This window comes from Bombina bombina, chromosome 6, assembly GCF_027579735.1.
Source record: "Bombina bombina isolate aBomBom1 chromosome 6, aBomBom1.pri, whole genome shotgun sequence".
NCBI lineage: Eukaryota > Metazoa > Chordata > Amphibia > Anura > Bombinatoridae > Bombina > Bombina bombina.
In genome coordinates, this window is record NC_069504.1 from 484,215,819 (window position 1) to 484,359,997 (window position 144,179).

A 144,179-nucleotide genomic window follows, 5' to 3' on the forward strand; every position below is an offset into this window, starting at 1 on the left:
ACAGGGATGAGGTTGTAGGGGGGTGGGGGATAGCCTTAGCCGTCTGGTATCCGTGACAGCCGTCACGCAACTTCAGTACCGCACGTCCTTTTTCAAGTTACGTTACAAATCTGTAGCATTAAACTCATAACTAAAGTGTCACAAAGTACACTAACAGCCATAAACTACCTATTAACCCCTAAACCGAGGCCCTCCCGCATCGCAAAAACCAAAATAAAATTATTAACCCCTAATCTGCCGCTCCGGACATCGCTGCCACTTAAAAAAATGATTAACCCCTATTCCGCCGATCCCCGATATCGTTGCCACTATAATAAACCTATTAACCCCTAAACCACCGCCCTCCCGCATCGCAAACACTATTTAAAGATTATTAACCCCTAATCTGCCGTCCGCCCACACCGCTGCTATAATAAACCTATTAACCACTAAACCGCAAGCGCCCCACAGCGAAATATACTAAAATAAATTATTAACCCCTAAACCTCTGACCTACGACATCACTAACTCTACATACATATATTAACCCCTAATTCTAACTCTAACGTAACCCTAACCCTAAGTCTAACCCTAACCCTAATGTAACCCTAAGCCTAACACCGCCTAACTTAAATATAATTAAAATAAATCTAAATAAACCTTACAATTATTACCTAAATAATACCTTTTTAAAACTAAATACATACTTACCTGTAAAATAAAACCTAAGCTAGCTACAATATTACTAATAGTTATATTGTAGCTATCTTATGTTTTATTTTTATTTCACAGGTAAGTTTGTATTTATTTTAACTAGGTAGAGTAGTTAGTAAATAGTTATTAACTATTTACTAGCTACCTAGTTAAAATAAATACAAACTTTCCTGTCAAATAAAACCTAACCTGCCTTACACTAAAACCTAACATTACAATAAAATTAAATAAATTAAATTAATAAAATACAATTATCTAAATTACAAAAAACAAACAAACACTAAATTACACAAAATTATCAAAAATAAAAACGAATTACTCCTAATCTAATAGCCATGTCAAAATAAAAAAGCCCCCCCCAAATAAAAAAAAACCTAGCCTACACTAAACTGCCAATGGCCTTTAAAAGGGCCTTTTGCGGGGCATTGCACCAATGAAATCAGCTCTTTTACATAGCAATTAGAAATACAAACATCCCCCCAACAGTAAAACCCACCACCCACACAACCAAACCCCCCAAATAAAATTCTATCTAAATAAACCTAAGCTAACCATTGCCCTTAAAAGGGCATTTAGCTCTTTTGCCATGCCCTGAAAAGGGCAATCAGCTCTTTTATGAAGTGCCCAAACCCTAAGCTAAAAATAAAACCCATCCATCCTCATCCAGCCGGCGAAGTCTTCATCGAAGAGGGGAAAAGTCTTCATCCAGACGGCATCTTCCATCTTCATCCATCCGACGCGTAGCGGGTCCATCTTCAAGACATCAGGCGCGGAGCATCCTCTTCTTCTGATTGTCGCTGTAAAATGAAGTTCCCTTTAAGTGACATCATCCAAGATGGTGTCCCTTACATTCCGATTGGCTGATAGAATTCTATCAGCCAATAAGAATTAAAGGGGAAAAAATCCTATTGGCTGTTGCAATCAGCCAATAGGATTGAGCTTTCATCCTATTAACTGATCCAATCAGCCAATAGGATTGAGCTTGCATTCTATTGGCTATTCCAATCAGCCAATAGAATGCAAGCTCAATCCTATTGGCTGATTGGATCAGCCAGTAGGATGAAAGCTCAATCCTATTGGCTGATTTCAACAGCCAATAGGATTTTTTCCCCTTTATTTCCTATTGGCTAATAAAATTCTATCAGCCAATCGGAATGTAAAAGACGCCATCTTGGATGACATCACTTAAAGGGAACTTCATTTTACAGTGACGATCGGAAGAGGAGGATGCTCCGTGCCAGATGTCTTGAAGATGGACCCGCTCCGCACCGGATGGAAGAAGATAGAAGATGCCGTCTGACAAAAGACTTCTGCCCACTTCAATGAGGACTTCTGCCCGCTTAGATGAATACTTTGCTGGCTGGATGGGGATGGATGTCTGGACTTCGAAAACTGTAAGTGGATCTTCGATGGTTAGTGTTAGGTTATTTTAAGTTTTTTTTTGGGTGGGTTTAATTTTTTTTTTTTATATTTTTTATTGATAAATTAAAGATAGTCTGGAATACATATACACAGATATATAAACTTGAATGAACAAATATAACCATATTGTTAAACATTATATATATGTATCCTCCTCTTAGAGGTAATCATGTCGACTAAACATTTTTCTACAATATTGTCTAAGAGGTATTATTCAATCATCTGAGGGGAAGAAAGAATATATATAAAAAAAAGAGAAAATAATAGGGTGGTGGGGAATGGGGTAGTATACTAATCTCCTTAAAGAATATTTGATCTACTTCTAGCTCACTCTACTCTTTGCTCTACAAACTGTGTATCTGTTAATCTTGGTTCCATAGAAAAAGAATGTTGAGAAAATGATCTGACTAAGCATAATAACTGTAATACATTTCTTCTAAAGAGAGTACATGCTTAATTTCATTCAGCTACTGCTGGAGTATAGGTATTTTGGTTTTTTTCCATAATCGTGGTATTAGTCTCTTCGCACTATTCAACATTATTTGAAGTAATGAGGTTTTATATTGGCACCTAAGGTTGGGTAGCTTATTCAAGAGTATCATCTGAGGGTCTAATGTTATATTATGATTGAGCTTTTTAGAGATGTATTGTTCAACTTGATGCCAGAAGGGTCTAATTAATGGGCAATGCCACCATATGTGTGATAGTGTTCCTGAATCACCACAAGCTCTCCAACACTTCAGGGAAATTGAGGGGTAGATTCTATGTAGACGTGTGGGTGTCAAGTACCATCTGGATATCAGTTTGTAGTTAGTTTCCACTATATTAGCGGAAATAGAGGATTTTTTAATTGAGGTGAAACACTTTTCCCATTCTATGTCATTAAGTTGTATGTTTAGTTCTTTTTCCCAAAGTGATCTAAATGAGGAAGGTATTTGATAATCTAGCGATTGTAGTATCTTATATGTGAGAGATATAAGGTGTTTAGGTGTATCAGGTAGAAGGCACAATGCTTCAAAGGTCATGAGAGATCTATTAATGCTTGATTTGGTTGGGTATGTCTGTAGGAAGTGCCTGATCTGGAAATATGAAAACCAAGTATCTAGTGGAGGGCCTATATCCCTTTGTATATCTAGGAAATTTTTAATGTGGCCCTCTTTCATGAGGTAGTATATGGGTACGTATGATGGTTGTCCATCTTTGATAGCCGGTTTATTTATACTTAATCCTGGGAAAATATTATTGTTTAATGTAGGTGTGAGGGGAGAGATTGGTGTTGAGATCTTGTTATGTGTAGCAATTAACTTATCCCAAACAAGTAGTGTTTCTACAACAAAGAGGTTTTGTCCAATTTTTGTTGGTCGGAGTTTGTTTGGAATCCAACACGTCACGTAGAGTGGTGTCGATTAACGGTTGAGAGTATAGTGTTACCCAAGGTTTAGGATTTGTTATTTGATTCCATGTAATGATACGTGCTAAGTGATTTGCTTTGTAATAATTCATTAAATTTGGTATTCCCAAATCTCCTTGTTGTTTGGGGAGGTAGAGGGTATGAGTTGCAATCCTTGGTTTAGAGTAAGACCAAATAAAGTTATTAATAAGTTTCTGTAAGTTTAATAGGTACGATTGTGAGGGAATAAGTATTAACGTTTGTAATAGGTATAAAACCTTAGGTAGAATTGACATTTTAATTGCATTGACCCTTCCTAACCATGATAAGTGTCCCAATCTATGCCAGGTATTTAATTCTATTTCTATCTTTTGCTTCAACATTTTGTAGTTCAGTTCTATTGTTTCGGATATGGTAGGCTTAATAGTTAGTCCTAAATATGTGATATAATTTGTTGTAGCAAATGTTGTTTGTGTGTTAATATAAAGGTTATCATCTAGATTGGTCAGCACCGGCATGATCATGGATTTTCCCATGTTTATAAAGAAATTCGACAATTTTTTATATGTCGTCAGAGCTTCGATAAGCGCTGGAAGTGATTTTTTACTTTTTGATTAGTTAGTGTAAACAAAATATCATCCGCAAATAGGAGACATTTGGTGTTGCATTGGCCCACATTTATACCTCTGATTTCGGATAAAGCACGGACTTTTGTAGGTAAAATTTCTACCGAAAGGGCGAATAGCAAAGTGGATAGGGGGCAACCTTGACGTGTACCATTGTGTATTTGAAAACTACGTGAGAATGTGTTGTTAACTATGACCTTTGCATTGGGGGTGGAGTATATTGTTAAAAAAAATTCTATATATGATTGGGGTAGGCCAAATTTGTATAGGGTGGACCACAAAAATTGCCATTCCACCCTATCAAACGCCTTCTCGGCGTCTGTTGATAATAAGGTAATAGGGAGTTGTTCTATCGAGGTGTAATGTACAATTTGGAGAAGTCTAGTGGTATTATCTTTGGCCTCACGAGTGGGAATAAATCCCACTTGATCAACTTTTATTAAGAGAGGGAGGTATTGTTTCAGCCTATTCGCCAGGATTTTTCCGTATATTTTGACGTCAATGTTTAAGAGTGATATTGGTCTATAGTTTGTTATTTGGTCGGGGTCTTTCCCTGGTTTGGGAATAACAGTTATATTCGCTTCTAGCATGCGGCTAGTGAAGGAGGAGTTTTTATCAATAGTATTAAAGAGTTGCAAAAGATGTGTGCAGATTTGTGGTGAAAGTAATTTGTAGAATTTCGGAGTGAACCCGTCCAGTCCTGGTGCTTTTTCTGGGGCTAATTGTTTAATGGTGTCTTGTACTTCTTTTAATGTAATGGGGGATTCTAAATCTGCTCTTTCAAGGTCTTTCAAAGAAGGTAGTTCTAATTGCGATAGGTATTTTTCGATTTGTTCTTTCTTATAGGAGGGATTGGGATTGTCTAAATTGTATAGTTTGCTATAATAAATTGAAAAGGTATTTGCGATGTCTTCACTTTTATTGTGAACTAAATTGTTTTCATCTTTTATTGATCTGATAAAAGATTTATATAGTTTCCGTTTTAACAATCTAGCTAATAATTTGCCTGCCTTGTTATTTTCGGCAAAGTATTTTGCATTTAATGCCAATGCTCGTCTATGAGCATTTTTGTTAAGATATTAATTTCTTCCCTAGCTTTATTTAAATTATTTAGTAAGGATACAGAGGTTGGGTTATTCTTATGATCTTTTTCTGCTGAGTTTAGTGAGTTGAGAAGTGATTTGTAAGTTATTTCAAATTGTTTGCGGTGTTGTATCGTTTGTTTAATTATTTCTCCTCTAATAAAGCACTTATATGTTTCCCAATTATTGATGTTTGAAGTGTCATTTGGATCATTTATATAAAAAAGGGAGGTTTTATCTATAATATGTTGAAACATTATAGGGTCTGTAAAGATAGTATTGTTTAGTTTGCAAGCATTCCTTATACCTGGTTTCTGTGGCCATGCGAACAAGCTTATCACCATTGCATGATCTGACCAGGGGGTTTGGGATATCTTGGCGTCTATTAATAGTTGTAGGGAAGACTGATCACATAGAATGTAATCCAGCCTTGTGTAAATTTTCTGTGGGTGGGAAAAGAAGGTATAGTCTTTTAATGTGCTGTGAGTCGCCAGACGTCAAATGTTGGTATAGATTGTAATGCTAGCCAATTTGCTTTAATCATTTTGAGGGGCATATATGTTTTCCCCGAAGAGACATCTAGCGATGGATCTATTGGAAGATTCAGATCTCCTGCGATAAATATAGGTCCCCTTGCCGAATCAAGCAACAAGTTCATCACTTTTCTAAAAAAGGTGGGCTTAGGGCGATTCGGGGCAAAGAGATTAAGTAATGTTAGGGGTCTACCATAGCAAGTACCCACCAATAGCAAAAATCTACCTTCATCATCACGTTTACATTGTATCATTTCAAAGGGAAGGCCCTTCCTAAGTAGTATACTGACAACATTTTTCTTTGTTGTATTTGAGCTAGTGTTGTGTTTATCATAGTAACGTGAAGGTAGGTGGGTTTGCGTCTTTTTTTAAAATGGGTTTCTTGTATGAATACAATATCTATATGTTTTTTGTAGAAATCATAGAGCGCAATGGAACGTTTTTGGGCTGATAAAAACCCTTTCACATTTTGTGTAGCAATATTAATTTTGTTAGGTGTTTGTTGAGTAGACATGTTTTACGCTATTGTGTTAGGAGAGAGAGCGTAATGTAAAAACACTAAGTTAGGGGTTTTCTCGGTTATGGGTTGTGGGTAAAGGATAGGGAAAATAAAAAGGAAGATATGATATATATTACTAAATTTAAGCTGTCCTTTGAAAGGAGGGATATAAAGAAAGAAAGTTTTTTTTTTTAAATGGGGTCAATTAGTGGTCTGGTAAGGCTGTAATCTATTAGCTGTGGCTCCGGAGAAGTGCTCAGAAGGCTTTTCTGGTATTAAGTATTATGTTAAGACTGACAAACGTCAAACAGTTAGTTGAGCGTGTAGCTGTTTATTCCAAATAATTTATCTTATTTTGATATGCATAATACATAACTAAGTGGTGTTACAAGGGAAGCTAATGTTTATTTGAGATAGAATAAAAGGAAGATGTAGTCCTGCAAATCAACTAAACTTAAATTTTTGTGAACAACTGAAAAAAACATTCAGAAACTATAGACATATATAGCACCAACTCTAAGGCACCGTTATTTTTATGTCTTGAGGGATCTAGTGAGGATTCTCATGATAGTCGACATTGTTAACCTCATCAGGGTGGGTTTTATTTTTAGCTTAGGGTTTGGGCACTTTGTAAAAGAGCTGATTGCCCTTTTCAGGGCATAGCAAAATAGCTAAATGCCCTTTTAAGGGCAATGCCCATCCAAATGTCTTTTTCAGGGCAATGGTTAACTTAGGTTTATTTAGATAGAATTTTATTTGGGGGGGTTTGGTTGTGTGGGTGGTGGGTTTTACTGTTGGGGGGATGTTTGTATTTTTAATTGCTATGCAAAAGAGCTGATTTCTTTGGGGCAATGCCCCGGAAAAGGCCCCTTTCAGGGTCATTGGCAGTTTAGTGTAGGCTAGCGTTTTTTTTTTATTTTGGGGGGGGCTTTTTTATTTTGATTGGGCTATATAGATTAGGAGTAATTCATTTTGATTTTTGATAATTTCGTTTTTTATTTTGTGTAATTTAGTGATAATTTTTTTTGTAATTTAGATAATTGTATTTTATTAATTTAATTTAATTTTATTGTAATGTTAGATTTTAGTGTAAGGCAGGTTAGGTTTTATTTCGGCCAGATTACGAGTTTTGCGTTATGAGCTGTGCAGTGCTAACGAGCAGTTTTTTCTCACCGCTCACTTACCTACAGCGCTGGTATTACAGGTTTTTACAAACCCGGCGTTAAAAGGCAAGAAGTGAGCGTAGAGCAAAATTGAGATCCATACCACACTTCAATACCAGCGCTGCTTAAGTCAGCGGTGAGCTGGTCGTACGTGCTAGACATCAGTGGGGAGAGCTGGCTGAGAAAAAAGTCTAACACCTGCCAAAAAGCAGCGTAAAACTCAGTAACGCAGCCCCATTGTTTCCTATGGGGAAACACATTTTATGTTTACACCTAACATGAACCCTGAGTCTAAACACCCCTATTCTTACACTTATTAACCCCTAATATGCCGCCCCCAACATCGCCGCCACTTGCATTATATTTATTAACCCCTAATCTGCCGCTCTGGACATCGCCGCCACCTACATTATACTTATTAACCCCTAATCTGCTGCCCCCAACATCGTCAACACCTACATTATATTTATTAACCCCTAATCTCCCGCCCCCAATGTCGCCGCAACCTACCTACATTTATTAACCCCTAATCTGCTGCCCCCCAACGTCACCGCCACTATATTATATTTATTAACCCCTAAACCTAAGTCTAACCCTAACACCCCCTAACTTAAATATAATTTAAATAAATATTACTATCATTAACTAAATTATTCCTATTTAAAACTAAATACTTACCTATAAAATAAACCCTAAGATAGCTACAATATAACTAATAGTTACATTGTAGCTAGCTTAGGGTTTATTTTTATTTTACAGGCAAGTTTGTATTTATTTTAACTAGGTAGAATAGTTATTAAATAGTTATTAACTATTTAATAACTACCTAGCTAAAATAAATACAAATTTACCTGTAAAATAAAACCTAACCTATGTTACAATAACACCTAACACTACACTATAATTAAATAAATTCCCTACATTAAAAACAATTAAATAAACTAAATTAGCTAAATCACAAAAAAACACTAAATTACAGAAAATAAAAAAACAAATTACAAGATCTTTAAACTAATTACACCTATTCTTATAGATCTATGAAAATAAAAAAAAGCCCCCCCAAAATAAAAAAAAAAAAACCTAGCCTAAACTATCAATAGCCATTAAAAGGGCCTTTTGCGGGGCATTTCCCCAAAGAAATCAGCTCTTTTACCTGTAAAAAAAAATACTAACACCCCCCAACAGTAAAACCCACCACCCACACAACCAACCCCCCAAATAAAATCCTAACTAAAAAAACCTAAGCTCCCCATTGCCTTGAAAAGGGCATTTGGTTGGGCATTGCCATTCAAAGGGCATTTAGCTCTATTGCAGGCCCAAAGCCCTAACCTAAAAAATAAACCCATCCAATACACCCTTAAAAAAATCCTAACACTAACCCCCAAAGATTCACTTACCGGGAGAAGTCTTCATCCAAGCGGCAAGATGTCCTCAAGGAAGCCAGCAGAAGTGGTCCTCTAGACGGGCAGAAGTGGTCCTCCAGACGGGCAGAAGTCTTCATCCAGACGGCATCTTCTATCTTCATCCTTCCGGCGCGAAGCGGCTCCATCTTCAAGAGATCCGACGCGGAGCATCCTCTTCTTCCAACGGACTAACGACGAATGAAGGTACCTTTAAATGAAGTCATCCAAGATGGCGTCCCTTAGATTCCGATTGGCTGATAGAATTCTATCAGCCAATCGGAATTAAGGTAAAAAATATTCTATTGGCTGATTGAATCAGCCAATAGGATTGAACTTCAATCCTATTGGCTGATCCAATCAGCCAATGTAATACGAGCTCAATCCTATTGGCTGATCCAATCAGCCAATAGGATTTTTTCTACCTCAAGTCCGATTGGCTGATAGCATTCTATCAAATCGGAATCTAAGGGACGCCATCTTGGATGACGTCATTTAAAGGTACCTTCATTCGTTGTTAGTCCATCAGAAGAAGAAGACGCTCCGTCTCGGATGTCTTGGATGGACCTGCTCCGCGCCGGAAGGATGAAGATAGAATATGCCGTCTGGATGAAGACTTCTGCCCGTCTGGAGGACCACTTCTGCTGGCTTCCTTGAGGACATCTTGCCGCTTGGATGAAGACTTCTCCCGGTAAGTGAATCTTCGGGGGTTAGTGTTAGGATTTTTTTAAGGGTGTATTGGGTGGGTTTATGTATTAGGTTAGGGCTTTGGGCCTGCAATAGAGCTAAATGCCCTTTTAAGTAAAGTAAAGAGAAGTTAGCAACGCTGATTAGTACAGAAGCAAGGCAGCAAGACAGAAGGGGTATAGTGCAGGCGGATCTTCGGTTTTTAATTTTCAATATCAAAAAATGTTATTGGAAGTGTTGACTGTCCCTTTAACGATAGTGCACTATTTTAGTGGATGCACTATCGTTAACCCATTGATACTCATAAAGGAGCCAATATAACAGTATATACAGTATACGATTAAAGGCTCAGTATGTGCAGATCTTTTGAGGCTTAAGAACGTTATTTAATCTTACTCACAGCACATTGTGCTTTTCCAACAATGCTCGTATTTGGATTACGATACATATGATAGCTGGCAAAAATACAAGCTACCACAGTTAACAGGTTTTATTAACCTGTGAATGTTGTGACAAACACATATAAGCTACAAGCAGTTGTATTGTGAAGTTAATTATACTATAGATGCTCTAGGATAACAGTCTCTCAGTATTTAACCAAATACTATCCAATATGGTTTTCTATGTAAATTTCAAGTGTTTTATTTACTCACACTAAGTCATTTACTACCCCATTACGCTTTATATTGCTACCTGAGTAACCTAAGTGTGATTTTAAGTTACACTTTCCTATTTTAAATTGTTTGCGTTAATAAAAGTTATGTTTTAATCTAGTAGAATCCCTCTATACCACAATTGATGTAAATTCTCCCTTGATTGCTGCTACTTGCAGGTGTATTACTATATCCTCTTAAAGGGACACTGAACCCAAAATTTTTCATTTGTGATTCAGAAAGAACATGCAATTTTAAGCAACCTTCTAATTTACTCCTATTATCAAATGTTCTTCATTCTCTTGGTATCTTTATTTGAAATGCAATAATGTAAGTTTAGATGCCGGCCCATTTTTGGTGAACAACCTGGGTTGTTCTGCTGATTGGTGGATAAATTCATCCAATAAAAAAGTGCTGTCCACAGTTCTGAACCAACAAAAAGCTTAGATGCCTTCTTTTTAAAATAAAGATAGCAAGACAATGAAGAAAAATTGATAATAGGAGTAAATTAGAAAGTTGCTTAAAATTGCATGCTCTATCTGAATCGCAAAAGAAAAAATTTGGGTTCAGTATCCCTTTAAGAACCGTTTTACTTGAATGAACCCCTTGAGTGCTATAAATGTAGTCTTTTTTAAAGAATAGGTCTTACACAGCGAAACAGAAAACTTACACAGCGCAGCAAGAGCACAGCACTGTTTGAAGAGAACAGCCTTATGTCGAAAAGCACAACAAAGTTAAAGTACCAACAGTTCCTGCATGTGTCATGTTCTTTCTGCAGACATTCTGCATTTTCTGCGATGACATCTCAGATCACAGCATGTTCTGCCTTGGGGGTCCTAAATATCTGACCAATAAACAATCACCAGTGAAAAAGTAGAACAGCTGCCCAACATAAAAACACACCTAGGTCCTAAACATAGTTTAAAGGGACACTGAACCAATTTTTTCTTTCTTTCATGATTCAGATAGAACATGCAATTTTAAGCAACTTTCTAATTTACTCCTATTATCATTTTTTCTTCATTCTCTTGCTATCTTTATTTGAAAAAGAAAGCATCTAAGCTAAGGAGCCAGCAAATTGTTGGTTCAGTCCATGGACAGCACTTGTTTATTGGTGCTGTCCAATCAGCAAGGACAACCCAGGATGTTCACCAAAAATGGGCAGGCATCTAAACTTACATTCTTGCTTTTCAAATAAACATAACAAGAGAATTAAGAAAATTTGATAATAGGAGTAAATTAAAAAGTTGCTTAAAATTGCATGCTCTATCTGAATCACGAAAGAAAAAATTTGGGTTCAGTGTCCCTTTAAGAACCGTTTTACTTGAATTAACCCGTGCTATAAATGTAGTCTTTTTAAAGAACAGGTCTCTCTACCTATCTTTATTCCATTGTTAACATAAACACTATTGTTTGCAAGCATTTAATTTTTTTTAATATATAATATATATATATATATATATATATATATATATACACACTTATACACATATATACACACACATTTCTTACATAATTTGTTGTGCCGTTGTCACGTCATGACTTAAAGGGACACTGAACCCAAATTTTTTATTTTGTGATTCATATAGAGCAAGCAATTTTAAGCAACTTTCTAATTTACTCCTATTATCAATTTTTCTTCGTTCTCTTGCTTTCTTTATTTGAAAAAGAAGGCATCTAAGCTAAGTAGCCAGCCAATTTGTGATTCAGAACCATGGACAGCACTTGTTTATTGGTGCTGTCCAATCAGCAAGGACAACCCAGGTTGTTCACCAAAAATGGGCAGGCATCTAAACTTAAATTCTTGCTTTTCAAATAAAGATACCAAGAGAATAAAGAAAATTTGACAATAGGAATAAATTAGAAAGATGCTTAAAATTGCATGCTCTATCTGAATCATGAAAGAAAAAATTTGGGTACAGTGTCCCTTTAAGGGACAGTCTTGTCCACTGTTTTTTAAACCTGCCCTCAGTCCTCCCTAACAGGCCACATTTTGTGGATCTCTAAACTAGAGCACATGTGAAATAATCAGCTGATAAGTAACCATGGTTGTTTTAGCTGCGCTCACTAAAGGTAATCTAGAAAACCTGGACTGTTGGGGAGTCTTGAGGACAGGTTTGAAAACCAGTGGTCTAGTCAAAATTTAAATTTATGATTCAGATATGGCATTTAATTTTAAACAACATTCCAATTTACTTTTATCATCAAATTTGCTTTGTTCTCTTGGTATTCTTTGTTGGAAGCTAAACCTAGGTAGGCTCATATGCATTTTGGCAATTTTTCCACAGCTAGACAACACTAGTTCATGTGTGACATATAGATAGCATTGTGTTCACTCCTGTGGAGTTATTTATAAATCAGCAGTGATTGGCTAAAATGCAAGTCTGTCAAAAGAACTGAAATAAGGGAGCAGTCTGCAGAGGATTAAAGGGACACTAAACCCATTTTTTTTCTATCATGATTCAGGTACAGAATACAATTTTAAACAACACTCCACATTTACCTCTATTATCTAATTTGCTCCATTCTATACATTTCCTTTGTTGAAGAAATAGCAATGCACATGGGTGAGCCAATCACATGAGGTATCTAGGATCAGCCACCAATCACCAGCTACTGAGCCTATATAGATATAGTTTTCAGCAAAGGATATCACAAGAATGAAGCAAATTAGATGATAGAAGTAAATTAAAAGTTGTTTAAAATTGCATGCTCTTTTTAAATCATGAAAGAAAAATTTTGGGTTTCATGTCCCTTTAAATATATGAGTGGGATTCTCACTGAAAAATGCCTACAGTGGAGATTAAATGTGAGCAACATTTAAAAACTTGAAAATAGTACAGGGGTAGACATAGCTCAGCAGTCAAGGGGTTAAAGTCCCTTTAAATAGTAGTGCTAATCGGTCCTTGTTATGGAGTGAGAACAACTTGCATAAATAATTGCCAAGGTGCCTTTATCAAGACCACACTTTGTGATTGATTAACTATGATATCACCACGTACTGCTGCCTGGCTTCCTAGTTATCTTGTATAGTTTTGCCACATTCAACATGGCAACTGTCTATTACCACCACAAACAACCCAGACGAAAAAAAAAGCGCCGGAAGCCTTCACTCGTCGCTCGGTCGGTGACGAGCTGACGTTCCACTGCGTGACGCTGCCGCCCCTTTGTTGCCTCAGCGATTGGCACTGCGCGGTGTCTTTCTGATACCGGAACCGGGGGGAGGGGGGGCTACCGGCAGCTGGATTTTGATAACAACGGGAGTACCAAAGACCGTGGGTGCGGAGGAGGAGCGGTCACTTAATTTTCAGGAGCGCGCACTGGCGGGGACGCGCATAGGGGAGGGGCAATCACTGAGGGGCCTGAGGCCTTTCTGCCCCGTACTTACCGGGAACCTCCTGGTTAAACTAAGGCTCTAGGAACACGACCTTTTTCACTGATCGCAAAAGAGCGGGTTCAAAAACTCATTATCAGTAAGATCAGATAGCAAGGTTCCATGTAAACCATATCCAGTACTTTACAGAGAGAAAATACTCATGTGTACTTTGTAGAACAGCAGTGTTTTATATCCAACCTATGTAAAGGGCCCTACAGAGCAAAACACAACTGCACCACATATAGCTAAGACTTGTTTTCACGCTAAAACAGATCTATATTTCCCCCACACACATGTATGTAGGTTATACAGTCACGCATACCAGTCAATGCACTTAATTACTTGGTGTCTGGTAACTTGTTTTTATAAGATCATCAGATTCCTTTACATAAGTTCAAGTGTAACAATTGGAACATTTCATGCAGTATATTGGGCTAGGTGTAGATTTTGATGATCCATCTAAATATGACACATATTTATAGGAGTTGCAGTGGTTAAAGTCAATCAGATGTTTAGCAAGCACGGCTTCCTGGACATCACATAACACTTAAATCTTCACACTTATATATAGATCTATCTATCTTGGTCCATAATTTGGGACAATCTGTCAAAGACGTAGTCATTGTGATTTTTGTAATGGTAGTTTCAGTTAAAAAGGGAGAAAGTGACCTTTAACACACACAAAAAGTTAAATACAACACAATCTGTGAGAGAAGCAGGACAGATTTTAGCACAAGTAAGTCATATACGTTGTGGAGGTGGGTTGTCAGAAAGTTTGAAGACATTTGAGCCCAATTGTGTTCCTGATACTCCTTTTTTGACCACCTGTTTTAATATTTGCATCATCTTGTTGGAACTGAGATTTGAGTAACTTTCTACCCTAGTTGGTATTAGGAATTTGTTAGTGGGTTTTTTTTATTATTAAAACAAACTCTTACTTTCCTCCTCCAACTGAGAACATGGACTCAGACGAAGGTTACAACTATGAGTTTGATGAAGATGAGGAGTGCAGTGAGGATAGCGCTGCAGACGACCATGATGATGAGTTGGACTTGGGAGAAGTGGAGCTGGTGGAGGCTGGTATTGGTGGATCAGAAAGGTCTGGTCTGTGTGGGGAAGGAGGTGGAAGTGCTCTAGGTCCAGGTCCAAGTGGAGAGGAAGATGAGGATTACCGATATGAGGTACTCACTGCTGAGCAAATTCTTCAGCACATGGTGGAGTGTATCCGAGAAGTCAATGAAGTTATCCAGGTATTTATTTACAAAAGTTCTGAAACGAATCTTGCCATGTTTAGAAGCAATAAATAAGTTCTATTTTTTGTGGCTCTAGATGGAGATTTAGGCCTTTAGTTCTCAAACATTTTCAGACTGTGGCACACTTGATAATGCAAATTTTTTGTTTGCAGCACACCTGTTTTTTCCTGGACTCATGTATGTGTGTGGGGAATATATGCAAGCAGACGTCTTTCATTTATAGTGCTGTTTCAGGGGTATAACCCCTTCCTCTCAGGAAGGGGTGTATACCCCTCAATGTCACTATAAATGTCACTATAAATTAAAGCTGTCTGCGCGTATTCCCAGTAAATGCTGGTGTGCTTCTTATTTTATTGCTTCTGTGCACCGTGGGACTTTATTGCTGGTTTGTGAGAGTGCACCTTTTCTTGGAGATATATATATATATATATATATATATATATATATATATCTACATACAGAGAGAATATGGCTACACCTCACTGACGAGGCCCAGTGAAGGCTGAAACCATCATCTGGGTTGCTGTGTTCCTTTTTCAGAGAAGAATTGCCTGGTATTTTGTTGCTGTACTGACCTTAATAGGCGTAATCAGACTGATATACTACAGGAAAGTTCTACTCTGTGAAAAGCATTACTGGGCTAAAAAGAGTCCGCACCCAGGCGGTAAATCGCCATAGAACAGGCTAACAAGTTATTGAGCTGGTTGTTCGTTCCTGAGAGAGTGTGTTTCTCTGTCTGTCTGTCTGTCTCTCTCTCTCATTTTTTGTTTTGTTATTTCTAGTATTTCATGCTTAATGCTAGATTGACTATATTCAATTTATTTTGCTATATATTTTTATTGTTATACTTGACAAAACTAAAACTGACAGCAATAAAATGTCTTAACTCATTTGGTAATATTGGACTCGATCAAAAGTTTCTCACCACATACAAGACATTATGCCTCATGTATGCACACCATTTATATTATTCATATATGGTTCTAGGCCACGCAACCAATCATGTTGCTTAATTGGAGCTTTATTTTTGCAGAAAAATAAACCAGCTACATAAATGCAAGACGTCACTGGCACACTATTTGAGAAACACTGCTTTAAAGGGACACTGAACCCAAATTTTTCTTTTGTGATTCAGATAGGGCATGCAGCTTTCTAATTTACTCATATTATAAAATTTTCTTCATTCTCTTGTTATGTTTATTTGAAAAGCAAGAATGTAAGTTTAGATGCCGGCCCATTTTTGGTGAACAACCTGGGTTGTCCTTGCTGATTGGACAGCACCAATAAACAAGTGCTGTCCATGGACTGAACCAACAATTTGCTGGCTCCTTAGCTTAGATGCCTTTTTCAAATAAAGATGGCAAGAGAACGAAGAAAAATTGATAATAGGAGTAAATTAGAAAGTTGTTTAAAATTGCATGCTCTATCTGAATCACGAAAGAAAAAAAATTGGTTCAGTGTCCCTTTAAACTATGTTTAGAACCTAGGTGTGTTTTTATGTTGGGCAGCTTTTCTACTTTTTCACTGGTGATTGTTTATTGGTCAGATATTTAGGACCCCCAAGGCAGAACATGCTGTGATCTGAGATGTCATCGCAGAAAATGCAGAATGTCTGCAGAAAGAACATGACACATGCAGGAACTGTTGGTACTTTAACTTTGTTGTGCTTTTCGACATAAGGCTGTTCTCTTCAAACAGTGCTGTGCTCTTGCTGCGCTGTGTAAGTTTTCTTTAATACAGGGCAGACAGAGTGACGTTTAAAGAGAACAGTCAAATATGGGGCAGCGTATTGATTTTGATTTTTCAACCCTACCCCCTAATCTTTCCCAGTATGCAAAGCTGTGTCTACTGAATGCAAGATGTACTTATTAGTAATGCATCATTTTATTACTATATATTTTACCTAATACTTATATTATGTTAGAACATGAACAAAGGAAACACATTTATTCAAGAGACATTAAAAAAAAAAAATGTATTTTTTTATTTGCAGCTAATTTGCAATGCAATTTTCAGCTGCTGCAATATATTATAAAACTTTTTTAAAAAAAATGCTTTATTCTCCAGTTAACCAACACATTGTAATTTAGTTGGTGCTTTAGTGTAACTGCCTAATTTAAAATTTAGTTTAAAAATGACCTGCAGAAAAAATTTCAGTAAAAAAAAAGTTCTGCTTTTAGTTTTAGGACTAACATCATTACGGTAAGTGTTGGTGTTAGATACGCAGTTATATATATATATATATATATATATATATATATATATATATATATATATATATATATATATATATATATATATATATATATATATATATATATATATATATATACAGTTGTGCTCATAAGTTTACATACCCTGGCAGAATTTATGATTTCTTGGCCATTTTTCAGAGAATATGAATAACACAAAAAAATGTTCTTTCACTCATGGTTACTGTTTGGCTGAAGCCATTTATTATCAATCAACTGTGTTTACTCTTTAAATCATAATGACAACAGAAACTACCCAAATGACCCTGATCAAAAGTTTACTTACCTGGGTGATTTTGGCCTGATAACATGCACACAAGTTGACACAAAGGGGTTTGAATGGCTATTAAATGTAAGCATCCTCACCTGTGATCTGTTTGCTTGTAATTAGTGTGTGTATAAAAGGTCACTAAGTTTCTGGACTCCTGACAGACCCTTGCATCTTTCATCCAGTGCTGCACTGACGTTTCTGGGTTCTGAGTCATGGGGAAAGCAAAAGAATTGTCAAAGGATCTGTGGGAAAAGGTAGTTGAACTGTATAAAATGGGAAAGGGATATAAAAAGATATCCAAGAGATTGAGAATGCAAATCAGCAGTGTTCAAACTCTAATCAAGAAGTAGAAAATGAGGGGTTCTGTTGAAACCAAACCACGGTCAGGTAGACCAACTAAAATTTCAGCCACAACTGCCAGGAAAATTTGTTCGGGATGCAAAGAAAAACGCACAAATAACTTCAAGTGAAATACAGGACTCTCTGAAAACATGTGGTGTTGCTGTTTTCAAGATGCACAATAAGGAGACACTTGAAGAAAGATGGGCTGCATGGTCAAGTCGCCAGAAGAAAGCCATTACTACGCAAATGTCACAAAGTATCCCGCTTACAACACGCCAAACAGCAGAGACATGCCTCAAACCTTCTGGCACAAAGTCATTTGGAGTGATGAGACCAAAATTGAGCTTTTTGGCCACAACCATAAACGCTACATTTGGAGAGGAGTCAACAAGGCCTATGATGGAAGGTACACCATTCCTACTGTGAAACACGGAGGTGGATCACTGATGTTTTGGGGATGTGTGAGCTACAAAGGCACAGGAAATTTGGTCAGAATTGATGGCAAAATGAATGCAGTATGTTATCAAAAAATACTAGAGGAAAATTTGCATTCATCAGCCCGGAAGCTGTGCATGGGACATGCTTGGACATTCCAACATGACAATGATCCTAAACACAAGGCCAAGTCGACCTGTCATTGGCTACAGCAGAATAAAGTGAAGGTTCTGGAGTGGCCATCTCAGTCTCCTGACCTCAATATCATTGAGCCACTCTGGGGAGATCTCAAACGTGCAGTTCATGCAAGACAGCCCAAGAATTTACAGGAACTGGAGGCTTTTTGCTAGGAAGAATGGACAGCTTTACCATCTGAGAAGATAAAGAGCCTCATTCACAAATACCACAAAAGACTTCAAGCTGTCATTGATGTTAAAGGGGGCAATACACGGTATTAAGAACTGGGGTATGTAAACTTTTGATCATGGTCATTTGGGTAGTTTCTGTTATTATGATTTTAAAAGTGTAAACACAGTTGATTGATAATAAATGGCTTCAGCCAAACACTAACCATGAGTGAAAAAAGTTTTTGTGTTATCATTCATATTCTCTGAAAAATGGCCAAGAAATCATAAATTCCGCTAGGGTATGTAAACTTATGAGCACAGCTGTATATAGGGGCCAGTACCACATGTCTCATAAATCCAGACCCAGTTGTTATAAAAGCTTTTTAATATTGCACTATTGATGGCATATTATTGTGTTTAGCCCCTGCAAAAGCCTTAAACACATAGGGCACAAGTCTCTTAAGCTCTGTGGTCTATCGAGATTCTATAAGATGCCTCGTCAGTATTTAGTGGCACTTTTTAACCTTGTGAACTTTGTATTTCTTTAAGGGGAGTTCACTAATATGCTTTATGTTAAAGTGAAGGTAAAGTTACCCTCATCTCTATCTATAATATCATAAAATGTTTAAAAATAATATGACTTTCATTCATCATATTTGATATAAATCGTTATAATTAAATATATTACCATTATAATTTTATTTCTATCCGTCCCCAAATTCAACCTGTAAAAATATTTTTTTTGCCTTTCCATCACGTGTTTTTTTTTTTTTTTTTTAATCCAACTGACTTTTAGGCCGTTAGGCGGCCGTCAACCGACGTCATCCGCCCCTTTACTCATCGCCACATGTGCAAATTAATTTTTATTAGGTTTCTCAACCTTGCGCGTTCCCATTTCGCGCATGCGTGCTTCCTACTACCAGGTAAGAATCCCCACAGACTACGTCATCGTCTTTTTACTGACGACTTCTATAACCTGCTCAAGTTGTAGAGTTTAATAATGTCACATTATGCCTTGTTACCTGCACAGCCTTGTTACCTGTCTGTACGATTAGAGACAGGAGCTGCATTTATTGATATTGTTGAAACATTTCTTAAAAACATCGATCTATCAACTCGGTTTGCCCAATTGTACTATAGATTATATAGTACAATTGGGCAAACAGAGTTAATAGATCGATGTTTTTAAGAAATGTTTCAACGATAGCAATAAATGCAGCTCCTGTCTCTGATTACATAGTACTGAATGGATATACCTATTTATTAATTCAATACTATGTTACAAGGCAAATTAGCGCATGCGCATTGTAAAGTAATAGGATGGGCATTGAAGATTACCATCGGCGATTAGCGCATGCGCAATTTAATCCGGGGTCGTTCACGTGCATTTTGAGAGCGGGTGGGACCGCTGATGACGTCACTAAATGCTTAGGAGGAAGTAGGGCTTGGGAGGAGTTAGGAGATAAACGGTAGGGAATTGGAAATTACTTTTTTAAGAAAAATATTTGAAAAATAAAAAAAATTACTTAGCAACTATTATAAGGGGATAGGGAGAAATGGTAGATTTGATTCAATAAAGGATAACTTTACCTTCACTTTAAGTAGAGACACTCTCTTTACAATATGATGCTCAGGAAAATAAGCTGATGATTTCTCTCCATGCAGGTGAGTATTTGCTTTCTAACTTGGGATACAAAAAGAACAAAGTAAATTTGATAATAGAAGCAAACTGTAAGCCCTTTAAGATTGCATGCGCTGTGTGAACCATGACGGTTTTATTCTGAGTTGCAACATGAGCACACTGGTGCATTAATTTGTTGAGTCCTGGTGTGAATTTGTATTAAAAGTTGCCAGTACTTGTACAAAGATAGCCAAAAGGCAGACTGGAGTTAAAACAATTCAAAATTTCACCAAAAAATAATAGAACTAAATTTAAAAAAAAATGGATTTTTTTAAATAAAGTTAATTTACTTAGCAGTGCTTGACGAATATGTTCAAAAATTAGGAGCCAGTAAGAATATTTAGGAGCCAGGCATATTTTTATGAGCCAGACAGTTGGATTTGTATATAGATATATGGAGAATAACACAAAAAGTTAGGAGCCAGGGGTAATATTCTAGGAGCCAGTGGCTCCCAGGCTCCTGGGTTTGTCGAGCCCTGACTTAAAGGGTAATGAAACCCAAACGTTTTCTTTCATGATTCATATATAGAGTTTTAAACAACTTTTCAACTTCTAATATCAAATTTGCTTCATTCTCTTTGTATCCTTTGTTGAAGGATCAGCCAAACACTGCTAGGAGGTAGCTGAACAAATCTGGTGAGCCAATAAGGCATTTTATGTGCAGCCACCAATCAGCAGCTAGCTCCCCATAGTTCATTGCTGCTTCTAGGCCTACCTATGTATTCTTATTGTTTAAATTTAAAGATAGATAATATTTTTTACTACCCATTCCCCAGCTGTGCACAACCAACTTTGTTATATTAATATACTTAATATTATTTAAATCTCTTCTGCCTGTTTCTAAGCCACTATAGACAGTCAGCCTCTTATCACATGCTTTTTTTAATTTGCTTTTCACAACAGGAGACTGCTAATCTATGTTGGGCCATATAGATAACATTGTGCTCTCTTCCATGGGTTGTGGATGACACTGCACTAATTGGATAAAATGCAGTCAATAGATAATAAATAAATAGCCATGTGATCAGAGGCTGTCAAAATAGGTTCAGATACAAGGCAATCACAGAGGTTAAAACTATTAATATAACCATGTTGACTGTGCAAAACTGGGGAATGGGTAATAAAGGGATTATCTATCTTTTTAAATAATAATTTTGGAGTGGACTGTCCCTTTAAATTTGCATGTTCTTTCTGAATCGTGGAAGTTTAAGTTTGGCTTTACTGTCCCTTTTTTAAATGCAAATGTCTCAAAACAATTATTTTTATAATTTCACATCTAGTATTGGAATTTAGATATTGTACTCAAATTGTCTTCTAGCCATATGAAGAGCAGATGTTCACATTTTAAAATTATTCACCTTAAAATGTGAAGCTAAAGCTGCTTAACTTTAAAATCAAACTCATATATCTGTTAGTTATACATATCATATGCCCAGAGGCAGAACTTTTCTTCACTTTCTGAGATGAGATTTTTTTTTAGTAAAGAAAATGTCTGCAGGTCATTTTGAAATGAAATAAAATTCTAAATTAGGCAGTTACACTAAAGCATGATTTCAGTTGCAATGTGTTGATTAACTGGAGAATAAAGCAATTTTTTAAGTTTTAATATAGTGCATCAGTTGAAAGTTGCATTGCAAATTAGCTGCAAAGAAAAAAAATGTTGTTCAGTTTTTAAAATGTCCCTGAAAGCCCGTTAACAATAAATGCACTGCTGCTTTCCAGCGCTGCTCCATATTTGACTGTTCTTTTCAAACAGCAATTTGTTCTAGATGCTCTGTGTTAAGAAAAACTTACACAGTGCAGCCAGGACACAACACTGTTTGAAGAGAACAGTCTAATGTGGAGCAGCGCTGCAAAGTGAAAATGCTAACAGTTCCTGCATGTGTCACATTCTTTCTGCAGACATGCTACATTTTCTGCGATGACATCTCGGATCACAGCATGTTCTGCCTTGGGGATCATATGTAGGTTAGAGTAGCCATGTTAACATAGTTCTTTCAATTTTTTTTACAGCTCTGACGCAATACTTTTCAATAATAATAATAACACTTAAACAAATTATAACTTCTTACACAGAGAAGAGTTATTATAACATTACTTGATATAGTGATATGAGTATAGAGAGAGGTGTAAGGGGTTTAAAACTAGGCAGCTTAGCAGAACTGGTCGAGTCTTTCGTACAGCGATACATAGATTGGAGCTTGAGAAATACATGTGACAAGGTACCCATTGCAGCAGGATTTATGAGCCCTGTTGGTACCACCATGCAGGCAGCCTATCACTTTTTCTAAAAGTCCACTCAGAACTGCATTTCTGAGGATGATGTAGTCATTAGCTGTTCAGCATGCTGGGCAAATATTATTCCTCAGGTAAGTAGTATTTTCCCACTTGTATTTGTTTCCAACTCTTTAGGAAGTCCCTACATCCACTTCTGTAGCCATAACAGATTAGAGCATTGAAGTGCATTGGCCTGGTGTATTGGTCTCAAGATAAAGGGCACATGTAGCAGGACCTGGCTGAATGTACTTTGCCTATGGGTTTTTACACTTTAAAATGACACAATGGTTCTAATGTATTGTATGAAATTATTTTATATGTGTGTAATTTAGCATTATTATATAATGTGAGTTTTTAAATGTGGTACCGGTTCAGGGTCTAAATATGCTTCATATTTAATGCATTAGCAATAATAGAGGAAATCCTCAAGTATTCCAGCTTAAACCAGTGTAGCTATTTATTGTAGTATTATTGCATGGGTGCTAGCTCCAAGGCAGATCATAGAGTGATCTGAGATGTCATCGCAGAAAATGCAGCATGTCTGTAGAAAGAACAGGAACTGTTAGCACTTTAACTTTTCAGCGCAGCTCCACATATTAGGCTGTTCTTTTTAAATAGAGCTGTTCTCTGGCTGCATTGTATAAGTTTTCCTTAACACAGTGCATCCAGAGCAAAGTGCTGTTTGAAGACAACAGTCAAATATGTAGTAGTGCTGCAAAGCAGCAGTGCATTGATTGTTGTCTGGCTCTGAGATTTTTGCAAGCTCGTTCCCTAGCTTTTCACAGTCTACAAAGCTGTTTTTCTCTGAATGTAAGATGTTCATATGAGCAGTGCACCTTTATTACTACGTTTCTATTTTAGACTAAGAGAAAAGGAAACAAATTAATTCAAGAGACATTTTACAATTTCTTTTTTTTTGTCTGCAGCTAATATGCAATGCATTTTTCAACTACTGCACTAGATTATAAAACTTGAAATATTGCTTTATTCTCCAGTTAACCAACACATTGTAATTGATCTGGTGCTTTAGTGTAACTAACAAATGTACAATTTTAATTCATTTAACAATGACCTGCAGAAAAATTTATAAAAATCTCATCGCAGAAAATGAAAAAAAGTTCCGTCTCTGGGGGTGCTAGATAGGGTTTCTTTAGTTGTATTTTTTTTTTAAATGAGAAGATACTTAAAGTGCAAAGAAAATGCTCTAATGTTGCAGCGCATTTTTTATTGTGTTATTGCTTGCATATTACTGTGTTTACCACTTGCAGGGGGGTTAAACATGGTTACAATTAGCTTGAGAACAACAATGCACTACTAGGGTCTACCTGAACACGTTTGAGTCAATACCAAGAGGCATATATGTGAGTATCCACCTATCACCAACTAGGTCTCAGTAGTGTCAAAGGATACAAGAAGAACAAAGTAAATTTGATAATAGAAATACATTGAAAAGTGCCTTTAAATTTCACACTGTCTAAACCATGAACATTTAAAGGGACAGTCAAGTCCAAAATAAACTTTCATGTTTCAAATAGGGCATGTAATTTTTAAACAACTTTCCAATTTACCTTTTTGCTTTGTTCTCTTTGTATTCTTAGTTGAACGATAAACCTAGGAGGTTCATATGCTAATGTCTTACACCTTGAAGGCTGCCTCTAATCTGAATGTATTTTGAAAGTTTTTCACCACTAGAGGGTGTTCATGTGTTTCATATAGATAACATTGAGCTCATGCACGTGAAGTTACCTAGAAGTGAGCACTGATTGGCTAAAATGCAAGTCTGTCAAAAGAACTGAAATAAGGGGGCATTTTGCAGAGGCTTAGCTACAAGGTAATCACAGAGTTAAAACATGTATAATTATAACTGTGTTGGTTATGCAAAACTGGGGAATGGGTAATAAAGGGATTATCTATCTTTTTAAACAACAATAATTCACCCCTTTGCAATCGGGAATTTCAGAGAAAAACTCGCCCAAAGTACTGGGAACTTTTACTTTTTTTTTTTTTTTTTTTAAATCTAGAACTATTTTGGTATATTTCATTGCTGCCAAATGTGATCAAAATTTTTATTTTTTAACTTTTTCACAACCTTTGAGTTTCTCACTGAAATTATTGCTTGTGAAGTCTTAACATAAATGGTTGTAAAATGTTCTTTGGGATCCCCTTTGTTCAGAAATAGCAGACACGCATGGCTTTGCCATTGCTTTTTGGTAATTAGAAGGCCGCTACTTGCAGCTGCATACCGCACTTCTGAAATTCCAGGAAGTCAAGGGGTTAATAAGTTGTTAAAGGGACAGTCCACTCCAGAATTTTTATTTTTAAAAATATAGATAATCCCTTTATTACCCATTCACCAGTTTTGCATAACTTATACTGTTATATTAATACACTTTACCTCTGTGATTACCTTGTATCTAAGCCTCTGCATTCTGCTTACTCATAAATAACTCCACGGGAGTGGGTACAATGGTATCTATATGGCACACATGAACTAGCACTGTCAAAATGCACTGAGAGAAGAGGCTACTATCATATGAGCCTACCTAGGTTTAGCTTTCAACAAAGAGAACAAAGCAAATTTGATGATAAAAGTAAATTGGAAAGTAGTTTAAAATTGCATGCCCTATTTGAATCATGAAAGTTTAATTTTGACTAGACTGTCCCTTTAAGGGTAATAGTATTGTAATGTAGGGATTATCCTCCCACCTCCCTGATCCCTCCCATGGATCCCGCCCTCACACCCACTCCTCACCACCATCTCAGAAACTGGCATCTGTCTGCCAGTACCCAGTTTATAGTAAAAAAAAAAATCTGTAGTATACGGGTCCCCCCTCACTCTCCCCGCAATCGTTATGTACAGTCTGTCCCCCTCTGATTTTGTTTTGTCTCTTGTAGGGCAGTGACCCATCTCTCCCTTCCAAACATATTTGCTGTAGTTTAGTGTCTCGCCCCTCCTGCCCCCCTCTCACTTTCCAGACAGATACTGGAATCCCACAAGCAGCAATTCTCAGTTGTCACTTGAAAAGAGAGTCTGCTTGGGCTTCTAGAATTATGGACGGACACTATTTACCGTATGCACCAGAGCTACATCTGTTGGGGCAAAGGGGTTAATAAGACTCCCATGCACCATTGTCTTTTATGGGAACATTTGAATGGAGCACACATTTACTGTCTATGTATGTAAGGTATATGTTATGTATGTACTATATAAATGGTATGTGATATAGTATATAATTCATGTTTTGCCTTCCCAGTATGAATGCACCCGAACCCTTGAAGATTTCTGTGGCTCATCAAAGTGAACCCAACCCATTTACATTTACGTCACCTGAATGCTAAAAATTCTAAAGAATTTGCTAGTTTTGCTTGAAACATATTACTTAAAAGTGCCAACCCCTTCCGTTTAAAACAGGTTTAAGTTTTTAAACGGAACATAATCTTCTTATATGACGTGTTGGCTAATCACTTTTTCATCTTTGTGACGAATGCATTGATGCATCAGGTTTTTGCTCATCCTATTTTAATCAGCTTTTGAACATAAGACATTAGCATTACTTGTGCAGTAGCCAGTCTTTGTGCTTCTTTGTATCAAGTGATCCAATCTAGTATCTCTTGTATCTGTGTCCTTTTACTAAACCTTGTAAGGTTTTTGCTGTTCCCCTCATTAACACTTTGAGAAATGAGTAATTCAATAATACCAGGTTTAAGCTATTAGTGAAATTCTATAAAGAAAAATAAAAAAATAAAAAACTACTTACAAGCAACACAAAGAAAAAAAAAACTAACTTGTTATAGGATGTTATTATCATACTTTTCCTGGTCTATAACTGTGTGTTTAACCCCTACACAGTTAAAAATCAACCTAGAGCAGCAGTGCACTACTGGGAGCTAGCTGAACATACCTTGTGAGCCAATGATAAGAGATGTGCATAGCCATCAATTGGCAGCTAGCTCCCAGTAGTGCATGGCTGCTTCTGAGCCTAGATATGCTTTTTAGCCACGTAGATACTAAGAACTATAGGAGTATGTTTCAAAGTCTGCTTTATATCATGAAAGTTTTTTTCATGTGCCTTTTAATGAGTTACATTTTACTAATAATAATAAATAAAGAGTTTTTATTAGTGCTCACTGGTACTTTCCTAAAACTTACATTTATTTGGTAACTGTTCTATGGGTTCCTGAGCACCAGTATTGAACAAAGCTGTGGTGATCATCATAAGCAGAAATATCTGCAGTAAAATTAAACTCGACTTGACAGAGCCAGGGAGCCTCGGTTTGTTAAGAATATTTGTATCTAAAGTGCCTTTCTAGCAAGTAAAAAAGGGCAGCTCTTAGCTTACTGATAATGTAAAGTAATGACATAGGATATTTAGGGGGAAAAGCAGTGTCATGAAAAAAGGACAGATATTGTGATTATTGCTCTTTAAGTCTTAAAGGGACAGTCTATTCCAGAATTGTTGTTGTTTAAAAACATAGATAATCACTTTATTGCCCATTCGCCAGTTTTGCATAACCCACATGTTTATTAATATACTTTTTACCTCTGTGATTACCTTGTATCTAAACCTCTGCAGACTGCCCCCTTATTTTAGTTATTTTGCCAGACATGCATTTTAGCCAATCAGTGCTGACTCCTAGGTAACTCCACATGCGTGAGCACAATGTTATCTATATGGCACGTGAACTAAAGCCCTCTAGCTGTGAAAAACTGTCAAAATGCTCTGAGATAAGAGGTATCTTTCAAGGGCTTAGAAATTAGCATATGAGCCTACCTAGGTTTAGCTTTCAACAAAGAATACATAGAGAACACAGAAAATTTGATGATGAAAGTAAAATTGAAAGCTGCTTAAAATTGCATGCTCTATCTGAATCAAAAGTTTAATTTTGACTAGACTGTCCCTTTTTAAATACTTTTTCCACTAGAAGTGAGGCCATTATTGTCAGCAAAAAGTGAAATATTCAATACATTGATTCCCACAAATATCTCTCACATTGAGGCAAGTGACAATGACCTTTTTGAATGTAGGACATGTGGGACACTGCAGCACACAGTGGAGACCAGTGGAGAACAAAAGTAATTTTCTGGATGGCTGTTGTACTTTAGAATGAGTCATGAGATGTAATAATATTGATAGTATGGCAAACTGTCATTTGTAGCGACTCCTATTTTTTGTGGCCATCAGAATTTTCAGGAAAGATTGCAGTGGATTTATAATTATATAATTGTAAAATACAAATGGCAAAATACACTCTTACAAAGGGGCTAGTTATTTAAAGGTCTCTCTTTTTTTTTTTTTTTTTTTTTTTTTTTGATTTTTTTTTATTGAATTTTTTTTAAGAATGCTCGCCAGTCCATTTCCATTGGTGGAATTATCTAAAACCACTTTTTACCCTGAAAACAGGGTGTCTCTCAAAGGGGCGCATACTATATCTTCGTATGGGAAGGAGATGTATACATTACAAAAGTGCACAATTAAAATTGTAATTTAAAAATCATACAAAAAAGAATAATTGAACCATTCACCCAAACGTACACATGAAAAATTTCTATTAAGAGGCATCAAAAATCGTAAAACAAAATTGTTCACCAAAAATCGTTTATCAAAAATGTAAAATTTGTATGTAAATTAAAAGGGAATAAATCATTAAATATGCACAACGGAAATTGTAATTTAAGTACACTGGACGTGCAAAAAGCGCACACAAATTTGTACTTATAAGTACAAAATACAAGAGTAATTGTTGATTTTTCAGAAAATGGGCATTCCATGGGCATGTTTGAAATTTTCTCTCAAATTCCAGCGTAATTCATTTCTACCTTACAGTTCTCACTTTTTTTTTTTTCTCGCAAATGAAAAATTAGTGAGGTTGTGGTAAAATACTTAATACCCTAATAGAAAAACATGCATACAAAAATATATATACAGGGAGTGCAGAATTATTAGGCAAATTAGTATTTTGACCACATCATCCTCTTTATGCATGTTGTCTTACTCCAAGCTGTATAGGCTCGAAAGCCTACTACCAATTAAGCATATTAGGTGATGTGCATCTCTGTAATGAGAAGGGGTGTGGTCTAATGACATCAACACCCTATATCAGGTGTGCATACTTATTAGGCAACTTCCTTTCCTTTGGCAAAATGGGTCAAAAGAAGGACTTGACAGGCTCAGAAAAGTCAAAAATAGTGAGATATCTTGCAGAGGGATGCAGCACTCTTAAAATTGCAAAGCTTCTGAAGCGTGATCATCGAACAATCAAGCGTTTCATTCAAAATAGTCAACAGGGTCGCAAGAAGCGTGTGGAAACACCAAGGCGCTAAATAACTGCCCATGAACTTAGAAAAGTCAAGCGTGCAGCTGCCAAGATGCCACTTGCCACCAGTTTGGCCATATTTCAGAGCTGCAACATCACTGGAGTGCCCAAAAGCACAAGGTGTGCAATACCCAGAGACTTGGCCGAGGTAAGAAAGGCTGAAAGACGACCACCACTGAACAAGACACACAAGCTGAAATGTCAAGACTGGGCCAAGAAATATCTCAAGACTGATTTTTCTAAGGTTTTATGGACTGATGAAATGTGAGTGAGTCTTGATGGGCCAGATGGATGGGCCCATGGCTGGATTGGTAAAGGGCAGAGAGCTCCAGTCCGACTCAGATGCCAGCAAGGTGGAGGTGGAGTACTGGTTTGGGCTGGTATCATCAAAGATGAGCTTGTGGGGCCTTTTCGGGTTGAGGATGGAGTCAAGCTCAACTCCCAGTCCTACTGCCAGTTTCTGGAAGACACCTTCTTCAAACAGTGGTACAGGAAGAAGTCTGCATCCTTCAAGAAAAACATGATTTTCATGCAGGACAATGCTCCATCACACGCGTCCAAGTACTCCACAGCGTGGCTGGCAAGAAAGGGTATAAAAGAAGAAAATCTAATGACATGGCCTCCTTGTTCACCTGATCTGAACCCCATTGAGAACCTGTGGTCCATCATCAAATGTGAGATTTACAAGGAGGGAAAACAGTACACCTCTCTGAACAGTGTCTGGGAGGCTGTGGTTGCTGCTGCTGCACGCAATGTTGATGGTGAACAGATCAAAACACTGACAGAATCCATGGATGGCAGGCTTTTGAGTGTCCTTGCAAAGAAATGTGGCTATATTAGTCACTGATTTGTTTTTGTTTTGTTTTTGAATGTCAGAAATGTATATTTGTGAATGTTGAGATGTTATATTGGTTTCACTGGTAAAAATAAATACTTGAAATGGGTATATATTTGTTTTTTGTTAAGTTGCCTAATAATTATGCACAGTAATAGTCACCTACACACACAGATATCCCCCTAAAATAGCTATAACTAAAAACAAACTAAAAACTACTTCCAAAACTATTCAGCTTTGATATTAATGAGTTTTTTGGGTTCATTGAGAACATGGTGGTTGTTCAATAATAAAATTAATCCTCAAAAATACAACTTGCCTAATAATTCTGCATTCCCTGTATATGCGATTTGTAAGATGATATATGTATGTATGTTTGTGTGTATATAGGTGTGTGTGTGTGTGTGTGTATGTATGTGTGTGTATATATATATATATATATATATATATATATATATATATATATATATATATATATATATATTAAGCCTATTCAAGAGAGGTAGATTTATATATTTCGACAAATATTATATAAAAAGTAAGGGATATCAGCACTCTTTTGTTGAGAAAAGTCATATAAATTTATTTATTTCAGAAGGAGATCCAACAAACCTCGGACCTCTGTCCCATCAATGAGCAGAAACCTGCACATAATGAAAACACATTTAAAATAGATGCCTAACACATAATATTGACCGGCCAGTCTTGTCTAATGTTAACTAAAGTATGTAAAATACCTCATACAGCAGAAAGCTATAAAGAGAAACTGCAATAACTACTGCTACTAAACTAACATTCAAATAGAAGCAGTGATAAGTAAATACATAGTATCAGATGAACACAAATATCTCAATAGCATAATCGCAAACAGCAAGCAGCTGCCGCTTACATATTCAGCTAAATTAGCAAGATATAGCAGTCCCACAATAGTATAGCAAGAGTTAACTGTGAAAGTCTTTACGAACTTCCCTTGCTAGTGTAGCAAATATCTGCACTCATATAGCACCATTTGTAGAAACAGACATGTCCCGTATAATTGAAACAGCAAACAAAATGCCTTCAGTATCTCTTTCCTTATTACTTTTAGCTTGAAAGTTACTGACAGGTAGACAAGCTGTGATAATCATCTATTTTATAGGTTACCGTTTCTTCAGGTGAGTCCCTTGTTGTGTTTCCCGGTATATATACATATACTGCGCTTAGTCCAGCGCTACTCCGCCTCTTCAGGGCTGTATGTCTTCTTCCAGGGCAGACTGCACAAAACAGAAATGCTCACATCCAGGCTGTGAGTGGTTGCATTCAGTCCCTTTGTTTTCACTCGTGCCTATTCTCATACACAGGCAGGGATCTTTTCTTATTCAGCAAACAAACGGCTCACTTTCTCTCCACCATCTCTGGGGCATTCAGGTGTGCGCTGCATATAATCAAGGGCTGACTCACGCTTGCAAACGGGTGTTGTCTTTCGCTGCTTCCGGTGCTTATGTTTCTTTTGGTGCAGAACAATCTGTGGGATTTCTCATGCCAATGGTCAGTCTGTGTGGCATCGTGGGGAGCATGCCCACACACTGCAATCCCGCATCTCCAGACCAAAAAGAGAAGATGGTTTAAAAAGTAACAAAACTTATTTATAAAAAAATTATTAAAATCCATGAAATAACATGCAAATACATGAGGTGTTTTTATTCAGCGTAATGTGATTTATATTGGCTGAAGGATTTAATTTTTAACATGTTCACTGCTAACTTCGCCTTACACAGTGAAGATTCCCTTTCCAGTGAGAGCCATTTATTTCAATATGAAAATCTCACCACTAGCAAGGACTGCCACCTTTTTAGGATAATTCCACCAGGGCAGCACCTGTGAGGGTCGGCGTGAAAAAACGTGTGATCTGATGAGGTTTAGATAATCGACACCATAGAGTAACATCTACTCTACAACTCAAAAATTACAAATAGGCAGACTCAGCAAGCAATTCTGAGGACATTATTTTGTTTATTTTTTTACCCCCACATAGTTTGGGATGTAAGTGAGTCTACTTTGTGTTATGTACAGTGCCCTCCACTAATATTGGCACCTTTGGTAAATATGAACAAAGAAGGCTGTGAAATATTGTTTTTATTATTTAACCTTTTGATCTTTTGTTCAAAAAAATACACAGATACTAAGCTTGCATGGATATAAAAAAATTGCAAACACAACACAGGTTTATCAAAAAAAATACAAAATCTTTGTTAAATAAATGTGTGGCACAATTATTGGCACCCTTTTAGCCAATATATTGGGCTACCTCCCTTTGCAAGATAATAGCTCTGAGTCTTCTCCTATAATGCCTGATCAGGTTGAAGAATATATGGCAAGGGCTCTTAGACCATTCCTCCATACAGAATTTCTCCAGATCCTTTTGAGGTTGACGCTGGTGGACTCTCCTCTTCAGTTCACCCCAAAGGTTTTCTATGGGGTTCAAGTCAGGGGACTGAGATGGCCATGGCAGGACCTTGATTTTGTGGTCAGTAAACAGTTTTAATTTTGATGTATGTTTTGGATCATTGTCCTGCTGGAAGATCCAATCACGGCCCATTTTAAGCTTTCTGGCAGAGGCAGTCAAGTGACTTTAATTTAATATCTGTTAATATTTGTTAGAGTCCATGATACCATGTATCCTAACAATGTCCATGTCCTCTGGCAGAAAAGACAGCCCCAAAATCTTAAAGAGCCACCACCATATTTAACCGTGGGCTTGAGGTACTTTTCCATATGTCTACCTCTCTATGTGTGCCAAACTCACCTCTGGTGTTTATTGCCAAAAAGCTCTATTTTGGTTTCATCTGACCATAGAACCTGATCCCATTTGAAGCTCCAGTAGTATCTGACAAACTGAAGACACTTGACTTTTTGCATGACAATAGAGGCTTTTTTCTTGAAACCCTTCCTAACAACTTGTGGTGATGTTGAATTGTAGTTTTGGAGACTTTCTGACCCCAAGACGCAACTAACTTCTGCAATTCTCCAGCTGTGATCTTTGGAGATATTTTAGCTACTTGAACCATCCTCTTCACAGTGCGTTGAGACAATATAGACGCACGTCTTCTTCCAGGTTGATTCATAACATTTTCAGTTGACTGGAACTTCTTAATTATTGCCCTGATGGTGGAAATAGGTATTTTCAATGCTTTTACTATTTTCTTATAGCCACTTCCCATTTTGTGAATTTTAATAACCTTTTGCCGCACATCACAGCTATATTCCTTGGTTTTACCCATTGTGATGAATGGCTAAGGGAATTTGTCCTATGTGTTATCAGGAAGTCACAGTTGAACAATTTCCTGTTCCTAGTCACCCAGGTGTACTTAAAAAATTAAAATATCAATGGGAATAGACTTCAAATATATTTTTCCAGTATGAATTCATAGGGATGCCAATAACTGTGCTATACATAAATTTAGCAAATATATATATTTTTTATATATAAACCTGTGTTGTGTTTGCAATTGTTTGATATCCTTGAGTGCATAGTATTTTTGTGTGCATTTAAAAAAAAAATAATATATCTAAAGGTTAAACAATAAAGACAATATTTTAAAGCCTTCTTTGCGCATATTTACCAAGGGTGCCAAAACTAGTGGAGAGCACTGTAAAGTGTAATTTTGTAGTAAATCAAAGGGACTTAAGTGTGCAAAAATAAAATTAGCTAATGTGTACTAAGCATTTTATTGTTGCCCTACTGCTTACAAATAACTTGTTTTAACTTCTACAAAGGGTTAAACAAATTGAATTCACACCAGAGTAGCAACGCACTATTGCTTCCTAGCGGTACATTGCTACTCCTGAGCCTACTTGGGTATGCTTTTCAAAGGAAACCAGGAGAACAAAGTAAATTTGGTAATACAAGTAAACTGAAAAGTACCTCAAAATTGCATGCTCTATCTGAAACACAAGAGTTTATATTTGACTTAACCAGCCATGTAGGAAAACTTACAGAATGCTTTAACACCTTGGGCTAGATTTATCAAGCCCTTTTCTGCACTTTGACCTCAGGTTAGCACACGCAATCCTGCAGTCGAGATTTATCAAGCAGCTGTCATCAGACTGCAGGTTCCCAGCCCTGTTCTCCACCTCTTACGTGGAAAATTTAAATTTCCCTGGCTCTGTGCATGCAGGGGGGCGGGGTTGCACGCGATTGCAAAGGAGCACTCGTGTGCAATGGTGCATGCGTTCTGCGGATTGCCTGGCAGACAGGGGCGAGTATGTCCGCCCATGTTTGATAAATTTAAGCTCATTGTATGCTACTTCATTTTTCAATGGTCAAACTTCTCCCAACACTTCTCTTATTTGGAGGAGGTAATCCTGACCTGTAGTGTGCTTGGCAAAATGCGCACTGTTTTGCAGTACCCTTTTATATGCCGAGGTCAGTTAGGGAGAGGTTCGTAAAAGAGCTGCTACAGTGCTCAAACAATGGCTGACTTGGGAAGTCTGGAGTGTGAACTTTAAGTTTTTGGAGAAATTGCAAAACAGCCTATTTTTGAGTTACATTACGTAAAAATGGGTCATAATAAAAATATCTTGCAGGTTTTTTTTTCTACATATTTTAGAATATCAAAGTACTTTTGTATTTTTGAATCCGGTATAGCATTTTAGGAAAACAAACCTTTTAAGTACAATGGTGCCTGTTCTGTGTGCATGCATAGATTCAGTTTACATGATTTGTACACAATCTAATATGGCTGTAAAATATCTATAACCATGTGTATATAAATGTCAGTTTGTATGTAATCTTTCATTTAATACTTATCTCACCGGTGATAACTGCTACTAATTAATATGTATGGTAAAAAGTAATGTCTTTAGAAGTGAAATGCATTTTTATAAGAAAACTATTTGAAGGCTTATATACATTTTGTGGTGAACTTCACAGGGAGACATGAAAGTCAGTATTATAAATGTTAGAAAATATGATTGTTATTGAGCATATTTACACTTTTAAGGTGATTTAGAGCTGGGTTTCTAAACTTCAGGACAGATTTTTAGGATGGCAATAGCATAGTTAAAATCATTTACTCGGTAATTGTGAACCATATTTCCTTTTTTTGTACGTAGCAGATTACAATTTGTGTCAGAAGGAAAAAAAAATGTCTGCAGCAATGCTTGTTTAGTATATTGTTAGCTATAGCGACTTTTCTGTGTTCCTTTAAAACTAAAGTTAGCAGATTCTAAAAGTGAGAAATCTGAACAAATTAACACTGAAAATTATATCTGTCACTTCAGAATCCAGCAACTATTACCAGAATACTTCTCAGCCATTTCAACTGGGACAAGGAGAAATTGATGGAGAGGTAATGAGTCATCAAGGTGTACTAAGCAGTAATGCATGGAGTTTGATAGCATATAATTGTTTATTATGCTGTTTTCTTCACTATGCCTACCTGCTGTAACTTCTTAAAATTATATATGTTGAGTAGAGATTAGTTTTATTGACTTGGTATTGCTCGTTCATAGGTATTTTGATGGGAATCTGGAAAAACTATTCTCAGAATGTCACGTTATAAACCCTAGCAAGAAGTCACGGACACGCCAAATGAACACTCGCTCATCTGCTCAAGATATGCCCTGCCAGATCTGCTACTTGAACTATCCTAACTCTGTAAGTGTCTTAGGGACATTTTACTGATGGGATACAAAGGTGTTAAGTATAATAAGGTGACAGTTTAATACTTTGCAATATTATATTATTTTCTGTTATTTGTTACCTAAGCTAGGACTCTCTCTCTATATCTCTATCTCTCTCTCTATATCTCTATCTCTCTCTCTATATCTCTATATCTCTATCTCTCTCTCTATATCTCTCTCTCTCTCTCTCTCTCTCTCTCTCTCTCTCTCTCTCTCTCTCTCTCTCTCTCTCTCTCTCTCTCTCTCTCTCTCTCTCTATATATATATATATATATATATATATATATATATCTCTATATCTTTCTCTATATATCTCTATATCTCTCTCTATATATATCTCTATATCTCTCTCTCTATATATATCTCTATATCTCTCTTTCTCTCTCTCTCTATATATATATATATATATATATATATATATATCTCTCTATCTCTCTATCTCTATATCTCTCTATCTCTATATCTTTCTTTCTCTTTCTTTCTTTTTCTTTCTTTCTTTTTCTTTCTTTTTCTTTCTTTTTCTTTCTTTTTCTTTCTTTTTCTTTCTTTCTTTTTTTCTTTCTTTTTCTTTCTTTCTTTTTTTCTTTCTTTTTTCTTTCTTTTTTTTTCTTTCTTTTTTTCTTTCTTTCTTTTTTCTTTTTCTTTCTTTTTCTTTCTTTTTTTCTTTTTCTTTCTTTCTTTTTCTTTCTTTCTTTTTTTCTTTCTTTTTTTCTTTTTCTTTCTTTCTTTCTTTTTTTCTTTCTTTCTTTTTTTCTTTCTTTCTTTCTTTCTTTCTTTTTCTTTCTTTTTTTCTTTTTCTTTCTTTTTCTTTCTTTTTCTTTCTTTTTCTTTTTCTTTCTTTTTCTTTCTTTTTCTTTCTTTTTCTTTTTCTTTCTTTTTCTTTTTCTTTCTTTTTCTTTCTTTCTTTCTTTTTCTTTTTCTTTCTTTTTCTTTCTTTCACCCAGCACTCACTTACAAGCTCTCAGCTAAGAAAAAGCAAAAATGGAAAGGTTAGGTACCGCATCTGGCCAAATGGGACAAGCCCAGGTACCTCGTCAAGGTCCTTTCCTATACCTGGGACCCTAAAACAGCCACACAATGCAAGCTTTCAAATCCAAACAAACTGGGAACAAGGGAAGGGTGCACAGGAATATGTAATCACCCTAGACATATACAAAACACGGAAGGGAACTGCACTCTCATACTGGACCGGGTACACATCCCATGACCCTGCAACATGCTCAGCCCTGGGTGTCGCTGGCACTCGCAGGAAGCTGTGCTGCTCAGAGTCACAAGCAGTTAACCCCAGTCAGGTCTGGGTGCAAGAACCATAGGGAAAATTACAAAACAAATTAATTCAACACACAGAGAACCCAGCACTCACAAGCTCTCAGCTAAGATTTAAAAGCAAAAATGGAAAGGTTGCTTTTAAATCTTAGCTGAGAGCTTGTGAGTGCTGGGTTTTCTCTGTGTGTTGTATTAATTTGTTTTGTAATTTTCCCTATGGTTCTTGCACCCAGACCTGACTGGGGTTAACTGCCTGTGACTCTGTGAGCAGCACAGCTTCCTGTGAGTGCCAGTAGCACCCAGGGCTGAGCATGTTGCAGGGTCATTGGATGTGTACCCAGTCCTTCTGTGTGTGCGTGTGTGTATATGTATGTATGTATGTATGTGTGTATATGTGTGTATATATATATATATATATATATATAGTGTGTGTGTGTATGTGTGTGTGTGTGTGTGTATATATATATATATATATATATGTATATGTATGTGTGTATATATATGTGTATATATATATATATATGTATGTATGTATATGTGTATATATATATATATGTATGTGTGTGTATATATATATATATATATTTATTTATGTGGGGACATTCCAAAATGTTACATGGTACTAAATAATTGCTTTAAACTCCAGGTTACTGGTGCCTTTCATAGTAGGTTGTGTATCTTTCTGTAAGCACTCTGAGCGATTGACATATATGGAAGACCCAATAAAAGTTGAAATTTCACAGCTGCTAAGCCTACAAAATATTGGGTGTGGCTGGTGGTAACCTATGGGGGTGAAGTAGGGGACAGCCATGGGTGTCTTGGGAACTCTAAACCAGTGCACCATTTTAAGGTGCCAGTGGCTCCCTGGTGTCTGTTTGTTTAACCCTTACTTTAGCTATCCAAAGCACAAATTAATTTATTTAATGAGAATTTGTGTTACAAACATTGAAATAAGAGGAAGAAAAGGCACAGAAATCAAATGAACACAGGAACACAATGGAAATACTCACAAACAGGCCATTTGTGGCCATTTTCAATATTATTTGCAAAAATTTCAAAATAAATATATACTATTTTTTTTTTTTTTTTTACATTACACGTGCCATGAAATATAAATATCATAATAAAGGTATATTCTGAATCTGCTGGGCCTGCTGAAAAAAATAACGATATATAATTTGTTTGGGTCACTCACTGACAATGGTGTTTTAAATGTATGTATCAAAAAAGCTCAAATATGGCTTAGCACGGGGATGTGAAAAAGTTTTAGCAGTGAAAGGTTAATCCTTAAATACATGTTTTAATCATCTTTGTGTTATGAGTACTTGCAATGAGGGCTTAGGTAAGGTCATGAATAACAATTTGTATGTTTGTTTATAAATTAATAATTACAACATTGTGTATCCATTTAGTGTACCATATGTAGAATTTTATGTTGAAAGATGTGTGGAATGAGTGGTCATCTGCATTGGCTTAATACACCCAGACAATCATACTTTTATCTATACACACACTTGGCAGAATAGTTTGCGTTTAGATTTATACAATATTTGACTTTTTATACCAATAGTTCACTCTGTGACATCATCCTGTCTTCTGTATCCCACTTTTGGTTTAACACAGGGTTCTTAGAAGCCAGACTACTTTCCAAAATATGTAGTGTCTAGAAATGGGAAGTAAAAGGAAAATTGTTAGTAATGTTTAGATGGGCATACTGTGACCCCCTAAAGTTTTTGCAGACTCTTCAAATGCTGTAAAGTTCAATTTTTCTGTGATGTGTTTTTTTTTTTTTTTTTTAAGCAGTAAGTCTTAAACACTGCAAATGTCCATAAAAGCATTGCTCCATAGGAATTGACTTCTCAAAATGTAAAGCAATATATAATGTATGGCTGAATGCCTCCTAGCAGGTTGAGCAGAGTGATACTATTGAGGAAATTGAGCTGTGGGGTGTAAAATGGATCAGATATTCTAAATGTATTTTATATGTAATTTTTTTTAAATTTAAACATGGTCTTATATGCGCATTGCAACAGTTGGGAGTTTAATCTCACTTTATCCTTACTCTTTATTTTATACTAGTTTCTCTTTACATTTTGTTTATTAAATGCTTCTTTAATTCCTACAGTATTTCACAGGCCTTGAGTGTGGACATAAGTTCTGCATGCAGTGCTGGAGCGAATATCTGACCACCAAAATTATAGAGGAAGGCATGGGGCAGGTAAGTAAGCTGCTTAGATCAGAAAAAGAGGGGTTTAAAGTACTAACTTGGCAAAGTGGGAGAATCTATCGGCTACGGCACTCCATTTCCTTTCCCCTCTACCTTCATGTAGCTTTGATTTATCAGCTTTCCATTTTTAAAAGGTGTGTGTGTGACCTTTTTTATGTTTTATTACTCACTACGCCATTTCTTTTAGACCATATCCTGCCCAGCCCATGGTTGTGACATCTTAGTTGACGATAACACAGTAATGTAAGTTTTATTACCTTGTTTGTCGGGGGGGGGGTTATCTGAAGATACTGCATTGTGTCTGTATCTGTTATTGATTAGCCAGTTATACGTATAATGCATACATTAGAGCCTTACAGGATATGAAAGGAGCTACTATAGATTAAACCAGGGCCGCTATGTCTTTTCTAGAATAAACAATTGTCAGTGAACACTTCTTTTTTTTTTTTTTTTTTTTTTTTTTTTTTTTTTAAATATATATAATTTTGTAAAGCCTATTATATTTATGCATTATTATTGAACAAGATTAGTGATTGGTATTTTCTGTTTAACATCATGTTCTTCAGCAAACATGATATAACTCCCAATTTTCTTTTTTTTTTTCTTTCTTAATGCTTTAGCCCTTTAACACCCCACCTGCTTTTACACTAGTAGGATAAATAAATACCTGTTTTCAAAAGTTTGGCGTTTTAGTTTTATGAATCTATTTATTGTGAATTTATTTCTCTGCTCGACAGGCGGCTGATCACAGATTCAAAAGTGAAGTTAAAGTATCAGCATTTAATAACAAATAGCTTTGTAGAGGTAAGTACATATAATGTTAGAAGATGTGTGTTCATATGCCTTTTTATGTATTCATAAAGAACGACCTGCATTTGTAAGTTGTGCATTAGCCCTCTGTTCAAAGAAGCTACCTGCCTGCTGACTCTATATTAATGATATTGGTTATAGGTTTTAGAAGATGCCTTTTTATCTGAGAGAGAAAATAATTTCCCTCCTATCGGTAATCTCAGCTTGTCAGCAGTATTTTGTCTCAACAATAAGTAAATCATTTGTTTATTTTTTATTTTTGTCCTGTTTTGGACGTATGTATGTAGTCTGCCTTTTAAAACAGTGGAGTGTTTCTGGCTCAATATAAGATTTATAAAATTCCTCTACTTTTTATATATTGGCTGTAACTGTGCATACTAATTTCTGCACTAAAACACGTTCATCCCCTGTAGATATTTTTTCCCCATCTTTGTCTGAAGGTACTATTTCCTTCAATGTTAATTGATGTGCATGCTCTGGGGTTGCTGTCAATATATACTTTACATTTTTCAGTCTTCTGACCTATACACTCCTTCCTACTCTCTCAGCACGCTATAACTTTTTCATCCTTTCTTTCCCTTATCCTGTCTCTCAAACTCTTTCTGTGCAGTGTAACAGACTTTTGAAATGGTGTCCTGCTCCAGACTGCCACCACGTGGTAAAAGTTCAGTATCCAGATGCCAAGCCAGTGCGTTGTAAATGTGGTCGTCAGTTCTGGTGAGTCCAAAGAGAACGTTTCATCCTTCTCTTGCCTCCTTCCTTAGATTTTTGTGTAGCCTTCATGTTCAGTATGTCCTATAGTACACTGCTTTAAAGTAAGGACGGCAAAGGTGTTTATTATTTTAAAAAATAAAAATCCTTTCCTATGGCATGGAGAGTCCACGATTTCATTCCAATTACTAGTGGGTTATTCAACTCCTGGCCAGCAGGAGAAGGCAAAGATCACCCCAGCAGAGCTGTTAAGTGTCACTTCCCTTACCCATAATCCCCTGTCATTCTCTTTGCATCTGTCAAGGGAGGATGTGTGAAGATGGTTTCTGAAGATATTAAATCTTTTAATTGGTACTTTTCCCTGCAAGCAAGGTTTAGGGCTGTGTTGTGAACATGTCAATCTCTTTAGTAAAAGTAATGGTGGCTTTTAGCAGTTGGAAGACGGCGAGGTAGTCCTTGCTTACCTTCCAACATTTATGCTACCCCTCTTTAGAAAACCAGAGTTGGTTACTCTGTTTTTTCTTTGTCTACAGGTCCCTGTTAGAGGCCGGCTGAGTCTGTCAAACCTGGAGTTGGTGAGAAGAATGAAGCCTTCTAACTGTAAGTTCCTGTACCCCCTTCCCCCATGGCTTGTGGTCAGTTTGAGGCATAATAGGGGTAAGGGATTTTTTTATTCATTTGCTGGGCAATGAGGGAAGGTGTAATATTAGCCTCAACATATATAACTTCTAGTGAAGTTTTTGTTTACCAGATTGGGCTCGGTTACTTCCTCCCTGAGGTGGCGGTTTTGTTAAAGATAAAGGTGTCTTCTCTGATAACCACTCGCTACTGTCAAGTAGGCTGACAGTCATGATCCCTTTCAGGTAAGGGATGTTTTTATACAGACTTTAACTTTCCTTATCTGTGGGAAATAGTGTCTCTGTATTCCTAGAAGGGTTTTAAGGGTACTCCCTGTGTAGGTTAATTCCCTTTCTTGTAGAGCTCCTATCGGCGTGCAAGATTATTTCGCTGATGCTCTATCTCCCTGATTGGGTTATGTGTTCTACAGACAGCGTTAGTCTTCTAAGTCCAGGGGTCTGTAGTTTATTCTGCATAAGGAGGATAGTTGCACATCAATAATTAAATTTTGACGCCTTTCGTCTCTCCCCTCTGTACTGTATTACAGAGATGCGCCTTGATGTGTATGTTAATATTGAGATGCGCCTTTAGGTTGAGACAACGCCAGTTATTTCTGCATGACAGTTAAAAGGATAGTCAACCCAAATATTTTCTTTCATGATTCAGATAGAGCATGCAATTATAAGCAACGTTCTAAATTACTCCTATTATCAAATTTTCTTTCTTCTCTTGCTATCTTTATTTAAAAAAGCAGGAATGAAAACTTTGGAGCCAGCCTATTTTTGGTTAAGTTCCCTGGATGGGGTTTGCTGATTGGTGGCTACATTTAGCCATCCAATCAGCAAGTGCAACCCAGGTTCTCAACCTAAAATGGGTCGGCTCCAAAGCTTTTATTTCTGCATTTTTAAATAAAGATAGCAAGAGAACGAAGAAAAATTGATAATAGGAGTAAATTAGAAAGTTGCTTAAAATTGCATGCTATATCTGAATCATGAAAGAAAATAGTAAGTTTTACTATCCCTTAAAGGATAGTCATGGCGGCTGTGTTGCGTTGTTTTTTTTGTCCGCATTTATCCTCTCTCCATTTTGCTGGGTCTCTTGTTTCCCATTTTAGACCTAAAGTATCTCAACAAATTGCTCAAGGTTCCGTCCTTCAAGATGGAAACTATTCGTTCCATTCTACCCTTGGTTCAGGAAGGTCAGTTCATGACTACCATAGATCTGAAGGATGTGTATTTTCATGTTCCCATTCACATTGAACATCTCCAATTCCTACGGTTTGCCTTTCTGGACAAACATTTCCAGTTTGTTGCTCTTCTCTTTGGCCTTGCCACAGCTCCTGAAATTTTTACAAAGGTCCTAGGGGCCCTTTTGGCGGTGGTCAGATCTCAGGGAATAGCGATGGCTCCTTATTTGGACGACATCTTGGTTCAAGCTCCATCTTTTCAGTTAGCAAGATCTCATACAGAGATATTGTTGTCTATTCTACGTTCCCACGGGTAGAAAGTGAATCTGGAGAAGAGTTTCTTGGTGCCAAACACCAGGGTGTTTTTTCTTAGGAACGATTTTAGTTTCTCTGTCCTTGAAGATTTTTCTGATGAAGGTCAGAAAATCCAAACTTCTGGCTTCTTGCCTTTTACTTCAGTCCTCTATCTGTCCATCAGTGGATCTGTGTATGGATGTACTTGGTCTGATGGTTGCTTCCATGGACATCATTCCGTTTGCTCGGTTCCATCTGAATCCCCCTACAGTTATGCATGCTCAGACAATGGAACGGAGACCACTCTGATCTATCTTCGTGGATTTCGCAGGACCATCTGTCTCAGGGTACTTGCTTCCTGGGTGATTGTGACCACAGGTGCCAGCCTTTCAGGCTGGGGAGCAGTTTGAGGTTATTTAAAGGCTCAGGCTCTTTGGACTCGAGAAGAGATTTCTCTTCCCATAACTATCCTAGAGTTGAGAGCAATTTACAATGCCTTAACAGCCTGGCCTCAACTAGCTTTAATCCGGTTTATCAGATTTCAATCGGACAATATCACCTCAGTGGCATACATCATTCACAAGTGAGGAACTCAGAGTTCCTTAATAATGGAGGTAACTCGCATTCTCCAGTGGGCGGAGTCTCACGATTGCCTCCTCTCTGCCATACACATCACAGGGGTGGACAACTGGGAAGCGGATTTTCTGAACAGGCAGTCCTTCATCCTGGGGAGTGGGCTCTCCACCCAGAGGTTTTCACTATAACTCGCGGGGGGGGGGGGGGGGGGGGTCTGAAGTTGGATCTGATGGTGTCCCATCTAAACACCAAGCTTCCAAGGCACTGTAAAAGATCAAGAGATCCACAGACTTCTCTGATAGACGCTCTGGCGGTGCCTTGGATCTTCAGAATGGCGTACCTGTTTCCTCCTCCTGCCTGGCCTCCCAGATTCTGGTGAAGATGTCATCTCTTCCAGCTTGAAGGTTGCCTCTGAGGAAGGACCTTCTACTTCAGGGTCCTTTCCTCCACCCAAATCTGGATTATTGACTGCTTCGGGGTTTTTGGCTAAACGTGGCTTCTCTGAGAAGATCATTGATACCATGCTTCAGGCTCGTAAGCCTGTTACTCGCAGAATTTACCACAAGGTATGGTGTAAATACCTTTTTATTGGTGTGATTCGAAGGGTTTCTCTTGGAGCAGAGTACGGGTTCCTCAAATTTTGGCTTTTCTTCAGGAGGGCCTGGAGAAGGGTTTGTCAGTCAGTACTCAGAGTACATTTCTGCACTGTCTATTCTTTTGCACAAACGTTTGGCAGATCTGCCAGATGTTCAATATTTTGTTCAGGCCTTGGTCAGAATCAGGCCTTTGTTTAAACCTATTGCTCCTTATTTTTCATGCAGATAAGGCAGTCCTTCATACTAAATTGGGTTTTCTTCCCAAAGTGGTATTGGATCGCAACATCAATCAGGAAATTGTTGTCCCTTCCTTTTGTCCGAAACCACCTTCTCAGAAGGAACGTCTGTTACACAACCTTGATGTTGGGCGTGCTCTAAAATTTTATCTACAAGCAACTATAAAGATTTTCGTCAGTCTTCTGCCCTGTTTATTGTTTTCGCTGGTAAGCGTAAGGGTCAGAAGGCCACTTCTACTTTTCTTTCTCTTTGGTTGAGAAGTGTTATACGATTAGCATATGAGACAGCTGGACATCGGCCTACTGAGAGAATTACGGCTCATTCCACTAGGGCTGTCTCTTCTTCCTTGGCTTTCAAAAATTAAGCATCTGTTGCAGCAAATCTGCAAGGCGGCTACTTGGTCCTTATTGCATGCTTTTTTCAAATTCTACAAATGTGATACTTTTGCCTCTGCTGAGGCTTCCTTTGGACGAAAAGTTCTTCAAGTGGTGGTGCCTTCTGTTTAGGTCCGCCTGTCTTGTTATCCCTCCCTTTCATTATGTGTCCTCTAGCTTGGGTATTGGTTCCCACTAGTAATTGGAATGAAATTATGGACTCTTCATGCCATAGGACAGAAAACAAAATGTATGCTTACCTGATAAATTTCTTTCTTTCCTAGCATGGAGAGTCCACAACCCGCCCTTATTTACATTTAAGACGGCACATTTTTGGTACAAACCTCAGGCACCTCTATACCCTTGTGCTATCATCTTTTTCCATTTTCCTTCAGCCGAATGACGGGGGATTATATGGGTAAGGGAAGTGACACTTAACAACTTTGCTTGGATGCTCTTTGTCTCCTCCTGCTGGCCAGGAGTTGAATATCCGACTAGTAATTGGAATGAAATCGTGGACTCTCTGCCCGGAAATAAATTTATCAGGTAAGCATACATTTTGTTTGTGCAATTTTGAAGAACTTTTCAATTCAGTTCTATTTAATTCTCTCCGTTCTCTTGTTAAAAAGCATATGTAGGTAGTCTCTGGAGCATCAATGCACTACTGGGAGCTAGATGCTAATTGGTGGCTGAACATATGCCTCTTGTCATTGGCTCACCTGATGTATTCAGATTAGCTCCCGTTAGTGCATTGCTGTTCCTTCAACAAATGATATCAAGAAAATCAAGCAAATTCGATAATAGAAATAATTTGGAAAGTTTTTTTTTAAATTTGTAAGCTCTGAATTGTGAAATAAAAGGTTTGGTTTTCATGTCTCTTTAAATATCTGAGTATGGGTCTATTTCGGTATTTAGCGGTAGTCGCAAAACAGTTGAGTGACTATCGCTGCTGATTGGTTCATCGGCAGTTACCACTTGGGACCAGCTGTTCTCTGCAGCTCCCAAGTGGAACGGCAAGGTTGCTAGTGATAAAATGACATGCTCTAATAAACAAAGAGCATGCAATTTTTCCACTACAATGGCTCTTTAAAGCCCATTTTAATTGAACTTATTATTTGTATTAAAGGCAATTTTGTTCCATATGGCAAAGTGTATTCATTTTAACGGATGAAAAATGTTTTATTTATCAATTTATAAATGTTATCACTAGCTTAAACTGTGAGAATACATTGCAACAAACGGTTTTATTCTTCTCGAAATTTGCATTTTTCAAAAGTTGTATCAACCAATTCTGTCTGTCTTTTCAGTTTTAACTGTGGAGAAAATTGGCATGATCCTGTAAAATGTAAGGTGAGGTTGTAGGGAGCTGGGGGCATGGAGGTGAAGTGTTAGTGAGGGGGGTACATTGCAAGGTGAGACTGCAGTAAGGATGGCATGTTAAGATAAAAAATGGGGTTGGGGAGTTTGTCAGATAAGGTTTGTGTTTTGGAAGAAAGACAACAATTTGGTGGGTTGTTGGGTGGAATGGACCCTACCAACTTAGGGGGAATAGATGGGAGTAAAGACATAAAAAACAGAATTCTAAGGTTCAGCAAGGGTAACTGTAATAATATATAATGTAAAATAGTAAATATAGTTTTTCCCCACCAGTGGTTAAAGAAGTGGATTAAGAAATGTGATGATGACAGTGAGACTTCAAACTGGATAGCAGCTAATACAAAGGTGAGGTGCTGTAACTTAAATATTTTGCAGATAAAATAGTTTGTGACTTTTTGTCTTCAGCAAAATCAAACCATAAAAGAATGAAAACTTATACATATTTCTTGGGCATGTTGCATTTTTATAGATGTCATTGTCCTCCTTTTGCTAATTGCTTGTTATTTTTGTCCTCTCAGGAATGTCCAAAATGTCACGTGACTATAGAGAAGGATGGTGGCTGCAACCACATGGTGTGCCGAAATCAGAACTGCAAGGCAGAGTTTTGCTGGGTTTGCTTGGGCCCCTGGGAACCCCATGGCTCTGCCTGGTTAGTGCATGTGAGAGTTAGCGAGCCTGACATTTTAGTGGAAAACTCACTAGTAGTGAATAGTTTGGTTTCTAGGAGTGCCTGACTCAATTTGGCTGTTTGTAGATTTGGTAAAACATATTCAGTTCGTTCTCTCTCTCTTTCTCTTTCTCTCTTTCTCTTTCTCTCTTTCTCTTTTTCTCTTTCTCTTCTCTTTTTCTTTCTCTTTTTCTTTTTCTCTCTCTCTCTTACACTCTCTCTCGCTCTCTCTCTCTCTCTCTCTCTCTCTCTCTCTCTCTCTCTCTCTCGTCCTCTCTCTCTCTCTCGTCCTCTCTCTCTCTCTCTTCTCTCTCTCTCTCTCTCTCTCTCTCTCTCTCTCTCTCTCTCTCTCTCTCTCTCTCTCGTTCTCTCTCTCTTACTCTCTCTCTCTCTCTCTCTCTCGTTCTCTCTCTCTTACTCTCTCTCTCTCTCTCTCTCTCTGTCTCTCTCTCGTCCTCTCTCTCTTCTCTCTCTCTCTCTCTCTCGTACTCTCTCTCTCTCTCTCTCGTTCTCTCTCTCTCTCTCTCTCTCGTCTCTCTCTCTCTCTCTCTCCTCTCTCTCTCTCTCTCTCTCTCTCTCTCTCTCTCTCGTCCTCTCTCTCTCTCTCGTCCTCTCTCTCTCTCTCTCTCTCTCTCTCTCTCTCTCTCTCTCTCTCTCTCTCTCTCTCGTCCTCTCTCTCTCTCTCTCTCTCTCTCTCTCGTCCTCTCTCTCTCTCTCGTCACCAGTTTCTCTCTCTCTCTCTCGTCCTCCTCTCTCTCTCTCTCTCTTCTCTCTCTCTCTCTCTCTCTCTCTCTCTCTCTCTCTCTCTCTCTCTCTCTCTCTCTCTCTCTCTCTCGTCCTCTCTCTCGTCCTCTCTCTCTCTCTCTCTCGTCCTCTCTCTCTCTCTCTCTCTCTCTCTCTCGTCCTCTCTCTCTCTCTCTCGTCCTCTCTCTCGTCCTCTCTCTCGTCCTCTCTCTCTCGTCTCTCTCTCTCTCTCTCTCTTACTCTCTCTCTCTCTCTCGTCCTCTCTCTCTCTCGTCCTCTCTCGTCCTCTCTCTCTCTTACTCTCTCTCTCTCTCTCTCTCTCTCTCTCTCTCTCTCTCTCTTACTCTCTCTCTCTCGCTCGCTCGCTCGCTCTCTTTCTCTCTCTCACTCACTCGCTCTCTCTCTCTCTCTCTCTCGTCCTCTCTCTCTCTCTCTTCCTCTCTCGTCCTCTCTCTCTCTCTTACTCTCTCTCTCTCTCTCTCTCTTACTCTCTCTCGCTCGCTCGCTCTCTTTCTCTCTCTCTCTCTCACTCACTCGCTCTCTTACTCTCTCTCTCTCGCTCTCTCTCTCTCTCTCTCTCTCTCTCTCACTCACTCGCGCTCTCTCTCTCTCTCTCTCTCTCTCTCTCTCTCTCTCTCTCTCTCTCTCTCTCTCTCTCACTCACTCGCTCTCTTACTCTCTCTCTCTCTCTCTTTTTCTTTCACTCTCTTACTCACTCTCTCTTAAGACAGAGGAAAAGCCTACTGTTGTCTTTTTTTTGTTCATAAATTCTTTGTATCCATCTTACAGGTACAACTGTAATCGCTACAATGAGGATGATGCAAAAGCTGCCCGTGATGCACAAGAGGTGAGTGAGTCTATGCAGGAGCTCAAATATAAAAAGGCTTAGACCTTATGTCAAAAATAGTAGAAACTTAAAAAAGGAATAGTGCTTCTGAAGTGACAAAGTACATTTCTATTCAGCTTTTATAGTATTAAAAGGTGCAAGGTTTCAAAGTAGCATAAATTTCTTATGCAGACTTACTGAAGAGTGTCAGGCCAAAGCTACATGTTAAAGGGATAAAAAAAAAATCAAAATTAAACTTGCATGATTCAGATAGATCATCCCATTTTAATACACCTTTAAATTCACTTCTATTTTATTTCATGTAATTGGCAAGAGTCCATGAGCTAGTGATGTATGGGATATACAATCCTAACAGGAGGGGCAAAGTTTCCCAAACCTCAAAATGCCTATAAATACACCCCTCACCACACCCACAATTCAGTTTTACAAACTTTGCCTCCTTTGGAGGTGGTGAAGTAAGTTTGTGCTAAGATTTCTACGTTGATATGCGCTTCCCAGCATTTTGAAGCCCAATTCCTCTCAGAGTACAGTGAATGTCAGAGGGATGTGAAGGGAGTATCACCTATTGAATACAATGGTTTTCCTCATGGGGATCTATTTCATAGGTTCTCTGTTATCGGTCGTAGAGATTCATCTCCTACCTCCCTTTTCAGATCGACGATATACACTCATATTCCATTACCTCTACTGATAACTGTTTCAGTACTGGTTTGGCTATCTGCTATATGTGGATGGGTGTCTTTCGGTAAGTATGTTTTCATTACTAAAGACACTTTCAGCTATGGTTTGGCACTTTATGTATTTATATAAAGTTCTAAATATATGTATTGTACTTATATTTGCCATGATTCAGGTTTTCATTATATTTCCTTTTGCAGACTGTCAGTTTCATATCTGGGAAATGCTTTTTTATGAAAAAATGTATTTCTTACCTTGGATATAGTCTCTTTCTAATTGACTGTCTCTTTTAAAGTTGCGGGCAGACTTAGGCTCGCGAGGGCGCAAAATGACAGAGTTTATTTCGTCATTCTTGGCGCAAGTTTTTTTTTTTTGGCGAAGTTACGTTCGTTGATGCAAATTCGTCATTTCTGGCGTCCTAGTTAACGCCGAGTCCTTTCACGTCATCTATGATAAGAGTGTGTCATTTCTGGACGTTTTTGGCGCCATACTTGCCGCCAAATATTTTTATCATTTAAGACCCCATTTCTATTTGCCTCCTGCCTTTTTTCTATGTCAGAGGGCTATGCTGTTTGGATTTTTTTCCCATTCCTTAAACTGCCATATAAGGAACTTGATAATTTTGCTTTCTATGTTGTTTTTTTTTTTATCTTACATTTGCAAGATGTCTCAATCTGATCCTGTCTCAGAAGTCACTGTTGGAACCCTGCGGCCTGATAACAGTTCTACCAAAGCTAAGTGCATTTTTTTGTAAACTTGTGGGGGTTATACCTCCAGCTGTGGTTTGTAATGGTTGTCATGATAAACTTTTACATGCAGAGAATGTATCCATCAGTAGTAGTTCATTACCTTTTGCTGTTCCCTCAACATCTAATGCACACGATATACCTGTAAATTTAAAAGAATTTATTTCTGATTCTATTCAGAAGGCTTTGTCTGCCATTCCGCCTTCTAATAAACGTAAAAGGTCTCTTAAAACTTCTCATAAGGTTGATGAAATTTCAAATGACCAGTAACATACCAAATTATCCTTCTCCGACAAGGATCTATCTGATTCAGAAGATCCTGCCTCAGATATTGACACTGAAAAATCCTCTTATTTATTTAAAATGGAGTATATTCGTTCTTTGTTAAAAGAAGTGTTGATTACATTAGATATGGAGGAAACTAGTTCTCTTGATAATAAAACTAGTAAACGTTTAAATTCTGTTTATAAACCTCCTGTGGTTATTCCAGAGGTTTTTCCAGTTCCTGATGCTATTTCTGATATGATTTCTAAAGAATGGAAAAGGCCTGGTACTTCTTTTATTCCTTCTTCAAGGTTTAAAAAATTGTATCCTTTGCCAGCAGTTAGATTGGAGTTTTGGGAAAAGATCCCCAAAGTTGATGGGGCTATCTCTACTCTTGCTAAACGTACTACTATTCCTACGGAAGATAGTACTTCTTTTAAAGATCCTTTAGATAGGAAACTTGAATCTTATCTAAGGAAAGCTTATTTATATTCAGGTCATCTTCTTAGGCCTGCAATTTTTTTGGCTGATGTTGCAGCTGCTTCAACTTTTTGGTTGGAAACTTTAGCACAACAAGTATAGGATCACAATTTGTCTAGCATTAAGTTGATTCAACATGCTAATAATTTCATTTGTGATGCCATTTTTGATATTATCAAAATTGATGTTAAATTTATGTCTCTAGCTATTTTAGCTAAAAGAGCTTTGTGGCTCAAATCTTGGAATGCTGATATGACTTCTAAGTCAAGATTGCTATCTCTTTCTTTCCAAGGTAATAAATTTGGTTCAATAATTTCAACTGTCACTGGGGGGAAGGGAGATTTTTTGCCTCGGGATAAAAGACCTAAGGGTAGATCTAAAGCTTCTAACCGTTTTTGTTCCTTTCGACAAAATAAGGAACAGAAACCTAATCCTTCCCCCAAGGAATTTGCTTCCAATTGGAAGCATTCTTCAAATTGGAATAAATCCAAGCCATTTAAGAGATCAAAACCAGCCCCCAAGTCCGCATAGGTAGGGGGCAGATTACATTTTTTCAAAGATGTTTGGATCAATTCGGTCCAAAATCATTGGATTCAGAGTGTTGTCTCTCAGGGGTACAGAATAGGATTCAGAGTAAAGACCGCCTGTGAGAATATTTTTTTCTCACGCATTCCAGCAAACCCAGTAAAGGCTCAGGCTTTCCTGAAGTGTGTTTCAGACCTGGAGTTATCAGGGGTAATCATGCCAGTTCCATTTCAGGAACAGGGTCTGGGGTTTTATTAAAATCTATTCATTGTCCCAAAGAAAGAGAATTCATTCAGACCAGTTTTGATCTAAAGATTTTGAATCGTTATGTATGAGTACCAACTTTCAAAATGGTGACTATAAGGACTATTCTGCCTTTTGTTCAGCAAGGGCATTATATGTCCACAATAGACTTACAGGATGCATATCTTCATATTCCGATTCATCCAGATCACTATCAGTTTCTGAGATTCTCTTTTCTAGACAAGCATTACCAATTTGTTGCTCTTCCTTTTGGCCTAGCGAGAGCTCCAAGAATCTTTTTCAAAGGTTCTAGGTGCCCTACTCTCTGTAATCAGAGAGCGGGGTATTGTGGTATTTCCTTATTTGGACGATATCTTGGTACTCGCTCAGTCTTCGTTCTGCAGAATCTCACACGAATCAACTAGTGTTGTTTCTTCGAAGACATGGTTGGAGGATCAATTTTACCAAAAAGTTATTTGATTCCTCAGACAAGGGTCACCTTTTTAGGTTTCCAGTTAGATTCAGTGTCCATGACTTTGTCTCTAACAGACGAGACGTTTGAAATTGGTTGCAGCCTGTCTGAACCTTCAGTCTCAGTCATTCCCTTCAGTAGCTGTGTGCATGGAAGTTTTAGGTCTCATGACTGCAGCATCGGACGCTATCCCCTTTGCTCGTTTTCATATGAGACCTCTCCAGCTTTGTATGCTGAACCAATGGTGCAAGGATTATACAAGGATATCACAACTAATATCCTTAAATCCCAATGTTAGACTTTCTCTGACTTGGTGGTTGGATCACCATCGTATAATTTTAGAGGCCTCTTTCGTTCGTCCAACCTGGACTGTAATCACAACAGATGCGAGTCTTTCAGGTTGGGGAGCTGTTTGGGGATCTCTGACAGCACAAGGGGTTTGGAAATCTCAAGAGGCGAGATTACCAATCAATATTTTGGAACTCCTGTGCTATTTTCAGAGCCCTTCAGTCAAGGCTTCTGTTGAAGAGAGAACCGTTTATTTGTTTTCAGACAGACAATATCACAACTGTGGCATATGTCAATCATGAGGGTGGGACTCAGTCTTCAAGCTATGAAAGAAGTATCTTGAATACTTGTTTGGGCGAAATCCAGCTCCTGTCTAATTTCTGCGGTTCATATCCCAGGTATAGACAATTGGGAAGCGGATTACCTCAGTCGTCAGACTTTACATCCGGGAGAATGGTCTCTCCACCCAGATGTGTTTTCTCAAATTGTTCAGATGTGGGGGCTTCCAGAAATAGATCTGATGGCATCTCATCTAAACAAAAAACTTCCCAGGTACCTGTCCAGGTCCAGAGATCCTCAGGCGGAAGCAGTGGATGTATTGACACTTCCTTGGTGTTATCAACCTGCTTATATATTCCCACCTCTAGTTCTTCTTCCAAGAGTGATCTCCAAAATCATCATGGAGCAATCGTTTGTGCTGCTGGTGGCTCCAGCATGACCTCACAGGTTTTGGTATGCGGATCTTGTTCAGATGTCCAGTTGCCAACCTTGGCCACTTCAATTAAGGCCAGACCTTCTTTCTCAAGGTCCGTTTTTCCATCAGGATCTCAAATCATTAAATTTGAAGGTATGGAAATTGAACGCTTAATGCTTAGTCATAGAGGTTTCTCTGACTCAGTGATTTAATACTATGTTGCAGGCTCGTAAATCGGTTTCTAGAAAGATTTATCGAGTTTGGAAGACTTATATTTTATTAAATATTCTTTTTATTGAAGACAAAGAAAAAGCAATAAGGTTACATGCATATTATCACGAAGCCATATAGACATGAGAATATACAGGGATGTAAAATTATACATAAGCTAGATCTGTAGGAATGTTTATAATACACAAACTTGCCAGTGAAATATATTCAAAATTCTCAAAGTAAGTCAAGTATAAACAATAGTTATGGCATATATTTCACAATATGTAAATAGCAAATGGTCTTCATGTGTCTTCCTTATTTATTTTTTTTATTTTTTTAATAACACAGCAAAACAAGTTATTGTAATATATAAGTAGCGTGGTAAAATTGAACATACTAAACTTAAAACTTGTAACTCAATTTGTAAGTGGAGCTTAACAGTTTCGCTTGACAAGGTAGTAGAAATAGAGTCAGTTTTATAGTAAAGTGACAAGCTACACCCAGAAACATAGAAAATAGATGGGATAGGTTGCGGTACTGGTTAGAAAGACCGCATAGTTAGGCCTCCTTACCTAGGAGGGACATTATAAGATGGGGGGGGGAGGTGGTCATTGGAATATGAATTGAGATTTAGACTAAAAACCATGGCTAGAGGATAATTGTTAATAGTAAGGATTAATAAAGGAGTAGCTGGGCGTTTGAATAAGGTGTGTATGATAGAATATGCTGCACATTAATATAATATCTGGTAGGAGACTAGTAGTCAAAGGAAGCATATAAAATATAGGGCATCCATTAGATAGAAAAGCTGCACAGTTGTCCCTCTTAGTATAGAGGGTACATTATATTATAGTGGGGGGGGGGAGGGGGTATTTTGTTAAATAGGAGATATATTAAGGATGGGGAGGAGGGGGGGAGAGGTGGTAAATTGAGTATGTTGGGCCAAATATTTAAGTAAAGCGCCATATTACATAAAAGGGAATAACAATGGTGCAGGACCTGCCTGCTCTAACAACTGTGTAAGGGAAACTGTGTATATGACTTCTAGGCCTTTTTACTGAATTGTTGACATCATTTAGGCAAGGGTTATATGTAAGTTGGAGCGCTAAACAAATGGGCCAAAGGTAATAGACTTAGTAGGGCACGGGGTATGGTTGCAATCGTGGGAATCATGTAAAGGTGATATATTAAGAGTGGATCATGTTCTGGAACAGAAAAAATTGGGACATTTACATAGATTGTATGCTAGGGCACAAATAGACTATAGTAGTTAGGATGGGACCAGCTTAAAGTGCAATACATATAGCTATGCATAATTGTCCCCAGAGCTACGTGGAATCTAAAGTTGAAGTTGAGGCAGAATGAACTGCAAGGTGGAGCATACCAAATGTTAGGACGCAGCCTCGGCCGCTGGCTACGTCTGTACTGTATAGAAATAGATAAACCCACTATATAGCTGCACTAATGTAGTGTGTAGACTTTATAAGTATTCTATATGACCCCATTCACAATTCTGCCAGATTAGGAAGTATATACAACAGCAGGACCCATCTAATAAAACATATAGCATCTCTGAACACTTCAGTACAGTAACAACAGGAGGGATGCACCGAGAAAACACACATTGCATACATATGTCATATTAAAAACAAACATAACTCTATAAGCAGCGATTGTGATATAACGTGTGCAGCACACAGAGCCTTCACATAGACCTAACGTGCAAGACATAATTTAAGCTGCCATGTGGTGCCACTATGCCCAGGGTATCACAATAGGTAGAAATGTATTTGAGCACATTTTGTAAGGTTTAGGTGTAATATAATACATTAAACGCTATGGCACAAGTGGCTCCTATATAAATAACACATGTGCAGGAAAATGAATATAATCTCAATTGCAACACAACGGTTGTAGATATGGTCATGTGACAGACCTAATCTCAAACTCGCATGCATTTCTGTTACTCTCACATTCTGAAGCATAAATATCTGGTATGGGACAACAAACAGGATAACACAACAGTCATAAAAATATATAGAATTTGTGAGAGCAAGGGGTCAAGAAACACTCAGGTCTCAGAGTTACCAATGCCATCCTGACTTAATAACACTGTTAAGTTTAAAACAGATGTGTAGGATTTCCATACAGGAAATATGCAAGCAAAAGATACAGAAATAACATAAGGAATTTATGGATAGGAAAGTACATTGATTATATGGGTACATAGATTTAAGAGGCATCAAAAAGACCCCTAGTCAGTAGAACTCCAATATATTAACCAGGAGTTATTCCCCTTAATGCAGCCTTTAATAAAGTGAAGAGAAAAAATAAGAGTAAAACTATTAGGAGGACTAGAAATGAAAACAGCAAATCCCACCAACCAGCAATAGTAGTAAGAGTTCTTATCAAGAGGGTCACCCGTCATTAATTGTAGGACAGAAGAAGTGAGAGTTTCCTGGTGGCAATGGTGTAATAATAAAAAAAAGAATAGGGGGCAAACTCAACAGTACAAACAGTTAAGTATACTGCAAGGAGGCTAATACAGTAGGAAGAACTCTCAACCCTACATAAAATGACATAATGAACTCAGTCTGTAAAACAAGATATATGGAAAATTACATTGGTGGGTAGAGCAGACATATAACTAAAAAACTTTAGAACATTACATATATAGCCAGTCCAACATGAGCAGAGGTATTGTACCCAAATAAGGTATATATGAAATAGTAGAACTGATTTGGAACAGTACATACTGGTAACAAGAAAACAGATGTGGCAAAGACTGTTAATATCCAACTGCGATGTCCATATCTCTGCCACCTCTGCAAACAGATGAACGTGGTAGTTAGCATCATGCAGGGCAAGGATGCAAAGAGATTTCCCCAGATAGGGTTACCCTATTCCACATCTTAGGAACATGTTGATCGGCATGATGGGTACATGCATTTGCAATTTAGTGTAGGTAGCAGCTGGCCAATGCAGGCTAAGGCAAAGTGAGGCAAACCCCAAGGGTATGTCTACATAGACAAATGAAAAAAGCACAGGAGATAAGGTCTGCTTTCCTGAGTCACCGCGATTGTTAATTATGTGCGTGCTGCTGCAAGGATCTATGAAGTTCCCATACGATACCTGGTAATCTTTCTCCCCAGCCTGTCCCCGTGAGGTCAGAGACCCCTCCATGGTTAAATAAATGTTGCCAGAGTCCAAGCCTGTTACTGCATACTGAGATGGGTCTGCGATGGCCGCCGGGTGAATACTATCCTTCACCGTTATAGTAATATCCATCTGTGGCTGGAGATCCAAGGCCCCGCAGGACAGCAACTGCTGGGAATCCAAGGTAGTGTCATCACAAGGCTCGCTAGTTGTGTTGTCCTCAGTGTCCGCAGTAGGAGCATAAGCAATAGGGAGAGAAAATGCGGCCTCCATCTGAACTAGAAAATTTTCTTGGTGCTGGCGCAGCACACAATCAATTGCGCGCAGCAGGGTGAGAGGCTCCATGTTGAGTGCCAAAAATCACCTCCGGAAGGTCTTAAATTAAGAATTAGCAGGCTCCGCAGTGTTTGCGATCTGTGCCCAAGCCGCAAAATGATAGTCCAGTCAGCAGGCTTACTGAATTACATTGAGAGCTCCATAGTGTAGGTGTCAGTCTCTAGGTTAGCTCTCCTCACGGCCTCAGAGAATAAAGTCCATGTTTGTTTAGCTACTGCTGTAGAAATCAAATTAAAGCAGCCCAATGTAGATTCCTCCAATATGTCAGAGATAAAAAAACAGAAGCAAGGTATTTAGGATACATATTACAACCATAGAAGGAAAATATTTTGCAGGAGCTCTGTGTCTGTGCGATCTATCGCCATGGCGGTTGGCTCCGCCCCCGGAAGACTTATATTTTAAAGTGTTCTTCTCATAAATTCTCTTGGCATTCTTTTCAAATTCCTAGAATTTTAGTTTCTTCAGGATGGTTTGGATAAAGGTTTGTCTGCAAGTTCCTTGAAAGGACAAATCTCTGCTCTTTCTGTTTTATTTCATAGAAAGATTGCTAAACTTCCTGATATTCATTGTTTTGTGCAGGCTTTGGTTCATATCAAGCCTGTCATTAAATCAATCTGAGTCTTAATTTGGTTTTGAAGGCTTTACAGGCTCCTCCATTTGAGCCTATGCATTCTTTAGACATTAAACTACTTTCATGAAAAGTGTTGTTTCTTTTGGCCATCTCTTCTGCTAGAAGAGTTTCTGAATTATCCGCTCTTGTGAATCTCCTTTTCTTATTTTTCATCAGGATAAGGCAGTTTTGTGGACTTCATTTAAATTCTAACAACATTAATAGAGAAATTGTTGTCCCTTCTTTGTGTGTGTCCTAATCCTAAGAATTCTTTAAGATCTTTACATTCTTTGGATGTGGTGAGAGCTTTGAAATATGTTGAAGCTACTAAAGATTTCAGGAAAACTTCTAGTCTATTCTGCTGTTTCCTTGGCCTCATGGTTAAAACTTTTGATTCATCAAGCCTATTTGGAGTCGGGTCAAGCCCCGCCTCAGAGAATTACAGCTCATTCTACTAGACCAGTTTCCACTTCCTGGGCTTTTAAGAATGAAGCTTCAGTTGATCAGATTTGCAAAGCTGCTACTTGGTCTTCTTTGCATACATTTACTAAATTCTACCATTGATGTATTTGCTTCTTTGGAAGCCGTTTTTGGTAGAAAAGTTCTTCAGGCCGCGGTTTCAGTTTGATTTTTCTAATTTTGATTTAAGTTTTTTTTCCTCACATTTTTGTCAATTAACTTATATTTTGGGTTGTGGATTATTATTTTTTTTCAGCGGAAAATGGCTGTTTTTATATTTATCCCTACCTCTTGCGTGGAGTTGCACATCTTGGGTATTGCTATCCCATATGTCACTAGCTCATGGACTCTTGCCAATTACATGAAATAAAACATAGTTTATGTAAGAACTTACCTGATAAATTCATTTCTTTCATATTGGCAAGAGTCCATGAGGCCCACCCCCTTATTTTATGGTTGTTATGATTTTTTTTGTATAAAGCACAATTTCCAAATTTGTTTGATGCTTTTTACTCCTTTCTTTATCACCCCACTACTTGGCTATTCGTTAAACTGAATAGTGGGTGTGGTGAGGGGTGTATTTATAGGCATTTTGAGGTGTGGGAAACTTTGCCCCTCCTGGTAGGATTGTATATCCCATACGTCACTAGCTCATGGACTCTTGCCAATATGAAAGAAATGAATTTATCAGGTAAGTTCTTACATAAATTATGTTTTCAAATTGGCTTTGTTCTCTTAGTATCCCTTGTTGAAAAAGAATATGCACATATCCTACGCAAGTGGGAGCTGATTGGTGCCGGCAAACGTGTCTTTAGCTAGCTGTCAATGTTTCTTCAGAAAATAAGAGAATAAAGCACATTTGATAATGGAATTAAATTGGAAAGTTGATTTAAAATTGTATGTTTTCTGAATCATGAAAGAAAATGTTGGAGTTTCCTCTGTCTAAGTAGATATACAATAGCCATATAAGTGGAGTGTCTGCAGTAACTGGAAGAGAGTATCAGATGTCCTGATAAGAATGATTTTATGTATAGTGTCCTGGCCATGACAGGTTCTTGAACTGGTAATAAGACCCAATTGCTTTGGTAATCATGTAGTGAAATTTGTCAAGCCTCACAAAATTATTTTGTGTAAGAATATGCCTATGTTAGCTTCTTTAAGGGGGAGAGAAAGCAGTGGAGTGACCACTATTTTAAGAAACTCCAAAGCTCTAGTTTTCCCTGCACCAGCTGATGCTAGTTGTGTGCTTCTCAATGATGCAGGGATGTGGCTCTGAAGTCATATTGCAGTTATGCAATCTTGAGTAGGTAGAATGAAGACAACCCATTGTAGGTATCAAGCTTGCTGTGTACACTCAGAAATTCTTAGCTATGAGTCAGGTGAGTAGCCCTGCTAAACAGTTGTGAAAATCGATGGCTCATTAGTAGTAAAAAGCTTGTTGCTGTCCCATTGTAGGTGGATGACTCTTTAATGTCGTTTTTTTTTTTTTTTTTTTTGTTTTGTTTTTTTAAGTGTGCATCCAGTACAATAGAACAGCCAAGAGCCACAAATCACTGTGTGCAGGAATAGTGTTCTTCATGCGTTGTCGGAGCATACACGGTTCATACAATTTTTGTTATAGGTTTTATTCTAAGCAGATCTTATCATCCACAATCAACTAGTGTAAGCTTTCTATAGTAAATCTGAATATTAGTCGCTTCTCTATTTCTTCTACCTCCTACTGGGAGCGTAATTTGTTCTGCTGGCTCTTTTTACACAGGTTTTCTTTAACCTATACTTAAGTATAGAAACTTTTCTGAATAGGTAGGGATACCACAGGAAAATCTGCTATTTCAAATGCTGAAATAAAGTAATACTAGACTCCAGCAGGATCATTGGTAACAAATGAAAACATAAATTCCAGGTGCTGCATATTTTCTAAGTGTCCAGTCGCTAAGCTTGAAATAATGAGCCCTTTGCATAATGATTGTTATTTAGGAGCGCTCAGTCGCATCCACAGTTCTCTATTTTCTGGTCACATGCGCATTTTAGACCTGGATCCTCTAGGTCATGTGACTGGCGCTCAATTATTATGTTAAACACTGAACGCTGCTTCTTTGAGTCACTATCACTTCCTGCAAGGTGGACTCTATTTCTAGGTCCTGGATGTCGATCTTGATGCTAGCACTTTCAAGGTGTGCATGTTATAGTCCAGATAATGTTAGAGGCCATGGACAGCGCATGTGGATGGTGCAGTGCGCTTTCACGATTTGTCACTCCGGTCGCCCTCCGTGATAGAACCTGAATAATGACTACTACATAGAGCTTTTAAATCATTATAAATTTAGATTGATTTTTAAAATATAAGAAGGAAAAAGTTATAATGCATATGTATATAGATCAATTGTTTACATTAAATAATTTACATAACTGTAATAAAACTTTCTGTGTTTACTGTTCCTTTCATCGACTAAATGTATAATAGCTGTTAAACACACAATCATATATTGCTAAATGTGTCAAGTGGCACAGGGCTAGATTTAGGTTGCAGGGTACCCTCTGTCTGCTATCACCAGGGGGCTCTTTTCTGGATACCCTTTTTGCTTTCCACCCAAAGAAGCCCCAAAACACAAATTTATTTCCAAAAGGGTTTAGATATACACAGCGCCAACACAAAACAATACAAAATCCCAAAATGAGATACCTAATAAACTCAAAGAATAGTCATAGTAGTACAGAAAGAGGGAGCGCCAAAAAGGCAAAAGTATCACCCTATTCAATTAATAATCTATATTAAAATTCAGTTTTATAGAAAAATAGTAAAATCAGCATTTATTATAATAAAAATGACAGGTAATAGGGTACCCTATATTAGACCAAATTATATTTAAAGTACATAAGATGGTTTAGCAAAAGAACAAGTGAGATAATTTGGTGGCATTCTCAAATATTTATGTTGAGAAAATAACCAGTGTTAAAAGTTTTATAATAATGTTTAGATCGTGATATTAATATTATTATTCTTTATTTATAAAGCGCCAACAGATTCCGCAGCGCTGCCCATGGGTACAAGGATAAAAGTACAACGGAGAAACAATTCAATAAGAGACAAAATTTTACTGACAAATACAGGGGGAATTGAGGGCCCTATTCCCGTGGGAACTTACAATCTAGATGGGTAGGAGGATGGGAAACAGGAGGTGGGGACTGCAAAGGTGAGAATATTAGTGAGCAGATATATGAGGGCATGCAGATCTTGTCCGGATGTCCAGTTGCCAGCCTTGGCCACTTCCTTTAAGACTAGACCTGACTCGAGGGCCGTTTTTCCATCAGGATCTCAAATCATTAAATTTGAAGGTATGGAATTTGAACGCTTAGTGCTTAGTTATAGAGGTTTCTCTGACTCTGTGATTAATACTATGTTACAGGCTCGTAAGTCTGTTTCAAGGAATATTTATTATTGAGTTTGGAAGACCTATATTTCATGGTGTTCTCATAAATTCTCCTGGCATTCTTTTAGAATTCCTAGAATTTTACAGTTTCTTCAGGATGGTTTGGATAAAGGTTTGTCTGCAAGTTCTTTGAAGGGACATATATCTGCTCTTTCTGTTTCATTTCATAGAAAGATTGCTAAGCTTCCTGATATTCACTGTTTCTCCTGTTAAGTGTGGTCAGTCCACGGGTCATCATTACTTCTGGGATATTAACTCCTCCCCAACAGGAAGTGCAAGAGGATTCACCCAGCAGAGCTGCTATATAGCTCCTCCCCTCTACGTCACACCCAGTCATTCTCTTGCACCCAACTAATAGATAGGATGTGTGAGAGGACTGTGGTGATTATACTTAGTTTTATACCTTCAATCAAAAGTTTGTTATTTTATAACAGCACCGGAGTGTGTTGTTCCTTCTCTGGTAGAATTTGAAGAAGAATCTACCTGAGTTTTTTGTATGATTTTAGCCGGCGTAGTTAAGATCATATTGCTGTTCTCGGCCATCTGAGGAGTGAGGTAAACTTCAGATCAGGGGACAGCGGGCAGGTTAACCTGCAAAGAGGTATGTAGCAGCATATTATTTTCTGACAATGGAATTGACTGAGAAAATTCTGCCATACCGATATAATGTAAGCTCAGCCTTAAATGCAGTAGTAGCAACTGGTATCAGGCTGTCATGTATGTATATTTACACTTCAGTATTCTGGGGAATGGAACTTCACTGGGATAATACTGTATGCATAAGACTTTAGCCTAATTTGCAGGGACTAGCAACAGGCTTTCTAATGACATTTCATTTATTTGATGTTAAATGTTTTTGCTGACATGTTAAATCGTTTAATTTTCTGAGGTACTGGGTGAAAAATTGTTTTGGGCACTGTTTTTTCCACTTGGCAGTCGTTTTATTTAATTTAAGACAGTTTACTGATCTCCCTCACTGTTGTGTGTGAGGGGGAGGGGCCTATTTTGTCGCTTTTGCTACGCATCAGAAAATTCAGTCAGAAGTCTCTTGTCTTCCCTGCATGATCCGGTTCGTCTCTACAGAGCTCAGGGGTCTTCAAAAGTTAATTTGAGGGAGGTAATCACTCACAGCAGAGCTGTGAGATTGTGACTGACTGTGATAAAAAACATTTATTTTCTGTGCTTTTTTTCTGCTATTCAGGGTTAGTTATCCATTGCTAATGGGGGCAATCCTTTGCTAAAATTGTGTTTTTACCGGAAAGAATTTGATGTTACAGTTTCTCAAGTTTATTATTTCTCAACTGTCATAACTTTTTTTCTGTGCTTCTTAAAGGCACAGTGCGTTTTCATATTATTTGTAAATTGCTTTGAAAAGTATTTCCAAGTTGCTAGTTTAATTGCTAGTGTGTTAAACATGTCTGACTCAGAGGAATATCTCTGTGCTATATGTGCTAAAGCCAAAGTGGAGCCCAATAGAAATTTATGTACTAATTGCATTGATGCTACTTTAAATAAAAGTCAATCTGTACAAATTGAACATCATTCACCAAGCAACGAGGGGAGAGTTATGCCGACTAACTCGCCTCACGTGTCAGTACCTGCATCTCCCGCTCGGGAGGTGCGTGATATTGTAGCGCCGAGTACATCAGGACGGCCATTACAAATCACATTACAGGATATGGCTAATGTTATGACTGAAGTTTTGGCTAAATTACCAGAACTTAGAGGTAAGCGTGATCACTCTGGGGTGAGAACAGAGTGCGCTGATAATATTAGGGCCATGTCAGATACTGCGTCACAGTATGCAGAACATGAGGACGGAGAGCTTCATTCTGCAGGTGACGGTTCTGATCCCAATAGATTGGATTCAGACATTTCTAATTTTAAGTTTAAGCTCGAAAACCTCCGTGTACTGTTAGGGGAGGTATTAGCAGCTCTGAATGATTGTAACACCGTTGCAATTCCAGAGAAATTATGTAGGCTGGATAGATACTATGCGGTACCGGCGAGTACTGACGTATTTCCTATACCTAAGAGGCTTACAGAGATAATTACTAAGGAGTGGGATAGGCCCGGTGTACCCTTCCCCCCCCCCCCCTCCTGTATTTAGAAAAATGTTTCCAATAGACGCCACCACACGGGACTTATGGCAGACGGTCCCTAAGGTGGAGGGAGCAGTTTCTACTCTGGCTAAGCGTACCACTATCCCGGTAGAGGATAGCTGTGCCTTTTCAGATCCAATGGATAAAAAATTAGAGGGTTACCTTAAGAAAATGTTTGTTCAACAAGGTTTTATATTGCAACCCCTTGCATGTATTGCGTCTGTCACGGCCGCGGCCGCTTTTTGGTCCGAGTCCCTGGAAGAGACTCTTGACTCAACTATAGATGAGATTTCAAACAAGCTTAAGACACTTAAGCTAGCTAATTCATTTATTTCGGATGCCGTAGTACATTTAACTAAACTTACGGCTAAGAATTCCGGATTCGCCATTCAGGCACGCAGAGCACTGTGGCTAAAATCCTGGTCAGCTGACGTTACTTCTAAATCTAAATTACTTAACATACCTTTCAAAGGGCAGACCTTATTCGGGCCCGGGTTGAAAGAAATTATCGCTGACATTACAGGAGGTAAAGGCCATGCCCTGCCTCAAGACAGAGCCAAACCTAAGGCTAGACAGTCTAATTTTCGTTCCTTTCGTAATTTCAAGGCAGGAGCAGCATCAACTTCCTCTGCACCAAAACAGGAAGGAGCTGTTGCTCGCTACAGACAAGGCTGGAGACCTAACCAGTCCTGGAACAAGGGCAAGCAGGCCAGGAAACCTGCTGCTGCCCCTAAGACAGCATGAATTGAGGGCCCCCGATCCGGGAACGGATCTAGTGGGGGGCAGACTTTCTCTCTTCGCCCAGGCTTGGGCAAGAGATGTCCAGGATCCCTGGGCGTTAGAGATCATATCTCAGGGATATCTTCTGGACTTCAAATCCTCTCCCCCAAAAGGGAGATTTCATCTGTCAAGGTTGTCAACAAACCAAATAAAGAAAGAGGCGTTTCTACGCTGTGTACAAGATCTTTTACTAATGGGAGTGATCCATCCGGTTCCGCGGTCGGAACACGGACAGGGGTTTTACTCAAATCTGTTTGTGGTTCCCAAAAAAGAGGGAACTTTCAGGCCAATCTTGGATTTAAAGATCCTAAACAAATTCCTAAGAGTTCCATCGTTCAAAATGGAAACTATTCGGACAATTCTACCCATGATCCAAAAGGGTCAGTACATGACCACAGTGGATTTAAAGGATGCTTACCTTCACATACCGATTCACAAGGATCATTTCCGGTATCTAAGGTTTGCCTTCCTAGACAGGCATTACCAGTTTGTAGCTCTTCCATTCGGATTAGCTACAGCTCCAAGAATCTTCACAAAGGTTCTGGGTGCTCTTCTGGCGGTACTAAGACCGCAAGGAATTTCGGTAGCTCCGTACCTAGACGACATTCTGATACAAGCTTCAAGCTTTCAAACTGCCAAGTCTCATACAGAGTTAGTACTGGCATTTCTAAGGTCGCATGGATGGAAGGTGAACGAAAAGAAGAGTTCTCTCTTTCCACTCACAAGAGTTCCCTTCTTGGGGACTCTTATAGATTCTGTAGAAATGAAGATCTACCTGACAGAAGACAGGTTAACAAAGCTTCAAAATGCATGCCGTGTCCTTCATTCCATTCAACACCCGTCAGTGGCTCAATGCATGGAGGTAATCGGCTTGATGGTAGCGGCAATGGACATAGTACCCTTTGCACGCCTACATCTCAGACCGCTGCAATTGTGCATGCTAAGTCAGTGGAATGGGGATTACTCAGACTTGTCCCCTACTCTGAATCTGGATCAAGAGACCAGAAATTCTCTTCTATGGTGGCTTTCTCGGCCACATCTATCCAGGGGGATGCCATTCAGCAGGCCAGATTGGACAATTGTAACAACAGACGCCAGCCTACTAGGTTGGGGCGCTGTCTGAAATTCTCTGAAGGCTCAGGGACCATGGACTCAGGAGGAGAGTCTCCTGCCAATAAACATTCTGGAATTGAGAGCAGTTCTCAATGCCCTTCTGGCTTGGCCCCAGTTAACAACTCGGGGGTTCATCAGGTTTCAGTCGGACAACATCACGACTGTAGCTTACATCAACCATCAAGGAGGGACAAGAAGCTCCCTAGCAATGATGGAAGTATCAAAGATAATTCGCTGGGCAGAGTCTCACTCTTGCCACCTGTCAGCAATCCACATCCCGGGAGTGGAGAACTGGGAGGCGGATTTCCTAAGTCGTCAGACTTTTCATCCGGGGGAGTGGGAACTTCATCCGGAGGTCTTTGCCCAAATACTTCGACGTTGGGGCAAACCAGAGATAGATCTCATGGCGTCTTGACAGAACGCCAAGCTTCCTTGTTACGGGTCCTGATCCAGGGATCCGGGAGCGGTTCTAATAGATGCTTTGACAGCACCTTGGACCTTCGGGATGGCTTATGTGTTTCCACCCTTCCCGATGCTTCCTCGATTGATTGCCAGAATCAAACAGGAGAGAGCATCAGTGATTCTAATAGCGCCTGCATGGCCACGCAGGACTTGGTATGCAGATCTAGTGGACATGTCATCCTGTCCACCTTGGTCTCTGCCTCTGAGACAGGACCTTCTGATCCAGGGTCCCTTCAAACATCAAAATCTAATTTCTCTGAAGCTGACTGCTTGGAAATTGAACGCTTGATTTTATCAAAACGTGGTTTTTCTGAGTCAGTAATTGATACCTTAATACAGGCTAGGAAGCCTGTTACCAGAAAGATTTACCATAAAATATGGCGTAAATACTTATATTGGTGCGAATCCAAGAGTTACTCATGGAGTAAGGTTAGGATTCCTAGGATATTGTCTTTTTTCTACAAGAAGGTTTAGAAAAGGGTTTATCCGCTAGTTCCTTAAAGGGACAGATTTCAACTCTGTCCATTCTTTTACACAAACGTCTGTCAGAGGTTCCGGACGTTCAAGCTTTTTGTCAGGCTTTAGCTAGGATCAAGCCTGTGTTTAAAACTGTTGCTCCACCATGGAGCTTGAACTTAGTTCTTAATGTTTTACAGGGTGTTCCGTTTGAACCCCTTCATTCCATTGATATCAAGCTGTTATCTTGGAAAGTTCTGTTTTCAATGGCTATTTCCTCGGCTCGAAGAGTCTCTGAGTTATCTGCCTTACATTGTGGTTCTCCTTATCTGATTTTTCATTCAGACAAGGTAGTTCTGCGTACTAAACCTGGGTTCTTACCTAAGGTGGTCACTAACAGGAATATCAATCAAGAGATTGTTGTTCCATCTTTGTGTCCTAATCCTTCTTCGAAGAAGGAACGTCTTCTACACAATCTAGATGTAGTCCGTGCCCTGAAATTTTATCTACAGGCAACTAAGGATTTTCGACAAACGTCTTCCCTGTTTGTCGTTTATTCTGGTCAGAGGAGAGGTCAAAAAGCTTCGGCTACCTCTCTCTCTTTTTGGCTTCGTAGCATAATACGTTTAGCCTATGAGACTGCTGGACAGCAGCCTCCTGAAAGAATTACAGCTCATTCTACTAGAGCTGTGGCTTCCACTTGGGCCTTTAAGAATGAGGCTTCTGTTGAACAGATTTGCAAGGCTGCAACTTGGTCTTCTCTTCATACTTTTTCCAAATTTTCCAAATTTGACACTTTTGCTTCTTCGGAGGCTGTTTTTGGGAGAAAGGTTCTTCAGGCAGTGGTTCCTTCCGTATAAAGAGCCTGCCTGTCCCTCCCGTCATCCGTGTACTTTAGCTTTGGTATTGGTATCCCAGAAGTAATGATGACCCGTGGACTGACCACACTTAACAGGAGAAAACAAAATTTATGCTTACCTGATAAATTCCTTTCTCCTGTAGTGTGGTCAGTCCACGGCCCGCCCTGTTTTTATGGCAGGTCTAAATTTTTAAATTATACTCCAGTCACCACTGCACCCTTTGGCTTCTCCTTTCTCGTTGGTTCTCGGTCGAATGACTGGGTGTGACGTAGAGGGGAGGAGCTATATAACAGCTCTGCTGGGTGAATCCTCTTGCACTTCCTGTTGGGGAGGAGTTAATATCCCAGATGTAATGATGACCCGTGGACTGACCACACTACAGGAGAAAGGAATTTATCAGGTAAGCATAAATTTTGTTTTTGTACAGGCTTTGGTTCGTATCAAGCCTGTTCTTAAATCAATCTCTCCTCCTTGGAGTCTTAATTTTGTTTTGAAGACTGCAGGATCCTCCTTTTGAGCCGAAGCATTATTTGGCTATTAAACTACTTTCTTGGAAAGTGTGGTTTGTTTTGGCCATCTCTTCAGCTAGAATAGTTTCCGAATTGTCTGCTCTCTGGGAGTCTCCTTTTCAGGATAAGGCTGTTTTGCGGACTTCGTTTACATTTCTTCCTAAGGTTGTGAATTCTAAAATTGGTAGGGAAATTGTTGTTCCTTCCTTGTGTCCTCATCCACATAATATTTCAAAGCTCTTACAATATCCAAAGAATGTAAAGATCTTTCAAGAGTATTCTTGGGAAGCTACTAAGGATTTCAGGAAGACTTCTAGTCTATTTATTGTCTTCTCTGGTTCTAGAAAAGGTCAGAAAGCTTCTGCCATTTCTTTGGCATCTTGGTTTAAGGTTTTGATTCATAAAGCTTATTTGGAGGCGGGACAGTCACTGCCTCAGAGGATCAGTCTCCACTTCTTGGGCTTTTAAGAATGAAGTTTCGGTTGATAAGATTTGCAAAGCAGCAACTTGGTCTTCTTTGCATACATTTACAATATTTTACCATTTTTATGTATTTGCTTCTTCTGAAGCAGACTTTTGGTAGAAAAGTTCTTCAGGCAGCTGTTTCAGTTTGATTCTTCTGCTTATGATTTCCCCCCCCCCCCCCCCCCCCTCTAAATTTATGAGAAAAACGTTATTTCTATCCCATACGTCACTAGCTCATAGACCCTTTCCAATTACATGAAAGAAAACAAAATTTATGTAAGAACTTACCTGATAAATAAATTTCTTATTATATAAGAGTCCATGAGGCCCACCCTTTTTCTGGTGGTTGTTTTTTTGTATAAAAGCACAATTATATTTCCAGTTCCTCCTTTTTTACTCCTTTTTCACTCCTTTTTCTATCACCCCACTACTTGGCTATTCGTTAAACTGAATTGTGGGTGTGGTGAGGGGTGTATTTATAGGCATTTTGAGGTTTGGGAAACTTTGCCCCTCCTAGTAGGATTGTATATCCCATACGTCACTAGCTCATGGACTCTTGCCAATATGAAAGAAATTAATTTATTAGGTATGTTCTTTCATATATTGTTTAATTAATATATATATCTATATATATATATATATCTGTAAGTACACATTAAAATTCATTAAAATTATGGGGGGGAGATAAAAAAAACTGAAATTAAAGTCCTCCATGTCTCAAAATTAAATCAATGTAAATATTTACATAGGAAATTAGCACATCGAAGCAAGTATCCCTGCTTGCTTTTCCCCAGAAATAACTCATATACAATGTTACCAATGCACAAGAGAATTCTGGGTAAGTTATGCAAATTAGATATGCAAATTCTCAGTTTTTTTGCTTCAAAATAATACTGTTTTAACACCGCTATCCTTTTAACAGGATTATTACAGCAAACCAGAAATTACTCACTAGACAGCCTGTTTCGTTCTTTTTGGAACAGCAAGCGGGGATACTTGCCTAGATGTGCTAATTTCCTATGCAAATATTTACATTGATTTAATTTTGAGACATGGAGGATTTTAATTTCAGTTTTTTATCTCCCCCCATAATTTTAATGAATTTTGGTTTAACCTTGAAAATAGCTTCATCAATGCAGCAACCAGAAATCTATCTCCTACTGATAGAGTTCCAAAAAGTACGAAACAGGCTGTCTAGTGAGTGATTTCTGGTTTGCTGTAATAATCCTGTTAAAAGGATAGCTATGTTAAAACGGTATTTTGAAGCAAAAAAAACTGGGAATTTGCATAACTTACCCAGAATTCTCTTGTGCATTGGTAACATTGTATACGAGTTATTTCTGTGGAAAAGCAAATATATATATATATATATATATATATATATATATATATATATATATATATATATTATACACACACACATATTTAGACATGTATGGTATACATATCTGTTAAAGCCCTTTACCTGCCTTTTTTTCTAGCACCTGAGACCTCATATCTTTGAGCCTTTACAACATTTTTGTGCAATATTTTCTTTTACAAGATACGATGAGTCCACGGATTTCATCCTTAGTTGTGGGATAATCGCCACCACAGCAGAAGAGCTGTATGTATGTATGTGTGTGTATATGTATGTATATGTATGTGTATGTATATATGTATATGTATGTATGTGTGTGTATATATATATATATATATATATATATATATATATATATATATATATATATATATATCTATATCTCCTCCCTTCACTCCCAATCCAGTCATTCTCTTTACCTGTGTTAGTCATAGGAAAAGGTAAAGTGAGGTGATAGTTTAGATTCTTCAATCAAGAGTTTGTTATTTTTAAAATGGTACCGGTGAGTGCTATTTTATTTAGGGTGTAGCCGTATTCCTTGTCAGCCTCTAGAGTAGAGCTAAAAAGGTGGCTTTAAAGCAATGGGAACTGGTGGGATTCAATTTTCACTGTGCCTCCCATACTGAGTGCTGCCCTTCAGATGATGGTCTTAGCATATGTAACTAAGGCCCTATATGTCTCCACAGCTCTACAGGAGGGAACTGCAGGACCTCTTGAATGTGGGACTGATCATGCTGTCGCTCAGCTTTCAGGTACATGCAGCTGTTATATTCTGGGACACTCTTAACTCAGAAAAGGGCTGTAGTTGGTGTCTATTATATAGGGATTAAACCTTATGTAAGCTCATAGTACTGTGTTTCAAGGGGACACTTGGAAGTACAGGATACAAGAGTCACATAGTGGGGCTGTTTAAGAGATCTCAGGCTCCAACTGTGACAAAGTTTTTATTTCAGAGGCTGTTTTTGACGCTGGGGACTTGGTTCCGGAGCTAAGATGCTCCGTACTGAATGTGATGCGTGTTTTGTTACTGGGGCAGTGTGTTTATGCTTCTGTGAGCAGTTCTGGGCAAGCGGTCTTAGATTCAGAGGAATCTAGGTTGTGGTTGCTTGTTTTTTCTTCCCGGCCATCGCTTGTTGATTCTTTGCTGGAGGTCCTCTCATTGTATTGCCGCCCACGAGGGGCGGGGTTAGTTATGCACGCTTTAGACCGGATGCGTCTAGAAGCCGCGCATTTTCTTCCAACATCGGAACTCTGCAGAGGACGTTGTTCCCAGACGCTTACTGAGACCGCATGGTTGTCGTTTAGAGCAGGTTGTCTTAAGTGTCCGGGAGCCTTGCAGTCTGTGCCAGTGTGTCGTGGGGGCAGGTAGGCCCCGCAGTGGAGCTGTGGCGAGTTGCACTGGTGCTTAAGTTTTAAGATTATTGACAGTTTTATTTTTTCACACTGATTTGATGTAAAATATAAATAAGGGTTTATTGCCAAACGCTTTGGGATACACTGATTTGATGTAAAATATAAATAAGAGGTTTGTTAAACGCTTTGGGATCAGTCCCACTGTTTTTTTTTTTTTATATTTTTAAGAGAGTATAATTATCAGTTCCACACTCATAATTGTTCAGATTATGGATCTTCAGAGCATTACATGTTCATTATGTTTGAATGCCAATGTGGAGCCCCCTGTTACTTTTTGTCCATCATGCACTGAAAGGACTTTGCAGTTTAGAGATCACATTTTCTTTAATAAAGATTTGTCAAAAGTGGATGCTTCTCAGGATTCTGCTGAGGAGGTTCAAAGTATGCCGCAACTTTCTCCCCAAGCGTCACAGCCATTACCGCTCGCTCAGGCGACGCCTTGTTCTTCAACTGCGTCTGCAGGGCATTCACCCTGCAGGATATTGCTGCAGTTATGTCATCTACTCTTTCAGAGGCGTTATCTGCTTTGCCAGTACTGCAAGGCAAACTCAGTAGGAAAGAGGCCCATGTGGTCCATGCGACTTCTGATGCTTTGATGGCGATTTCCGATGTACCCTCCCTCCTGAACCTTTCTGATTCAGGAAGTGTATTGCCCCCGACAGATTCAGACGTGATGTCTTTCAGGTTTAAGCTTGAACACCTCCGCCTGTTACTCCGGGAGGTTTTGGTGACTCTGGACGACTGTGATTCAATTGTGGTCCCTCCAGAGAAATTGAGTAAGATGGACAGATATTTAGAGGTCCCTTCTTATTCTGACGTTTTCCCAGTTCCTAAGAGAACTTCGGAAATTATTGCTAAGGAATGGGAGAGACCGGGTATTTCATTCTCCCCTTCTCCTGTTTTCAAGAAAATGTACCCTATAGCTGACACCATTCGGTTTCTTGGCAGACGATCCCTAAGGTGGAGGGGGCTATATCCACCTTGGCTAAACGAGCTACTATTCCTATCGAGGATAGTTGTGCCTTCAAAGACCCTATGGATAAGAAGTTGGAGGGTCTCCTCAAAAAAGATCTATGTTCATCAGGGGTTGCTATTGCAACCGGCGGCCTGCATTGTTAGTCACGACTGCGGCTGCTTTTCGGTTTGATGCCTTAGAAGAGTCTCTTAAAACTGAGACTTCTTTGGAAGAAATACAGGATAGAATTAAAGCTCTTAAGTTAGCTAATTGTTTTATTACAGATGCTTCCTTTCAGATTACCAAATTGGCGGCTAAGAGTTCAGGATTTTCCATCTTGGTACCCAGAGCCTTATGGTTAAAATCTTGGTCTGCGGATGTGTCATCTAAATCTAAGCTTTTGGCTATTCCTTACAAGGGGAAGACCCTGTTCGGGCTTGATTTGAAGGAGATTATTTCTGACATCACGGGAGGCAAGGGTCACCTCCTCCCTCAGGATAAAAAGTCCAAACAGAGAGGGCAATAGAGTAATTTTCGTTCCTTTTGAAATTTCAAGGGAGTTCCCTCTTCCTCTTCCGCTAAACAGGAAGGGAATTATTCACAAGCCAAGTCCACTTGGAGACCCAACCAGTCTTGGAACAAAGGTAAACAATCCAAGAAGCCAGCTGCTGCTACCAAGTCAGCATGAAGGGTCGGCCCCTGATCCGGGACCGGATCTAGTAGGGGGCAGACTTTCTCACTTTGTCCAGGCTTGGATAAGAGATGTTCAGGATCCTTGGACACTAGAAATTGTGTCTCAGGGGTATTCGTTGGAGTTAAGAAATTCTTCCCCCAGAAGAAGGTTCCTTCTTTCTCGATTATCTGTCAACCAGATAAAAAGAGAGGCATTCTTATGTTGTGTAGGAGACCTCTTTTCCATGGGAGTAATATGTCCCATTCCAATACAGGGACAGGGGTTTTATTCCAATCTGTTTGTAGTTCCCAAAAAGGAGGGAACGTTCCTACCCATTTTAGACCTCAAAAGTCTTAGCAAGTTTCTCAAGATCCTTCAAGATGGAAACTATTCGGACCATTCTTCCATTGATCCAGGAGGGTAAATTTATGACTACCGTGGATCTAAAGGATGCATATCTTCATGTTCCTATCCACAGAGATCATCACAAGTTCCTGAGGTTTGCCTTTCTGGACAAACATTTTCAGTTTGTGGCCCTTCCTTTCGGTCTGGCCACGGCACCCAGAATTTTCACAAAGGTTCTGGGGTCTCTGCTGGCGGTTCTAAGACCGCGGGGCATTGCAGTGGCGCCTTATCTGGACGATATTCTAATACAGGCGTTGTCTTATCAACTGGCAAAGTCTCATACCGACATTGTTCTGTCCTTTCTGAGGACTCACGGGTGGAAAGTAAATCTGGAAAAGAGTTCGCTAGTTCCACAGACAAGGGTTCCTTTCTTGGGAACTCTAATCGTCTCTCTATCCATGAAAATCTGTTTGACTGTGGTCAGAAGGTTAAAGATTCTGAATACATGCCGAACCCTTCAGTCCAATCCTCGGCCGTCAGTGGCTCAGTGCATGGAGGCAATTGGATCGACGGTAGCGGCAATGGACATCATTCCGTTTGCTCGTTTTCATCTCAGACCTCTGCAACTAAACATGCTCAGACAGTGGAATGGAGATTATACAAATTTGTCTCCTCAAATAGATCTAGATCAGGAGACAAGGGACTCTCTTCTATGGTGGTTGTTGCTGGATCATCTGTCCCAGGGGACATGCTTCCGTAGACCCTCATGGGTGATAGTGACAACGGACGCCAGTCTGATAGGATGGGGAGCAGTCTGGAACTCCCTGAGGGCTCAGGGTGTATGGACTCGATCGGAGTCTCTACTTCCCATCAATATCCTAAAGTTGAGAGGAATATTCAATGCGCTTCAGGCTTGGCCTCAGTTGGCTTCGGCCAAATTCATCAGATTCCAGTCGCTCAACATTACGACTGTAGCTTACATCAATCATCAGGGAGGAACAAGGAGTTCCTTAGCGATGACAGAAGTCGCCAAGATAATTCAGTGGGCGGAGGCTCACTCTTGTTATCTGTCGGTGATCCACATCCCAGGTGTGGAAAACTGGGAAGTGGATTTTCTGAGCAGACAGACTTTTCATTCGGGGGAATGGGAACTCCATCCGGAGGTTTTTACCAACCTGATTCTCAGATGGGGCAGGCCAGAGTTGGATCTTATGGCGTCTCGTCAGAATGCCAAGTTTCTGAGATACAGGTACCCAGTCCGAGCTGATAGATGCCTTAGCAGTGCCTTGGTCGTTCAGCCTAGCTTATGTGTTCCCTCCGTTTGCTCTCCTTCCCCGGGTGATTGCTTGAGTCAAGCAGGAGAGGGCTTCGATGATCCTCATCGCTCCTGCGTGGCCTCGCAGGACTTGGTATGCCGATCTGGTGGACATGTCATCTCAGCCACCATGGAAGCTTCCATTGAGGAAAGACCTTCTCATTCAGGGACCCTTCCATCATCTGAATCTAGTTTCTCTGCAGCTAACGTCTTGGAGATTGAACGCTTGATTTTATCTAAGCGAGGGTTCTCTGATTCGGTCATTGATACCTTGATTCAGGCACATAAGCCTGTTACTAGAAAGATTTACCATAAGATATGGTGTAAATATCTTTTATTGGTGCGAATCCAAGGGCTATTCATGGAGTAGGGTTAGGATTCACAGGATTTTGTCTTTTCTCCCAGATGGATTGGAGAAAGGGTTGTCGGCAAGTTCCTTAAAGGGACAGATTTCTGCTTTGTCTATTTTGCTACACAAGCGTCTGGCAGATGTTCCAGATGTTCAATCTTTTTGTCAGACTCTGACTAGAATTAGGCCTGTGTTTAGACCAATTGCTCCTCCTTGGAGTTTGAATTTAGTTCTTAATGTTCTTCAAGGGGTTCCGTTTGAACCTATGCATTTCATAGATATAAAGTTAACTTGTAAAGTTTTATTTTTGGTTGCTATTTCTTCTGCTCGCAGAGTTTCTGAGCTTTGGCATTACAATGTGATTCTACTTATCTTATTATTATAAGGTGGTGTTACGTACCAAACCTGGCTTCCTTCCTAAGGTTGTTTCTAATAAAAATATTAATCAGGAAATTGTTGTTTCTTCCTTGTGTCCTAATCCTTCTTCTAAGAAGGAGTGACTGTTACATAATTTGGACGTGGTCCATGCCTTGAAGTTCTACTTGCAGGCGACTAAGGATTTTCGCCAATCGTCTTCTTTGTTTGTCGTTTTTTCAGGGAAATGTAGGGGTCAGAAAGCTACGGCTACCTCTTTCTTTTTGGTTGAAGAGTATCAACCGTTTTCCATACGAGACTGCTGGACAGCAGTTTCTTGAACGAATTACGGCTCATTCCACTAGGGCTGTGGCTTCCTCATGGGCATTCAAAAATGATGCTTCTGTTGAACAGATTTGCAAAGCTGCAACTTGGTCGTCTCTTCACACTTTTTCCAAATTAGATACTTTTGCCTCGTCTGAGGCCGTTTTTGGGAGGAAAGTTCTTCAAGCAGTGGTGCCTTCCATTTAGGTTCCCTGTCTTGTCCCTCCGGTTTCATCCGTGTATTATAGCTTTGGTATTGTATCCCACAAGTAAGGATGAAATCCGTGGACTCATCGTATCTTGTCAAAGAAAAGGAAATGTATTCTTACCTGATAAATTTGTTTCTTTTACGATACGATGAGTCCACGGCCCACCCTGTTTTTTTAAGACAGGTCTTTTTGTTTTTTTGCTAAACTTCAGTCACCTCTGCACCTTGGCTTTTCCTTTCTCTTCCTAACTTCGGTCGAATGACTGGAGTGGTAGGGAAGGGAGGAGCTATATATACAGCTCTGCTGTGGTGCTCTTTGCCTCCTCCTGCTGACCAGGAGGCGATATCCCACAAGTAAGGATGAAATCCGTAGACTCATCGTATGGTAAACGAAACAATCAGGTAAGAATAAATTTCCTTTTATTTTAAATAATTTTTATTAGTGTAACTTTTAAATGTATTTTTGATGTGTTTTGTGACACTTGTTTGTTTTGTGAAACAGTTAACCAGAGCTCTGAGGTTGCAGTAATTATTGAAGCGTAAATCGAGATTGTGTTCACAAGTACTCATTTACTTTCAACTTGTAATACGTGCGTTCTTTCCTACACACGCAAACAGCTCCAATAAACCCAATAAACTCGTAATTTTGCTCTTTATTATTTCTCATCAGAAATATTTGAGAACACCACCAAATAACAACAAACCAAACCTTCTTATGTACTTTTTAAAATATAATTTGGTCTAATATAGGGTACCTTATTACCTGTCATTTTTATTTATAATGTTGATTTTACTATTTTTCTATAAAACTGGATTTTAATGCACATTTCTTTCCGATAGCATGGAAAGTCCACAAATTCATTCTAATTACTAGTGGGAATTTAACTCCTGGCCACCAGGAGGAGGCAAAGAACACCCCAGCAAAGCTCCAAGTATCCCTCCCACTTCCCATAATCCCCCAGTCATTCTTTGCCTTTGTACATCATGGAGGTGTGCGAAGATGGTGTCTGAAGAAAATACATGAATGTAATCCCTTAATGGGTAGTTTCCATGCAAGCAAGGATTGGGGTATTGATGTGTCCATGTAATCCTCTTTAGCAAGAGCTGTGGTAGCTATTAGCTGTTAAAAGTCGGCGAGGCAGTCCTTTTTTCCCCCAACAATTTAGGCTAATCCCTTTATGGAAAACCAGGGTTTGTTACTCTGCTTTTCCTTCTCAATTTCCCTGTCAGAGGTTTGATGGATCTGTCAGACCTAAAGCCCTGTGTCTGATGTGTCCCACAGCTGAGGCTACCTGTTAGAAGTCTGGATTAAGTCGGCAGACCTGGTCTTGCTGTGTCTACTACACAGCAGAGGCCCTGGAGGGTAAGTCCTTTTCTATTATTTTCCCCTTTATGGGGACACGTTAAGGGACTCAGTGGCTGGTGACACAGGGGCTGAAAGAGTATATATCCTAAGTCCTGGAGTCTAGCGTGGAGAGTTACTGTAATGGTGCAGTAGGCTAGATCTCATAACCTTTATTTGTGAACCGTATATTACAAAGTAGAATACACTTCCAACTAGTATAAGTAGAAGCTTTTGAGGAGGGGCGCACAACAAAAGGGCAAATGGATGATAAACACACCAATCTTTAATTATAATGAGAGATGATATGGTGTCTGTGTATTTTATCTCCAGGTGTAATTAGTAGTTGTATAATTAAAACAATAAATATACACATTAAACCTAATACTGTACAGTCAATGAGTGTGCTAGTGGGATTATGGGTTCACGCTGCTATGGGTCCTATTAACCAATGGGGCGGGATGACCTTTTCCAAGAGATCCATAACAAGTAGAAAAGTGAAACAAAGAAAATGATACAGTGCCCAGCGCTATATAAAGAGTCCACCACTGTATGTACATCCAATTGAATGTAACTAGAAATATGGTACAAAACAAACAGCACATATACTCAAATGAATCCCAATCTCACAGTTTGCACAAATGAACCACTATAAATATAGCCGTGGCTTAATGTTAACATGTAACATATTTGATACAAATAAAGAAGTGCTGGTAACCAATCAAAAATGGCAATAGCACAAAGTATGATTTGCACGTTGGGTAAATGAAATGGGTCAGTTCGTATAAGCTGAGATCCGATAATAACCCGTAACTTCTATCGAAAGTAATATCACATGAAGAAAACCATATGGTTTGCTGCATGATATTGATTTCGATAGAAGTTACATGTTATCGGAACTCAGCTTATATGAACTGACCCATTTCATTTGCTCTCTGTGCAAATCATAGACATTCTCTTGTTGAGGAGATTTTATTCTTATGCCCGTGACAGCTTGTATGGTCCTAGGTCTTGGGTTTTCCTTTCTTAGTGATCTTGGGACTTAGGAGTTTTTTCTTATCTATTTTAGATGGTATTCCATACAACGGTATTATGCCTAGGACTGTTGCATCTTATCCTATTTCAAATTTTATTTTCTTCCTAATGGGAAAGAGTCCACAGCCGCATTCATTACTTGTGGGAAATAAGAACCTGGCCACCAGGAGGAGCAAAGACACACCAGCCAAAGGCTTAAATACTCTTCCCCCATCCCCCAGTTATTCTTTGCCTTTCATCCCAGGAGGTTGGCAGAGAAGTGTCCGAAGTTTTATTTTTTAATGAAAATACTTATATTAATTTTTATGTAAAGTGTGCCTCTCATGGAGGTTAGTACTCTTCGCAATGGGACAGGAGTTTTAAGTAGTCCTGTTAGTCTCTTAGTGAGGGCCTGGGCGAATGTTAGAGTCCTGAGATGCAGTGGGAGTTCTCTCTGCAACACCATCCCGATTCGTATTAACAGCTCCTCTAGCACTTGGTGTTGCGATCCTTCGCTTCGCTACCTGCTGTCTTCTCTCAAGTCCATGACAGGGGCGACGCTACTATCCGTCACACTTGAAGGGCCGTGTTCCTGTTCCATGGCGTAGATTCCGGCAAGATCGTTTCATTTCATCAATATGAATGTTATGTTATGTGACAGATAGGTATGGGTCTCAGTGAGACTCCTCTGTACGGATTTGAGAATCATGGGATAATTCCTTCCTTAGGGGGGATTTGTGAACAGGATGGGGTTCCTTAATCATGTTTATGTGATCTCCCTGCTTCGTGTAGTGTGTATTGACTCTGGGGCTGAGCCAGGAGAATTGCTTGAAGGATTTAGTGGGGCCTAGTTGCTGCATTTTTCTGGCGTGTTTTTTTGGACTTTACGATTCACCTTAGGACCGGGCGTTGTTATGCTGGGTTGTTATGCTTCCGCATTCCTGACCGTGTGGCGACGAAGACTTTCTGCTTCGTTTGGATCTGGTCATAGGAGGTGGTGAGTTCCCCAGCCATTGGGGGTGTCAGGGGCTGTTTGTTTTTTTATATTGTCCTATTTTTCTCTTTTTGTTTTTTTCTGGTGGCTCTGTCCCTCAAGCGGTGGATTCCCAACAGCACCCTTCCTCTACATTTGCGGGTAACCCTAATGTTAATTCTCCCTCCGCACAGGGTGGCTTGTTTCCCCTGGAGATGGCGGGTCATTTCCGCTTCAATATATTGATGGTGCTGGTTCGCCTGTAGGATCCAGAGGTTCTTGCGTGGTTGTGTTCTTGCCCGATTATCCCCACTTCGGGTGGGTCTATTCAGTTCTCTCCGGGGGTGAATATTCTTCCATGTTGCACCTTTCGTTATCAGATCTCGCGGCTGTTCGTTCTACTCCATCATCTTTTCAACTTATTGGGGGACCTTCTCCTCTCCTTTGTTGTGTTGTCGGTGACGCCTGTTGCGCCTGGCGGGTGCGGCGGGACCTTGAGTGTTTTGTTTTATTGTTTGTTTTCACAAACTACACTATACATCTACATCAGGACCTTCGGGTCCGCATACCGGGAGAGATTGGGTGTGCCACACTATTCTGGGTGCTTGGTCTTCTTACTACCCTTTGGGTGGTTTAGACTCCTAGGGTTTCTGGACCTCGTTTCGTTCTGCTTTTAATGGATCCTCTTCATGGATTAGCGGTGCAGCCTTTGATGGTATGAAAGACATAGCGGGATCATGCCTGCATTCTCGGTGATCCGGCAGCGGTGCTGTGGGGTGGCTAGCCTGTGACTTGCCACGCGGGGGCCTGGTTCGCTGCTGGAGGTCTCTTATAGCTGGAACCCGGTTTTATTGGGGTTGCCTTGTTTCGGTTCTGTTTTTTTCCAGAATTTTATCCACCCTCTTAGGGTTGGGCACGGACGTGGGACCCTAGTTTCGGAATGTCGCGGAGTTTAGCTCTGTGTCGTGGGTTCTATCGCCTGGAGAAAGGTTCTGCGTTTTTTTGCGGTCCTTTTCTTAGGGTTTTGCTAGAGTTTCCGTTTTTTGTTTTTTTTGGACCGGAATTTTGGTCGTGGTCCTCTTCTTCAGGTTTATTCGTGGATCTGGGATTGGGCTGGGGTTCCGGGTGGTGTTGGTATAGCTCTGTCTATATTTGTCCCGGTTTTTCCCTCTGGTGTTCGGGTGGCGTCTGGAAGGGGTCCTTTTTCTCTTTAGAGATCCTGGTCCCCTTCTTATGGCTGCTCGGGGCCTTTGTTTTCTGTGCGGGAATGTGTTCTGGACTTCCTTTGGGGTCCGTTATTCTGACCTTGCATCAGCATTCCTGTGTAGTGCCTTGGTAAGGGTCACTTTGTCCTGATAGCTTCCCCACCCGTATCTGTTGTGGGGTCCAAAGATTGCTACCTCGGGTAGTCTCTACTCCTTTGGGGGCTGACTCGTTTGGGGTTCGTTTTGACTTTTATGTTGAGTTTTTGTGTCTGGGGGGGCAAGGTTTCCCTTGTCCTCCGTCTTCCCTTGGGGGACTTTTGTCTCTGGGGGTGTATTCCTAGTTGTCCCTGGTTCAGGGATGGAGATGCCCTTGGGATTGGATTTCTGGGTTCGGTGTTCCTCTTGTTCTTTTGGGACTCTGCCCATGTTTCTGGTCACATCCTTTCGAGGTGGCTGGGGGTGTTCCTCCCTCTCGTTCAAGGGGGTGGGGGGACTCTGTCCCTGGACTTTTCACTAATAGAGCTAATATCCAGCATAGATGTCCCAAGGTGCGTGCATGCTGTGAGGGGTTAACTGCCACTACCCCAAGACAATATCAGAATGCAAGAACACAGCAGCAACACTTTTAGTCTCCTAAACCTTCTTTTATTCCATTCACATGGGTAGCAAAAAGTAAAAACAGAACATTTTGGGTCAAAAACCCTTACTCATGTTCATGCAGTGTATACAAACATTACTGCCCTTAAATACCTATACACAGGTGAGACCACACCTCCTTAATTAACACTCTCAGTACATTTTAGTAGTTCACCTTCATGTATACTGACCCCTAGTGGTCTACACCTTTATTGTTCTTTTCTTTTTTTAAAAACTTTTTACTTAAATAAAAACACTTTCTACACAGATAAGGAATACAGCAGTTCTAATCTACAGATTCAATCAAAGACAATGTATAAATTTATCATATAACAATATTCCAATTATCCCAGAGATAAGCCTTTATGCAAATACACTCAGATCAATTTCCCTATTCATACCTTTGGGAATTAATTACTCCAATTTATCTACCCAAAAGGCTTCACGCCTCTTAAGGAGTAGCTCCCTATTGCTTCCTCTCCTAGCTATGGGTATATAATCAATCATTTGAAATCTCAACTGTGAGATAATATGACGCGTTTCGCTGCCTGCCTTTCTTCTCTCAAGTCCATGTCAGGAGCAAAGCTACTAACCTGTCAGACTTGAAGGGCCGTGTTCCTGTTCCACGGCGTTGATTCTGGTAAGATCATTTCATTATATATATCTGTATAAAATCTAGGGTAATACATTTGGAAGGGGGTTATGGAACAAGGGGGAATTTTATTATGCATAATATTATTTATGTTTCTGCTGCACTTGTGTGAGATGAGGCTCTGTCAGTGTGGAACAGTTAGAGAGAGATGAGGCAGGCTTTTTGTGGCGCGTTTCTCGAGTGCAGGGGTGGTCCTGCATGGCACTCCATGTGACCGGGTGTGGCCTCTTTAACTTCCTCTTTCTCGACCTGCGTTCGGAAGAGACGAAAGCTGTTTCTTGTAGTCCGGGTCATAGGAGGTGGTGAGTGCTCCTGCCATTGGGATATAAAGGGGCCATTTAATAATTTGATCAAGTCCGTAATAAAGGCGCAAGCTATGGATGACTCTGTTAGAGGATACTACCTCTTTATCTAAACCTATTTCCTGTGTAGACTGTGAGGAGGTTCCGGTCGACCCGCCGACACAACTCTGTTCCACATGCTTTGACAATATTGCTATATCAAAAAAAGACTAAAGTATTTAGTACGAATGAGCCGTCCACCTCTGAGGGTTTTCCGCCCTGCGAGGTGCGTTCTCTACAGTCATCTCCGATTACACAAGCAGTTCCCCAGGGCACTACTAATCCTCCCGTGGGAGGGGTCCTTTGGCTTCCAGACTTCGCTGATCAGTTGCAGACGGCGGTTTCTGCGGCAATAAATGCTATGCCTTGTCCTATGCGGAAGGTACTGCACTGCTATCCGTCTCAGGGGTCTTCGACTCCGCTGGATGTCTGACAGATTATCCACTGAGAAGGACGACTCTGACTTATCAGAGGATGTCGCTTATGGGTTGGAATTGGCTACATCTAGGCCTCTGTCTGTGGAGGAACTAAATTTCAAATGGAGCATTTGCGCTTTCTGCTGAAGGAAGTGCTTGCTACGCTGGAGGTTCTGGAACCGAAACTCCTGGAGGAACCTTCGATCCCTTAACTAGATAGGGTTTACAAGGACAGGGTAGTGCCCCAGGCCTTCCCGGTTCCTATCAAAATGGCAAACATTAAGAATGAATGGGAGAAACTGGGTTCCCCCTTTACTCCCTCGTCTCCTTTTTAGGAAGCTTTTCCCCGTTCCAGACACGCAGCTTGAACTGTGGGGAACCGTCCCTAAGGTGGATGGTGCTATCTCCACGCTCGCTAAGAGATCAACCGTTCCGCTTGAGGATAGCTCCTCTTTTAAGGAAACCATGGATAAAAAGATGGAGTCCATGTTGCGGAAGATGTTCCAACTGACGGGGTTCGTTTTCCAACCGGCGGTGGCAGTCGCTGCAGTGGCTGGTGTGGCTACCTACTGGTGTGACACACTATCAGCAATGGTCGAGGTGGAGACTCCCCTCTGAGATTCTGGTTCGAATTAAAGCCCTAAGGGTAGCTCATTCATTCATTTGTGATGCTAACATGCAGATTATTTGCCTGAATGCTAAGACATCAGGGTTTTCTATTTTAGCTCGCAGAGCTCTGTGGCTAAAATCCATGGTCTGCTGACATGACGTCTAAGTCTCGCTTGCTTTCCCTACCATTCAAGTGGAAGGTTTTTGTTTGACCCGGGCCTGAATTCTATCATATCTACAGTCACAGGTGGCAAGGGTGCCTTCTTACCTCAGGATAAGAAAGCCAAACCTAAGGGATCTACTTTTCATCCCTTTCATGCGGACATATCTCAGCGCCAGCAGCCTTCCGCAAAATCTGAGCAATCCAAGGGATCTTGGAAGCCAGCAAACTCTTGGAACAAGTGCAAGCAGAAAAAGAAGCCAGCCAAGTCAGTCGGCATGAAGGGGCGGCCTCCGACCCTTCCTTGGACCAGGTAGGGGGCAGACTATCACTTTTTGCGGGGGCCTGGAGGGGAGACGTTAAAGGCTCTTGGGTCCTGGAGGTCGTCGCCCAGGGGTACAGGATAGGTTTCAAATCGTATCCGCCCAGACTCTTCAAGACCAGAAAAGAGACGCCTTCCTGGGGTGTGTGAGGGATCTCTCATCTCTCTGGGTAATCGTCCCAGTTCCTTCGGCAGAAAGAGGTCTTGGGTATTATTCAAACCTTTTTGTGGTCCCAAAGGAAGAGTGCACGTTTCGTCCAATTCTAGTCCTAAACAAGTTTTTGTCAGTCCCATCGTTCAAGATGGAGACGATCAGGTAAATTTTGCCCCTGGTTCAAGAGGGGCAATTCATGTTTGGGGTGCCAGAAAGGCACAGGGCAGATGGACTCGAGAGGAATCAAGTCTACCCATAAATATTTTGCAACTTCAAGCAATATTAAAAGCTCTGACGGCTTGGCCCCCTCTGGGGTCGTCCCAATTCATCAGATTCCAATTGGACAACATTACCTCGGTGGCTTACAAAAACCATCAGGGGGGGGACAAGAAGCTCCTTAGCAATGAGGGAAGTATCTTGAATTCTGGAATGGGCAGAGACTCACAATTGTTCGCTCTCATCGATCCACATTCCGGGTGTGGACAACTGGGAAGCGGATTTTGTGAGCAGACAGACGTTTCATCCAGGGGAATGGTCTCTCCACCCCGAGATGTTTGCGGAGATCTGCAGCAGATAGGGGACGCCGGAAATAGATCTCATGGCGTCCAGACTCAATTGCAAGCTACCCAGATGGGGGTCGCAATCCAGTGATCCCCAGGCGGAACTGATAGACGCCTTGGCGTTACCCTGGGACTTCAACCTAATTTACATATTTCCACAGTTGCTTCTTCTACCTCGAGTAGTGGCCCGCATCAAGCAGGAACAAGCTTCGTCTAGTCTGATTGCTCCGTCGTAGCCGCGGAGGACGTGGTTTGTGGATCTAGTGGCGATGTCGTCATATCCACCATGGAAGTTATCTTGGCTCAAGGATCTACTAGTTCAAGTTCCTTTTCAACATCAAAATCGCGAGTCTCTTAGGCTAACTGCGTGGAGATTGAACGCCCAGTCTTAGCCAAGAGAGGATTTTCCGAGAGAATGATTGACACTCTCGTTCAGGCCAGGAAGCCGGTCACTAGACGCATCTACCACAAAGTGTGGAGGACCTACTTGTCCTGGTATGAGGAACGAGGATACCCTTGGCATAAAGTCAGGGTATCCAGGATTTTGGCCTTTCTTCAGGACGGTCTAGATAAGGGTCTTGCCGCCATTTCCCTAAGGGGACAGATCTCTGCTTTATCTGTACTGTTGCACAAGAAGCTTGCGGAGCTTCCTGACATTCAGTCCTTTGTTCAGGCACTGGTTAGGATCAGACCGGTCTTCAGGATTTCGACTCCTCCTTGGAGCTTAAACTTGGTTCTTAAGGTTTTACAGAGGGCTCCGTGTGAGCCTATGCATGCCCTTGACATTAAGATTCTCTCATGGAAGGCCCTGTTGTTATTGGCTATTGCATCGGCACGCAGAGTCTCTCTGAGCTGGCGGCCTTACAATGTGAGCCTCTCTACTTAGTTTTTCATGCTGATAAGGCTGTTCTTCGCACTGGTTTGGGACTCCTCCCCAAGGTAGTGTTGAGTCGTAACATTAATAAGGAAATAGTAGTTCCTTCCTTATTCCCTAACCCCCCCTTCTACGAAGGAGAGGTTACTTCATAATCTGGATGTGGTTCGGGCCTTGAAGTTTTATCTTCGAGTCACAAAGGAGTTCAGACAGACGTCGTCCTTATTTGTTGTGTATTCTGGAAGGCGCAGGGGGCAAAGGGCCTCTGCAACTGCTTTTTCCTTTTGGTTAAGGAGTATGATCCGTCTGGCATATGAGACAGCGGGACACAAGCCTCCGCAGAGGATTATGGCTCACTCGACTAGAGCTGTGGCATTTTCTTGGGCCTTTAAGAATGAGGCTTCTATAGAGCAGATTTGTAAGGCGGCCACCTGGTCATCCTTGCATACATACTTTTGCAAAATTGTATACATTTTATGTTTTTGCTTCAGCAGAAGCAGTTTTTGGGAGAAAGGTTCTGCAGGCTGTGGTGCCCTCAGTTTAGGGTCCGCCTCCTTTACCCTCCTGTTTTTTTTTTCCCCATTCAGTGTCCTCTAGAGCTTGGGTATTTGTTGCCACAAGTGATGAATGAAGCAGTGGACTCTCCTCCCATTAAGATGGAAAACATAAATTGTGTTTACCTGATAATTTCATTTTCATCTGTGGGAGGAGAGTCCACTGCACCCGCGCGTTCTCCGGAGGGCGGACTTATTTTATTTTAATCTTCTGGCACCATTTATACCCTGATATTTCTCCTACTGTTCCTTGTTCCCTTGGCAGAATGACTGGGGGATGAGGGTAGTGGGGGAGGTATTTAAGGCTTTGGCTGGGGGTGTCTTTGTTTCCTCCTGGTGGCTAGGTTCTGAATTCCCATAAGTAATGAATAAAGCAGTGGACTCTCCTCCCACAGATGGAAATTAAATTATCAGGTAAGCATAATTTGTTTTTCTGCAGTAATAAAGGGTCATATATTTTGTCTTGGGTCTTAAATAAGTGATCTTAGGACTTTAATGGGTTCTTCTCTTCTTATCTATTTTGATAGGTCAGTATCTGGATAGGAGACTGCCTGGGACTGACAGGTGTGGTAGGAATCCCATATGAGATATTGTGCCTAAAGTGGTTAGCTTGCCTGCTTATTAAGTGGATGATCAGCTGCTGCTTTTTGCACCTTGAATGTGTGTGTGCAAGCTGTTTGTAGGTGTTACAATCTTATTTTTTTAATTCAGTAGTGTCATCGGTTCTCATGGTTTAGGGAACATTTCTAATTCCTGCGGTTTGCCTTTCTGGACATACTCTTCCTATTTGTAGTCCTTTCAGCTTTCCTCTGCCCCTAGAATCTTTAAAAAAGGTTCTAAAGGGCTCTTCTGGCTGTGGCTAGATCTCAAGGAATTGTCTTGGCTTTGTGCCTAGATGATATCTTGGTTTAGGCCCCGTCTTTTCATTTAGCTAGATCCCTTTCAGATTCTTCTTTCTCTTGGGAAGGAAGGGTAATCGGGGAATGGAGTTCATTGGTACCATATACTAGGGTACAGATCCTGTGGCCTAAGGGTTAAGGCACTGGCCTCCTAAGCCAGGCATTGTGGGTTTGTGTCCCATCTGACGATCATAGATTCGTTCACCATGTACATTTTCTTGACGGAGGTCAGAGAATACCGGGCACGACGACATTTGCCTGTAATCCAAGCTACTTGGGAGGCTGAGGTAGGAGGATCTCTTCTCTTCAGTCCTCTGTCCGTCCTTCAGGGACTATGTGTATGGAAATAATTTGTTTCATGGTGGTTTCCATGGATATTATTCAGTTTTGTTCTTTTCCATCTGAGATATCTTCAGTTTCAAATATATGAGATGAAGGCTCAGACTTTGGAACGGAGACCTCTCCGACCTCTTTCAGAGTGTAATCTTAAACATCAGGACAAGAGATTCTATGTCCTGGTGGCTTCTCAGTATAATCTGTTCCAGGGCACATGCTTCCTGAGACATTTTGGGAGATTATGAAGCCAGCCTTTCGGGCTGGAGAGCAGTGTGTTTTTACTTTAGAGCTCAGGGATTTTGATCAGGAGGCGTCCGTTCTCCAAATAAATATTCTAGAGTTGAGATCCAATGGGCGGAGTCTAACAATTATTTTTTTTCTGCCTTCCTCATCCCAAGGGTTGACTCTGGGAAGCGGATTTCTTGAGCAGACTGACTTATCTTCTAGGGGTGTTGGAAGAGTATTCTCCATGTAACCCTCAGGTGGTGTGTTCCGGAGTTGGACCTGATGGCTTCTTGTCTAATCTCCAGACTTCTTAGGTACAATCAAGATCTAGGGATCCTCAAGCAGTTCTAATAGGTGCTTGGGCGGTTCCATGGGACTTCGGTCTAGTCTTCCTTTTCCTCCGTTTGCCCTCTATTCTCGGGTGAAAGCCAGCAGCTTTCTGGAACAGGTCTCTTATAATGCTTATAATGCTCTAGCTCGGCCTCGCAGAAACTGGTTTGTGGACCTGGTAATGTTGTTGTCCTTTCCCTCGTCGAAGTGGCCTTTGAGGAAAGGACCTTATACTTCAGGGTTCTTTCCTTCATCCAAACCTAGATTCTCTGAAGCTGTCTGCTTGGAGATTGAACGCCTAGTATTGGCTAGTCCGTGTTTTTTTCTGAGAGAATAAATGATTCTATGGTTCAAGCTTGTATACCTGTTACTCGCTAGATTTCCATAAAGTATGGCGTTCATACTTTTTCTGATGCAAATCTGTTTTTTTTTTTTCATTCCTCCCCTTTTTTTATAACTTCCATCCCTCCTTACCTTACTTTTGATGCGGATATAAGAGATCCTTCATACCTTCTGGGGATTTCTTCCTAGGGGGTGTCGGACCTTAATATCAGTAAATTGTCATTAAGTTTTTTCCTAATCCTTCTTTTCAGAAGGACCGTCTTTTGTATAATTTGGATGTTGTGCGTGCTCTGATGTTCTATCTACAAGCAAATGGAGATTTTCAGCAATCTCCTGCCCTTTTTTTCTTTCTCTTTTTTTTTTTTGCTGTATTCTATGGGAAACGTAAGCATCTGAAGGCCACTTCTTCTACTTGAGAAGTTTTATTATTGTTGGTTTATGAGATAGGTGGACTATAACCTCCTGAGAGAATCTGTGTCCTCTTGCTTGGTTATTGGTTCCCACTAGTAATTGAATAGATTTGTGGACTCTCCATGCCATTGGAAAGATAACAAAATTTATGCTTTCCTGATAAATTATTTTCTTTCCTGGCATGGAGAGTCCACGACCCACCCTTGATTTAATTTTAAGACTTTTTTTGTGTATTTTTCAAAACTTGGGCAACTCTATACCCTTGTGTCATCTTCTCTTTCCATATTTCTTCAGCTGAATGACTGGTGGTTTATGGGAAGTAGGAGTGATACTTAAAGGGACACTGAACCCAAATTGTTTCTTTCGTGATTCAGATAGAGCATGCAATTTTAAACAACTTTCTAATTTACTCCTATTATCAATTTTTCTTCATTCTCTTGTTTTCTTTATTTGAAAAAGGCATCTAAGCTATTTTTTTGGTTCAGAACCATGGAAAGCACTTGTTTATTGGTAGGTGAATTTACCCACCAATCAACAAGAACAACACAGTGTGTTCACCAAAAATGGGCCGGCATCTAAACTTACATTCTTGCATTTCAAATAAAGATACCAAGAGAATGAAAAGAATTTGATAATAGGAGTAAATTAGAAAGTTGCTTAAAATTGCATGCTTTATCTGAATCATGATAGAAAAAAATTGGGTTCAGTGTCCCTTTAACAGCTTTCTGTAGTTTTCTTTGCCTCCACCTGGTGGCCAGGAGTTGAATTCCCACTAGTAATTAAATGGATTTGTGGACTCTCCATGCCAGGAAAGAAAATAATTTATCAGGTAAGCTTAAATTTTGTTTTATTATCTTTACTGCTCTTGTGATAAATGTAAAGATGTTCTTGTTCTTAATTTGTATTCAGTTTGGTTACCCTTGTAGTTCTAGCAGCTGAAACCTGAGCCGATCACTAGTTTTCTTTTTGTTTCTGCCATGTACTGACACAGCGATCCAGAGCGGCCTTACAGAGGTACCTATTCTACTGCAACCGCTACATGAATCATATGCAGAGCCTGCGATTCGAGCACAAGCTTTACGCCCAGGTCAAGCAGAAAATGGAAGAGATGCAGCAGCACAACATGTCTTGGATTGAAGTGCAGTTTCTGAAGAAGGCAGTAGATGTGCTCTGCCAGTGTCGCTCCACACTAATGTACACCTATGTCTTCGCATTCTACCTCAAAAAGAATAACCAGTCCATAATTTTTGAGGTGAGCAGCTGTTTTTCAGTAATAATTAAAAAAGGATAAATAAAAAATGTTTCTATTAACGGTTTTCTCAGGGCAGAAAATTAGCTATATTTTTATCATATGGAGTTGAGGGATTTGTAATATTTAAACTTTAAATATATTTGAGCTGCTAGTTTATTTTGTGCCTTGGGCCGTCCCTGTAGTCAGTGGATCAAATAGTATAATGAAAATGGTTGTGATAGGATTTGTATGCATATGATTATCTACATGGTTTGTTTTTATGTTTTGGATCCAGAAATATTACCAAATTAATACTCGCCCTAAGATCTTAAGGGACACTCTAGTCAAAATTGAACTTTCATGATTCAGATAGGGCATACAATTTTTAACAACTTTCCAATTTACTTTTATCATCAAATTTGCTTTGTTCTTTTGGTATTCTTAGTTGAAAGCTAAACCTAGGTGGGCTCATATGCTAATTTCTAAGCCCTTGATGTCCGCCTCTTTTCTCAGTGCATTTTCACAGCTAGACAGTGTTAGTTCACGTGTGCCATATATATATATATATATATATATATATATCACATTGTGCTCACTCCCGTAGAGTTATGTATGAGTCAGCACTGATTGGTTAAAATGCAAGAAACCATCGTCTGGGATTGTTGTTTCTCTTGTTCAGAGAAGAATTGCCTGGTATTTCGGTGCTGGACTGTTTTTATATTTATGCAAATTGCTCTTGGGTCTCCCTAAGAGTAAAAGGGGAAACCAGACGTGGACTCCTTGCACCTCACTGACGAGGCCCACAGAAGGCCGAAACGATCGTCTAGGGTTGTTGTTTCTCTTGTTCAGAGAAGAATTGCCTGATATTTCAGTGCTGGACTGTCATTGGGCAGGGTCAGACTGATAAGCTACAGGTTATTTTTTCTCTGTGAAGGGGCATAGTGTGCTAAAAGAGTATGCACCCTGAGTGGCACCCTAAAATGAACAGGCACGGATGTTTTTCTAGCTTTTGTTCTGTCTCAGCTGAGTGCATCTCTCTCTTTTTATATTTACTGGTTAAAATGCAAATCTGCAGACTGCCCCTTATTTCCGTTCTTTTGACGGAGGCTTAGATATAAGGTAATCAGAGGTAAAAAGTGTATTAATATTACCGTGTTGGTTATGCAAAACTGGAGAATGGTTGATAAAGGGATTATCTATCTTTGTAAACAATAAAAATTCTGGAGTAGAATGTCACGTTAATAAGTATGTTTTATCAATGTTTTAAAAATATACATATTACTTTAGAGCAATGGTTCCCAAACTTTTTCAGGTCACTGGTCCCTTGGTTGTATAAAGTCACCATAAGCACCTCCATACCCATTAAAGTAATATTCAGACTGAAGGCCCCAGTTATTAAAGCATGGACGGACAAGGCGGACCTTGTCCATCGGGCATTGCAGCACATTTAACATTGTACACACAATATTCTGATACCAACTTTTTTTTCTAGAAACCACATTTAGTAATTGCATCACTTATCAAAAACTGATGGATGGGCTTAATGAAGTAATACCAATTTCCCAATCTCTGGTTTCATGTCATTTAGCGGGTGTCTTACATTTCCATAGTCGGATAGCAGCTGGAATTGATTTGTATGCTTGGAAAATAGTTGTACTACTGCACCAATAAATCATAATTTATAGAAAGAGTATTCTTCTTACCATTGTGTAGTGCACCACCAGATTATTTCTGATGACAGAAGACATAAAAACCTTAGATTGTTGACTGTGTACAAAGCTACTCAGGCAATCAACAGGCCCTTGCTGCCTGTTACCACACAATGATTCTAAACTGTGCAGTTAATGTTAATAATATGTACAGAGCTGACAAAATAAAAAATGCTGGTCTACAGTACAAGGGACTGTAATTTATTGCAGTGAGGTTGATTAACCTTAACTATCATAGAAGAAAAAGCTTTGAAGGCAAAGAGCAATAAGACTTCAAACACAAAGCTAGAAAGTTGTTTTGCTTTGCACATTTAGGATAAAGCATTAGAAATTCGATAATTATACGGGGGGGTCAAATAGTATAATCTTACACTCCATTCCACTAGCGCCCGCTATGTTAATCCCAGTGCCCCCTTCCATTTCTTATGCCTATTAGTGCCCCCTCAAGAATCACCCCCCCAGGAGGGAATTACCGCCCACTTTGGGAACCACTGCTTTAGAGTGTGGATAGATATTTATAATGATGGAGCCAACTTTTTCTTTTCTTTCAAATTTTAGAATAACCAAGCAGATTTAGAGAATGCAACAGAGGTTTTGTCTGGATATCTGGAAAGGGACATTTCCCAGGATTCACTGCAAGATATCAAGCAAAAAGTGCAAGACAAGTACAGGTAGGAATTAAAGCACACATATGATATAACTCACTTGTTGTCTGAAAGTGCATATTAGTTTGCATAATTTGTCCCTGAGCAAAAGAACCCACTGTATTATTTAGTGCTTTCCCTCTGTGTGTAATATTAAAAGCGTCCAGTTCTGTGTTTTTGTTTTTTAAATCATTCTCATCTCTCATCCTACCATTTCATATCCTAACTAAAAATTTGCTACTAACCAAATCAGGCTTAATGCCCACACCCACCCCACATTTAACTGGCTTTAAAGGGACATGAAACTATTTTTTTTTCTTTCTTTCATGATTTAGGAGCATGTGATTTTAAACAACTTTCCAATTTACTTCTATTATCGTATTTGCTTCATTCTCTTGATATATCCTTTGTTGAAAGCATATTTAAATAGGCTCGCATAGATACCTCATGTGATTGACTCACCCATGTGCATTGCTATTTCTTCAACAAAGGATATCTGAAGAAATAAAGAAAATAGAAGTAAATTGGAATGTCCTTTATAATTGTGAAAGAAACATTTTGGATTTCATGTTCTTTTAATATCAGTTGCCATCAAATTCATTGGCTGTCCTTACCTGTAACTCCTTTTTTTGTTTGCCCTCTGTCAGCAAATCTATTTTTCTTTCTAATGACACGGTGAGTCCACGGATCATCTAATTACTATTGGGAATATCACTCCTGGCCAGCAGGAGGAGGCAAAGAGCACCCAGCAAAGCTGTTAAATATCACCTCCCTTCCCTCCAACCCCAGTCATTCTCTTTACCTACATTAAAAGCAAGGAGGTGGTAAAGTTTGAATAATCTTTTTTTCAGACATCTAATCAAGATTTTTTTATTTTGAAGCAGAGCAAGATTGTCCTGCTTCCTCCAGGGGTTTAGCCGTAGCCCATGTCAGTCTCTTCAGTAGAGCAGTAGTGGCTTTTAAGCAGTTGAGAACTTGTGGGGTATAATCCTCACTGCGCCTCCCAAAAAATTGTTGCTGCCCTATCTGGAAATCCTGACTAAGATTATTCAGTCTTTCTTATTTTTCCCACTGGTCCATGTGAGGTAGAGGACCTCTCATACCATGTGAGCTGCCCTGCTTCCGGGCAGATTGTTCTTCAGGTAAGTGCCTAATTTAATTTTCTTGATGAATGTGGCACTTTTTCAGTTAAGCCTGATTTTGGGACACTAAAAATCTTATTTGGGGTTAATGGGATTTTAGTAGGCAGTGTGTGCAGGCACTGGTGACATATAGTCTTTTGGAGAGAGGCTCAGACTTATTTTATTGTTCCAGTTCTGAAGGCTCAGAAATGGTTATTGTTCCGGTTTTCATTCCGGTTCTTCGGGGACAGAGTCAGTGTGTTTTTACTATGGGAAGCAACGGCTCTGGCATTAATAATAATGGTGACCGGCTTCTTTCTAGTTGGATTATGCCCACAAATAGGCGCGCCTTTCCAGAGCTTTTCATGTTATTTCTGGTCCGGAGTGTGTTACTGCGTCTCTGCTTAAAGGAATCGGTGACAATTGTTACGTAGCCCTTTTTGAGCAGCTAGACTTAAGTCCGGATCGTAGTTTGAGGAATCCGATTTACAGGGGGACAGGTAGGCACCTCATCAAGGAGTGCTGAGGTGAGGGTTATTGTACACTGCTGTTTTTGTGGTAGTCAAGGAATAAAAGAAAAATTATTTTTACTTTTAAAATTTAAAGTGACAGTAACGTTTTTTTGGTATTTAATATTTTCAAACTTAAATAAAGCTGTTGAGTTTATTTTGTTTATAAATTGAGTAAAGATGAATCAAAAGGCCCTGCAAAATGTTACATCTGGCTTGTGTTTTTTGACTCTAATGTGGAACCCCCAATTCCATTTTGTCCCTCATATTGAAAGAACATTACAGGGATAGACTTTTTGAATCTGAGCCATCATTAGCTAAGGCGGATGTTGTTCAGGGAACCCCTGTCCAAGATATGCCGCAGCTTTCTCCTTAAGTGTCTCAAACATTATCGTCCACACATGCAGTGCCCTGCGTTTCCTCTCAAACTCCATTTGGGGTTACCTTGCATGACATTGCTACCCACATATCCTCTGTGGTAACTGATGCGCTGTCTGCTTTTACCATGCTACAGGGAAAGCGCAAGAGGAATCGGTGAGAGAGGTTTCTGACACAGTCGTGGCTATTCCAAATTTTTCCTCCCAGAAGTCAGAGGAGGAAGATACTTTGGTAGCATCTGAGGGTGAAGTCTCAGACTCAGTGTAATTACTTCTACTGACGCTGAAGTAGTATCCTTCAGGTTTAAGCTAGAACACCTCCGGTTGTTGCTTAAGGAGGTTTGTTCACTCTGGACGACTCCGACCTGACTGTCGTGGTTAATCCTAAGAAGTCGAGTAAGTTAAACAAATACTTTGACGTTCCTTCCACGGTGGAGGTCTTTCCGGTACCAGACCGGGCTACAGAGATTATTGCTCAGGAATGGGAGAGACCTGGTATCTCTTTTTCTCCATCCCCAATTTTTAAGATGTTTCCAATAGCTGACTCTATCAAGGAGTCTTGGCAGACGGTCCACAAGGTGGAAGGGGCAATTTCCACTTTGGCTAAGAGAACCACTATTCCCATAGAGGATTGCTGTTCCTTTTAAGGATCCTAAGGGTTACTACAAAATATGTATGTACACCAGGGTTTGCAATGGCAACCTGCGGTGTGTATTGCTACCGTCACCAGTGCGGTGGCTTACTGGTTTGATGCCTTGTCTGAATCTATTCAGATACTCCCCTTGAGGACATCCAGGATAGGATCAAGGCTCTTAAGTTGGCCAATTCCTTTATTACCGATGCTTCCCTACAGGTTAAGTTGGGAGGAAAGATTTCTGGTTTTGCAGTACTGGCCCGCAGAGCTTTATGGTTGAAATCGTGATCTGTGGATGTGTCGTCTAAGTCTAAGCTTTTTGCGATTCCCTACAAGGGTAAGACCTTGTTTGGGCCGGGCTTGGCTGAAATTTTTTCTGACGTTACGGGAGGTAAGGGTCATTTCCTCCCTCAGGAAAAAGCAGAAGGGACGTCCGTAATTAAGTAAGGGTAAGCCTTCCTCTCAAAGCAGGAACAGTCCAAGCTTTCCTGGAGGACCAACCAGTCATGGAACAAGGGTAAGCATTCTAAGAAGCCTGCTACTGACTCAAAGTCAGCATGAAGGGTCTGCCCACAATCCGGGACCGGATTTTGTGGGGGGCAGACTTTCCTTCTTTGCTCTGGCTTGGGTTCAGGATGTTCAGGATCTCTGGGTGGTGGACATCGTGTCCCAGGGATACAAACTAGAGTTCAAGACCTTTCCTCCCAGGGGCAGGTTTCTGCTCTCAAGATTATCTGTTGACCATATAAAAAGAGAGGCGTTCTTACACTGTGTTTGAGACCTTTCCGACCTGAGAGTGATAGTTCATGTTCCAATGCAGGAACAGGGTCTGGGATTTTACTCCAATCTGTTTGTGGTTCCCAAAAAAGAAGGAACTCTCAGACCAATTCCAGACCTCAAAAGTCTAAAAAAGTTCCTCAGAGTACCGTCCTTCAAGATGGAAACTATTTGTTCCATTCATCCCTTGGTTCAAGAGGGTCAATTCATGACAACAGTAGATTTAAAGGATGTGTACCTGCATGTTCCCATCCACAGGGATCATCACATGTTTCTGAGGTTCGCATTTCTAGACAAACACTTCCAGTTTGTGGCTCTTCCATTCGGCCTTGCCACAGCTCCCAGAATTTTTTCAAAATTCCTGGGATCTCTGTTGGCTGTGCTCCAGTTGCGGGGCATTGCAGTGGCACCTTATTTGGGCAACATTCTGGTTCAGCCGCCATCCTTTCAACAAGTTTACTCCCACACGGAGATGTTATCCTTTCTGCGCTCTCACGAATTTAAGGTGAATTTGCGAAAGAGTTCCTTAATTCCAGCTACAAGGGTAGTGTTCTTGGGAACCATAATAGATTCGCTATCAAAGAAAATATTTCTGACAGAGATCAGAAAATCAAAGATCTTCGATTCTTGTCGGGCGCTTCAGTCCTCTCCTCGGCCGTCAGTGGCTCAATGTATGGAGGTAATCGGTCTGATGTTAGCTGTCATGGACATCATTCCGTTTGCCCGTTTCCACCTCAGACCTCTGCAGTTATGCATGCTCAGACAATGGAACAGAGATTATGCGGATCTGTCTCCGTGATTACATCTGGATCAGGCGACAAGAGATTCTCTTCTTTGGTGGTTGTCTCAGGAACATCTCTCCCAGGGAACCTGCTTCCGCAGACCCACCTGGGTGATTGTGACAACGGACGCCAGCCTGCTGGGATGGGAAGCAGTCTGGGACTCTCTAAAGGCTCAGGGGACATGGACTCGGGAGGAGTCTGTTCTCCCCATAAACATTCTAGAGCTGAGGGCATCCTTTAATGCTTGCCTGGCCTCAGCTTCAGCCCAGTTTATCAGGTTCCAGTCGGACAACATAACTTCAGTGGCTTACATCAACTATCAGGGAGGAACTCTGAGTTCCTTGGCCATGATAGAGGTAGCCAAGATTATTCAGTGGGCGGAGACCCATAACTGCTGTCTATCTGCTGTCCACATTCCAGGAGTGGACAATGGGGAAGCAAATTTTCTGAGCAGACAGACCTTTCACCTGGGGGAGTGGGAACTCCATCCGGAAGTGTTTTCCAGCTTGATTCTACATTGCACCGGCGTGGCCTCGCAGGATCTGATATGCAGACTTAGTGGAGATATCATCTCTTCCACCGGGGAGACTTCCATTGAGGAAGGACCTTCTACTTCAAGGGCCCTTCCTTCACCCAAATCTAGTTTCTTTGAAGCTGACTGCTTGGAGATTGAACGCTTAATTTTATCTAAGCGTGGTTTTTCGGTCATTGAGACCATGATTCAGGCTCGTAAGCCTGTGACTAGAAAGATTTACTATAAGATATGGCGTAAATATCTGCATTGGTGTGAATCCAAAGGCTTCTCTTGGAGTGGAGTTTGGATTCCTAGAATTTTGTCCTTTCTCCAAGAGAGTCTAGAGAAGGGTTTATCTGCGAGTACTTTGAAGGGTCAAATATCTGCCTTGTCTATTTTGTTGCATAAACGTCTGGCGGATGTACCAGACGTGCAATCTTTTTGTCAGGCCTTGGTCAGAATCGGGCCTGTGTTCAAACCTGTTACTCCTCCTTGGAGTCTTAACCTTGTTCTTAAAGTTCTTCAACAGGCTCCGTTTGAGCCTATGCCTTCCTTAGATATTAATTTATTATCTCGGAAAGTTTCTTGGTGCAACTTCTTCCTCCCGCAGAGTCTCAGAACTCTCGGCGTTGCAGTGTGATTCCCCTTATTTTATTTTTCATTCTGATAAGGTAGTTCTGTGTAAGTTAGGGTTCCTTCCTAAGGTGGTTTCGGATAGGAACATTAATCAAGAAATTGTTGTTCCTCCTTTGTGTCCTAACCCTTCTTCTCATAAGGAGCGTCTGCTTCACAACCTAGATGTGGTGCGTTGAAATACTATTTACGACTAAGGATTTTCATCAGTCTTCGGCTGTTTGTTGTTTTCTCTGGAAAACGTAAGGGTCAGAAAGCTACGGCTACTTCTCTTTCTTTGTGGCTGAAGAGTATAAGTCGCCTGGCGTATGAAACTACGAGGGCTGTTTCCTCTTCCTATGCATTCAAAAATGAAGCTTCTGTGGAACAGATTTGCAAGGCTGCAACTTGGTCCTCTCTACACACTAATTATAAATTCTATAAATTTTATACTTTTGCCTCAGCTGAGGCTTCTTTTGGGAGAAAGGTTCTTCAAGCAGCGGTGCCTTCCGTTTAGGTTCCCTGTCTTGTCCCTCCCTTATCATCTGTGTCCTCTAGCTTGGGTATTGATTCATAATAGTAATTAGATGATCCGTGGACTCACCGTGTCATTAGAAATAAAACAAAATTTATGCTTACCTGATAAATTTATCTTTCTTGACACGGTAAGTCCACGGCCCGCCCTGTTTTTTTAAGACAGTTTTTGTTGTATTCTAAACCTCAGGAACCTCTGCACCTTGTTGCTTCCTTTCTCTCCTTTACTTCGGTCGAATGACGGGTTGGAGGGAAGGGAGGTGATATTTAACAGCTTTGCTGTAGTGCTCTTTGCCGCCTCCTGCTGGCCAGGAGTTATATTCCCAATAGTAATTAGATGATTCGTGGACTCTCCGTGTCAAGAAAGAAATACATTTATCAGGTAAGCATACATTTTGTTTTTCTCACCATAATCAGAATATATATTTGCATATTACCTAATTATTATTTTTTTTCTCTTGCTTTTCTTTTGCCAGATACTGCGAGAGCAGGAGGCGGGTTCTGCTGCTTCATGTGCACGAAGGTTATGAGAAGGACTTGTGGGAATATATTGAGGACTGAGCCCACGTTGTGGCACTATCTGACACTAGATTTCAATATCCCATTAAATGCAGCTCTACCCACCAAGGCCGCCTCCCCATACATTCAGCCATCTTTCTTCCCTCTTTCTGTCAAATCTCTTCTGCTCTGCCAGGGCTTTTTTTTCCCCTTCCTTTTTTTTTGTTAAAGTTTAAGTAAATTATATTGTTCTAATAAAAGGAGAGCAGTTAGAGGACATTGTTTGACAGTATTGTAGGCAGATAGTGTACAGCAAGGCATTGCTTATTGCATTGACAATTTTACAATGCGTTGCTGACTTCTTTGACTTGCCAGGGAGTTTATTCAAGTGCAGCCCCTCTGCTACTTGAAAAAACGTTTTCTCAAAACTTCTGCTTTTATATCTTATTCTGGTATACCCGTCCCTATGAAATGGAGATTTTTTTTTTTACCTTACTAGATCATCAACTGCGTCTCTTAAGCACATTTTCAGTGGCCTGCTCATGCTTTTTGTTTGGTTCATTTTATTTTCTTTTTATTTATTTAAAAAACTTCACTTTCTTCCCTTTTCATGAAATGTTTAACCCTGCTTCCACTTCATAGTTTCTGGCCGTTTATTTTACTGTTAAACTACCCTCCAACAACTCCCCTAGCATTTCTTTTAACCTTGGTTGGCGTTGATCAGCTTTCAAAAGATGGAACTAAGAAATACTGATGGAAGAAAACAGAAGACAAAAAAAGTTGACAAAATAGCTTTGTACATGACTTTTAAAAACAAAACAATTAAAATGAACAGAAGACAGCAGTATTTTTCAAACTTGTAAATAGTGCATCTGCATGAGCAGGGAGGAGGCGGGAAGCACGGTGTTTGCATCATGTTTAAGTACAAAACAGAAAAAAAATATTTATTCTTTCTTGAAGATTTGCTGGTCCTGACTGTGCTATTTATTCCTTTGAGACAGTATAAAGGGAAAGAATGTTTACGAGTGGGTACATTACCCAAGTACACATTGTAGCATGGGCTCATGACAGTAATTTGTTTTGTACTATGTTAAAGGCTGTATTCTTGGAGAACAATGATTTTATGAGTTAGGGCATTTTCGGTAAAGGTGAATAGTCAGCAGATACATGCTACCTTAATCTAGCATTGTATACTTGACTGAGCTTTTAGTGTTTAGAATTACTTATCTTTCCAAAATGTTTTTTTTTTTTAAAGGGACACTGTACTGTAAAATGACTTGTTATATCAACTGCAGAATATTATATGTATAGGAAATTGCTCTTTTGGGTTTATTTTTATATTTGAAATAGCTGTCTCATGGAAACCACTATCCTTTGTTCTGTTTCTTTTTATGCGCAAAGGCTACATAGGTACTGTCATTTTTATTGTGAGTAGTGGTATTAAAAAAAAAAAAAAAAAAAATACAGGGTAAAACAGTAATTGTCATATAGATGTTAAACTAAACAGCTTGTATGCAGCTTTTTTAAGGTTTCACTTCTTTCCCTGTCCCCCAGGATCATATGGAGACCACTATCTTATCGCAATCAAATATATGTTTGCTAAAGAATAAGATGGCAGGAATTATCAACAGAAAATTACAAAAGCATCCAGCAGTCTATTTTTAACATCCCATCAGCTAAATTGCTCACAAGGTTATAGCCTCCGGGATGGTGTGACCACCTTCACACGTAGTATGCTGATCTAAACAAGTAATCTAAATAGCTTGAAAAAAGTTAAGTTCTTTATTAAAAACATATAAGGCGTGCTAGCTAAGCTCAAAACATGTCTGTGACTGCAGATTTTGTTACCTGAACGTGCTTTTACCATGTCATGCTGTACGTGTTTTTAATATTATTGTGATAAAGGACTTAACTTTTACCAAGCCATTTGTTTCCATGGTCAGTAGAGCATGGTTGCATTACTAGCACTGCAGGAATGTTCTAATATGCTGGTTCTATGTGTACAAATGGAATAAATTGCAGTGCCAAGTGAAACTGTAAATAGATGTTGACTGCTTTTCCATTGTCACATGCACACGAACCTAGGCAGTGAAAGACACGAGCGAAAGTGGTTTACGTAACCAAGAATATGTAAATGTACGCACTATGATCTGGCAATAAAATGTGTATATCATGGTGCACTTAAACACCCATATCAGTGGGCTTTGAGATGCAAATTGCAAAAACATGAAATAAGGTAATTTGTATGTTTTCATTGTTTTTCACTTCATATTTAAATGAAGTTTAGCAGCTCTTTTAATTGCAATTTCCAATACATTTAATGCCATGCAGCGGGTATAACCATGTTTTTGGGAACCCATTAAGAGTAAAAATAAATTACACTGCAGTGTCCTTTTAACCATGTGAGCACTGTATATACTTTGCAACTTTGGCAGTTAAGTGAACATAAAAACCAGTATCTACATGGAAAGACTCATCTGGTAAGTAAGTATTGCTTGGTGTTCATTTATAGTGATATTAAATTACAAACTAAATCATTCTCAAAATATTTGGGCACCCCAACATAAAGTATGCAGACATCAAAGCAAGTTGCCATTAAAAAGTCAAAGTATTTATTGTAGACATGTGAAACTATTCCAATCATAACCAAGGCCATACCAACACAGAAGGTGCACTTCCTCAGAGATCCATAAAAGTAAAAAAGAAGAAAAAAAAATGTACATTCAGTGTTTAGATTGCCTACATTTTATATAATTGAACTAATTTCAGATGCCTTTGTAGCTTTCACAGAAGAGCAGCAGCTCACCTCGCCCTACTTGAGTATGTGGTTGTTGTATAAAATGTTCTGTTTATTTAGCAATGCTACTGTTATTTGTAGGCACAATGTTCTTTGTGTGGCTTCTGGCCATTGCAAAGAAGACCAGGTAAACGCGTATAAGGGTTTCCATGTTTAGTAAGGTATGCAAAATACTCTAATGTACATTTAAACATAATAGAAACCATAAGTAAATTGCTTTAGCAAGTGCCATAATATATAGGGGTTATACATCCTGAGATGTAAGCTAATGTAATTAAATGGGTTTAAAGGGACATTAAATCCAAAGTTTTTCTTTCATGATTCAGATAAGGAATATCATTTTTAACAACTTTCTAATTTGCTTCATTCTCTTACTATTCCTTCCTGAAAAGCATATCTAGATAGGCTAAGTAGCTTCTGATTGGTGGCTGCACATATTTGCTTCATGTGATTGGCTCACTTATGTGCATTGCTATTTCTCTGACAAAGGATATCTAAAGAATGAAGCAAATTTGATAATAGAAGTAAATTGGAATGTTGTTTAAAATTGTATTCTGTGTCTGAATCGTGAAAGAATGTTTGAGGGTTTAATGTCCCTTTAATCTCATTTGATGGAAAAAAAACGTATTTAATACTAGAATTGAATATTCCTTTGTGTTGCTCTCCCCTGGCAGTCAGTACAGGAGAGCAAGTTAAATTTTTATCTGTGTTGTGCGAGTATAGCAAGTGCTTATCAGTTTCACTGAAATGACGGCCTTAAAACTTGAAATAACAACATCTTAACACAATAAAAGTGCCTCTTAAATTAATAAAAGCAAATTCTGCTTACAAAATATTTAGGTATTTAAGGGCCATAAAACCCATTATTTTTTATTATATGATTCAGATACAGCACTGTTTTAAACAATTTACATCGGTTATCAAATTTGATTAATTCTCTGTATCCTTTGGTCAAGGAGCAGCAATGCACTACTGTGAGCTAACTGAACACATCGGGTGAGCCAATGATGAGGCATATATGTGCAGCCACCAGTCAGCCGCTAACTCCCAGTATAGCATATCTGCTTCTGAGCCTGCCTAGGTATGCTTTTCAACTAAGGATGCCAAAACAACAAAGCAAATTAGATAATAGAAGTAAATTGGAAAGTTATTATAAATTGGATGTTTTGTCTGAATAAAAAAAATTAAACTAAATTTGGGTTCCTTTAAGCAAAGTCTGAAACCCCAGCTTTTCAGATGGCTATAACTCCTCCTGTTCCCTGTTCTATTATTCCCATCATTCAAGATGACAGCAACTTTGAACTATTTTTTTCCCAGTTTCTCCCACCCCAGGAACTAAGACTATTGGACTAGCACTTTTATTATGCAAATTACCATTGAAATGTCATATACTGTATATATTATACTCATTCTAGATAATACCAGACATTAATGTACAGTATCTCCCCCCCCCCTCCCAAAAGGGCCATGTAGGCTGTATACCTCATAGCACGTTCATCATTCTGCAAGAGAAGTTCAGTGTGCACTTAAGACTTTGGTTGGCCTTGGGGTGCTAACACATTTTCCAGCCTTTCCTTTTAGTGGTGTGCACCTTGGGACATGGAACTGCTCTTTTGGCCACATTGATTGCAGCACTTCTTCCCAGAGATTCCAGATCATGAGCACTTACATGCTAATAAAGACATGCAGAGAGTGATCGCAGCTCTATAATTATTTCTTTTGCAAGATGTACCGAGTCCACGGTTTCATCCTTACTTGTGGGATATTATCCTTCCTAACAGGAAGTGGCAAAGAGAGCACCACAGCAGAGCTGTCTATATAGCTCCCCCCTTAACTCCACCCCCGTCATTCTCTTTGCCAGCTCTAAGCAGGAAGGGTAAACTTAAAGAGGTGATAAACTGTTAGATTTTATTTTCAAGCAAGAGTTTATTTTTAAATGGTACCGGTGTGTACTATTTACTCTCAGGCAGGAGATAGATGAAGATTTCTGCCTAGAGGATGATGATCTTAGCATTTGTAACTAAGGTCCACTGCTGTTCCCACTGAAGCTGAGGAGTACAGGAAAACTTCAGTGTGAGGAACGGTTTCTTGCTATACAGCAATGAGGTATGTTCAGTCATTTTTTCTGTAGAGACTGTGTTAACTCAGAAAGGCTGACAGTATCCCGGGAAGGGGAAGCAGTAATCCTAATCTTAGAAAGGGCTTTACTAGCTTGCATAAAGGGCTTAATTTATGGGCACTCAGTTTGAATAATATATAACCAAACGTTTGTGTGTTCTGGGAGTAACGTTTTTATTATTTGAAGGGACAACTGTATTGAGGGTACACTTGGCTTTTTTTGGGTTTTGATAACCCACATGGCTGAAAAAACACTTGGTAGATTTTTCTAAAGGCCTTGGTAACATCGAGTGTGGTGGGCGGGGCCTAATTTTGTGCCTCAGTTGCGCAGTTGTTTTCCATAGACAAGCAGCAAGCTACAACACCGGAGGGTCCAGGGGAACTTCTTGGGTCTAATCGAAGCTTTATCCCCACATTATCAATCCCTAAGGGCAGGTAGGCGCCACAGCAGAGCTGTGGCAAGGTGCTGACGGGTTTTACCGGTTTTTGGCAGTTTGTCAATCCGGTTTTCTTATTTGGGGGTTAAATGTTAAATTGCTTGTGGTGCAATCTTACTATAGCTTAGTGTGTCTACTGCAAAAATTTCAGAAAATTTGAAGTAATTTTAAGCAGTTTTGCAGTTTGTGTATGCCTTTTTTTTCTCTCTCTTAAAGGCACAGTACAGTTTTTGAAAATTGTTTTTTCATTAAATAAGGTGTGTTTCAAGCTTGCTTGTCTCATTACTAGCCTGTTCAACATGTCTGACACTGAGGAAAATAATTGCTCAATTTGTTAAGAAGCCATTGTGGAACCCCCTCTTAGTATGTGTCCCACTTGTACTGATATGTCTATAAATTGCAAACAGCATATTTTGACTTATAAAAGACAGAAGGAAATCAGTTTTTGCCATCTAGTTCTCCCTAAGTGTCACAACCTGTAATGCCCGCACAAGTGACGCCAAGTACCTCTAGTGCGTCTAATTCTTTTACCTTGCAAGATATGGCTTCAGTTATGAATACTACCCTCACAGAGGTTTTATCTAAACTGCCTGGGTTGCAAGGGAAGCGCCGTAGCTCTGGGTTAAGAATGAATGCTGAGCCTTCTGACGCTTTAGTAGCCGTTTCCGATATTCCTTTACAATGTACAGAGGTAGGGATGAGAGATTTGCTCTCTGAGGGAGAGATTTCTGATTCAGGAAAAATGTTCCCTCAGACAGATTCAGAAAAATGACGGCATTTAAATTTAAGCTAGACCACCTCCGTTTATTACTCAGGGAGGTTTTAGTGACTCTGGATAATTGTGACCCTATTGTCGTTCCAGAGAAATTGTGTAAAATGGACAAATTTTTAGAGGTTCCTGTTTACACTGATATCTCTCTCGGTCCCTAAGAGGATTTCGGACATTATTACTAAGGAGTGGGATAGACCAGGTATTCCGTTTGCTCCCCCTCCTGTTTTTAAGAAGATGTTTTCTGATCTGACACCATGCAGGACTCATGGCAGACGGTCCCTAAGGTGGAGGGAGCTATTTCTACTCTGGCTAAGCGTACAACTATACTTATTGAGGACAGTTGTGCTTTCAAAGATCCTATGGATAAAAAATTAGAGGGTCTGCTAAAGAAAATTTTTGTTCATCAGGGTTTTCTTCTCCAGCCTATAGCGTGCATTGTTCCTGTAACCACTGCAGCTGCCTTTTGGATGGAGGCTCTGGAAGAGGCTCTTCAGGTGGAGACCCCACTAGATGATATTCTGGACAGAATTAGGGCTCTTAAACTAGCTAATTCTTTCATTACAGTCGCCGCTTTTCATCTAGCTAAGTTAGCGGCAAAGAATTCAGGTTTTGCCATTTTAGCGCGTAGAGCGTTATGGCTTAAGTCCTGGTCGGCTGATGTGTCATCAAAATTTAAGCTTTTGACCATCCCTTTCAAAGGTAAGACCCTATTCGGGCCTGAACTGAAAGAAATCATTTCAGACATCACTGGAGGGAAGGGTCATGCCCTACCCTCAGGATAAGTCAAATAAGACGAGGACCAAACAAAACAATTTTTGTTCCTTTCTAAACTTCAAGGGTGGTCCCGCTTCCTCTTCCCCTGCTGCAAAGCAAGAGGGGAACTTTGCTCAATCCAAGCCAGTCTGGAGACCTAACCAGGCTTGGAACAAAGGCAAACAGGCCAAGAAGCCTGCTGCTGCCACTAAGACAGCATGAAGGGGTAGCCCCCGATCCGGGACCGGATCTAGTAGGGGGCAGACTCTCTCTCTTTGCTCAGGCCTGGGCAAGAGACGTTCAGGACTCCTGGGCCGTAGAAATTGTAACCCAGGGGTATCTTCTAGATTTCAAAGATTCTCCTCCAAGGGGGAGATTCCATCTTTCTCAATTGTCTGTAAACCAGACAAAAAGAGAGGCGTTCTTACGCTGTGTAGAAGACCTTTTTACTATGGGAGTGATCTGCGCCGGTTCCTAAAGCAGAACAGGGGCAAGGGTTCTACTCCAACCTGTTTGTGGTTCCCAAAAAAGAGGGAACCTTCAGACCAATTCTAGATCTCAAGATTCTAAACCAATTCCTAAAAGTTCCATCCTTCAAGATGGAGACCATTCAGACTATTTTACCAATGATCCAGGAGGGTCAATATATGACCACCGTGGACTTAAAGGATGCGTATCTACACATTCCTATCCACAAAGATCATCACCAGTTCCTCAGGTTTGTCTTTTTGGACAAGCATTACCAGTTTGTGGCTCTTCCCTTCGGGTTGGCCATGGAGCCAAGAATCTTCACAAAGGTGCTAGGGTCCCTTCTGGCGGTCCTAAGGCCGCGGGGCATAGCAGTGGCGCCTTATCTAGACGACATCCTAATTCAAGCGTTGACTTTCCAACTAGCCAAGTCTCACACGGACTTAGTGTTAGCCTTTCTAAGATCTCATGGGTGGAAGGTGAACGTAAAAAAGAGTTCTATCTCCCCTCTCACAAGAGTTTCATTTCTAGGGACTCTGATAGACTCGGTGGACATGAAAATATTTCTGACGGAGGTCAGGAAATCAAAGATTTTGACCACCTGCTGAGCTCTTCATTCCATTCCTCGGCCGTCAGTGGCTCGGTCTATGGAGGTAATCGGTTTAATGGTAGCGGCAATGGACGTAGTTCTATATGCTCGCTTACATCTCAGACCACTGCAACTATGCATGCTCAGTCAGTGGAATGGGGATTATGCAGATTTATCTCCTCAGATAAATCTGGATCTAGAGACCAGAGACTCTCTCTTCTTTGGTAGTTGTCACAGGATCACCTGTCCCGGGGAATGTGTTTCTGCAGGCCAGCGTGGGTTATAGTGTCGACGGACGCCAGCCTTCTGGGCTGGGGTGCAGTCTGGAATTCCCTGAAAGCACAGGGTTTGTGGACTCAGGAGGAGGCCCTCCTACAGATAAATATTATGGAATTAAGAGCGATATTCAATGATTTTCAGACGTGGCCTCAGCTGGCTTTGGCCGGATTCATCAGATTTCAGTCGGACACCATTACGACTGTAGCTTATATCAATCATCAGGGGGGACAAGGAGTTCCTTAGCGATGATGGAAGTTTCCAGGATAATCCGATGGGCAGAGACTCACTCTTGCCATCTATCAGCGATCTATATACCAGGGGTAGAGAACTGGGAGGCAGATTTTCTAAGTCGTCAGACTTTTCATCCGGGGGAGTAGGAGCTCCATCCGGAGGTGTTTGCTCAACTGGTTCAGCTATGTGACACACCAGAATTGGATCTGATGGCGTCTCGTCAGAACGCCAAACTTCCTTGTTACGGATCCAGGTCAAGGGATCCTCAGGCAGTACTGATAGATGCTCTAGCAGTACTCTGGTCGTTCAACCTGGCTTATGTGTTTCCACCTTTCCCTCTCCTTCCGCGTCTGATTGCCAGAATCAAACAGGAGAGAGCTTTGGTGATTTTGATAGCACCTGCGTGGCCACGCAGGACTTGGTATGCAGACCTGGTGGACATGTCATCTCTGCCACTAAGACAGGACCTTCTGATTCAGGGTCCGTTCAAGCATCCAAATCTAATTTCTCTGCAACTGACTGCTTGGAGATTGAACGCTTGATTTTATCAAAGCGGGGTTTCTCTGAGTCGGTTATAGATACCTTGATTCAGGCTCGAAAGCCGGAAAATCTATCCTAAGATATGGCGTAAATATCTTTTTTGGTGCGAATCCAAAGGCTACTCGTGGAGTAAGATCAGGATTCCTAGGATTTTGTCATTTCTTCAAGAGGGATTGGAGAAAGGATTGTCAGCTAGTTCCTTAAAAGGACAGATATCTGCTTTGTCTATTCTATTGCACAAGTGTCTGGCAGATGTCCCAGACGTTCAGACTTTTTGTCAGGCTTTAGTTAGAATCAAGCCTGTGTTTAAACCTATTGCTCCGCCATGGAGTCTAAATTTAGTTCTTAAAGTTCTTCAAGGGGTTCCGTTTGAACCCATGCATTCCATAGATATTAAGCTTCTATTTTGGAAAGTTCTGTTTCTAGTTGCTATCTCTTCAGCTCGAAGAGTTTCTGAACTATCTGCATTACAATGTGACTCACCTTATCTTGTTTTGTGTACCAAACCTGGGTTCCTCCCTAAGGTTGTTACTAACAGGAATATCAATCAGGAGATTGTTGTTCCTTCTCTGTGTCCTAATCCTTCTTCTAAGAAGAAACATTTATTGCACAACTTGGACGTGGTTCGTGCTTTGAAGTTCTATTTGCAGGCAACCAAAGATTTTCGTCAAACATCTTCTTTGTTGTCTATTCTGGAAAATGTAGGGGTCAAAAGGCTATGGCTACCTCTCTTTCCTTTTGGCTGAAAGCATCATCCGTTTGGCTTATGAGACTGCTGGACAGCAGCCTCCTGAAAGAATAACTGCTCACTCTACTAGAGCGGTGGCTTCCACATGGGCTTTTAAAAATGATGCTTCTGTTGAACAGATTTGTAAGGCTGCGACTTGGTCTTTGCTTCATACCTTTTCCAAATTCTACAAATTTGATACTTTTGCTTCTTCGGAGGCTATTTTTGGGAGGTTTTGCAAGCAGTGGTGCCTTCCGTTTAGGCTCCTGTCTTGTCCCTCCCTTCATCCGTGTCCTAAAGCTTTGGTATTGGTATCCCACAAGTTAGGATAAAACCGTGGACATCTTGCAAAAGAAAACAAGATTTATGCTTACCTGATACATTTCTTTCTTTTGCGATGTACCGAGTCCACGGCCTGCCCTGTCTATTCAAGACAAAGTATTTTTTATTGAAAACTTCAGTCACCTCTGCACCTTATAGTTTCTCCTTTTTCTTCCTTGGCCTTTGGTCGAATGACTGGGGGGTGGAGTTAAGGGGGGAGCTATATAGACAGCTCTGCTATGGTGCTCTCTTTGCCACTTCCTGTTAGGAAGGATAATATCCCACAAGTAAGGATGAAACCGTGGACTTGGTACATTGCAAAAGAAAGAAATTTATCAGGTAAGCATAAATTTTGTTTTATAAACACCAAGCAGCAGTTATGGGTAGTAAGTGCAAATATTTTGCTATGTCCTATTAAAATGGAAGAGTGCATAAAGAAAAGGCTAGAGAAAGGGAGCCTTACCTTCCTGATAGGTTGTTGCAATATGTCTGTTATTGCAGGTTTGAGCCCATACACACTTGTATACCTTCTTGTGAAATGAGTCGTGTGCAGATTGATCCCTTGTTAGGATTCAAATGCAGCCACCTGTGGTATTCGGCTCTTTTCAGAGATGGATTTATTTTTGTGAAAGTTCCACACTCAAAGATCTGGATTTGCACAGATCTTATTGTGTTGTGCTTTCACATTAATCTGGCTCTGAAAAAAGACAAGTGGCCGCCATCTTCCACATTTGGATTTCCCAGATTTATGGTGGTAATATGTTTAATGAACCTCAATAACAATCTGTTTCAGAAATGTTGCCCTCTACTGATATGGCTGATGAGATACTTTATATACATACACACACATTATATATTTAGTGACTGAAGATTGCACATCATTGTACTATTAATTGCATATAACTGTTTACACTCCCAAAGGTAATTACTACACATTGTTATAAGGGGCATGAAACACTTTTTTTTTCCTATCATGATTCAGATAAAACAATATCAATTGATTCTCTTGGTATCCTTTGTAGAAGGAGCAGCAATGCATAACTGGGAAATAGCTGTATCAATGAGGCTTATATGTGCAGCCGCTAATCAGCAGCTAACTTACATAGGCATACTGTTAAACAAGGGATTCCATGAGAATTGAGCAAATTAGATAATAGAGTTCAGTTGGAAAATTGTTTAAAATTGCATGTTCTATCTGAATCATGAATGTTCGATTTTGTGTGTTGTGCTTTCACGTGAATAAATATGGCTCTGAAAAGAGACATGCTACAAGTGGCTGCCATCTTCCGCATTCGGATCCAAATACACATGTGCATATTTATATATTGTATGTATGTTTAAATATATATATAGCCGCCAGCAAGCGCTACTCAGGGTGCTGAATTAAAAATGGCCCGGCTCCTACACTTACATTCCTGCTTTTTCAATTAAAGATACGAAGAGAAATTAATAATAGGCGTAAATTAGAAAGTTGCTTAAAATTGCATGCTCTATCTCAAAGAAAAAAAAAATGGGTGTCATATTTATCTTGTTAAGTGTATCCAGTCCACGGATCATCCATTACTAACGGAATATATTCTCCTTCCCAACAGGAAGTTGCAAGAGTCCACCCACAGCAAAGCTGCTATATAGCTCCTCCCCTAACTGCCATATTCAGTCATTCTCTTGCAAGCCTCAACATAGATAGGAGGTCGTGAGAGTCTGTGGTGATTTATACTTAGTTTATTCTTCAATCAAAAGTTTGTTATTTTTAAATGGCACCGGAGTGTGCTGTTTTTCTCAGGCAGTATTTGGAAGAAGAATCTGCCTGCGTTTTTCTATGATCTTAGCAGATGTAACTGAGATCCATTTGCTGTTCTCACACATTATGAGGAGTGAGGTACTTCAGAGGGGGAATGGCGTGCAGGTTTTCCTGCAGATAAGGTATGTGCAGTAAAATATTTTTCTAGGAATGGAATTGACTAAGAAAATACTGCTGATACCGAAGTAATGTAAGTAAAGCCTTAAATGCAGCGATAGCGACTGGTATCAGGCTTATTAATAGAGATACATACTCTTATAAAAATGTGTTTTAAAACGTTTGCTGGCATGTTTAATCGTTTTTTAACGTACATTGGTGATAACACTGTAATGTTGGTATAGCCTTAAATGCAGTAAAAGCGACTGGTATCAGGCTTATTAATAGAGATACATACTCTTGTAAAAATGTGTTTTAAAACGTTTGCTGGCATGTTTAATCGTTTTTAACATATGTTTGGTGATAAAACTTATTGGGGCCTAAGTTTTTTCCACATGGCTGGCTTAAATTTTGCATAGAAACAGTTAACTGAAGCTTCCCACTGTTGTAATATGAGTGGGAGGGGCCTAATTTAGCGCTTTTTTGCGCAGTTAAAATTACAAAATGAATTAACCAGATTCCCTCAGCAGTCCCATGAATACTACAGGACATTTCTAAAGGGCTAAAAAGACTTCCAAAATCGTTTATAGGGAAGGTAATCCACAGCTCTGCTGTGGCAGTTTTGTTGTGTCTGTTTTTAAAAACGTCTGTCGTTTTTTTGATCTGTTTTTTTGCATTAAGGGGTTAATCATCCATTTGCAAGTGGGTGCAATGCTCTGTTACCTTATTACATGTACTGTAAAAATTTTGTTTGTTTTACTGCCTTTTTTCACTGTTTTTCAAATTTTGACAAAATTTGTTTCTCTTAAAGGCACAGTAACGTTTTTAATATATTTGCTTGTTAACTTGATTTAAAGTGTTTTCCAAGCTTATTAGTCTCATTATTAGTCTGTTCTAACATGTCTGACATAGAGGAAGCTCTGTGTTCATTATGTTTTAAAGCCATGGTGGAACCCCATCTTAGAATGTGTACCAGATGTACTGATTTCATGTTAAACAATAAAGATCATTTTTTGTCTTTAAAAACATTATCACCAGAGGATTCTGTCGTGGGGGTAGTTATGCCGACTAACTCTCCCCACGTGTCAGACCTTTTGACTCACGCTTTAGGGACTCACGCTCAAATGGCGCCAAGTACATCAAGGGCACCCATAGCGTTTATTTTACCAGGGGATTCTGTCGAGGGGAAAGTTATGCCGATTAAATCTCCCCACGTGTCAGACCCTTCGACTCCCGCTTCAGGGACTCACGCTCAAATGGCGCCAAGTACATCAAGGGCGTCCATAGCGTTTATTTTACAAGACATGGCAAAGGTGGTGAAGAATACTCTGGCAGCAGTATTAGTCAGATTTCCTTCGGAGGTCAAGACCAAGCAGGAGAGGGCTTTGGTGTTTTTGACAGCGCCTGCGTAGCCACGCAGGACCTGGTATGCAGATCTGGTGGACATGTCATCCTTTCCATCACGGTCTCTGCTTCTGAGACAGGTCCCTCTACCTCAGGGTCCTTTCAACCATCTAAATAGAATCAATCTGAGATGGACTGCCTGGAGACTGAACGCTTGATGTTATCAAAGCATGGCTTCTCCGAGTCAGTCATTGATACCTTAATACAGACATGAAAGCCTGTCTCTAGGAAAATTTAACATAGATATGGTGTAAATATCTGATTGTTATGAATCCAAGGGTTACTCATGGAGTAAAGCCTGGATTCCCAGGATATTATCTTTTCTCCAAGATGTTTTTGAGAAAAGGGTTGTCGGCTAATTCCTTAAAAGGGACAGATTTTTACTCTGTCTATTTTTTTGCACCAGCGTCTGGCAGGTATTCTAGACGTTCAGGCATTTGGTCAGGCTTTGGTTAGATCCAAGCCTGTGTTTAAAACTGTTGCTCCACCATGGAGCTTACACCTGGTTCTTAAGGCTCTTCAAGAAGTTCTGTTTGAACCTTTTTTGTTCCATAGATATCAATCTTTATCTTGGAAAGTTCCTTTTGGGTAGCTATTTCCTCGACTCGTAGAGTCTCCAAGTTATCTGTGTTACAATGTGATTCTCCTTATCTGGTCCTTTGTACGGATAAGGTAGTCCTGCGTACCATCCTGGGTTTTTTCCTAAGGTGGTATCTAACAAGAACATCACTCAAGAGATAGTTGTTCCATGCTTGTATCCTAATCCTTCCTCAAAGAAGGAACGTCTATTACACAATATTGGACGTGGTTTGTGCTTTAAAGTTTTACTTACAAGCTACTACAGTTTTCATCAAACGTTCACCTTGTTTGTCTATTCTGGACAGAGGAGAGGTCAAAAGACTTCAGCAGCCTCTCTGTCTTTTTGGTTAAAAAGCATAATTCATTTAGCTTATGAGACTGCTGGACAGCAGCCTCCTGAAGGGATTGCAGCTCATTCTACTAGAGCTGTGGTTTTCACTTGGGCCTTTTTTTTTTTTTTTAAATGTGGCTTCTGTTGAACAGATTTACAAGACGGAGTCTTGGTCTGCGCTTCATACTTTTTCAAATTTAACAAATTTGATACCTTGCTTCTTCGGAGGCTATTTTTGGGAGAAAGGGTTTTTTTTTTTTTACAGGCAGTGGTAACTTCCGTTTAAGTACCTGCCTTGTCCCTCCCATAATCCGTGTACTTTAGCTTTGGTATTGGCATTCCATAAGTAATGGATGATCCGTGGACTGGATACACTTAACAAGAGAAAACATAATTTATGCTTACCTGATAAATTTATTTCTCTTGTAGTGTATCCAGTCCACGGCCCGCCCTGTCACTTTAAGGCAGGTAATTTTTTCATTTGAACTACAGTCACCACTGCACCCTATGGTTTTTCCTTTCTCTGCATGTTTTCGGTCAAATGACTGAATATGGCAGTTAGGGGAGGAGCTATATAGCAGCTTTGCTGTGGGTGGACTCTTGAAACTTCCTGTTGCAAAGGAGAATATATTCCATAAGTAATGGATGATCCGTGGACTGGATACACTACAAGAGAAATAAATTTATCAGGTAAGCATAAATTATGTTTTCTTTAATGATGATTCTAGAGCAGGGTTCGTTGAACTCTTTTTCCCCAAGACCCATTGCCATGATACCACATACCTTCGTATATGCTTTATATACAAGATAGCTACAATTTTTGGCAAAGTAACTATAATGTGTGTACCTTATAACTGATTGTAGTCAAACTTTTAGAGTGTTGTAAAAGGTAATAGTATATACACTATTCGACAAATATATGTACCACAACATACTTGCAAAATGTATGACAAGGTTTACTATATGTCAATTATATTTATGTAGCAAAAGTGTATACAAAATATGTTTAATGATATATAGCCCCTTATGTAAACGATCAGGTAGGGTAAACATTGGTAGAGCAAACAACTCACTCATGTTATAAGTAACACTACAGGTCACAATGTTCAGCCCAGGACATACAGCACAAGTTTTGCCATGGTTACTGCTAGTACACAAGCACAGGTTTCAGTATATGAACTACAAATTATGTTAAAAATAACACACACAAATCCCTACACAGAGGATATGGTAGTAGAAGAGTTCAGGACCCACAACACAGACTCCAGGATCCCTACAGATGAAATGGCTCTAGTTGCAGGCTGCTGGAGCATAACTTTTATTAGAAACATACACTGATACACTGAACTCACTAAAGGCAGCCACACCAGGGTTGCTACATACAGGCACACCAGATGGGCCACTATATGAAGGCACGTTACAATGCTCACTAGCAGCTGGATAAATGCAGGTAGATACACATTGCAGTCACTAAAGTAATGCACAATAACTTAAATTATGCTTACCTGATCATTTTCTTTTCAGATGGAAAGAGTCAACAGCTGCATTCATTACTTTTGGGAAATAAGAACCTGGCTACCAGGAGGAGGCAAAGACACCCCAGCAAAAGGCTTAAATACTCCTCCCACTTCCCTCATCCCCCAGTCATTCTACCGAGGAACAAGGAACAGTAGAAGAAATACCAGGGTGAAAAGGCCCACAGAACAAATATGGGTGGGGAGCTGTGGACTCTTTCCATCTAAAGAAAAGAAAATGATCAGGTAAGCATAATTTAAGTTTTTCTTCTTAAATGGAAAGAGTCCACAGTTGCATTCATTACTTTTGGGAAAATAAGAACCTGGCCACCAGGAGGAGGCAGACACCCCAGCCAAAGGCTTAAATACTCCTCCCACTACCCTCATCCCCTAGTCATTCTTTGCCTTTCGTCCCAGGAGGTTGGCAGAGAAGTTTCAGAATTTTACATTTCTTTCATGTAATTAGCAAGAGTCCATGAGCTAGTGACGTATGGGATATACATTCCTACCAGGAGGGGCAAAGTTTCCCAAACCTTAAAATGCCTATAAATACACCCCTCACCACACCCACAAATCAGTTTTACAAACTTTGCCTCCTATGGAGGTGGTGAAGTAAGTTTGTGCTAGATTCTACGTTGATATGCGCTCTGCAGCAGGTTGGAGCCCGGTTTTCCTCTCAGCGTGCAGTGAATGTCAGAGGGATGTGAGGAGAGTATTGCCTATTTGAATGCAATGATCTCCTTCTACGGGGTCTATTTCATAGGTTCTCTGTTATCGGTCGTAGAGATTCATCTCTTACCTCCCTTTTCAGATCGACGATATACTCTTATATATATATATATATATATATATATATATACCATTACCTCTGCTGATTTTCGTTTCAGTACTGGTTTGGCTTTCTGCAAACATGTAGATGAGTGTCCTGGGGTAAGTAAGTCTTATTTTCTGTGACACTCTAAGCTATGGTTGGGCACTTTTTTTATAAAGTTCTAAATATATGTATTCAAACATTTATTTGCCTTGACTCAGGATGTTCAACATTCCTTATTTTCAGACAGTCAGTTTCATATTTGGGATAATGCATTTGAATCAATCATTTTTTCTTACCTTAAAAAATTTGACCTTTTCCCTGTGGGCTGTTAGGCTCGCGGGGGCTGAAAATGCTTCATTTTATTGCGTCATTCTTGGCGCGGACTTTTTTGGCGCAAAATTTTTTTCTGTTTCCGGCGTCATACGTGTCGCCGGAAGTTGCGTCATTTTTTACGTTCTTTTGCGTCAAAAGTGTCGGCGTTCCGGATGTGGCGTCATTTTTGGCGGCAAAAGCATTTAGGCGCCAAATAATGTAGGCGTCTTTTTTGGCGCTAAAAAAATATGGGCGTCACTTTTGTCTCCACATTATTTAAGTCTCATTATTTATTGCTTCTGGTTGCTAGAAGCTTGTTCACTGGCATTTTTTTCCCATTCCTGAAACTGTCATTTAAGGAATTTGATCAATTTTGCTTTATATGTTGTTTTTTCTATTACATATCGCAAGATGTTCCACGTTGCAACTGAGTCAGAAGATACTTCAGGAAAATCGCTGCCCGGTGCTGGAGCTACCAAAGCTAAGTGTATCACTTTTGGTATCTGTTCCTTCAGCTGTTTGTATTAAATGTTATGACAAACTTGTTAATGCAGATAAAATTTCCTTTAGTACTGTTACATTACCTGTTGCTGTTCCGTCAACATCTAATACTCAGAGTGTTCCTGATAACATAAGAGATTTTGTTTCTAAATCCATTAAGAAGGCTATGTCTGTTATTTCTCCTTCTAGTATGCATAAAAGTCTTTTAAAATTTCTCTTTTTTCAGATGAATTTTTAAATGAACATCATCATTCTGATACTGATAATGGTTCTTCTGGTTCAGAGGTTTCTGTCTCAGAGGTTGATGCTGATAAATCTTTGTATTTGTTCAAGATGGAATTTATTCGTTCTTTATTTAAAGAAGTATTAATTGCATTAGAAATAGAGGATTCTGGTCCTCTTGATACTAAAACTAAACGTTTAAATAAGGTTTTTTAATCTCCTGTAGTTATTCCAGAAGTGTTTCCTGTCCCTGATGCTATTTCTGAAGTAATTTCCAGGGAATGGAATAATTTGGGTAATTCATTTACTCCTTTTAAAACGTTTTAAGCAATTATATCCTGTGCCATCTGACAGATTAGAGTTTGGGACAAAATCCCTAAGGTTAATGGGGCTGTCTCTACTCCTGCTATATTTTTAGCGGCTGTTGCTGCAGCTTCAACTTTTTGGTTAGAAGCTTTAGCGCAACAAGTAACAGATCATAATTCTCATAGCATTATTATTCTATAACATGCTAATTATTTTATTTGTGATGCCATCTTTGATATCATTAGAATTGATGTCAGGTATATGTCTCTAAATATTTTAGCTAGAAGATCTTTATGGCTTAAAACTTGGAATGCTGATATGTCTTCTAAGTCTACTCTGCTTTCCCTTTCTTTCCAGGGTAATAAATTATTCGGTTCTCAGTTGGATTCTTTTATCTCAACTGTTACTGGAAGGAAGGGAACTTTTTTTACCACAGGGTAAAAAATCTGAGGTAAATTTAGGTCTAATAATTGTTTTCGTTCCTTTCATCACAAGGAACAAAAGCCTGATCCTTCATCCTCAGGAGCGATATCAGTTTGGAAACCTTCTTCACTTTGGAATATATCCAAGCCTTATAGAAACCCAAAGCCAGCTCCTAAGTCCCCATGAAGGTGCGGCCCTGATTCCAGCTCAGCTGGTATGGGGCAGTTTACGTTCTTTTCAAAGAAATTTGGATCAATTCCGTTCACAATCTCTGGTTTCAGAACATTGTTTCAGAAGGGTACAGAATTGGCTTCAAGTTAAGGCCTCCTGCAAAGAGATTTTTTTCTTTCCCGTGTCCCAGTAAACCCAGCAAAGGCTCAAGCATTTCTGAAATGTGTTTCAGATCTAGAGTTGGCTGGAGTAATTATGCCAGTTCCAGTTCTGGAACAGGGGCTGGGGTTTTATTCTATCTCTTCATTGTACCAAAGAAGGTCAATTCCTTCAGACCAGTTCCGGATCTATCAATATTGAATCGTTATGTAAGGATACCAACATTCAAGATGGTAGCTGTAAGGACTATCCTGCCTTTTGTTCAGCAAGGGCATTATATGTCCACAATAGATTTACAGGATGCATATCTGCATATTCCGTTTCATCCAGATCACTTTTAGTTTCTGAGATTCTCTTTTTTAGACAAGCATTACCAGTTTTGTGGCTCTACCGTTTGGCTTAGCATCAGCTCCAAGAATTTTTACAAAGGTTCTCGGTGCCCTTCTGTCTGTATTCAGAGAACAGGGTATTGGTATTTCCTTATTTGGACGATATCTTGGTACTTGCTCAGTCTTCACATTTAGCAGAATCTCATACGAATCGACTTGTGTTGTTTCTTCAAGATCATGGTTGGAGGATCAATTTACCAAAAAGTTCATTGATTCCTCAGACAAGGGTAACCTTTTTAGGTTTCCAGGTAGATTCAGTGTCTATGACTCTGTCTTTGTCAGACAAGAGAAGTCTAACATTGATATCAGCTTGTCAAAACCTTCAGTCACAATGATTCCCTTTGGTAGCCTTATGCATGGAAATTTTAGGTCTTATGACTGCTGCATCGGACGCGATCTCCTTTGCTCATTTTCACATGCGACCTCTTCAGCTCTGTATGCTAAACCAATGGTGCAGGGATTACACAAAGATATCTCAATTAATATCTTTAAAACCGATTGTAAGATACTCTCTGACGTGGTGGACAGATCACCATCGTTTAGTTCAGGGGGCTTCTTTTGTTCTTCCGACCTGGACTGTAATTTCAACAGATGCAAGTCTTACAGGTTGGGGAGCTGTGTGGGGGTCTCTGACGGCACAAGGGGTTTGGGAATCTCAGGAGGTGAGATTACCGATCAATATTTTGGAACTCCGTGCAATTTTCAGAGCTCTTCAGTCTTAGCCTCTTCTGAAGAGAGAGTCGTTCATTTGTTTTCAGACAGACAATGTCACAACTGTGGCATACATCAATCATCAAGGAGGGACTCACAGTCCTCTGGCTATGAAAGAAGTTTCTCGAATTCTGGTTTGGGCGGAATCCAGCTCCTGTCTAATCTCTGCGGTTCATTTCCCAGGTATAGACAATTAGGAAGCGGATTATCTCAGTCGTCAAACGTTGTATCCGGGCGAATGGTCTCTTCACCCAGAGGTATTTCTTCTGATTGTTCAAATGTGGGAACTTCCAGAAATAGATCTGATGGTTTCTCATCTAAACAAGAAACTTCCCAGGTATCTGTTCAGACCCCGGGATCCTCAGGCGGAGGCAGTGAATGCATTATCACTTCCTTGGAAGTATCATCCTGCCTATATCTCTCCGCCTCTAGTTCTTCTTCCAAGAGTAATCTCCAAGATTCTGAAGGAATGCTCGTTTGTTCTGCTGGTAGCTCCAGCATGGACGGATTCTTTTTCGGATGGCCTCTTGCCAACCGTGGGCTCTTCCGTTAAGACCAGACCTTCTGTCGCAAGGTCCTTTTTTCCATCAGGATCTCAAATCTTTAAATTTAAGGGTATGGAGATTGAACGCTTGATTCTTGGTCAAAGAGGTTTCTCTGACTCTGTGATTAATACTATGTTACAGGCTCGTAAATCTGTATCTCGAGAGATATATTATAGAGTCTGGAAGACTTATATTTCTTAGTGTCTTCTCATCATTTTTCCTGGCATTCTTTTAGAATTCCGAGAATTTTTTTACAGTTTCTTCAGGATGGTTTAGATAAAGGTTTGTCCGCAAGTTCCTTGACAGGACAAATCTCTGCCCTTTCTGTTCTTTTTCACAGAAAGATTGCTAATCTTCCTGATATTCATTGTTTTGTACAAGACTTGGTTCGTATAAAACCTGTCATTCAGTCAATTTCTCCTCCTTGGAGTTTGAATTTGGTTCTGGGGGCTCTTCTAGCTCCTCCTTTTGAACCCATGCATTCATTTGGACATTAAACTTCTTTCTTGGAAAGTTTTGTTTCTTTTGGCCATCTCTTCTGCCAGAAGAGTCTCTGAATTATCTGCTCTTTCTTGTGAGTCTCCTTTTCTGATTTTTCATCAGGATAAGGCGGTGTTGCGAACTTCTTTTGAATTTTTTCCTAAGGTTGTGTATTCTAACAACATTAGTAGAGAAATTGTGGTTCCTTCATTATATCCTAATCCTAAGAATTCTAAGGAGAAATCATTGCATTCTTTGGATGTTGTTAGAGCTTTGTTATATTATGTTGAAGCTACTAAGTCTTTCCGAAAGACTTCTAGTCTATTTTTCATCTTTTCTGGTTCTAGAAAAAGCCAGAAAGCTTCTGCCATTTCTTTGGCATCTTGGTTGAAATCTTTAATTCATCATGCCTATGTCGAGTCGGGTAAAACTCCGCCTCAAAGGATTACAGCTCATTCTACTAGGTCAGTTTCTACTTCCTGGGCGTTTAGGAATGAAGCTTCGGTTGATCAGATTTGCAAAGCAGCAACTTGGTCCTCTTTGCATACTTTTACTAAATTCTACCATTTTGATGTGTTTTCTTCTTCTGAAACAGTTTTTGGTAGAAAAGTACTTCAGGCAGCGGTTTTAGTTTGAATCTTCTGCTTATGTTTTCATTAAACTTTATTTTGGGTGTGGATTATTTTCAGCAGGAATTGGCTGTCTTTATTTTATCCCTCCCTCTCTAGTGACTCTTGCGTGGAAAGATCCACATCTTGGGTAGTCATTATCCCATACGTCACTAGCTCATGGACTCTTGCTAATTACATGAAAGAAAACATAATTTATGTAAGAACTTGCCTGATAAATTAATTTCTTTCATATTAGCAAGAGTCCATGAGGCCCACCCTTTTTGTGGTGGTTATGATTTTTTTGTATAAAGCACAATTATTCCAATTCCTTATTTTATATGCTTTCGCACTTTTTTCTTATCACCCCACTTCTTGGCTATTCGTTAAACTGATTTGTGGGTGTGGTGAGGGGTGTATTTATAGGCATTTTAAGGTTTGGGAAACTTTGCCCCTCCTGGTAGGAATGTATATCCCATACGTCACTAGCTCATGGACTCTTGCTAATATGAAAGAAATGAATTTATCAGGTAAGTTCTTACATAAATTATATTTTCTTCTACAAGATACGACGAGTCCACGGATTTCATCCTTGTGGGATATTATCCTCCTGCTAACAGGAAGTGGCAAAGAGCACCACAGCAGAGCTGTATATATAGCTCCTCCCTTCCCTCCACCCCCAGTAATTCTCTTTGCCTGTGTTTAGTACTAGGAAGAGGTAAAGTGAGGTGTTAGTTTTAGTTTCTTCAATCAAGAAGTTTTTTATTTTAAATGGTACCGGTGAGTACTATTTTCCTCAGGGAAGATATGGAAGAAGAATTCTGCCCTGAGGTTGATGATCTTAGCGGATGTAACTAAGATCCATGTTGGTTCCCACAGAGCTTCTGAAGGTAGTACAAGAGAAATCTTCAGTGTGGAGAACGGTTTCATGCTACAAGCAGCATTGAGGTATGTTCAGTCCTTTATTTCTGAGGAGACTTAGTGTATCAGAACTGGCTGACATTTTTTCCCTGCAAGGGAAGGGGTAAGCAGTAGACCTGTAAAAAACAAAGGGTATTACTGAAAATCCTGTGTGTATTATTTATTGACATAGTACTGGGCTTAATGCAGCAAAGGGCTTATTGCAGCATATATCAGAGAGACTGGGAGAGGCAGCTTAACGGTTTTGTTTTTATAAGATAAACAATTAAATGGCTGTTTTTATGAGGTTGTGTTTAGGGGACCACATGGCTTATTGCTAAACCGCTTCCCATGCGGTTGTACAGGCTAAGGTGAACGTCGTCCATGATGGGCGGGGCCTAATTTCGCACGCTCAGACGCGCAGTTACTCTGGCTGAGAAGGCAGCAGGCATTAGCTCCGGTTGGGCCTAAACTGATGTTCTGGATCATTGTCGAGTCATTTTGCAGTACCCTGGGGGTAGGTAGGCAGGGGTCGTTTTTTGAAATCAAATACATTTCTCTTGTTAAGTGTATCCAGTCCACGGATCATCCATTACTTGTGGGATATTCTCCTTCCCAACAGGAAGTTGCAAGAGGATCACCCACAGCAGAGCTGCTACATAGCTCCTCCCCTCACTGCCATATCCAGTCATTCTCTTGCAACTCTCAACAAAGATGGAGGTAGTAAGAGGAGAGTGGTGTATTATAGTTAGTTTTTTAACTTCAATCAAAAGTTTGTTATTTTTAAATGGTACCGGAGTGTACTATTTTATCTCAGGCAGCATTAGAAGAAGAATCTGCCTGCGGTTTCTATGATCTTAGCAGAAGTAACTAAGATCCACTGCCGTTCTCACATATTCTGAGGAGTGAGGTAACTTCAGAGGGGGAATGGCGTGCAGGTTATCCTGCAATAAGGTATGTGCAGTTAACATATTTCTAGGGATGGAATTTGCTAGAAAAATGCTGCTGATACCGGATTAATGTAAGTTAAGCCTAAATACAGTGATTTAATAGCGACTGGTATCAGGCTTATTACCAGAGATACATACTCTTATAAAAGTGCAATATAAAACGTTTGCTGGCATGTTTAAACGTTTTTATATATGCATGGCGAAAAAATTTGGTTCGGATCGATTCAGATTTTTTCTAATTTCGGTTCGGAGCGATTCGAATTCGGAAAAATTTGAATCAATTCAGTTCGGATTTGTTTCGGATTCGAATAAATTCGTTTCGGATTTGTTTCGGATTCATTCGGATTCGAATAAATTCGGCTGGATTCGGTTCGGAAATTCGGAATTTCGGTAAGTGTTAGGTGGGATTAGACTAGTATTATGTACTTTACATTAGGTGTTACCCATAGCAGAGTGATATAACCTAATATACTGTACAATACTAGTGTAATCCATGGCCATCCGAAGTAATTTGGATTTATTCGGTAGATTCGGCACTATTTTAATTCGGAGATTCGGTTCGATCCGAATTTCCGAATCGAACCAAACCGAATCACACATGTATAAAACTTATTGGGGCCTAGTTTTTTTCCACATGGCTGGCTTGATTTTTGCCTAGAAACAGTTTCCTGAGGCTTTCCACTGTTGTAATATGAGTGGGAAGGGCCTATTTTAGCGTTTTTCTGCACTTCTAAAATTACAGACAGACACTCAGCTTCCCTCTGCATGATACAGGACATCTCTGAAGGGCTCAAAAGGCTTCAAAAGTCGTGTTTGAGGAGGGTAACAACCACAGTAGACCTGTGGCAGTTGTTGTGACTAGTTTTAAAAACGTTTTTTTCATTTATTATTCCGTTTTTGGTATTAAGGGGTTAATCATCCATTTGCAAGTGGGTGCAATGCTCTGCTAACTTGTTACATACACTGTAAAAATGTCGTTAGTGTAACTGCCTTTTTTCACTGTTATTTCAAATTTTGACAAAATGTGTTTTTCTTAAAGGCACAGTAACGTTTTTTATATTGCTTGTTTAACTTGATGCAAAGTGTTTTCCAAGCTTGCTAGTCTCATTGCTAGTCTGTACAAACATGTCTAACACAGAGGAAACTACTTGTTCATTATGTTTAAAAGCCACGGTGGAGCCCCATAGGAGAATGTGTACTAAATGTATTGATTTCACCTTAAACAGTAAAGATCAGTCTTTATCTATAAAAGAATTGTCACCAGAGTGTTCTATCGAGGGGGAAGTTATGCCGACTAACTCTCCCCACGTGTCGGACCCTTTGCCTCCCGCTCAAGGGACGCACGCTAATATGGCGCCAAGTACATCAGGGACGCCCATAGCGATTACTTTGCAGGACATGGCTGCGATCATGGATAATACCCTGTCAGCGGTATTAGCCAGATTGCCTGAATTAAGAGGCAAGCGCGATAGCTCTGGGGTTAGACGAGATACAGAGCGCGTAGATGCTGTAAGAGCCATGTCTGATACTGCGTCACAATATGCAGAACCTGAGGATGGAGAGCTTCAGTCTGTGGGTGACATCTCTGACTCAGTGAAACCTGATTCAGAGATTTCTAATTTTAAATTTAAGCTTGAGAACCTCTGTGTATTGCTTGGGGAGGTGTTAGCTGCTCTGAATGACTGTGACACAATTGCAGTGCCAGAGAAATTGTGTAGACTGGATAAATACTATGCAGTGCCGGTGTGTACTGATGTTTTTCCAATACCTAAAAGGTTTACAGAAATTATTAGTAAGGAGTGGGATAGACCCGGTGTGCCGTTTTCCCCCCCTCCTATATTTAGAAAAATGTTTCCCATAGATACCACTACACGGGACTTATGGCAGACGGTCCCTAAGGTGGAGGGAGCAGTTTCTATTTTAGCAAAGCGTACCACTATCCCGGTTGAGGACAGTTGTGCTTTTTCAGATCCAATGGATAAAAAATTAGAGGGTTACCTTAAGAAAATGTTTATTCAACAAGGTTTTATTTTACAGCCCCTTGCATGCATTGCGCCTGTCACTGCTGCGGCAGCGGCATTCTGGTTTGAGGCCCTGGAAGAGGCCATCCATACATCTCCATTGACTAAAATCATTGACAAGCTTAGAACACTAGCTAACTCGTTTGTTTCTGATGCCATTGTTCATTTGACTAAACTAACGGCTAAGAATTCCGGATTCGCCATCCAGGCGCGTAGGGCACTATGGCTTAAATCCTGGTCAGCTGACGTGACTTCAAAGTCTAAATTACTCAACATTCCTTTAAAGGGGCAGACCTTATTCAGGCCTGGTTTGAAAGAAATTATTGCTGACATTACTGGAGGTAAGGGTCATACCCTTCCTCAGGACAGAGCCAAATCAAAGGCCAAACAGTCTAATTTTCGTGTCTTTCGAAATTTCAAGGCAGGTTCAGCATCAACTTTCTCTGCTTCAAAACAAGAGGGAACTGTTGCTCAATCCAAGCAGGCCTGGAAATCTAACCAGTCCTGGAACAAGGGCAAGCAGGCCAGAAAGCCTGCTGCTGCCCCCAAGACAGCATGAAGGAACGGCCCCCTATCCGGCAACGGATCTAGTAGGGGGCAGACTTTCTCTCTTCGCCCAGGTGTGGGCAAGAGATGTTCAGGATCCCTGGGCGTTGGAGATCATATCTCAGGGATATCTTCTGGACTTCAAAGCTTCTCCTCCACAGGGGAGATTTCACCTTTCAAGATTATCTGCAAACCAGATAAAGAAAGAGGCATTCCTACGCTGCGTGCAAGACCTCCTAGTAATGGGAGTGATCCATCCAGTTCCGCGGATGGAACAAGGACAGGGTTTTTATTCAAATCTGTTTGTGGTTCCCAAAAAAGAGGGAACCTTCAGACCAATTTTGGATCTAAAGATCTTAAACAAATTCCTCAGAGTTCCATCATTCAAGATGGAAACTATTCGGACCATCTTACCCATGATCCAAGAGGGTCAGTACATGACCACAGTGGACTTAAAGGATGCCTACCTTCACATTCCGATTCACAAGAATCATCATCGGTTCCTGAGATTTGCCTTTATAGACAGGCATTACCAATTTGTAGCTCTTCCCTTCGGGTTGGCTACAGCCCCAAGAATCTTTACAAAGGTTCTGGGCTCTCTTCTGGCGGTTCTAAGACCGCGAGGCATAGCGGTAGCTCCTTATCTAGACGACATCCTGATACAGGCGTCAAGCTTTCAAATTGCCAAGTCTCACACAGAGATAGTTCTTGCATTTCTGAGGTCGCATGGGTGGAAAGTGAACAAAGAAAAGAGTTCTCTATCTCCTCTCACAAGGGTTTCCTTCCTAGGGACTCTTATAGATTCTGTAGAAATGAAGATTTACCTGACGGAGTCCAGGTTATCAAAACTTGTAAATGCTTGCCGTGTTCTTCACTCCACTCCGCGCCCTGCGGTGGCTCAGTGCATGGAGGTAATCGACTTAATGGTAGCGGCAATGGACATAGTGCCATTTGCGCGTCTGAATCTCAGACCGCTGCAATTATGCATGCTCAGTCAGTGGAATGGGGATTACACAGATTTGTCCCCTCTACTAAATCTGGATCAGGAAACCAGAGATTCTCTTCTCTTGTGGTTATCTCGGGTCCACCTGTCCAAGGGTATGACCTTTCACAGACCAAATTGGACGATTGTAACAACAGATGCCAGCCTTCTAGGTTGGGGTGCAGTCTGGAACTCCCTGAAGGCTCAGGGATCGTGGACTCAGGAGGAGAAACTCCTCCCAATAAATATTCTGGAGTTAAGAGCAATATTCAATGCTCTTCTAGCTTGGCCTCAGTTAGCAACCCTGAGGTTTATCAGATTTCAGTCAGACAACATCACGACTGTGGCTTACATCAACCATCAAGGGGGAACCAGGAGTTCCCTAGCGATGTTAGAAGTCTCCAAGATAATTCGCTGGGCAGAGTCTCACTCTTGCCACCTATCAGCAATCCATATCCCAGGTGTAGAGAACTGGGAGGCGGATTTTCTAAGTCGTCAGACTTTTCATCCGGGGCAGTGGGAACTCCATCCGGAGGTGTTTGCTCAATTGGTTCATCGTTGGGGCAAACCAGAACTGGATCTCATGGCATCTCGCCAGAACGCCAAGCTTCCTTGTTACGGATCCAGGTCCAGGGACCCAGAAGCGACGCTGATAGATGCTCTAGCAGCTCCTTGGTTCTTCAACCTGGCTTATGTGTTTCGACCATTTCCTCTGCTCCCTCGACTGATTGCCAAAATCAGACAGGAGAGGGCATCGGTAATTCTGATAGCGCCTGCGTGGCCACGCAGGACCTGGTATGCAGACCTAGTGGACATGTCATCCTTTCCACCATGGACTCTGCCTCTGAGACAAGACCTTCTCATACAAGGTCCTTTCAATCATCCAAATCTAATTTCTCTGAGACTGACTGCATGGAGATTGAACGCTTTATTCTATCAAAGCGTGGCTTCTCCGAGTCAGTCATTGATACCTGAATACAGGCACGAAAGCCTGTCACCAGGAAAATCTACCACAAGATATGGCGTAAATATCTTCATTGGTGTGAATCCAAGAATTACTCATGGAGTAGGGTTAGGATTCCTAGAATATTATTCTTCCTCCAAGAGGGTTTGGACAAAGGATTATCAGCTAGTTCTTTAAAGGGACAGATTTCTGCTCCGTCTATTCTTTTACACAAGCGTCTGGCAGAAGTTCCAGACGTTCAGGCATTTTGTCAGGCTTTAGTTAGAATTAAGCCTGTGTTTAAACCTGTTGCTCCTCCATGGAGCTTAAACTTGGTTCTTAAAGTTCTTCAAGGGGTTCCGTTTGAACCCCTTCATTCTATTGATATCAAACTTCTATCATGGAAAGTTCTTTTTCTGATGGCTATTTCCTCGGCTCGGAGAGTCTCTGAGTTATCTGCCTTACATTGTGATTTTCCTTATCTGATCTTTCATTCAGATAAAGTAGTTCTGCGTACAAAACCTGGGTTTTTACCCAAGGTGGTTTCTAACAAGAATATCAATCAAGAGATTGTTGTTCCATCATTATGTCCTAATCCTTCTTCAAAGAAGGAACGTCTTTTGCATAATCTAGACGTAGTCCGTGCCTTGAAGTTTTACTTACAAGCTACTAAAGATTTTCGTCAAACATCTAACCTGTTTGTTGTTTACTCTGGACAGAGGAGAGGTCAAAAGGCCTCGGCAACCTCTCTTTCTTTTTGGCTTCGGAGTACAATCCGTTTAGCCTATAAGACTGCTGGACAGCAGCCCCCTGAAAGGATTACAGCTCATTCCACTAGAGCTGTGGCTTCCACCTGGGTCTTTAAAAATGAGGCTTCTGTTGAACAGATTTGCAAGGCTGCGACTTGGTCTTCGCTTCATACCTTTTCCAAATTTTACAAATTTGATACTTTTACTTCTTTGGAGGCTGTTTTTGGGAGACAGGTTCTACAGGCAGTGGTTCCTTCCGTTTAAGTTCCTGCCTTGTCCCTCCCATCATCCGTGTACTTTAGCTTTGGTATTGGTATCCCACAAGTAATGGATCATCCGTGGACTGGATACACTTAACAAGAGAAAACATAATTTATGCTTACCTGATAAATTTATTTCTCTTGTAGTGTATCCAGTCCACGGCCCGCCCTGTCCTTTTAAGGCAGGTCTAAATTTTAATTAAACTACAGTCAACACTGCACCCTATGGTTTCTCCTTTCTCGGCTTGTTTCGGTCGAATGACTGGATATGGCAGTGAGGGGAGGAGCTATGTAGCAGCTCTGCTGTGGGTGATCCTCTTGCAACTTCCTGTTGGGAAGGAGAATATCCCACAAGTAATGGATGATCCGTGGACTGGATACACTACAAGAGAAATAAATTTATCAGGTAAGCATAAATTATGTTTTTTTGCTATAAAAATCTTTTAGAGGTTAATTTCACCCTTTGCTCTTAGGGTGCAATAATTTTTGGCACTATTGTATATGTGTAGCTAATTAGATAACTTTTTTTTAACGTTTTTAGGCAGTTTGGGAAAAATTGTGCTCTTTTTATTTCTTAAAGGCGCAGTACATATTTTTTTAAAAATTGTTTAAATCAATAAATAAAGTTTTTAACGACTCTTGTGGTTGTTACTAGTCTGTTCAACATGTCTGACATTGAGGAAACTCATTGCTCTATGTGTTTGGAAGCCATTGTGTACCTCTTGTACTGAAAGGGCCTTACATTGTAAAAAAGCATATTTTAGGTAAAGAAAGTGTACCTAAGGATGATTCTCAGTCTGAAGAGAATCAGGATATGCCATCCAATTCTCCCCAAGTGTCACAACATTTAACGCCCACACAAGCGACGCCAAGTACCTCTAGTGCATCTAATTCTTTTACTCTGCAGGAGATGGCTGCAGTTATGTCAACTACCCTTACAGAGGTATTATCTAAATTACCAGTGTTACAGGGTAAACACAGTAGGTCAGGTATTAATGTGAATACTGAATCCTCTGATGCTTTATTGGCTATTTCCGATGTACCCTCACAGTGCTCTGAGTTGGGGGTCAGGGAATGCTGTCTGAGGGAGATCTTTCAGACTCAGAAAATGTGTTACCTCAGACAGATTCGGACGTTATGTCCTTTAAATTTAAGCTTGAACACCTCTGCCTGTTACTTCGGGAGGTTTTAGCGACTCTGGATGATTGTGACTCTATTGTGATACCACCAGACAAATTGTGTAAGATGGACAAATATCTAGAGGTGCCTACTTACACTGATGTTTTTCCAATTCCTAAAAGAATTTCGGAAATTGTAAAAAAGGAATGGGATAGACCAGGTATACCGTTCTCTCCCCCTCCTAATTTTAAGAAAATGTTTCCCATATCAGACACCATTCGGGACTCTTGGCAAACAGTCACTAAGGTGGAGGGAGCTATTTCTACCCTGGCTAAGCGTACAAATATACCTATTGAGGACAGTTGTGCTTTCAAAGACCTTATGGATAAAAAGTTACTACTGCAGCAGCTTTTTGGTTTGATGCTCTAGAAGAGTCTCTGAAGGTTAAGACTCAATTAGATGACATTTTGGATAGAATTAAGGCTCTCAAGCTAGCTAATTCTTTTATTACTGATGCCGCTTTTCAAATTGCTAAACTAGCGGCGAAAAATGCAGGATTTGCCATTTTAGCGCGTAGAGCATTATGGCTCAAATCTTGGTCTGCTGATGTGTCATCAAAATCTAAGCTTTTAGCTATTCCTTTTAAACGTAAGACCCTATTCGGGCCTGAATTGAAGGAAATCATTTCTGACATTACTGGAGGTAAAGGCCATGCCCTACCTCAGGATAAGTCTGTTAAAATGAGGGGTAAACAAAATAATTTTCGTTCTTTTCGAAACTTTAAAGGAGGACTCTCTGCTTCCTCTTCCTCCACAAAGCAGGAAGGGAATTTTGCTCAATCCAAGTCAGTCTGGAGACCCAACCAGGCTTGGAATAAAGGTAAACAATCCAAGAAGCCTGCTGCTGCTACAAAGACAGCATGAAGGGCGGCCCCCGATCCGGGACTGGATCTAGTAGGGGGCAAACTTTCTTTCTTTGCTCAGGCTTGGGCAAGAGACATTCAGGACCCTTGGGCACTGGAAATCGTGACCCACGGGTATCAAATGGAATTCAAGGATTTTCTCCCAAGAGGGAGATTTCATCTTTCATGATTATCTGTAGACCAGATAAAAAGAGAGGCTTTCTTACGCTGTGTAAAAGACCTCTCTACCATGGGAGTAATTTGTCCCGTTCCAAAACTGGAACAGGGGCAGGGGTTTTACTCAAATCTTTTCGTGGTTCCCAAAAAAGAGGGAACTTTCAGACCCATTTTAGATCTCAAGTGTCTAAACAAGTTTCTCAGTTCCATCATTCAAGATGGAGACTACACGAACAATCTTACCAATGATCCAGGAGGGTCAATATATGACTACCGTGGACTTGAAGGATGCATACCTTCATATACCTATTCACAAGGATCATCATCAGTTCCTAAGGTTTGCCTTCCTGGACAAACATTATCAGTTCGTGGCTCTTCCCTTCGGGTTGGCCACAGCACCCAGGATCTTCACAAAGGTTCTAGGGTCCCTTCTGGTGGTTCTCAGACCGCGGGGTATAGCAGTGGCGCCTTATCTGGACGACATTTTGATCCAGGCGTTAACTTATCATCTGACAAAATCTCACATGGACACAGTGTTGTCTTTCCTGAGAACTCACGGTTGGAAGGTGAACATAGAAAAGAGTTCACTAGTACCACAGACAAGGGTTCCCTTCTTGGGAACTCTGATAGACTCGGTAGACATGAAAATATTTCTGACGGAGGTCAGGAAATTAAAGATTCTAAATACTTGCCGAGCACTTCGGTCCATTCCCTCAGTGGCTCAGTGTATGGAGGTCATTGGATTAATGGTAGCGGCCATGGACATCATTCCGTTTGCTCGCTTTCATCTCAGACCACTGCAGCTGTGCATGATCTGACAGTGGAATGGGGACTATGCGAATTTATCTCTCAGATAAATCTGGATCAAGAGACCAGAGACTCTCTTGTTTGGTGGTTGTTGTCGGATCATCTGTCCCAGGGCACTTGTTTCCGCAGACCCTCGTGGGTGATAGTGACAATGGATGCCAGTCTACTGGGCTGGGGTGCAGTCTGGAATTCCCTGAAGGCTTAGGGTGTTTGGACTCAGGTGGAGTCTCTACTTCCAATCAATATCCTGGAACTAAGAGCAATATTCAATGCGCTTCAGGTGTGGCCTCAGTTGGCTTCGGCCAAATTCATCAGATTCCAGTCAGACAATATCACGACTGTGGCGTATATCAATCATCAGGGGGGAACAAGGAGTTCCTTAGCGATGATAGAAGTATCAAAGATAATCCGATGGGCAGAAGCCCACTCTTGCTATCTATCGGCAATCTACATCCCAGGAGTAGAGAACTGGGAAGCGTATTTCTTTCATGTAATTAACAAGAGTCAATGAGCTAGTGACGTATGGGATATACATTCCTACCAGGAGGGGCAAAGTTTCCCAAACCTTAAAATGCCTATAAATACACCCCTCACCACACCCACAAATCAGTTTTACAAACTTTGGTGAAGTAAGTTTGTGCTAGATTCTACGTTGATATGCGCTCCGCAGCAAGTTGGAGCCCGGTTTTCCTCTCAGCGTGCAGTGAATGTCAGAGGGATGTGAGGAGAGTATTGCCTATTGAATGCAGTGATCTCCTTCTACGGGGTCTATTTCATAAGGTTCTCTGTTATCGGTCGTAGAGATTCATCTCTTACCTCCCTTTTCAGATCGACGATATACTCTTATATTTACCATTTCCTCTACTGATTCTCGTTTCAGTACTGGTTTGGCTTTCTACAAACATGTAGATGAGTGTCCTGGGGTAAGTAAGTCTTATTTTCTGTGACACTCTAAGCTATGGTTGGGCACTTTATTTATAAAGTTCTAAATATATGTATTCAAACATTTATTTGCCTTGACTCAGAATGTTCAACTTTCCTTATTTCCAGACAGTCAGTTTCATATTTGGGATTATGCTTTAAATTATCATATTTTTTCTTACCTCAAAAATTTGACTTTTTTCCCTGTGGGCTGTTAGGCTCGCGGGGGCTGAAAATGCTTCATTTTATTGTGTCATTCTTGGCGCGGACTTTTTTGGCGCAAAAATTCTTTTCCGTTTCCGGCGTCATACGTGTCGCCGGAAGTTGCGTCATTTTTGACGTTATTTTGCGCCAAAAATGTCGGCGTTCCGGATGTGGCGTCATTTTTGGCGCCAAAAGCATTTAGGCGCCAAATAATGTGGGCGTCTTATTTGGCGCCAAAAAATATGGGCGTCGCTTTTGTCTCCACATTATTTCAGTCTCATTTTTCATTTGCTTCTGGTTGCTAGAAGCTTGATGTTTGGCATTTTTTTCCCATTCCTGAAACTGTCTTATAAGGAATTTGATCTATTTTGCTTTATATGTTGTTTTTTCTCTTACATATTGCAAGATGTCTCACGTTGCATCTGAGCCAGAAGATACTACAGGAAAACCACTGCCTGCTGGATCTACCAAAGCTAAGTGTATCTGCTGTAAACTTTTGGTAGCTATTCCTCCAGCTGTTGTTTGTAATAATTGTCATGACAAACTTGTTAAAGCAGATAATATTTCCTTTAGTGATGTACCATTGCCTGTTGCAGTTCCCTCAACATCTAAGGTGCAGAATGTTCCTGATAACATAAGAGATTTTGTTTCTGAATCCATAAAGAAGGCTTTGTCTGTTATTTCTCCTTCTAGTAAACGTAAAAAGTCTTTTAAATCTTCTCTCTCTACAGATGAATTTTTAAATGAACACCATCATTCTGATTCTTTGGACTCTTCTGGTTCAGAGGATTCTGTCTCAGAGATTGATGCTGATAAATCTTCATATTTATTTAAGATGGAATTTATTCGCTCTTTACTTAAAGAAGTACTAATTGCTTTAGAAATAGAGGATTCTAGTCCTCTTGATACTAATTCTATACGTTTGGATAAGGTTTTTAAAGCTCCTGCGGTTATTCCAGAAGTCTTTCCTGTTCCTAATGCTATTTCTGCAGTAATTGCTAAGGAATGGGATAAATTGGGTAATTCATTTACTCCTTCTAAACGTTTTAAGCAATTATATCCTGTTCCGCCTGACAGGTTAGAATTTTGGGACAAAATCCCTAAAGTTGATGGGGCTATTTCTACCCTTGCTAAACGTACTACCATTCCTACGTCAGATGGTACCTCGTTTAAAGATCCTTTAGATAGAAAAATTGAATCTTTTCTAAGAAAAGCTTATCTATGTTCAGGTAATCTTCTTAGACCTGCTATATCATTGGCTGATGTTGCTGCAGCTTCAACTTTTTGGTTGGAAACTCTAGCGCAACAAGTAACAAATCGTGATTCTCATGATATTATTATTCTTCTCCAGCATGCTAATAATTTCATCTGTGATGCCATTTTTGATATTATTAGAGTTGATGTTAGATTTATGTCTCTGGCTATCTTAGCCAGAAGAGCTTTATGGCTTAAGACTTGGAATGCTGATATGGCTTCTAAATCAACTCTACTTTCCATTTCTTTCCAGGGAAACAAATTATTTGGTTCTCAGTTGGATTCTATTATTTCAACTGTTACTGGTGGGAAAGGAACTTTTTTACCACAGGATAAAAAGTCTAAAGGTAAAAACAGGGCTAACAATCGTTTTCGTTCCTTTCGTTTCAACAAAGAACAAAAGCCTGATCCTTCGTCCTCAGGAGCAGTTTCAGTTTGGAAACCATCTCCAGTCTGGAATAAATCCAAGCCTGCTAGAAAGGCAAAGCCTGCTTCTAAGTTCACATGAAGGTACGGCCCTCATTCCAGTTCAGCTGGTAGGGGGCAGGTTACGTTTTTTCAAAGAAATTTGGATCAATTCTGTTCACAATCTTTGGATTCAGAACATTGTTTCAGAAGGGTACAGAATTGGTTTCAAGATGAGACCTCCTGCAAAGAGATTTTTTCTTTCCCATGTCCCAGTAAATCCAGTGAAAGCTCAAGCATTTCTGAATTGTGTTTCAGATCTAGAGTTGGCTGGAGTAATTATGCCAGTTCCAGTTCCGGAACAGGGGATGGGGTTTTATTCAAATCTCTTCATTGTACCAAAGAAGGAGAATTCCTTCAGACCAGTTCTGGATCTAAAATTATTGAATCGTTATGTAAGGATACCAACGTTCAAGATGGTAACTGTAAGGACTATATTGCCTTTTGTTCAGCAAGGGAATTATATGTCCACAATAGATTTACAGGATGCATATCTGCATATTCCAATTCATCCAGATCATTATCAGTTCCTGAGATTCTCTTTTCTAGACAAGCATTACCAATTTGTGGCTCTACCGTTTGGCCTTGCTACAGCTCCAAGAATTTTCACAAAGATTCTCGGTGCCCTTCTGTCTGTAATCAGAGAACAGGGTATTGTGGTATTTCCTTATTTGGACGATATCTTGGTACTTGCTCCGTCTTTACATTTAGCAGAGTCTCATACGAATCGACTTGTGTTGTTTCTTCAAGATCATGGTTGGAGGATCAATTTACCAAAAAGTTCTTTGATTCCTCAAACAAGGGTAACCTTTCTGGGTTTCCAGATAGATTCAGTGTCCATGACTTTGTCTTTAACAGACAAGAGACGTCTAAAATTGATTACAGCCTGTCGAAACCTTCAGTCTCAATCATTCCCTTCGGTAGCCTTATGCATGGAAATTCTAGGTCTTATGACTGCTGCATCGGACGCGATCCCCTTTGCTCGTTTTCACATGCGACCTCTTCAGCTCTGTATGCTGAACCAATGGTGCAGGGATTACACGAAGATATATCAATTAATATCTTTAAAACCGATTGTTCGGCACTCTCTAACGTGGTGGACAGATCACCATCGTTTAATTCAGGGGGCTTCTTTTGTTCTTCCGACCTGGACTGTAATTTCAACAGATGCAAGTCTCACAGGTTGGGGAGCTGTGTGGGGATCTCTGACGGCACAAGGAGTTTGGGAATCTCAGGAGGTGAGATTACCGATCAATATCTTGGAACTCCGTGCAGTTTTCAGAGCTCTTCAGTTTTGGCCTCTTCTGAAGAGAGAATCGTTCATTTGTTTTCAGACAGACAATGTCACAACTGTGGCATACATCATTCATCAAGGAGGGACTCACAGTCCTCTGGCTATGAAAGAAGTATCTCGAATTTTGGTTTGGGCGGAATCCAGCTCCTGTCTAATCTCTGCGGTTCATATCCCAGGTGTAGACAATTGGGAAGCGGATTATCTCAGTCGCCAAACGTTGCATCCGGGCGAATGGTCTCTTCACCCAGAGGTATTTCTTCAGATTGTTCAATTGTGGGGGCTTCCAGAGATAGATCTGATGGCCTCTCATCTAAACAAGAAACTTCCCAGGTATCTGTCCAGATCCCGGGATCCTCAGGCGGAGGCAGTGGATGCATTATCACTTCCTTGGAAGTATCATCCTGCCTATATCTTTCCGCCTCTAGTTCTTCTTCCAAGAGTAATCTCCAAGATTCTGAGGGAATGCTCGTTTGTTCTGCTAATAGCTCCGGCATGGCCTCACAGGTTTTGGTATGCGGATCTTGTCCGGATGGCATCTTGCCAGCCATGGACTCTTCCGTTAAGACCAGACCTTCTGTCACAAGGTCCTTTTTTCCATCCGGATCTGAAATCCTTAAATTTAAAGGTATGGAGATTGAACGCTTGATTCTTGGTCATAGAGGTTTCTCTGACTCCGTGATTAATACTATGTTACAGGCTCGTAAATCTGTATCTCGAGAGATATATTATAGAGTCTGGAAGACTTATATTTCTTGGTGTCTTTCTCATCATTTTTCTTGGCATTCTTTTAGAATACCGAGAATTTTACAATTTCTTCAGGATGGTTTAGATAAGGGTTTGTCCGCAAGTTCTTTGAAAGGACAAATCTCAAATGTTCTTTTTCACAGAAAGATTGCTATTCTTCCTGATATTCATTGTTTTGTACAAGCTTTGGTTCGTATAAAACCTGTCATTAAGTCAATTTCTCCTCCTTGGAGTTTGAATTTGGTTCTGGGAGCTCTTCAAGCTCCTCCGTTTGAACCTATGCATTCATTGGACATTAAATTACTTTCTTGGAAAGTTTTGTTCCTTTTGGCCATCTCTTCTGCTAGAAGAGTTTCTGAATTATCTGCTCTTTCGTGTGAGTCTCCTTTTCTGATTTTTCATCAGGATAAGGCGGTGTTGCGAACTTCTTTTGAATTTTTACCTAAAGTTGTGAATTCCAACAACATTAGTAGAGAAATTGTGGTTCCTTCATTATGTCCTAATCCTAAGAATTCTAAGGAGAAATCATTGCATTCTTTGGATGTTGTTAGAGCTTTGAAATATTATGTTGAAGCTACGAAATCTTTCCGTAAGACTTCTAGTCTATTTGTTATCTTTTCCGGTTCTAGGAAAGGCCAGAAAGCTTCTGCCATTTCTTTGGCATCTTGGTTGAAATCTTTAATTCATCTTGCCTATGTTGAGTCGGGTAAAATTCCGCCTCAAAGAATTACAGCTCATTCTACTAGGTCAGTATCTACTTCCTGGGCGTTTAGGAATGAAGCTTCGGTTGACCAGATCTGCAAAGCAGCAACTTGGTCCTCTTTGCATACTTTTACTAAATTCTACCATTTTGATGTATTTTCTTCTTCTGAAGCAGTTTTTGGTAGAAAAGTTCTTCAGGCAGCGGTTTCAGTTTGAATCTTCTGCTTATGTTTTTTGTTAAACTTTATTTTGGGTGTGGATTATTTTCAGCAGGAATTGGCTGTCTTTATTTTATCCCTCCCTCTCTAGTGACTCTTGTGTGGAAAGATCCACATCTTGGGTAGTCATTATCCCATACGTCACTAGCTCATGGACTCTTGTTAATTACATGAAAGAAAACATAATTTATGTAAGAACTTACCTGATAAATTCATTTCTTTCATATTAACAAGAGTCCATGAGGCCCACCCTTTTTTGTGGTGGTTATGATTTTTTTGTATAAAGCACAATTATTCCAATTCCTTATTTTATATGCTTCGCACTTTTTTTCTTATCACCCCACTTCTTGGCTATTCGTTAAACTGATTTGTGGGTGTGGTGAGGGGTGTATTTATAGGCATTTTAAGGTTTGGGAAACTTTGCCCCTCCTGGTAGGAATGTATATCCCATACGTCACTAGCTCATGGACTCTTGTTAATATGAAAGAAATGAATTTATCAGGTAAGTTCTTACATAAATTATGTTTTTCTAAGTCGTCAGACTTTTCATCCGGGGGAGTGGGAACTCCACCCGGAGGTGTTTGCCTCATTGATTCGCCAATGGGGCAGACCGGAATTAGATCTGATGGCATCTCGTCAGAATGCCAAGCTTCCACGTTACGGATCCAGGTCGAGGGATCCTCAGGCCGAACTGATAGATGCCTTGGCAGTACCTTGGTCGTTCAGCCTAGCTTATGTGTTTCCACCGTTTCCTCTCCTTCCACTCGTGATTGCTCGGATCAAACAGGAGAGAGCTTCAGTAATCCTGATAGCGCCTGCGTGACCACGCAGGACTTGGTATGCGAATCTAGTGGACATGTCCTCTCTGCCACCGTGGAAACTTCCTTTGAGAAAGGACCTTCTCATTCAAGGTCCTTCCCAACATCCAAATCTAAATTCTCTGCAGCTGACTGCTTGGAGATTGAATGCTTGATTTTATCTAAGCGGGGTTTCTCTGATTCGGTCATCAATACTTTAATACAGGCTCGTAAGCCTGTCACTAGAAAAATCTATCATAAGATATGGTGTAAATATCTTTATTGGTGTGAATCTAAGGGTTACTCATGGAGTAAAGTTAGGATTCCCAAGATTCTGTCTTTTCTCCAAGAAGGATTGGAGAAAGGGTTATCAGCAAATTCCTTAAAGGGACAGATTTCTGCTTCACAAACATTTGGCAGATGTGCCAGATGTTCAGTCTTTTTGTCAGGCTCTATCCAGAATTAAGCCTGTATTTAGACCAATTACTTCTCCCTGGAGTTTAAATTTAGTTCTTCGAGTTCTTCAAGGGGTTCCGTTTGAACCCATGCATTCCATAGATTATTAGATAGATATTAAATTGTTATCTTGGAAAGTTGTTTTTGGTTGCTATTTCTTCTGCTCGAAGAGTTTCGGAGCTTTCAGCGTTACAATGTGATTCGCCTTATCTTATATTTCATTCTGATAAGGTGGTTTCGCGTACCAAACCTGGATTTCTTCCTAAGGTTGTTTCAAATAAGAATATTAATCAGGAAATTGTTGTTCCTTCCTTATGTCCTAATCCTTCTAAGAAGGAGCGTCTGTTACATAATCTGGACGTGGTCTGTGCCTTAAAGTTTTACTTACAGGCAACTAAGGATTTCCGTCAATCATCTTCATTATTCATTGTTTATTCTGGAAAGCATAGGGGTCAGAAAGCAATGGCTACCTCTTTCTTCTGTTATGTGTGATCAGTCCACGGGTCATCATTACTTCTGGGATATAACTCCTCCCCAACAGGAAATGCAAGAGGATTCACCCAGCAGAGCTGCATATAGCTCCTCCCCTCTACGTCACTCCCAGTCATTCTCTTGCACCCAACGACTAGATAGGATGTGTGAGAGGACTATGGTGATTATACTTAGTTTTTATAACTTCAATCAAAAGTTTGTTATTTTACAATAGCACCGGAGCGTGTTATTGCCTCTCTGGCAGAGTTTGAAGAAGAACCTACCAGAGTTTTTACTATGATTTTAACCGGAGTAGTTAAGATCATATTGCTGTTTCTCGGCCATCTGAGGGAGGTAAAAGCTTCAGATCAGGGGACAGCGGGCAGATGAATCTGCATTGAGGTATGTAGCAGTTTTTATTTTCTGAATGGAATTGATGAGAAAATCCTGCCATACCGTTATAATGACATGTATGTATACTCTGCACTTCAGTATTCTGGGGATGGTATTTCACTGGAATTACTCTGTTAAAAGTACATTAAACCTTTTAATAGGTATTTATTATGTTAAACGTTTTTGCTGGAATGTAGAATCGTTTGCATTTTCTGAGGTACTGAGTGAATAAATGTTTGGGCATTATTTTTCCACTTGGCAGTTGCTTGTTTTAATTGTGACAGTTTCGTTTCTCTCTCACTGCTGTGTGTGAGGGGGAGGGGCCGTTTTTGGCGCTCTTTGCTACGCATCAAAAAATTCCAGTCAGTTACTCTTGTATTTCCTGCATGATCCGGTTCATCTCTAACAGAACTCAGGGGTCTTCAAACTTCTTTGGAGGGAGGTAGATTCTCTCAGCAGAGCTGTGAGACTTATATATTGACTGTGATTAAAAACGTTGCTCTGTAATTTTTATGCTTCAAATTTAATCATTGTTACTTTACTAATGGGAACAAACCTTTGCTAAAGGTTGTGTTGTTTTTAAGGATTGATGCTATAACTGTTTTTTTCAGTTCATTATTTCAACTGTCATTTAATCGTTTAGTGCTTCTTTGAGGCACAGTACATTTTTGTTAAATAAGATTGTAACCAAGTTGCAAGTTTATTGCTAGTGTGTTAAACATGTCTGATTCAGAGGAAGATACCTGTGTCATTTGTTCCAATGCCAAGATGGAGCCCAATAGAAATTTATGTACTAACTGTATTGATGCTACTTTAAATAAAATCCAATCTGTACAAATTGAACAAATTTCACCAAACAGCGAGGGGAGAGTTATGCCGACTAACTCGCCTCACGTGTCAGTACCTGCATCTCCCGCCCGGGAGGTGCGTGATATTGTGGCGCCTAGTACATCTGGGCGGCCATTACAGATAACATTACAAGATATGGCTACTGTTATGACCGAAGTTTTGGCTAAATTACCAGAACTAAGAGGCAAGCGTGATCACTCTGGGGTGAGAACAGAGTGCGCTGATAATACTAGGGCCATGTCTGATACTGCGTCACAGCTTGCAGAGCATGAGGACGGAGAGCTTCATTCTGTGGGTGACGGTTCTGATCCAAACAGATTGGATTCAGATATTTCAAATTTTAAATTTAAATTGGAGAACCTCCGTGTATTACTAGGGGAGGTTTTAGCGGCTCTTAATGATTGTAACACTGTTGCAATACCAGAGAAATTGTGTAGGTTGGATAAATACTTTGCGGTACCGGCGAGTACTGACGTTTTTCCTATACCTAAGAGACTAACTGAAATTGTTACTAAGGAGTGGGATAGACCCGGTGTGCCGTTCTCACCCCCTCCAATATTTAGAAAGATGTTTCCAATAGACGCCACCACACGGGACTTATGGCAAACGGTCCCTAAGGTGGAGGGAGCAGTTTCTACTTTAGCTAAGCGTACCACTATCCCGGTGGAGGATAGCTGTGCTTTTTCAGATCCAATGGATAAAAAATTAGAGGGTTACCTTAAGAAAATGTTTGTTCAACAAGGTTTTATATTGCAACCCCTTGCATGCATCGCGCCGATTACGGCTGCGGCAGCATTTTGGATTGAGTCTCTGGAAGAGAACCTTAGTTCAGCTACACTGGACGACATTACGGACAGGCTTAGAGTCCTTAAACTAGCTAATTCATTCATTTCGGAGGCCGTAGTACATTTAACCAAACTTACGGCTAAGAACTCAGGATTCGCCATTCAGGCACGTAGGGCGCTGTGGCTAAAATCCTGGTCAGCTGATGTAACTTCTAAGTCCAAATTACTTAATATACCTTTCAAGGGGCAAACTTTATTTGGGCCCGGTTTGAAAGAAATTATCGCTGACATTACAGGAGGTAAGGGCCACGCCCTGCCTCAAGACAAAGCCAAAGCTAAGGCTAGACAGTCTAATTTTCGTCCCTTTCGGAATTTCAAAGCAGGAGCAGCACCAACTTCCACTGCACCAAAACAGGAAGGAGCTGTTGCTCGTTACAGACAAGGCTGGAAACCTAACCAGTCCTGGAACAAGGGCAAGCAGGCCAGGAAACCTGCTGCTGCCCCAAAGACAGCATGAACCGAGGGCCCCCGATCCGGGACCGGATCTAGTGGGGGGCAGACTCTCTCTCTTCGCCCAGGCTTGGGCAAGAGATGTTCAGGATCCCTGGGCGCTAGAGATCATATCTCAGGGATACCTTCTAGACTTCAAATTCTCTCCCCCAAGAGGGAGATTTCATCTGTCAAGGTTGTCAACAAACCAGATAAAGAAAGAAGCGTTTCTACGCTGTGTACAAGATCTGTTATTAATGGGAGTGATCCATCCGGTTCCGCGGTCGGAACAAGGACAAGGGTTTTACTCAAACCTGTTTGTGGTTCCCAAAAAAGAGGGAACTTTCAGACCAATCTTGGATTTAAAGATCCTAAACAAATTCCTAAGAGTTCCATCGTTCAAAATGGAAACTATTCGGACAATCTTACCCATGATCCAAAAGGGTCAGTACATGACCACAGTGGATTTAAAGGATGCTTACCTTCACATACCGATTCACAAAGATCATTACCGGTATCTAAGGTTTGCCTTCTTAGACAGGCATTACCAGTTTGTAGCTCTTCCATTCGGATTGGCTACGGCTCCAAGAATCTTCACAAAGGTTCTGGGTGCCCTTCTGGCGGTACTAAGACCGCGAGGAATTTCGGTAGCTCCGTACCTAGACGACATTCTGATACAAGCTTCAAGCTTTCAAACTGCCAAGTCTCATACAGAGTTAGTTCTGGCATTTCTAAGGTCGCATGGATGGAAAGTGAACGAAAAGAAGAGTTCTCTCTTTCCTCTCACAAGAGTTCCATTCTTGGGGACTCTTATAGATTCTGTAGAAATGAAGATTTATCTGACAGAAGACAGATTAACAAAGCTTCTAAATGCATGCCGTGTCCTTCATTCCATTCAACTCCCGTCAGTAGCTCAATGCATGGAGGTGATCGGCTTAATGGTAGCAGCAATGGACATAGTACCCTTTGCACGTCTACATCTCAGACCGCTGCAATTGTGCATGCTGAGTCAGTGGAATGGGGATTACTCAGACTTGTCCCCTACTCTGAATCTGGATCAAGAGACCAGAAACTCTCTTCTATGGTGGCTTTCTCGGCCACATCTGTCCAGGGGGATGCCATTCAGCAGGCCGGACTGGACAATTGTAACAACAGACGCCAGCCTACTAGGTTGGGGCGCTGTCTGGAATTCTCTGAAGGCTCAGGGACAATGGAGTCAGGAGGAAAGTCTCCTGCCAATAAACATTCTGGAATTGAGAGCAGTTCTCAATGCCCTTCTGGCTTGGCCCCAGTTAAAAACTCGGGGGTTCATCAGGTTTCAGTCGGACAACATCACGACTGTAGCTTACATCAACCATCAGGGAGGGACAAGAAGCTCCCTAGCAATGATGGAAGTATCAAGGATAATTCGCTGGGCAGAGTCTCACTCTTGCCACCTGTCAGCAATCCACATCCCGGGAGTGGAGAACTGGGAGGCGGATTTCTTGAGTCGCCAGACTTTTCATCTGGGGGAGTGGGAACTTCATCCGGAGGTCTTTGCCCAAATACTTCGACGTTGGGGCAAACCAGAGATAGATCTCATGGCGTCTCGCCAGAACGCCAAACTTCCTCGCTACGGGTCCAGATCCAGGGATCCGGGAGCGGTTCTGATAGATGCTTTGACAGCACCTTGGAACTTCGGGATAGCTTATGTGTTTCCACCCTTCCCGCTGCTTCCTCGATTGATTGCCAAAATCAAACAGGAGAGAGCATCAGTGATTCTAATAGCGCCTGCATGGCCACGCAGGACTTGGTATGCAGATCTAGTGGACATGTCATCCTGTCCGCCTTGGTCTCTACCTCTAAGACAGGACCTTCTGATACAGGGTCCATTCAAACATCAAAATCTAACTTCTCTGAAGCTGACTGCTTGGAAATTGAACGCTTGATTTTATCAAAACGTGGGTTTTCTGAGTCGGTTATTGATACCCTGATACAGGCTAGGAAGCCTGTTACCAGAAGGATTTACCATAAGATATGGCGTAAATACCTATACTGGTGCGAATCCAAAGGTTACTCCTGGAGTAAGGTTAGGATTCCTAGGATATTGTCCTTTCTACAAGAAGGTTTAGAAAAGGGTTTATCGGCTAGCTCATTAAAGGGACAGATCTCAGCTCTGTCCATCTTGTTACACAGGCGTCTGTCAGAAAATCCAGACGTCCAGGCCTTTTGTCAGGCTTTAGCTAGGATCAAGCCTGTGTTTAAAACTGTTGCTCCGCCATGGAGTTTAAACCTTGTTCTTAACGTTCTACAAGGAGTTCCGTTTGAACCCCTTCATTCCATTGATATAAAGTTGTTATCTTGGAAAGTGTTATTTTTAATGGCTATTTCTTCGGCTCGGAGAGTCTCTGAGTTATCAGCTTTACATTGTGATTCTCCTTATTTGATTTTTCATTCAGATAAGGTAGTTCTGCGTACAAAACCTGGGTTCTTACCTAAGGTAGTCACTAACAGGAACATCAATCAAGAGATCGTGGTGCCTTCCCTGTGCCCGAATCCTTCTTCAAAGAAGGAACGTCTTCTACACAATCTGGATGTAGTTCGTGCCCTCAAGTTCTACTTGCAGGCAACTAAGGATTTTCGACAAACGTCTTCCCTGTTTGTCGTGTACTCTGGTCAGAGGAGAGGTCATAAGGCTTCGGCTACCTCTCTCTCCTTCTGGCTTCGTAGCATAATTCGTTTAGCCTATGAGACTGCTGGACAGCAGCCTCCTGAAAGAATTACAGCTCATTCTACTAGAGCTGTGGCTTCCACTTGGGCCTTTAAGAATGAGGCCTCTGTTGAACAGATTTGCAAGGCTGCAACTTGGTCTTCGCTTCATACTTTTTCCAAATTTTACAAATTTGACACTTTTGCTTCTTCGGAGGCTATTTTTGGGAGAAAGGTTCTTCAGGCAGTGGTTCCTTCTGTATAATGAGCCTGCCTATCCCTCCCGTCATCCGTGTACTTTTGCTTTGGTATTGGTATCCCAGAAGTAATGATGACCCGTGGACTGATCACACATAACAGAAGAAAACATAATTTATGCTTACCTGATAAATTCCTTTCTTCTGTTGTGTGATCAGTCCACGGCCCGCCCTGTTTTTTAAGGCAGGTAAATATCTTTTAAATTATACTCCAGTCACCACTTCACCCTTGGTTTCTCCTTTCTCGTTGATTCTTGGTCGAATGACTGGGAGTGACGTAGAGGGGAGGAGCTATATGCAGCTCTGCTGGGTGAATCCTCTTGCATTTCCTGTTGGGGAGGAGTTATATCACAGAAGTAATGATGACCCGTGGACTGATCACACAACAGAAGAAAGGAATTTATCAGGTAAGCATAAATTATGTTTTCTTTTTTGCTGAGGAGTATCATCCGCCTGGCATATGAGACTGCTGGACAGCAGCCTCCTGAAAAAATTACGGCTCATTCTACTAGGGCTGTGGCTTCCACATGGGCCTTTAAAAACGATGCTTCTGTTGAACAGATTTGTAAGGCTGCGACTTGGTCGTCCCTTCATACTTTTTCCAAATTTTACAAATTTGATACTTTTGCTTCTTCTGAGGCTGTTTTTGGGAGAAAGGTTCTTCAAGCATTGGTGCCTTCCGTTTAGGTCTCTTTCTTGTCCCTCCCTTTCATCCGTGTCCTGTAGCTTTGGTATTGTATCCTACAAGTAAGGATGAAATCCGTGGACTTTTCGTATCTTGTAGAAGGAAAGAAAATGTATGCTTATCTGATTGATTTCTTCTATGATATGATGAGTCCACGGCCCTCCCTGTCATTTTAAGACAGATTGTATTTTATTTTTACAACTTCAGTCACCTCTGCACCTTTTAGCTTTTCCTTTCTCTTCCTAAACCTTCGGTCGAATGACTGGGGGTGGAGGGAAGGGAGGAGCTATATATACAGCTCTGCTGTGGTGCTCTTTGCCACTTCCTGTTAGCAGGAGGATAATATCCCACAAGTAAGGATGAAATCTGTGGACTCGTTGTATCGTAGAAGAAATCAATTTATCAGGTAAGCATAAATTTCCTTTTTTTGTCTCTTATGGAGGGTAGTACTCTTCGGCATGGGACAGGAGTTTTAAGTAGTCCTGTCAGTCTCTCAGTGAGGGCTTGGATGAAAGTTAGAGTCCGGAGATGCAGTGAGAGTCTTTCTGCGAAACCATTCCGACACATGTTAACAGCTCCTCAAGCAATCGGCGTGGTCGAACTTCGATCCGCTGCCTGCTTTCTTCTCTCAAGTCCATGGCAGAGGTGATGCTACTATCCGTCACACTTGAAAGGCCGTGTTCCTGTTCCACAGCGTAGATTCCGGTAAGATCATTTCATTTTACTTTATTCATCAATGTACTGTAATGTCAATGTTTTCCCGAGAGGCTACCACCTTGCGGGTCTAACTAATGTCATAAGGGTCTCAGTGAGTCTCTTTTAGTATCTTGGAATTGAGGATTAATATCTCCTGAGGGGGGGGTTATTGAACAGGGGGGTTTATAAACATGTTTGTTATGTGATTCAACCTGCTTATGTGTGATGTGTATGGGCTTGTGGTTTGGAACATTGAGGCCTTTGGAAGTGACCCGGCCTTTCGGTTGGGCGTGTTTTTTTGGACTATACGGTTCACCTTGTGTTCGGGCGTGGTTCCATTTTCCATTTCCGCATTCCCGACCATGTGGCAAAGGAAATATTCTAGTCTGCAGGAGTATGGTCATAGGAGGTGGTGAGTGCCCCAGCCATTGTGGGTGTCAGGTGCTGTTTTTGTTTTACTACTTTAGTCCATATTTATATATATTCTATCAGTTATGGAGGATTCTGGTACTGAGACTATTTTGATTTCAGATTCTGTGTCTGGTGACGAATCCGGACTGGCCTCGTTAACACGTCAAACAGTTTTGTTCCATATGCCATTTTAGAGCACCTTGTTCCTCGGGCTCGGGGAATCGAGGGACAGCTGAGCCATCTGCCTCTGGGGGTCCTGTCCTCCAAGAGGCGAGTTCCCTACCAGTTCATACTTCTACACATGCGGGTAACCCAGTTTCTGATTCCTCCATGCAGGGTGGTGTCCCCCCCCCCCCCCCCCCGGAGGTTGCAGCACGTTTTTGCTTCCACATACTGTTGGCGATTGTTCGTCTGCAGAGTCCAGACGTTTATTTGAGAATGTGATCGTGCCCTATTGTCCCGGGCCTTCTGCCTTGGGGAGGGTCTCTACAGTTCCCCGTGGGTGTAACTGTCCCTGAGTGTTGTGCCTTTCATTACAGGATTGCACGCCTTCGCGTATTGCTCAGATATGTTTTTCAGTTATTGAATGACCCTATCGTTACCAGATACGGGGATTTTCAGTCTAATTCGAATGGTGCACCTCATTAGACATGTGCGGATGAAGTAATCTCCTGATTGTCATTTGATTAAGATTTTTCCCAGTTTTTTTTAAAGATAGGGCTCCGTTTGGCTGGTTCTGTGGGCAGGCCTGTGTCTTTTTGGCATTAACCTCCGGGTTGCCTTATATTTTATTTGTATCCGATGGGATGTCTTTTATTTGGTTTGGTTTCCTTTCGGGAACCTTCTGGGATGGATATTCTTTGTTCTTCTTCGGAAGTTGTTTTGGGCACGTTAGTCCTATGTTATAATGTCTGTTATCTTCCTAATTGGAAAGCGTCCATAGCTGCATTCATTACTTTTGGGACATAAGAACCTGGCCACCAGAA

The 144,179-nt window shown here is 40.2% G+C and overlaps 1 protein-coding gene across 3 annotated transcripts; it reads left to right on the forward strand.

The window, feature by feature from the left end:
- Nucleotides 1–13,290: 13,290 nt before the first annotated feature.
- Nucleotides 13,291–97,620, forward strand: ARIH1 (ariadne RBR E3 ubiquitin protein ligase 1). Of its 3 annotated transcripts, XM_053717313.1 has the most exons (15): nucleotides 13,291–14,260; nucleotides 14,481–14,774; nucleotides 34,795–34,862; nucleotides 35,026–35,170; nucleotides 38,588–38,680; nucleotides 38,877–38,932; nucleotides 39,427–39,493; nucleotides 40,110–40,216; nucleotides 45,399–45,441; nucleotides 45,742–45,813; nucleotides 45,987–46,117; nucleotides 47,669–47,725; nucleotides 87,704–87,971; nucleotides 90,218–90,330; nucleotides 96,640–97,620. In XM_053717313.1, exons 2-15 carry the CDS (start codon nucleotides 14,484–14,486, stop codon nucleotides 96,722–96,724), a joined length of 1,596 nt encoding a protein of 531 aa, XP_053573288.1. In that variant the 5' UTR covers nucleotides 13,291–14,260; nucleotides 14,481–14,483; the 3' UTR covers nucleotides 96,725–97,620. The 3 variants fall into 3 exon arrangements, with proteins under 3 accessions (XP_053573288.1, XP_053573289.1, XP_053573287.1); XM_053717314.1 differs by having other exon boundaries at nucleotides 13,291–14,774; nucleotides 47,669–47,726; nucleotides 87,711–87,971; XM_053717312.1 differs by having other exon boundaries at nucleotides 13,291–14,774.
- Nucleotides 97,621–144,179: the final 46,559 nt, after the last annotated feature.

Coding starts and splice junctions, on each gene's coding strand:
- ARIH1 (XM_053717312.1), top strand. CDS start 14,484: ATGGACTCAGACGAAGGTTACAACTATGAGTTTGATGAAGATGAGGAG. Junction 14,775..34,794: donor AAGTCAATGAAGTTATCCAG/GTATTTATTTAC, acceptor CTGTCACTTCAG/AATCCAGCAACTATTACCAG. Junction 40,217..45,398: donor AAATGTGGTCGTCAGTTCTG/GTGAGTCCAAAG, acceptor CTGTCTTTTCAG/TTTTAACTGTGGAGAAAATT.